General features: G+C 33.1%; 2 protein-coding genes across 2 annotated transcripts; both read left to right on the plus strand.

Annotated features, from left to right (window-relative positions):
• The first annotated feature begins 34,319 nt into the window (after positions 1-34,319).
• On the plus strand, positions 34,320-75,209 carry LOC123697926. Its single transcript, XM_045644499.1, has 36 exons — positions 34,320-34,331; positions 40,129-40,245; positions 41,698-41,828; positions 48,735-48,824; positions 49,230-49,394; positions 52,055-52,159; positions 54,022-54,087; positions 54,603-54,723; positions 55,146-55,323; positions 56,258-56,364; positions 56,440-56,579; positions 56,665-57,285; positions 57,358-57,552; positions 57,931-58,068; positions 58,261-58,428; positions 58,507-58,590; positions 58,721-58,871; positions 58,944-59,478; positions 59,560-59,867; positions 60,012-60,230; positions 60,311-60,401; positions 60,483-61,043; positions 61,155-61,281; positions 61,370-61,590; positions 62,045-62,253; positions 62,942-63,124; positions 63,533-63,656; positions 63,977-64,108; positions 64,485-64,631; positions 67,072-67,224; positions 67,767-67,843; positions 68,699-68,872; positions 69,505-69,690; positions 72,310-72,496; positions 73,860-73,995; positions 75,092-75,209. Exons 2-36 carry the CDS (start codon positions 40,231-40,233, stop codon positions 75,141-75,143), a joined length of 6,297 nt encoding a protein of 2,098 aa, XP_045500455.1. The 5' UTR covers positions 34,320-34,331; positions 40,129-40,230; the 3' UTR covers positions 75,144-75,209.
• A 3,452-nt stretch (positions 75,210-78,661) lies between these two features.
• Positions 78,662-102,007, plus strand: LOC123697966 (protein bowel). Its single transcript, XM_045644539.1, has 3 exons — positions 78,662-79,076; positions 84,184-85,086; positions 99,929-102,007. Exons 2-3 carry the CDS (start codon positions 84,200-84,202, stop codon positions 101,220-101,222), a joined length of 2,181 nt encoding a protein of 726 aa, XP_045500495.1. The 5' UTR covers positions 78,662-79,076; positions 84,184-84,199; the 3' UTR covers positions 101,223-102,007.
• The last annotated feature ends 42,172 nt before the right edge of the window (positions 102,008-144,179 follow it).

Here is a 144,179-nt window from a genome sequence, read left to right on the forward strand (position 1 = left end):
GAAATAAAATCTAGTTTTATATTGTACTGCTCGATTGTTATGTCTTATCTATTGTATCTGTCTATTATATCTCATAATTAAACCTGTTATAATATTTAACAATAAACTTAATGAAAAGCAAAATTCTGAAATTTAATAGTGAAAATAAAATAAAACAATTGTTGTCTGAATCATATAATTCACGTTTCGTTAAATTGATGCTTTAACTAAAGAGCCTGTACAGTAAAACGTTTTATAACTTTAGGAACAATTCTAATTACTCTTGCAAGTGTCTGTTAGGGAAATATTACCCTCTACTGAAACTTAAGTCTTTCTTTCATTATTCTATCGCTATATTATTTATCTAAATAATCCATACTAATATTATAAATGCGAAAGTAACTCTGTCTGTTACTCAATCACGCCTAAACTACTGAACCAATTTTCATGAAATTTGGTATGGAGATATTTTGATACCCGAGAAAGGACATAGGCTACTTTTTATCCCGGGAAAATGACGCAATCCCGGAAATCCCACGGGAACGGGAACTATGCGGGTTTTTCTTTGACTGCGCGGGCGAAGCCGCCGGCGGAAACCTAGTATATTATATACACTAGCTGTTCCCCGCGATTTCAGCCGCGTGGCTCAGCTCCTGTTGGTCTTAGCGTAATGACATATAGCCTATAATAGCCTTTTTCAACAAATAGGCTATCTAACACCGAAATAATTTTTCAAATCGCACCAGTAGCTACTGAGATTAGCGCGTTCAAACAAGCAAACAAACTCTTCAGCTTTATAATATTAGGTATAGATTCTGTTACTATATTATGTATTTACATATTATACCAGATACCTATTACATTTTAATCTAACGCCATTCAAATATAAATATGGATATTCTACTTATAATAGCAAATTTATATAAAAGTTTATCTGATTAAACATTGAGATTTCGCATCGTTATTACATTTAAGAAATTGCTGTTTCAAAATTGATATATTGGATAGATTCAACTTCACATAAGCCGTTAATATCATACAATATTGCAGCCATATGTTTGCAATATTTCGCCTTTATATACAATTTGTATCTAATAAGATTCGTAAAATGTTTTCTTTTCCCTCCAACTTATTATGCCCATAAAGTGGTACAGAACTAATAAAGAGAACCCTTCACGAATTTATTTTATGCTTTCTCGTAATGTTTAATGAAACAGACGTATAAACTGATTCTCTTTACGTTTTTACTTCACTTACTATTGTACAAAAGAAGCATGTCCTTAATTAGGAATGTGGTAATATAATCTAATGTGGTGTGTGAATGTGGTAAAAATCTATAATATTAATATAATGAATGGATATAAATTATAAAACACCTGCGCTCCGCGGTTTCACCCGCGTAGCTCCGCTTCTGTTGGTCTTAGCGTGATAATTATATATCATCGACCTCGATAAAATATAGTCTATCGATTATATATAGCATAGATAGACCAGGCTATAGCATATAGCCTTCCTCGATAAATGGGCTATCTAACACCGAAAGAATTTTTCAAATCGCACCAGTAGTTCCTGAGATCAGCGCTTTCAAACAAACAAACTCTTCAGCTTTATAATAGTATAGATTAGTTTCATCCCCAACTTCGTCTGCGTGATCAAAGGAAATTCCCATAATATAATGAATTAAAAGTACAAAGCAGTATATTATGACAACCCATTAACTGATTCCAGATAAAAAAAATCATAGTGTAAAATGGCTCTGTTGCGGTATGTAAAACAGGACAAACAAACTTTATTTATATTAGTAGGGTTTTATATGAAGAAAGAAAATCACGGATTCAAGTTTCTGTAAACTTTCGACAAATTGACCGAAATTTGTCCGAAATTTCATTTCCGACTTTACGAAGAGCCTAATATAGGTCCTTTGGGCGGTGGAATGACGGTACTCGGGTTTAGAAACTCATCAAAAAGGACAATGTGGAATAAATTTTAGACATGGATGAAATATAAACCGGGTAAGAACTAGTTTCCTTATAGTTGCAGTGTTGACATTTATGAGAATAAAATTACTGTTTTGTTAAAAATTACCCAGTAGAAGAGGAGAGCGAGTAATCATTGATTGAAGTGGTCATTTTAAACAACACAATAAATAGCAATACAATCATGTTTCTCAATTAAAACATATGAAATGAAATGCGTGATCGAATGCATGTCATTTATCTAAATAATATATTAAATGTTTGAAACAAAATATTGGTTGAATAATTAATTAACCGTTCTGCATCACTCGTTCTACGCAATGTTCAATTTATTTCAAACTTCCAATCGTGACGTCGAATATCCATTTAGGTTTTATTTTAATTGTTTAAATATAAATATGAAACCAGCGTGCAAATATATCTTTATTAATTTTTCTGTTCAATGCAAGCTTTCTTACTAGACTTCCGCACGCTGATTCGCCCGCGTTTTGAAAGGAAAACCCGCGTAGTTCCCGTTCCCGTGGGATTTCCTGGATAAAACCTATCCTCTGTGTTAATCCAAGTTACCCTCTATTATGTGTCCTATTTCATTGTAAGTGTGTGTCATAGTTATAATTTCATTGTAATCGGTTAGTAGTATTTGCGTGAAAGAGTAACAAACACTCACACATCCTAACAAACTTTCGCATTTATAATATTAGTAGGACAGGTATCTAAACAACTTCACGGATATAACGGATATAAAATATGTTATCTCAGAAAAAAGCAAAGATTACAAATGGTAGGTATGTCTATATCATTCTATTCTTTTTGATATACAGGGTTAGTTTTCAATGACGGGCCAAATTTTCAGAAATGGTTCAGAATCGATAACATTTTCGATCTAATGAAAAAAAAAAAAACGTTTTTAATTTTGTTTGTTAATTAGATTTCATTCCTGTCCGCCACTAAAAAGCGAACTTGTGGACATTACAAAAGCACAATTCAGTTCAACAACCTAGATAGGTAGAAGTTAGCACACACATAAATTTGGCGATGCGCGCACGCACACAAGTGCATTGATTATCGCGTGTTTACGATTTAGGAAATTTTTAAGACATTTTCAAATGAATGCTATTATTTTATTTTTTTTTATTCGACAATAATATTTCAAATGTACCTTTGGTTTAATATCTAGATCTTAATTTTAAATTTTGGCTCATCATTGAAAACTAACCCTGTAGATAATAATCAAATCTGTTATTGTAATAATAATTAATGAATAAATATTTATTTATTACACTTCATTATACAAACATGAATGAACAAAGCAGAAAAAAAAGAACAGTATCACAAGAAAGCATCATTTGTACAAAAGGCGGCCTTATTGCTGAACAGCAATCTCTACCAGGCAACTAGGAAAGGAATTAATGTATGAAGGTCGTGGGATAGCGTAAAATAAATGAAAATATTTACAATATCGAAAAGAAATAAACATGATTGGTTACACGTTAAAGCTGGACTTGAATTAAAATTGAACTTGTATTTCCAAAAGGAATACGCCAAAATGCGCACCAAAATCCGTAAAAGAAATAATAAATGTACGAAAACGTTCGATATGCAGTATCCTATAAATGGAAACCTAAATCCGTGACCAACGGGGCTTTCCTTTTGTCCTGGAGTTTTTGTACGCCGCAAAGCCGAAAACTCTTCGAAAACGCAGAACATGCATGATTTCCGTTCTTAAAATATTCATGTCGTTTAGTAGACGGCTTGAATAAAAATAACTACGTTAAAAAACCGACTTCAAAAACGATAAAGTAAAAAATACAAGGATTTGATATTATTAATTATACACTACATTATTATTTAGATGTGCTATTTATTAAATAGGTTTGATGTCGGTGCCAAGCCAATGTAGAACTTACCGGCTTACACGGGCTTAATACTAAGTGCTTAGTGTTTTATTAGCGGTAGATCTTCTATGCGGAGATTGGTATTGAAAATGGTGATTTTATCGTTTAATAGTTATCAACGAAAAACTAAAATCTTTTCGGCGAAGGAATGAACAATATGGGTCGTGCACATTTGGATTTCCAAACTTTCGTTTTGAGATCAGTATTCAGCTTTCTACCGTAATTTCAGCTTGATACCGTTTCTGAGACAAAAGGTCTTTTTAGACAGACAGACGGACAACAAAGTGATCCTATAAGGGAAACCCTTCACTTTGTTGTCCGTTTTTTTCCTTTTGAGGTTCGAAGACCGGGATAAGACTTCGGTTATAGTTGCTGGTTACATATTATTTTTTATTGTTGCCCCACCATGAGCCCATGGGTAGCAACGCCCATATAATATGTTATCCAGGCCGTATAACATGTTTCGTCTTTTATATCGATTATTTCCAGCACAAATTAATACGTAAATGTAAAATGCTTAGAAATCGGTACATTAGCGAAAGCACATCAGCCTGTATTGATTTATGGCAGCAATAAATGAGATTAGACGGTCCGCTAGCATTATCAAGTAAGGTCGTTTATCAATCAACGCTTTATTTGAGATCGTTCAATAAAAATTATGACAATATTAAGACCTAACATTTACAGTCTTTGACACTCGTTTCATTTTTGCTGGATTACTTTGAGGAAGAAACATGGCTTCGCCTGTTTTTTCCTTCTTAAAATTCCGCTGTGCTGTTAATCTGTGAATTAATAATGTATGTCGTCTGAAGATAATGTAATGAACGGTTAAATTAATAAATTAACCACGTTTAATAAATGAATCAAGGTGTTTAATTATAATTAATTAACGTTTACCTATAATACCTATGGGCTATGTAAATAAGATTTTTAATTCTCTGCAAAGTTTATTCTCTAGTGTATATTACATTATTCTCATGTCAGTCAATACGTTTGGAAATCTATAAAATTTCTTTATTTTACCATATTGTATAGTTTATTAAAAATACACTTTGAATACGGTCAATGTAATCCTATATTTGATTAAAACCTGATTTACATATTTACAAACCAGCATTTCATATTCCACACAAGCAATTATGCGCACAATTCGTAATAATAATAATGAAATTATTTCTAATATACTAATAACAATACGTTATTATTATTACTAATCATGTTTATAGTTTCTGTTATGGTTCAATATACTGTATTTTAAATTGACACACGGGAATACATTTTTTGTCAATATAAATTTTGAGCAACCCATATTACATTATTCAATAGACCATAGAATAATCGTTCTATTGATCTCGCTTCACGAATTGATTATTCAACAATAGGCTACGCTGTGAGCTCTAAACATCAAATGAGCTAACACCTACCATTTAACACGCATTGTTCAGGTTCTATTGGTCTTAGCATGATGGTATATTGCCTATAGCCTATAGATAAATGGGCTATCTAACACTGAAATATTTTTTCTAATCTTACCCGTAGTTCCTAAAATTAGCGCGTTCTAACAAACAAACTCTACAGCTCTATAATATAAGTAAATATTATAACTAGCTTACCGCCCGCGCCTTCACTCGCTTTCTCTAAAACGATTTGAGATTTAAACTATCCTATCTCTCAAGTTGGATTGAACTGCACATGGTGCGCGAATTTTATTATAATCGGTTAAGTGGTTTAGAAGCCCATTGAGGACAAACATTGTTTCACGAGATTTATATATATATTAAGAATATAATTTCTCCAATCTACACGAGACTAAGTGCTTTTTCCAATACGCTATTATATTAGATTAGGGTTAACTGTTATTTAGCCGGCCCTTCAGCTCAGTTTATCGCGTCGCTTAATAATAGTCAATCTAATTTTTTGAGATAAAGTACCTAGTAAATAATTGCTGCTATAATGTGTTAATAGGGACTTTTATACGCCTTTTTGGTTAAGTTTATAAATAATGTAATCTTGGTGTAAAGTAATTTATTAGGTGAGGTTTTGTAATACAATAATTTTAAAATGTGTGACTGGACAACCAATTAATAAAATATGTAATTTTGGTTTACCATGATTGAATACCACGCGTGTAATACGTCATTGAAAGCTAATTAATTATTTTCCCGCGCAATAAATACATAATACTATACTTATTATAATCAGACCTGGAACCTCATTGCTGGTTAAAAAAATATTTTTTTTAAGCAAACAAGCTTTTCAATAAACACAATGAATTTTTTAAGGAACTTTCACTTTATAATAATATGAGTAGGACTATATTAAAATAATGCTTTTACGTAGCTAGAGATATACATATTATGATAATTTGCACCAGAAAATAATGGAGTCTTAGATTAAACATACATTTTGTTCACGTATTTTTTTGATTGGGTCGGTTTCATTTTGTTTATGTGTTTAATACAGTCTACAGAGATATAAAAGTGTACGAGTTATGGAAATAAGAGGTATTGTGAGTTAATGTGGGGTAAAATAAAGGTTGCTTGTTTAATTTTGTTATTTTTTTTCTAATGTGCCAATTTTTGAGTTTCATTTTGAAATAGGTATATTATGTCTACCAATTCAATTAAATCTAATCTACCTAGAACAATGATTAAGAACAGTATGAAACTAGTTTGAATGAGTGTTTCAACTTACTTTGAAATAGACTATCCCCAATCAGCAACATTCATAATATATATCGTACTAGCTTTCCAGTTTACCCCGTCCAATCAAAGAAAAATCCGCATAGTTCCCGTTCCCGTGGGATTTCCGGGATAAAACCTATCCTATTTCCCGGGGTAAAAAGTAGCCTATGTCCTTTCTCGGGTATCAAAAGATCTCTATACCAAATTTCATGCAAATAGGTTCAGTAGATAAGGCGTGATTGAGTAACAGACAGACAGACAGAGTTACTCTCGCATGTATAATATTAAGTATGGATATATCGTCTTAGTTAATTCCTCTGACATATCTTACACCAGTATAATTAGAAGCTCAACTAGACGTAAAACGCAGGCTTGTAAGCATTTGCAAGATGGAACCGAAGCCCTTGGGTAGTTTGGCATTAGGCCAGAATTCCGTAGAGTGCATTGGAATACCACGCCGTTCGCGTTGTGCCATAAATTCTGCCTCGTGACGTCGTTTGTTGGTGACGTGGCTTATTGGTTGTAGATCTGATTAATACGTGTTTTGTTTAATATAAATTGTGTTCGTCATGTGCATTCTTGTTTGAAGCAGTTGTTTTGTAGACAAATAGCTTAACTGAATTCAGAGCTTCGTAGGTTCCTTTCTGAGAGTTCATTTTTGAGTACAGTATAGCATTACACGAAAATCCTTTAAATTTTCAGACTTTCATTAGTGGTTTACATTTGCTGTTTATTGTTCAATGTTATATATAACTTGGTTTTAAAATATGTATCTTTTTCAAGAAAAATTTAAGATATTTATTACTTTCATAGCATAGATTGTCAACAGCTCAAAGAGCGGTGATATAACTCCGTCTTCAGTATGTTACAGTCGTGAAGTGAGCCGCGACAAAATTATGCTGCGACACGTTCCCTAAAAACAGTGAATTTGTTCGCGAAACTTTGTCACTATATTAAATTTTAACTTGGATTAACAAATTAAGGAACATGAAAATTGACTTTTAAGCATTCTATTATCTGTTATAACTTACTTATTTTATAATATAGTCCTCTACGGCATCTGTCTGTTTCTCTCCAAAACTCAAAAACTAATGTAGCGATTTTGATTTACTAATGGATAGCGTTGATCTTAAACCAGGTTTTAGTATAATATTATAAGTCAAGTCAGACACAGTGCTAAATATATACTGTATAATATATAAAATAGTAGAGAAGAAAAATATTTATGAGGCTTAAGAGTTAATGTATTCATTTCTGTTTCAGGTACTTTCAGTCTAATTCAACAATGAAAAGGTCACATTTACATAATTTATTTATAAAAGGTTTAGTGTAAAAGCTTTTTTAGTTTTTTCTCGTTAATATTTAAAATGTGAACTCTCTTAAAATGGTGAATTTTTAAGTCACATAAATCATACATACTTTTGAATGTATTTGTTTGTATAACAATGAAATACTTTTTACATTTATTCATTTATTTCGTAATTTTTATAAGAATGTTACATTATTATAAATATTATAATATAAGTAATTTTTCCGTTGTTGTTATTATTGGCTTATTATACGACTCTACCCACACAATAAGAAACTAAATCGTGTATTTCACAAATGAGAAAGGATTCCTTTTGTGTAATAAATCAAGCTCTAGTGTGGAAGAAAAATTACTCCTTACGTCTCAGCTCTGGCTGTCGCGGCGCTTTTCTTACCGTGGATGCAATGAAATATACAGTTAGGAAAATAGAGAAAGTTTTTGTAATTTCAGTTGTTTTAGTTTTTAATACTTAGTTAGAAAATTTGTGAAACGCGTATAAAATTTATTATTATACATTAAATAAGTAATTAATGCCTAATTTAAATAAATAAATGTTGTTTTTGTTAATCTAATATATAAAAATCAATGCCACTTTTCGTTGTAATTCCATAACTCGAGAACGGCTGAACCGATTTCGATAATTCTTTTTTTATTATATTCCTTGAAGTACGAGGATGGTTCTTATGTAGAGAAAACGTTAATATGTACCACGGGCGAAGCCGGGGCGGACCGCTAGTAAAATATATTTTAAGAATAGAATAAGAATAAAATAAATTTTATTAGGCACACCAAATTACCACCACCAACACAAACAAAGAAACAAAAAACAATATCAAAATACACTCTTAAAATTAAACAAACATAAAAATTAAAACTAATATAATTTGTGTGGCGACTGGCGACCTAAAGGGTAAGGCCCATAGAAATCTAAATAACAAGGTAAGGCCGCTCATCATATGCAATGCCGATGTGGTCAGCATAGCGCTGGTTTTCAGGGCCCCACCAGACAACAAAACGCTTAAGTCTAAAGTGTCTCTCTCTGCTATCGGTTAATTAAACAATTAATTTAGAAAAAAATAATAATTATATGTTTGCATGTAAAGAATATAATATGATACTATATAATACTAATATTACCCATATTGTGAACTACATAATATACTTATAATACATTCAAAAATTCAACTAATACACTAATATACATATATATAAATAACCATAGTTTATAAATATAAGAAATTATAAGAATACAACTATATTGCATACTATATAATACGTGTATATACAATGTCTTTCGGCTTTGTTTGCGTTATATACAACGCAACTAAGGTTTTCCGACGAATTCGTTAATCAAATGTTTATGTTATGTTGTTATTTAAAATATTTTTGTACAAATAAATTCGTCGCTAGCACATTTGCCGCGTGTTAAATAAAAATAAAACACCTGAAATATTTTGGGCACTCGCGCGTCAAAGTTATGGATCAAATGCTTTCAGTGAAATAATTTTGCAAAATTTTGCGAAATTGCGAAGCTTATGCTGTCCGTCAATATGGAGTCAAACAGCGTGTTTCGTTTTAAATTCATTTTCATATTATTTCCGTCTGACCCTGGAATTCAAGAGGCATGCTTATGTCACTGAAAACGTTTCCGAGATGAATCTTTATGAAAATGAAACGAATGTTTTAAACGGTGACGGTGCAAGGTAAAATTAAACGTATTGACTATAAAATAGAATATTGTTTTGTGACATTTAATTATTTATTACGAATTTAATGCTTGTTTTATTTGATTCCTCGTGTGAAAAGTTGTGGATAGGTATATATTATATTATAATATGAATAAGATAAATCGGTAAAAAGGTAAATTAAAAAGGTAAACAATAATATTATGTTTCCTTCATTCAATATTTAAAAAGGATGATATTATTATTTTTATTATTCAATACAATAATTTACCGTTATTGAAACAACAACTTAATGTAGAGTTATCTAACTTTATCATTTTAAGCAAACGTTTATGAACTTTTATTTTTCATGTTACTATATTATAACAAATATACTGTTAAATAACTTCGTCACTTCTTAGTTCTTGAGATACATTTTTATGCACATTTACATTACACCCAGAATTAAACAAGATCGTACCACTTAAATAGCTCTTGCAAAGTTAGTCTCATCCGTGTCGCAGAAATGAAATAAAAATAAAACTTTCCTCTCCATAAAGTGGGAAATAAAGTGTTCAATTAAATGAAAATGTAACAGCTAGAAAGTGTAAATAAATACGTGCGATGAAATGAGCAAAGTGGCACAATTTTCGATATCGTTTCAATCGTCTTAGATGGACTTATGGGCACGTGTCTTTTGTTCAAGTTTCCAGCTTTTGTTATGAGAATTATTAACTTTATAGGCAAGATTATTGAGATGTTTTGTGAGCAAATTTGAATAGCTGAATTTTAGTAATTAAAAGCTTATTCGTATTTAACTTTAAACTATTTAGTTTTATTGAAGTTGAAAGTATTATAAATATTTTGACCCTAATCTAGGATTTATAGCAATACCTGAATTCCAAATATGTAATGCGTTCAAAACAAGGTAGTAAAAAACAATTGCAGCTTATTCTGAAAATTAAAAACTTCTGATGCTTTTCTATACACTAAAAGTTCCAATACAATTAATAGATATGGAGTATGGACTAACTTATTGCTTGCAACCATTATTTCTTTATTAATTTTAACACATTTAAATTTATACGAATTAAAAACATCAATTCAGTAAATAAGCATTTTTATTTAGCTAATGAATATATGAAAAATGTTTTCAATTTCAGCATTTTCTCTTGTAAATATACCTAGATATTAATTCAGATCCATTTCATTCCATAAACCACATTGCAAAGTAATATTAAAAGGCTCCATTTGAAAATGTATATGAGTATTTTTAATTAGAATATAAAAAATGGATTTCATAATATCTATAAATCTGCGTCATTTCATTGCAATAATTATGATATTATGTTATATTTTTTAATTAATTCGAGAAAATATGAAGTCATATTAGCAGGACCTGAAGAAAAGAAATATAACATTTTTACGACAGAAATTAAAGACTTTTTAACGGATTTTAAACGCGATTTATTCATTATATTATTTTCCCGACGTTTTTATTTTTACGACAAGAAACTTCAAGACTCTACTCAAGAATGATTTAGAGACTTCTGACACAGTAATTTTTTTTATTCTGTTTACTGTGCTTCTGTTTAGTTTCTGTCATATAATAAAATTGCATGCTTACGTACGTTTTCTAAATCGTACACCATTCCTTCAACACATGTTCACAAAACAATTCGACCGCTTGTTGTTTTGCAGTTGCTCTCTCGAACAATAGAACCGGACCTGACGATGAATGATAACACGTTAAATGGATCGTTGATGAATTGATACGCTCGAATGGTACGGAAAATTAAGAATTGGATAACAGTTCGCGCCAGCAAAAATCCGAAAGTGCGAGTCGGACTCGCGTACCGAGGGATCCGTAGAAACCTGTTTTTATACGTTGAAATTTTATAATATTATACTTTTCAGAAATTTTCCTTTATCTGTGCTACGTCTTTCCTTACGACGTTGCATCCAAATTTCAAGATTATGTGTTTACGGGAAGTACCATAAAGGTTTTGATTCTCTTGCATATGTCGAGAATTTGGTGTACCTTTTGATTGCATTGGCTCACAAATGATTTTTTGCAACTTCAACGCACGGTAGACCTGATTAATGAGTATTCAATACTAATTCCAGCTAGCTAGCTCCACGCATTCCTGTGAAAAAGGGCCTTGACAGATAGACTGATGGACAACGAAGTGATCCTATAAAGGTTCCGTTTTTTCCTTTTGTGGTTCGGTACCCTAAAATATGAAAGCCATGAATTGGGAAATGACAAGGATTTTCAAAGCATTAGAATACAACAGCGACGGAGCCGCGCGATTTGGATATGAATTTCGATCAAATATCCCTGAATAAATAAAAAATAGAATACATTTTATAGTATCGCCCTTGAAAGATATTTCAAGTTGATATGAATTATGGTATTTATCGTTATGTTTATTACAATCCCTACTAATATTATAAATGCGAAAGTAACTCTGTCCGTCTGTCTGTTACGCTTTCCCACTTAAACCTCTCAACCGATTTTGATGAAATTTGACACAGACAATCTTTAGACCCTGAGAAAGGACATAGGCTACCTTTTATTGCGAAATATGTACCACGTGCGAAGCCGGGGCGGACCGCTAGTTGTTAATAAATATTAAAAGCTTTTTGTTGTTATATTATACACCTGTAATACCTGTATCTAATACATAGGATTGTAAATATGACTCATCATTCATAATAATATCCAAAATATACATCAATAGCTAATGAATATCGATTGTTATATTGAAATTAACAATTTCACAGAGCTGTTTTTACCTAGAGGAACATTTGAAGCCATCTGAGGTGCTAAAAATATATAAAAATCGAGATGAATGCATAAAAATACGTTCCCCAAAAACTACTTAACTAGAAGCACTCATATTAAATACAAGTATTTTAATTAACGTAACGAGGGTCTCGGGAAATTGCTGGGAGTAAAAAATTGGCCTTAATTATAGCAGTGCTGACTTGCAGATTTACCCTTAGTCTCGATTATCGGTTCAGTATAATGGCTATGGGTATGTATCTGCTTTGAAAATGTATCTTCGCAAGTTTGGAAATATGTAATTATATAGTACACTAGCTGCTCCGCGTGGTTTCAGCCCCGTGACTCCACCCCTGTTGGACGTAGCGTGATGACACATAGCCTATAATAACCTTCCTCGAAAAATATATAACAGCGCAAGAATTTTTCAAATCGGACCAGTAGTTCCCGAGATTAGCGCGTTCAAACAAACAAACAAACAAACAAACATACAAACAAACAAACTCTTCAGCTTTATAATATTAGTATAAATTCCATCATTAACGGAATTAATATTTATTCCTTTGGTAGCTGTGTCCTTTGTAAACCTATGTGTGTAAACTTCACATATTTTAAAATAGTTGAATGCTATTTAACTCTGAAAATATTGAGGTTTAATGGAACTAGAAATATGAAATTTGCATATACTTACAGTGAATAATATATAATCTAGATATCAATATAATATTATACTATTTATTAGGCTTTGCTTTTAGTTGCCTCTTTTATCCTTGTAGTACTAGGTAATTATTTCAGTAATAATGTCGTTCATTTCAGTAATTTAGAACTTGCAGATGAAATTATGAAAAATATACCTTAGTACAACACTGTGTGAGTATATATTTGCACAATCAGATCCTAACCTTTCAGGAAATACAGCTGAATGTAAATCGTTAGTCGTCGGTTTAGTTGACAATGAATATACAATGAGCTTTCCATTTACTATTTTAATATGAAATGTGATTCATACTAGCTTTCATCTCATACTTCTGAGGAAAACTATAATATATAATATCACACTGAACTGTAGTCAAATATAATATACCTATGTGCTTAAAGATCCTACAAGTTACAAGCTAAACAAATAAAATAGTTAAAAGTTTGTATGTAAGTAAAACAATATATTCGTAGCTTAGTTTAGTAAATTCCTATTGATGACCCATTCACATAATAAAAAAATGTGTGCGTGTACTAGTGTACACACGTAAGAAGTGAAACTTCTTTATGACCTTATTTTTCAAAAAAAAATGTACTATATATGCAACTTTACAGAAATACGTCGAATCACGCGTGGTAAGAAAAAGATGGCGTGTAACGGAAAAATGTCACGCGTAACGAAAAAATGTTACACTAAATTTTTTCCAATCCCGATAAAGAAGTTTTACTTCAAAAACATACTGAATTGTGCTTTTGAATTTTACAATTACGTAGCTTACAGCCAATCGATTGCGATTCAAACGAAATGACATAAATACCTGTGACAAAATTACCAAGGCAGCTCAAAATTAGGCTTTGCTTTTAAGCTGGTTATTACAAAAGGGTTTCATTTCAAAATGAAACATAATTTTAGTAGATTCGTATTGTAACCAAGGAATTGTGGACAAAATTAATTATCATTTTGTCATTACCTACTACTTGTACATTGTTATCTGGTATTGACAGTGGGATAATTTAGTTACGTGTATTGACTTCAACGAATACTCGACGAATAGATTAAATACATATTTTATGCATAAAACATATCGTTATAAGTTTATTTACGACATTGCTCTCGTTATTAAATCGGAAATTCGCTGAAATACCTTGGGTTACTTTAGCTTGCAGTGAAAATATTTGTATTCGTGGTCGTAACTGCATCACCGGTATTCGCAAATAAACTTCGCTACGTTTTACCTTTCAAACATCTGTCTATTTTGGTCATATAATTAATTTATACTTCCCTTTGACTGCAGAGTCGGTGAGGAAATTCAGTTGTATACCAACTAATATAGATTGTACACTTATTTGTACAAGTTAGGTAATATTTTTTATTTTATTTATTTTCTCAGACTGATACTTAAAGAATATTATGAATAAAGTTATTACATATTTACATACATAAAGACAAACATGATATTGATATTAATAATAAATTCAATAACAAAGTTGCGTGTATCGAAATAAATGTGCTTCATAATGTTATATTACTTCCTTTGAAACTCCTAAGCTCTATCGCTACTGTACAGAACAGAAAAAACAGTAACTTTTCATTTTTCAAACTCGTTTGTAGTTCAAAGAGAATGGGTTAAAAATCTAAAACAATGTTTCAACCATTTAAAGCCCATCCGTTTGAATCACAAAGACTTCATTAATTCAACCTTTGATCAACGATAATAGTCGTGATATCAGATATGTGGGAAATAGAGTTTTCGGAGATTTTGGGAAACGAGAAATTTGAATGAAGTTTTCTGGTTGTCGGACGGTGTGTAGGTATAACAAATTGTTTGTGTAAGGCCGTCCCCATACAGTCGTAATGCCTGTTCAAATTCACATTATTTATTCATAATATGATTATGAATTAAGAATCTTAATTTTTTTTAAATAGGTGAACGAATTCGAAAAGTACCTTTGTTACTTAATTTATTTATTTAACCCTTTAATAGTTGTACAGTTGAGAAACCTTATAACTACTTACACATAGAACAGAGTACAACTATTTTGGCGGCCTTATCACTTAATAGTGATCTTTTCCAGGCAACCACGGTAAAAGCTAAACAAGCAACATAAATAATGTTCAAAAGATACCAGATTAAAAAAGAGAATATTCGATTAAGATTTATTGTTACAAACACAAATTATTTATTTCGTCGAAAATTATACGAGTACGTATCTATAAGCTTACCTAATAATAACCTATTTAACAAATTATTACGTTTACCATAATATTATGAGGGATATACATAGGATAAAAGTTTGCATGAAGGCTTCGCGTTATATCTACGTTATTCATACATTCTTCATTATAAGCTGGCGGAGTCTCAATAGGAAATGTCAGGAAATGTTGTGCTCGTGAAGACTTCACTTTGATATGTTTGCAATACAGCTTATTCCCTGTGGGAAAAATTATACTTTTATAAGTGGATAAGTAGAATATACGGCTCTTATTTTATTTATCAGTAGACTTTCATTACTTACGTATACAATTACGAAATACTTACCCATAGGTTATTACTACGTGAGAATTTGTTCTTAGTGTTTTTCTATTTTATTCAAAGTGTTCATACATTTTGTAAGACAACTCTTTTAAATCTATCTACTATATACGATAAATATAAACATTTAAATCATAAAAATATTTGTACTATAAGGTTATAATGATACTAGATTTCCGCCCGCGGCTTCGCCCGCGTTTGCAAAGGAAAACCCGCATAGTTCCCGTTCCCGTGGGATTTCCGGGATAAAAACTATCCTATGTGTTAATCCAAGTTACCCTCTTTATGTGTGCTAAATTTCATTGTAATCGGTTCAGTAGTTTTTACGTGAAAGAGTAACAAACATCCATATCCATATCTCAAAGCTCTCGTTAACAAACCTCTCCGCTATCCGACCAGCGAATTATATGCTCTTTGCCAAGTTCCCACCGTAAGACAATTGTTTATTCTCAAAGTTGTTCTGAGGAAGCACTCAGACACTGTGTATGACTTGGAATACTAGGCGCAGAAACGACAGAGTATGCGTTATTAAATATCGCAGAACAGCAATAGCTAGTCGCCACTATCTTTTCATAAGTTCGTTAATCTACAATAAAATTAATCAAGTCCTCAATATTTACCCACTCTGTCATTATAAGCTAAAAACCATACTCCTAAATTGGCTTCTATCCCTCTCGTATGATGAAACTGAACTAATTATTAAAACCACCATCTAAACTTCTACATTTCTCACTCAACCTCACAAACTCCCATAATCTCACTCTCGCATACTCACACACATAACATTCACACACTCTCTCACAAACACATACCTGCACATTTTTGTCTTTTGATTTTGTATAAGTAAATCGTCTTACTTACTTTTATCATTACTTTGTGTTTCTGTTTTGGAGATATGAATGTTAAAATTTGATTAGTGGAACTACTAATGTTTGGAGGCGGGCGTTGGCACCTGTGCCGCAGCTTATTTAAGCTTTTATGGGTGCCATCGTGCATAAAGTTTTTGTAATGTGTTGTTGTGTTCCAAATAAACAATTTTGATTTGATTTTTTGATTTTTTGATACATCCATACAAACTTTCGCATTTATAATATTAGTAGGATTTTGTTATCAATGTACATACTTAACCCTTATTCAAACGCGAGCCTGTGGAGGAGTTAACAAAAAAGTAAGATACGTTCCTGGGTAATTTTGGGTCGTAGATTTCAAAAATACATACAAAAGAGGGGTTAGTGGGGGGGAAGTAACCTTTTTTTGGTGGGATATATATATATCCCGTCATCTGTTCTCTCTTGTAAAAAGGTTGGAAAGGTGGGAACTATAGCTCCCAATGTCCAGTATGACACCAATATTTTCAAACACTAGCTAGTTGCCCTGACTCCACTTGTGAATTAAATTTTATCGTAAAAAATTATATAGATCATATTTTTTTGTTAAAGCAGGAGAAAGTACTCATCAATGCAAGTTTCTTTTACTAATGGAAGAATTCGAGAATTGAAAAATGAATGACTTCAACATAAACAAGGCATTTTTCTCAAACAAAATAAAAGCAATAGGTTAATACTAATGTATTGAGTTACTTACGATGTCTAATTATCTGATCAGGAAATAATGAATAACAATAAATAAGTTGCTTATACCAACTAAAAAAGATTTTTTAGACACACGGATTTTATATATAGAATTTCCGAATGTCGTGTGCAGTGAAGAACACTGGGATGATATCTTCCCACTTATAGACTTAATTTCAATCGACTCTACCAAGGTATAATCGAAAGATTCTTGGCATATTTTTACGTTTCACGCAACCGTAATATAGTCTAGTTTACATAGCTAAAACTCAAATCTACTTATCTAATTTTTTTTAGCACTATACAAAAAACAAAAAAATAACGGTCGTTTTCGGTGGCAAAATCACGTCATCTGACTTTGACGTGTGTTTACCATGACATGTAATAATTCTCTGAAAAGTTTTTCCATGAAAAAAAGTTCTCTGAAATGTTAAGATTGCGTAGATAAATATTACACTGCATTAGGTTTAAGCATATAAAAATAAAACACGATTTACTTCAATCTGAGACGTGGGAAGTATAGCTCCCAGCGTTTTATTTCAGGAAAATGAATTGCTACATTCGTCATTCTTTCAAGGATTTGATAAAACACCAATCTGAAACAAGTGATAATATAAATCTAAAACACATATAAATGTTCGCTAGCCGAAACTTTCAAGGTTTGCTATATATCACTCAAGTTTGGCCAAAATGATATCTGATGTTACCTCATTATTTCAACTTGCTTTCAAAACTTTGGCCATTTGTGACTTTATAATCTTTGTAGCAGCCATAAAATATGGAACTGGTGCATTTATTTGTCATTTGTAAAAATATTTTATTTCAACTTAGCAATTTTGGATCTAAAATAATTATAGAGAGAAAGAAATATAAAATAAAATATTTTTTTTTATAAATACCTACTAGCATTCCTCGCGTTATAAGTTGTTTAAAATTTGTCAGTATATGCATAGGTTTCTTTTCAGTATTAGAGCGCTTATGCTTATGCTTATGTTAGAGCGGTTAACGTGAGTATGGTTATATCAAACATGAATAAATATTAAAAATATATTTCAATAAAAAATAATGATTAGAATATAATTTTCATTATATTTCTTTGAAAATTAACTACAAACAAAAGTGGCGAGAATAATACGCTAAATCAATACAAACTTGCAGCGAAAAGTTGATATTCTAACGGATTGTTGACACAAAGAACCAAGATAGCCATTAAACTGATGGAATTTTTTTCTAGACCAATTTTATAAAGTATAGAAGAACGTTTTGTTTTTATTCTCTACAATAACACGTCTTATTATTTTTTTAAGACCGCTTTTTTGTAGTAAAGACAAGAGCATACTTTATCAAATTATTGTATAACCTAACAGCTAACGATCTAAGTAACTGTCCAACTTTAATATAAAATCGTTTTAAAATTATTTATTTTAATAAATATTTTGTTGCATGTAATTAGCATGCTGACACATTTACCATTTGCTTATCATTTTAATCCGAGCATATTATTTGAACGTAATATAATTATTATACAATTACACAATTTCAAAATAACTTGTCATCGTATTTAAATTAGCATGATTATAAACTATAATTCAAATTTCCATTAGAGCCATACACAAAATAAAAAACATTATCTACAGAACTAAATTCCTCCGTTTAATTAAATTTCAGTACTTCCCTTACATTATACCGCGAAGGGTGCGTCAATTGTGAAATGATCAATCCTTCAGAATTGTTCCCGTATCGATATAATCTCAGGCTGTTTCCCGAACAAATTATAGCGGTTGGAGGAAACAATTAAATTGCGGAGCGTGCTATTGGTAAGGAGAATGGAGCACTAATTGTTTTGACGAATAACGCTCTAATTAATTCAATTCTCTGATGGTTTTCGCGTTGCAATGTATTTTCCGGAGGTGTGTGCTAACCCGCTTTTGTTATCGCTTTGGAGTTGTTGTTAGATTTTAATTGGATGGTTGTTGTTTTTGTTACGGGTGACAGTTTGTTGTAAAAATTGCTACTTATTGCATAATTGCCTTTCTAATTGGTGTTCGTGTTTAGTGAGAATGCAAGAGTCATCAGCTCTTCATCTATTTTAGTTTGTGTCTTTTTGTTCATTACGTTAAAGTCATTATAATATTTAGTAATTCTTGTTGGCTTAAGTATAATTATTTATAATTACTCATTTCTAATACAGTATACTTAACGAAGAATAATTTCTGTATGTCAAGTGGTCAAAAAGACGATATGTGCTAAAAAGAATGAAAAAATTGCATCTATAAAAAAATCACAAAGCTCTCACATATCAAAGCTAAAAGTGTTTTCACACAAAACAATTTAACCTCGAAAATGGTGGCACGTCGACATAAAAATAGCAAACAACAGGCTTGATTTAGTTCGGTCAGATTTTGTGCAATTTGTCGATTCAAACTGGTCGGAAAGTTAATAAACGAGGTGCCAATAGGGTCATTTGAACAGCTAACAAGGAATGTTCACGTAGTTAGCAGTTATAACTACTATTAAAGAAGACGTGGTTAATCGATTTAGTATACTGCAGAACTTTATGTAATTATGACGCGATTTTACAATGATTTGCTATGCTTTATTTGGTAAACAAAAGTTATAAAACTTAAAATGCTTATATTTATTTTTAAAGTACCTATCCATATTTTATCGATATTGAGGGAAATATTCTCTCTCGACTCTACTTTTGTAAAATATGGATATTCTTATATTTATTAGTAAATTTCATCAGAAATTAACACACTTGCATGCTGTTATGTATATCTCGAGCTACTTTGTAACAACTCATTATTAATTGTTCTTGTTAAAACTTACAATGGAAGTTTGTATTAAAATTGCTTTATTACTCGATTTTCATAGAATTGAAATGTTATTTTAGTAAAGTTATTTAATTATTAACTTAACAAACTTGTAACTAATAGTTAATGGATGATTTAAAAAATTAAAGGCGATACAACTTTATACATAATTCTAATCCGAACCACTAATATGTGTGAAGTCACAACGCATAGGTACAAACAGAAACGACTATTGTTACATAAAAAATTGAAGGTACATTGTGTGAATACATAACGTGTATAATACACAACTAAATGGCTAATCTGTTAAGCGCTGACGTTCAATACAAAAGCCTTTGTACAGTATATTCGTTTACGCAACAAATATTTACCCGGACGATCCCTCAAAATGAATTGAATTGAGCCGCTTTTTGTCGGGTAAAAGATAGCATTCGTGCTATTGTTGTGATAAAACGTAATACAAATGGTTTGGAGATAATCTCAAACTATTTCCTTATACATATAATTACTACCTAATTAGTTATATTTCGAGATTATATACTTCAAAAGATATTCAAATGTTGTTTGGATTTTCTTCACAATATTTGATGAAAGAGATTTTTCATAGATATGAATTTTATAACTCATAATATTAGCAACCACCTTTTTAATTTCATATAACGGGTATACGAGAGCTCAGATTCAGGAATTTAATATTAACGTCGTTCTTCCAGTCTATTTATCGGTATCATGAGCAAGGGTGACCTAGTTATTATGAAATTTTAGCTCGCTTCGTATTTACATTAATTTTGATGGCATAATATTGTTTATGTTTGAGAAAAAAGGTTTTAAACTGTATTTTTGCTCTTAATGCCTATGGTTGATGTATTCAAAGTAATATTAAACGTTTTTAAATAATAATGTATTGAAACATACCTACCTACTACAAAAAGGGACTTCTTATCACTCACGTCAAAAGTAATATTACGTTATCTATACATATAATAAATCTGTAGAAGGGTCAATTCTGTACATTGAAAATATTGAAAAAATAAATAGCAGGGGGTGTTACTGGATCGATACCAAACCCAAATATGTGATTAAAAAATTTTTTGTCTGTCTGTCTGTCTGTCTGTCTGTCTGTATGTGAAGGCATCACGTGAAAACTAACGGTTCGATTTCGATGAAACTTGGTATAATTATACCTTATTATCCTGGGCATAAAATAGGATACTTTTTATCCCGGAAAAATACGTAGAAAAAAAATAAATCTTAATTTTTCTTAATTTTACCGCGCGGACGGAGTCGCGGGCGGAAGCTAGTGTTATAATATTACGATATAATCGAAAAAAAAAATTGTCTATTAGTGTGTTAAAACTGATCGAATGAGAAGAATTTTAAGACGACTGCTAACTAACAACATGGTTACTCAAGGGCGCAATAAAAAGTTGAAAACCAGGCATTTAACTATAAAAATGTATGTAGGTATTTATAAAATATCCAACTAAGCTCTTGCAACGAATACCTTCACTCACAGTTGCTTCCAACAGCTAGTGCATAAAAACTCGATACGAAGAAGCCAAAAGTTACATTCTCTCTGCAAGATTAAATCGCGAAGCCTTCACAGTCAACTTGTAATATCCGGGAAAACTCATTTCAACGATCGCTCTATGCAAATAGTTCCTGATTATTCCTGTCATATTGAGGATATCGAGTTGGCAATACTAGATATCAACGGTTTATAGTTTTTTTTTTTATAGGAATACTGTTAAATTCATCGCTACGTGCGGTTTATAACGTAGGATGGGTTTATAATATATATCATGAATTGTCTATAATGTGAGTCCTATTTCAGGGAAAATTGTTTTTTCCAAATCAGGGGATCGCTTTATTTTATGAATTGGTTACTTATACAATTAACACAATATAATTTAGAATTAGTACTAAACGTCTTAGATATACATAATAGATATATTATTATCTAGCACGTTTTGAATACGTTATATTAGGAAATGTTCTCAGAAATATACCTAAATATATTAATATATTAATATTTTTATGAACTAGCATACAAGAAATATAAAACATACTGGCGTTTTTCTATATAAAATCATACTATGTATAGTTAGATACTATAGATAGCCTCATCTCACTAAGCGAGGATATCTCGTGACTGTAATTTGTGTTACTAATGAGAGAATTACGCTAATGTCTAGAAGTTTCTGCTGTCCTTGCAAATTATTTCATCTGGTTCATATATTTTTTTTAATAATATGTACGAGTTTATGATTGTGTTAATTTGTGTCGTTGTTGTTACCAAATAGAATGTATTATGTTTAGATTTTTAGAAAAATGCAGAAACGATAATAAAAAATCATTAATATTATATTACTTGCTGTTCCCCGCGATTTCACCTGCGTTGCTCCGCTTTTGTTGGTTTTGGTGTGATGATATATTATAGTCTTATAGCCTTCCTCGATAAATGGGCTATCTAACACAGAAAAAATTTTTCAAATCAGACCAGTAGTTCCTGAGATTAGCGCGTTCAAACAAACAAACTCTTCAGCTTTATAATATTAAGTATAGATATTAAAATGCCGGGCATAAAAATGTTCTATCCTCACAAAAAATACAAAAACACGCTTATTAAAATAACTTTTCAAATACCATTATAATATTCCTTCCACAGCAATTTGCTATTCCAACTAGCTGCTTAAGTGTTTGTTATGAAGAGTAACTTATCCTATCCAAGAAGAAAAAACTTATATGTTAAGGTTAGTTTGCTCGTAGGTAACAATCTTTGGCAACTATCCAGTTGGCAAGTTATGCAATACCAGCTAAGACAGTTTGTGGAAAACGTGATTGGAGATACGGTTAGGGAATAATAGTTTTTGTAAAGGTTATGTAGATTAAATATAATGGAGTGGAAACGGCTAACAGTTATATTGAATGGTTATTTTTGACTCTGTTGTGTGTGCTATGACATGTGAAATGAAACCAACAGGTGTATAAAAAGGTGTAAGAAATTATTAGAAGAAGATCACAACACACAAAAGATAAAATGATTCAGCACCGTATTTTGAAAATAATTTTTCTTACTACCTACGTCATTAATTTAAAAAATGTTGTCATTAAAATTTTACAAAGTCACAGGTCGCTATATACTTTTTTTGAAAAACAAAGAAGACAATTTTTCCCCTAGATGTTAGTAGTTACAGTTAGTACAAAATATGTAGCGTTGTACCTTCCTCAAATAAAATTTAAAAAGTATTTGATCATTAGATACAAGAATTGCAAAATATAATAACATATCTCACAAATCAAATCGAACACCATAACTCCAACACATTAAAAACTAGATAGGGAGGCGAGGTAGCTAAATGGCGTAATTAAACGGCGCCGTCGAGACTTATCAAAATCGATAGATAAAATAATTTCGAAAAGAAAAGCTTCTATGGTAAAAACCATTTTAGCGGTGGGTTTGGCGTGTACGGATTTTCAAAAATGTAAAAAAAAATAGTTACTTGGGCATTCTCGAGCGCGTCAGATATTCATACTACGTATGCCCCAAGTGCCTCTGATAACAACGGTATACTAATCTGCCGGTTTGCGTGGTGGGGCTAGGCATATTAATTCGTCAAAAATGCACAAAAAAAAAATTTACTCGAGCGCGTCAGATTTTCGGAAGGGGTGTTAAGTAGGCCCCAAGGAAGCTCCCCTTAAAAAAACTGACGATTTCGGCGTGACGATAAGTTACGATGAATTTTTGAAAATGCAGAAAAAAAAAGACGCGCTCGAGTATTTCAGACTATCGATTTTTTTTTACTAATCTGATCGTCTATCCTGGGCGCGCGTCACTACATAAAGAGCTAAATAGTTAACAAGGTTGTTCTATTAGGTCTAAGGTATCTCTCATATCTTAAACTGCCACGCTCGAGTATTGCAGAAAATTCCCCTCTTCGCCTCCCTATCTATAAGTAAATAACAGCCACTTGAAAGTTTCCATTTCCTTAAAAGCCATCCAATTGACATTTGTAGAACACCTCATTTTATGTGTGACAACAGCCATGACCCCGACGTCTCGTTTTATTACATTTTTATTGTTCCCCCATAAAAAACTTTATTACTGTAAACGTCTTAGGCTGTTAAAATTTGTTATGATTAAACATTTTATAATGAACCAGGAAGAGTGCTCTTAATTAGATATATAGCCAAATTTTTATGTATTTTCCATTAGATTAATAATTTATATAGCTCTACCTCACTACCTACTTCGTTTTTTTTTAGATTTTTAGTTAATAATACTATTAAAAAAATTTGTTTATTTAAAAAAAAATCACATCATATGTATGTTACCTTATAAATCATCTTATCGATTTTTTATTTACTAGCTGTGGCCCGCGGTTTCCCCCGCGCTGCTCCGCTCCTGTTGGTCTTAGCGTGATGATATTATAGCCTGTAGACTATCTCCTCTCCTCCTCCTCCTCTCCTGTAGGCTATCTCACATTGAATTAATTTTTCATATCGGACCAGTAGAATTAGCACGTTCAAACAAACAAACAAATTCTTCAGCTTTATACCTAATTTTAGTATAGATATACTCCACTACCTTTATGCTAAAAGTGCTATCATAAATATCACTCAATGGTGATATCACAAAATCTATCACTTAGATGATGATTGGTTTTTAAATTACCTCCACGTTATAATCTATCCATTAAGCCATCAATCATCTATAGGTAGCGATAAAAGCTCTACAAATAGGGATAAAGCAACTAAGTATGAAAAATGTTTACTATGAAAAGCCATTACGTTAAATATGGTCTCCATTTTAGTAAATAACGATATATTATGAAGTACTAGCTGAGCCTCACGGTTTTACTGGCATTGCTCCGCTCATGTTGGTCTTAGTGTGATGATTTATAGCCTATAAGCCTTCCTCGATAAATGGGCTATCAACGCCGAAAGATTTTTTTCAAATCGGATCAGTGTTCCTGACGATTCTTCTATAAAACAAGACCATTAAATAAATACAACCACTTACCTAATAATATACGCGGCATTGATTTAATATAAAGAGATTAATTGTTAAAATATAGGAAAAAGATTTAAAACAAATTCCGTAGAAGTTTCAGAAGTAAAAGTTTTAAATTTCTGTTTGTACGGTTGTGAGTGGAGATGGAAGTACATCGTTTATTCTGTCGAGTTATAAAACGATTTAGAATTTCAATTTATTACAATACAATAGTAAACTTTATCGAAACAAATTGTTTTGTACCATTTGTAGGTTTACCCGTAGGTAGGTTTTGAGAAGATTATATATAGCGTGATATTGTAGCAGCAAGTAATAGAAAAATAAATCTTTGATTTAAATTTCAGAACAAGTGAAAATAACATAATATTATGATTCTATTTAAAAAATCACGTAACGAAAAAAATTTTTTGAAGTGAAAACTTCTTTAGCGGCGTTGGGTATAAAATCTTAAACTCGCGTCAGGACACGTGGCCTGATCGAAAAAGCGTAAGACGGACTTTTTATTTAGCCCTTATATTCCATGCGTAAGACGGATACCATTCCAAAATATCAAACATGCTGAACGTTAATAATGAAGTTTTCACTTCTGCCGGCACTCCCGGAGTGCAACCCGTCTTTTTTTCATTGAGCATTTTATCAACTAATTTTTTTATGGCACCATAAAATACATAATTACAGTACCTAATTTTTAATATTTGCTTCAGCGATTTCAATATATAAATCCAACTGAAATGATTCGAATGAAAGATTTCAACTTTAAAGTCAGTTCATAAAACACAAAGCAATTATTCTCTACCATCATACACGAAATGAATGTTTAGGATTTAATATTACTTTTTCACATGAATGTATCCCAATAAATCCAAAAGTGATTGGCAAAAAAATGTACAAGAAACGATATTTAGGGTTTACCACACCCCTACGGCATGACAGACATTGTCTAATAAGATGTCAGTCTGTCATGCCTGTCACAATTTGAACGTAGCACAATATAATACGTAAGTTTATCAGCTTTTCCCCGATATAAAGTTAACGGGTAAACTCGTAAATAGCTTAAACGGTATCATGCAAAATTTAACGTCTATGTGCCTCTCAAGTGTCAGGAAACAGAAAGACGTTGACTGAGAAGTTTACTGACGGCTTAATACAAAAATTGGTTTCCGCGAAGTTAATGATTTACGCAGTAGGTACGTTTTTGCAGTAAATTAATACACAATAACAAACTTTAAAAAAGGAAGAGGCCCGTTCAAATGATTTGATTTTAAAGATTATAATATAGCATCAAAGTCCTCGTAACTTGTTAAAAAAATTCATGATAAATTAATAAAAAAAATAGTAGAAGCGTTAACTAATATAGTTTTAATATCTAAATATAAACATAATAAAGGTCTAGCCGAAAACTAAAACGAAGGATTGAGTTTATTTCAGGCTATCACAAAATCACAAATATATTCGCTACCCACCCGAGTTTAAAGCCAACGTAATAAAAAAGCGATTTCTCGTGCAGCAGTAAAAGTTTGTGAGTATCCGGGAGAAAAATAAACTGTAAAAATACATTAATTATGCACTCAGCCAATTTAATGTATCTCTACTTATGTACTAGCTATCCTAGCAAACGTTGTTGTACCTTACTCTTCCTGGGGGTATGAAGAATAGAATATGTTGAGCGATTCTCAAATCTACCCATTAGGCACACAAAATTTCATGACAAGTAGACCAGCCCTTTCGGAAGAGTATGGTAACTAGCTATAAATAAGGAAAATAATTGAAATAGATTATTTAATCGAAAATGCCTTAGAAACAGTTTAATCCATTAGAGGTATCGAGTAATAGAGTCTGTTAATATCCTGAGCGAAGGCGGATCCTGATAATTTGCAGTTGCAATTCGCATCGGGAAGACATCTCGATGTAATAATATATCAAACTAAATTGATTCTCGATTAACGTTTACGTTCCTAGAGCTATTTCAGTCTCTAAGATAATCTGTTATTCCGCATACATTATTATGTATAACGATATATCTTATACGATGACATCATAATTATTATTGTGTAACGATAAAATAACAGATATTTTGTTATACTACATTTTTTTAACAATATCTATAATACGGTTGAAATCTATCTTATCTAATTATTACGCGACTTTTTTTAATTATAATAAAGTTGTATAAAACTAAAATGTTACACAAAATTTCACATACTTATTATATCTACTAAAAATAATTATAAAAAAGGATAACGACTCCATGTACTTCGTTATTTCGCAAATACATCGTAAATTTGGTTTACATATCATTAGAAACGTGGATGAATAGTGATACAAAAAAGTTGCCTTACTTCTTTCTCGACTTTCAAATAAAAACGTCCAAATGAGACAAGGGAAAAATGAAAATAATGTAAGAAAATGGAGCGCGCTAATGAAGCGTAGACCCTATAGAAGCGCTCCTCGTGTATTTTAAACACGTGCTTTAAAATGTGGGAAAATTGTAAGATTCTTCTAGATTTTTTAAAGTTTCTTAGAATGTATTGTTACGTGGAAATTCTTGTTTACATTTTTATAAGGACTTGTAAAATGTTGTATAAGAATGTTGTTGTGTATTTTATTTTTCTTATTTCAAAGTGCAATCGAAAACATAAGAAAAATCTAATGGAATATAGTTAGTAACTTTGTTACTATCGGTTTAATTATATTATGATAGTCATATCATGACAACATACATACATATACATACATGACATGATAGTGATATACACAAGAAATTTTATTTAATCCGCATAAATTAATTAATTAATTAGCCTAATCACATTACAAGGAAATTCATTGCCAATAGGAATACGAAGGAAAAGCTTGATATTATATACCATAATATACAGTGCAATGTTCTTAAACTATTTCAATCCAAACTAATAAGCTACGTACGGTAGTAGCAATGTCTTTAACAAGTTGCATTTCTAGGAAGACGTTATCGACGATACTAGAATGCTCTCAAATATGTCTTATATTAAATACTAAGATATTAACTCAAATATAATAGCGTACGTTAGCAAATTGCCTCTTGAAAAGCGTTCGTATGTGAGGATTTTCTTTATATATAATACTGTAAAATAACGACGGTATTACTGATACAGCTCAGTAAATCAATCAGATATAATTGACTCTTGAAACGATGTTGTACGAGCATGAATATTGCCATTTGAAAATAAGCATGTTGGTATTTTTATATGGACTTGTAAAATGTTGTGTAAGAATGTTGTTATGTATTATATTATTCTTTTATTTCAAAGAGTCATTGAAAATAGAGGTATAATGTTAGAATATAGGAAGTAGGTTTGTTATCATCGGTTTTATTATATTATGAATATCAAGGAATTTCGTTTAATCCGTATAAGTAAATAAATTAATTAGCCTTATCACATCAAGGGCGGATCCAGCTTTAGTGCCAGGGGTGGGTCACATAGTCGTGGTCAATTTACAAAAGCTATATTTTGATAATTTAATTGATACGTAGATTAAAAAAAACGGTCAAGTGCGAGTCGGATTCGCGAACCAAGAGTTCCGTACAAACATTTTTAATTTTATATTTATGCTTTTTGCAAATTTTCCTTTATCTGTGTTATAGGACGTAACTTTCTACAAAATATCAAGATTCTGTGTTCACGGAAAGTACCTACCCTGTAGGTTTTGATTCCTGGCGACACTTGAGAATGTTGATAAGCATGAAATGTATGTTTTAGCGATTTTTCATCCATCTATGCTGACATTGCTTTTAACCAAATTTCAAGACTCGTGTTCTCGGGAAGTAGTACAATATAGGTTTTGATTCCCTTGGCGATAATGTCGAAATTTGCGATAATTTTCAGCATAAACGGCTGCATCTTTTGATTGCGTTGGCTTATAAGTTTGATTTTTTCACAGCTTTAAGGAACCGTAGATTTGATTATTCGGTATAAATTTCAGATTGATACCTCCACGCGTTCCTGAGAAAAAGGGTCTTGACAGGCAGACAAACTTGAAAATTGTTCAAGATATATATTTAATTAAAAAAATATATATTTTTTTCAATTATTCCTGTATCTGTACTATAAGAGATTCTGAGTTTACGGAAAGTACCGTCCTGTAGGTTTTGAGTTTTGATACCCTTGCGAATGTCGAAATTTGCGAAATTTTTCGGCATTTACGGCTGTATCTTCTGATTCGTTGACATAGAAGTTTGATTTTATTATAGCTTAAGCCTTAAAGGTATGCACTTGAGTTTTTGGCATGAATATCAATTTAATACATGTAAGCGTTCATGAGTAACAGCGTTGTAAGTTTAATTTTTTTTTTATATTTTTTTTATAATAATCTAAGTAAAAATTCATGTTTTTCGCAATTAGTAAACAAAGTAGTTTTCTCTGTGCCTATGTCCCTTTGTATGATTAAATCTTTAAAACTACGCACGAATTTTTATGCGGTTTTTTTAAAGATAGAGTGATTCAAGAGGAATAGTATATAATTTAAAAGGTTTTAGACAAAGCGGGCGAAGCCGCGGGCTAGCTAGTTTGCGTTATAAGATGTTACATTGTACTACATTTCATGACTCTGTGTACTCGGGAACTACCCTGTAGGCTTTGATTTCCTAGGGAGTGTCGAATTTTGCGAAAAATTTCAGCATTTACAGCTGCATCTTTTGATTGCATTGGCTTATACGTTTGAATTTTTCACAGCATCAAGGGACCGTAGACCGTAGGATTTCGACATTAGCAAAGGAATCAATACCTGCAGGTAAACCCTGTCCCGTAAACACAAAGTCTTGAAATTGAGTTAAAAAGTATCGTCTTATAGCACAGATGTAGGAATAACTGCAAAAACCCTAATTATTTAATTAAATTAAATAAAAAATATATTTTTTTAAATAATTTTAAACTTACAATCCCTTTACTCATGAACGTCTACATGTATTAAATTGATATTCACATCAGAACTCAGGTCTATAATAACTTAAATCTGTTATTTAATTCAAATTCTATGTCAACGCAATCTGAAGAAAAAGCAAATAGAGCCTCATATTCTGTAACTCGCAAGTCGCAACTACTTGCAAGGGAATCAAAACCTACAAGGTACTTCCCGTGAACACAGTCTTGAAATTTGGATAAAAGCAACGACTTATAGCACAAGATAAAGAAAAAATTCCTTTAAATAAAATTGTAAGATACAACCTATTAAAAAAATAGGTTTGCTCGGAGCCCTCGGTGCGCGAGTCCGACTCACACTTGGCCGATTTTTTGTCGTAATTTTCTATTGTTTATCTATTAAAAAAAAATGCTATTTTATGTCTTATCCACGAAATGGGATATTTCGATATTTGAGGTTTTGTGTGGAAAGTGTGCAAAAGTTGTAGTAAAAAAATTAATAACCTAAGTAGGTACTATAACTTTATTCCGCAGTTATAGGTTTTTTCAAAAATCGATAAACCTGTTTTTTGCCCTTGAATCACGACCACAGGTCGACCCTAATTAACTTTTCCTTTAATTTTTGTTATATTCTCTTCCGTTTGTAATTGATTTACCTATTTGTTTTATATTACTTTTATGTCTCAAAAGTCAATAAAAACATCATGTTGAACAGTATTAAGTTGTAAATTTAAAAAAGATAATATTAAATCAGTGGTCCACTTAGGTCGTGGAACTAGCCCAGGGGGGGGTCATGACCCTATGACCCCCCCCCTGGATCCGCGCTTGTATCACATTGCAAGGAAATTCATATTGTATTGAACGTACAGATTTTAACTGACTTGATTTATATTTTGCAATATATTTTTGCATAGTTCAATCTATAAAATACAACTCTCATAAATATTAACGATATGGTAACGATACGATATTGGGGCTTACTAAATAGACTCCGGTCTCCGGCGTAGAAAGAATAGAAATCGTTATTTCGACTCGGAAATTGGATTGGGCGCGTGAAGAGCTAATATAAACGCAGGGAATTGTCGATTTAGCCCTATTTGTGACATTATTACAATGAACGAGGAAAATTTTGAAGCGTCAAATGTTTTGCTGAACATTGCGAATTTAATGACGGATAATCAAGATTACTGTACGCGTAAAATAAAAATAAAATCAATATTTCTATTTTATTGAAAGCTTTAACTTTTTATCTAACAGGAAATCTATACATACTAATATTATAAAGCTGAAGAGTTTGTTTGTTTGAACGCGCTAATCTCAGAAACTACTGGTTCGATTTGAAAAATTCTTTCGGTGTTAGATAGCCCATTCATCGAGGAAGGCTATATTATATCATTACGCTAAGACCAACAGGAGCGGAGAAATGCGGGGGAAACCGCGTGGCACAGCTAGTATTCTATAAAGCTTGAAGGAATTAAATTTCTTACGTTATTACATTTTATTATTACATCTAGGTAAAAATTCCTGTATAGAATATTGTAGTATGCTGACAAAGTTTATTATGGTATTTTTTAGAGCTAATATCTGCCTTTTAATGTGTGAAAAACGTGCATTATATTATAATTGCGCCATACAGACTTTGCACTATACACTTTTTGCGTTATTTCACGTATAAAATGACACACGGCTAATGTTTTCACATCACAGCTGAAAAAGTTATTGTCTTCATTTATTATTCAGATTCAGAATGCTACCTTTTCCGTACATTAGGCAAATTCGTAGCGTCAATTTATCTCATTTTCTTTGTTTTGTCGAAATGAGTGAAACGGTAAAAATAAGGAATATCGCTCACAGATTTAGAAATAAAAGATCACTCTTTAGTGATAAGGCCGCCCTCTGTGCTAGTTTAGCTATAAGTTTTAGTTTTATGTTATTTGTATAACTAGCATAGTAAAGTGTTATAAATAAATAAAAATAAAATAAAATAAAAGAGATTGTGACAAATGTGCAGGAAATGGCGGAGATTTTTCTTTGTGTGTTTCTTTTTAACTATTGTTTGATGTTTCATTACATTTTATTTAAAATTAGATATAATTATGACTAACGCTATATAAGCTTTCAAGATTAGGAAGATTATATTACCTATTGTTGCATTTATCGTGGATTTATTATATATTAGCGGTCCGCCCCGACTTCGCCCGTGGTACAAATTTCGCAATAAAAGGTAGCTTATGTTCTTTCTCAGGGTCTAAAGATTGTCTGTGAGAAATTTCATCAAAATCGGTTGAGAGATTTAAGCGGGAATGCGTAACAGACAGACAGACAGAGTTACTTTCGCATTTATAATTATTATAGTAGGGTTATGCAAAAAATATATGAACTTACTTATCACCTAAGTACCTACTGTAACGTAGAGCTTTGAATAAAACTTTGGTAGTAACTATTCAATAATATTATGTGGTAAAAGTGTAAGCACATATAATATTTAGTTCCATAACAAAATAGAGTACTTTATAGTAGTACTTCACGCTTTAACGCATGACGTTGTTTCTCCTTTCTACAAGCATATCTATTTGTTCAAACTAAAACAACTCAACCTCGTAAAATCCCGAATATCCTCTGTTCTAACTTTGAATAACACCATTTATAGTGTAGCGTTAGTTTCTAAAAGAATAAATAGGATAAGACCTAAACCAGAGTTTGCGTGGTAGGTATAAACGTTTACCACACGAAACCAATTATACAGTCGAGTGCAGCGTAATTGCACCGAAGTGCTGGGGAGATTTACTTAGCTGCAATTACTTAACTTTGACACAAAACATTAACCTTGGTTTAACTAAAACTACTGTTTAAACACAATTATTAGAGTGGAAGTTACAAATTTGCGACTGGAGAAACTGTTTGTTGTGTAGGGTCACTTATGTTCAAATTTTGTCGATCTGTATAAATTGTAAATTAAATGCGGTATTTAGCTTTGAAACGAAATGGCATAGAGATCATCGGCTCATACATAATTTGTTCTTGGAAAGGGTTGGCAATAAGAACCTCATTTAAATAAAACAGTAGGTCTCCCCGTGACCACGCTCGCTGTAAAATGTTCGAAACGTCGGGAAAATAATATTATAATGAATAAACCGTGATTAAAATCCGTTAAAAAGTCTTTAATTTATATAAGTAGTAAGTAGGTACATTTTCAATGAAATTGTGGAATTAAAAAAAAATACAAGGATTGTAGTTGTAATTTAATCAACTCGAATATCAATAACTATGAAATATAATATCATGCATATAAATTTTTATTTTTTACCGTCTAAATTATACTTAACTCATACTCCATTACCTACTCATAAAATATTTAAACTTATTTATAATTTTATTGTTCATACAAGATTTCTATAATTCTTAAACATTAAACTCAATACACATACACATTACACGTACTAAAAACTTCATACAGTAAGTACTTAATATATTAGTAATTATCTCCTACATGAATTTCTTCGCAATTTACATTGTTAACTTTTACTTACATTACATAAAGCCGAATTACACGAATCTTGAAGTTTTTCCAAGAGAATATGTTTTAACGAAAGCGCTTTCAGCTCTTAAAGTTTCCAATATTTTCTAAGAATATTATCGCCGTGGAAAGTTCTAGACCTGATCATTACCGAACAAAGACTCGAGAACACAATCGATGCACTAAACCGTAGAACGTGTTATGCAGGTTAGACACTTGACCAAATATTTTCTGTAAAGGTGGAAATTTAAAGCATATTTTTTTTTTTAGATTGAACGACAAACGCATTTTTTTATAAATTTGACGAAGGCGCATTTTTAAACAGCCAAGAAGTGAAATTGCGGTCTGATTCAGTACGAAAAAAAAACATGTAAATTTGAAAATGGAACGCGGCTGAAACACGGCTGAACGCTTGGATAAATTGCACAAATAAAAAAAATGTTAATCTTTATAATTTTATGTAACTATTTACGTTGTTTATTATTCCTTACAATTTTATAAAACTGATAAAAATATATAAACTATTTTTTAAATGCCAAATTCAAAAATTAATTTGATATTTTGTTCCTCGTGCGGTTCTAGCGCGCGAATGCTGGCTACGAATAAATAAAAAAAAATGTGGCGGGAAATTTTTAAATGTCAAATGGCATTGTGATCGATTTGTGCTCGATTAAAGAGTTGATTAATATAATAATTTAACTAGTTTAAAAAGTCTTTAATTTCTATAAGTATATAGCTACATTTTCAATGAAATTGTGGAATTAAAAAAAAATTCAAGGATTTTCAATTAAAATTTTATGATAATAAATTAACACAATTTAGGTTCAAAATTCAGTGATTAAAAATAAGTACTAGATTTTTTATAATTCAATGTTTTCAGTTTTAATGTTTTAGACATTAATATTACTTATAAGTAAAACTACAATTTTGTTTATTTTTGTTATAGGTGGAGTGGGTGGGCCGGGCGGGCCGGGAGTATCAGTTTCAACACAGGTAAGATTAATTAGTATCAATAATAATTTTGATTAAAAATAATTATATAAGAATGATGTACTTAATAAAATGACAAACATACTTATTCTTTGTAATTATTATTAATAATTTGCATGCTGTTTTTCAATAATGGTTAACATGCTGTAGGTACATAAACTATAAGTAAAACAAATGTAACATTTTTATACCATGTTTATCGTAAATAAAGAATTATGAATTACTTATTTTCTATAAAATATACATTATTTTAACGATGTGAGTACCTCAAATACAAATCTTGTAGTGCCTATACCTAAACAATAAGAAATGGATAATTTTTATGCTATTATTCATATTTTTATCGGTATATTTATACTAAAAATGAATATTTGTTAAATGTTATCTTTAAATACCTTAGGAATATTTAGATTTTATAATGCAATTAATATTAATGCATTTGTGAGTATATTTTAATATATTATTTAGTTTAAAAAATTATACATTCCCTTACGAAGTACATATTTTCAGTTTATTCTTTACTTTGCATAAATGAATTCCTTTTCTATTCAGAGCATATCTATAACTATCTATTGGAAATTCTTCGCTATTATTCAAATTCAACCAATGCCCGCTACTTTATGATTTATGGACGATTCGTATTTATGATTTATTTCTTGAGAAAATATAAAAGTACGCTGCATTTATATTTAAAATACATTTTATTTATTATTTTTATGTTTTCCAACTTTTTTAATTTATTAAAATTTAATATTAACATATTTATTGAAATTCATTTTGAATTAAACACTGAAAGAATATGAAACGACCAAGTACGAACTGATAACATTACGGCCAACACTAAGGCCAAACTATTTTGTAAAGGCATATTGTACAATAACATTGCAATAACTTGAATTTCAAACACAACTTACGTTTATATAATAACACAATTACATAAACTAGAGCAATTAGCAACAACACTGGGTATGATCATGTCCGCAGAAAAAGTTCCCAAGACAACTATGACGGCGAGTCTCCCTCTCAAATGACGAAAGTTTGAAACTTCAACTGCAATGTAAGATACTCCTGCCTGAGGGAGGAAATAAATTATCTGTTTATGCGCCATATTCGGTGTTAAAATGTTCATAATTTTTGTAAATTAAGTTGAATTTATAGTTTCTGTATTTCGACTCCAGAGGCTAATTAAATGGTACCAAATTATCATTAAGATTTTTTTTGGATACTTTTCAGTTTTTTTTTTAAAGTGAAACTAGGTACTTTACGGTCCTTTAGGTGTGGTAAGAATGAAATTTCAAGGTTACATCATGACAATACTATCACATCATGGAGCAATGCGACGATTTTTGTATCATTGAAACTTGCAAAAGAAGTTTAACTTCTGACACATGTGCTCGAAACATAGTACGCTCTTTTTTTAAATAAAGGATTAAAATTGTGTTTTCTTTTTCGAATCAGGATTGAACAAAGATATTGGTCATTTAAAGACAAGTTTAAATGACCAAAGATAACAATCAATAAAATTAACATATAATATACGGAAACCAACAACGTATGAAATGTGGCATCCTTTGTTGTCCAAACCTCAAGAGTGAAGCTTGGCTCATTATCGCCGACTTCATTCGGTTATCTCATTGAAGTGTTGATTAAGCTCCTGTAATAAGCACGTTACTTTTTGGCGAAAATATTTTATGAAAATCTAATGTTTTGAAGACGTACATAAAATATTGAAACTTTAAAAATTTTACTATTTATTTCGAATATTTATCTCAAAAAATTACTAGCTGCCTATGTAATAGAAAATATAATTAATGATTTTCAGAATCTCATTATTTGAATTAATCTTTAAAGGTAAGATATATTCAGGCTAATAATTAATGCACATTACAACCATGACATAAATTATTTACTATAGCTTATGCAAGCTATGTTCAACAATAGGCTAAAACAGAATTAATCTGAACGCCGCGCCGGTGACCTTACGCTCAATTACGAGACGTAGATGCAGACAACAAAGCTTTTAGCCCCTGAAAGTGCCAATAAAGCATAGACAGACCTTTCTATCTCTTTAATAAAATAATGAAATTTCTATTTCATTCTCACTTTAAACTCATAAAGTGTTATTTTAATTTGGCAGTCTAATTAGGTTTCGCCGGAATTGAATATAAATTTAGCAAAATATCTCGCTTCTTGAATCGTTGGCTTACTCGCTTTTAGATAATTGGAATAACCCACTGCTTTTGTGGAGAACTTATTATTGTGAATAGGATTATTTCTAAACAACTTTGAAAACATAACCGTATTTTAGAGAAATATTTAGATTATAAATTTTGAGGAAGAAAGAAAGGTTATTTTAAATTGTCTTCTTTTGAATTACGTTAAAAACTAAATAATTACAACAATTAAAAAAAAAGACGGGTTGCACTCCGGGAGTGCCGGCAGAAGTGAAAACTTGATTATTAACGTTGAGTTCTCTCCATCCGTCTTACGCTTTTTCGATCAGTACTTGTAGTCTCGACACATTAATCGACATCGATGTCGACCGAAATCGGTCGGTAACTAACGATTTTCAGTATCTATAGTATGGACCTAAAAAATTTAGTGTTGTTTTTCCAAGAAATTTACCTTGATATTATGGAATATATAGTAAATTAAAATTAGTTACATAAATTTTTCGCATTATTACAAATACAATTGCATATGAAAAAAGCACATGTTATGCACAAAAAACATGGCAGTTAATTTAATTTTAATCAAATTCGATATTTTTTTATATCAATCGTTTAATTAATGTTCTATTTATTACATATTCATGGAATCCAAAATTCCATCTATGGCAATCTCTATATTTACTTTTTTGACATTTGACATCAATCAATCAAAATAAATATAAATTTTGTATTTTCAAGAGGATTTAATTTTTAATTATATTCTTAAAAATCCTATAAATCTATTAGATAACAAATGTCCTAAGAAAATATCAATCTGCGTTATGTTTTTATATAGTTAAAGCTATTAGTTTTAGTTTAGTAATATTTCGTTATTTGTGAAGTGCAATAACATTCTAATCAAAAGACTCTAAAAGCTCTACAAGATAATTTTGCTCAATTCGAAGCCTTTCGAAAAATCTTTAAGACATCATATAAACGGACGGAACTAAAACTAAAGACGGAACGGATAATTTGTATCACTTGTATTTTTAGCTTGTCTTATTATACAATAATATTATTATGTGCATCATTGTAGGTATATTTTATTACAGTTAATAAGCAAAGGATGAATATACGCAATTGATTTACTTAAATATAAATATTAATTTTTATTAAACATAAATATTTATCTATAAATTTTATATTTTACAGATGTACAAGTTACTAGAATTATGTTGGTGAGAGATGATGGTTTTGAGCCAAATTTTCAACTACGCTATTATAAACTATTAAATTAAATTTTTCTAATAAAATTGGATCGTTTTTATTTTATTTGTATTCATCTGTATAATTTTATTATCTTAGAAGTTCAGAAAGAAATTTATCGAATATTTTGGCTGAATAAATGCAGATAGCAGTAAACTATTCTAATATTTATATAATATAAGTAATATAAGAGGCTTCTTAACATCTATAATATAAAAATGAATCCCAAAATGTGTTGGTAAGCGCATAACTTTAGAACAGCTGAACCTATTTCTTTAATTCTTTTTTTATTATATTCCTTGAAATACGAGGATGGTTCTTATGTAAAGAAAACGTGAATATGTACCACGGGCGAAGCCGGGGCGGACCGCTAGTTTTCAATAAAATTTTGAAACCATCTTAAAAATAAAACATTATTTGTGTATTTTATTTTAATTGCAATAACATTAAATAAGAGAAAAAATTATTGCGTTTAATCATATAGCATCGGAAGTGTGAAATATCTTTTTTATTATAAAACTAGCTTCCGCCCGCGATTCCGTCCGCGCGGAAAAATTAAGAAAAATTAAGATTTCTTTTTTCTACGTATTTTTCCGGGATAAAAAGTATCCTATTTTATGCCCAGGATAATAAGGTAGAATTATACCAAATTTCATCGAAATCGAACCGTTAGTTTTTATGTGATGCCTTCACATACAGACAGACAGACAGAAAGACAGACAAATATTTTTTTTAATCACATATTTGGGTTTGGTATCGATCCAGTAACACCCCCTGCTATTTATTTTTTCAATATTTGCAATGTACAGAATTGACCCTTCTACAGATTTATTATATGTATATAGATATATAGATTATAATAATCTATAATTTTTCCGATATTTTCAACCGTATCTACAAACCCACACAAACCGTAAGGCCCTTCTCCCATTACAATACGCACAGGCGATTCAAGTATCCTGCAAGTCTCGGAGACTAGTCGCCGCGGACTAACTCACATTATCACATACATTTGTATGTAGGCTCGCACACTACGCTATCGGTATCCTACACGTCCGCGACTAGCATCGCACGACTCACCGTGTTGGTCGCTTTTGCGTCACGTCTCCCGCGTATCTCTTCGGTAGAAAAATAAAAATTTCTAATCATCATGAGTTGTAGTTCTCGTGCGGCTACAAATCTCTACAATTTATTTTTATTTCAATATATGGATGAATCCAGTACTTCCTACTCTTATGTTGCCGTCTTCTATTTCTATAAAAAAGAAAAACTGCAAGAGCTTCTTCGTCACTGGAATCGCTGATTTCTCGACATAACGACCTAACTGTTGTTACAATAAATAAATGAATTATTATTATTATTATTATATAACGTCCGCCCATAAAAACGAGGCGCAATAACGATGTCATTTTTCAGTCGCATAATATGCGATCATCGGGTAGCGAGCAAATCTAGTATTCTACTCGAGTATCGTACCTATTCTAGAATTATCGTAATGGGAGAAGGGCTTTAGTTATCGAGATCTTGTCGAGATCAAAACGTCGGTATCATAACGATTGACAATGTCAAAGTATAATTTGTTTTGACAACATTCGAATGTGTTGCAAAGAAATGATTTTCCAAATCCATGAAATCTATATTTTATTTATTGTTCATATATCTACGGAATTGAAATAATGATGTTATTAATTTAGATAAAAATGCATTACTACACTGCTATTATTATATAAATATTTTGACGCATAACGGAAAGTTTTGTGAAGAATAAAAATTATAAACAAATATGTATCTATTGTATGCTTCCATCAAATTGGGGAGAGGTATTAAGCGACATCATTTTCATTGCTGAAGACGGGTCTATAAATTAGTTGTCGGTAATTACCGACTAATGTGTCGAGACTACAGGGGCTGGTCACGTGTCCTGACGCGAGTTTAAGATTTTATACCCATTACAGAAAAAGTGCTCAACGCCGCTAAAGAAGTTTTCACTTCAAAAAATATTCTCAGATATCGTGAATACTATCTCCGGTTTTCCAATGCGGTTGCTCAATGTGTGCTGAAATCGAAGGAGATTTTGAACGTGGGCAGTTATTTTTGAATGTTTGAATTCGGTTTTTTTTGTTTGTTTTTTATTTGTTATATTTGTTCAGATAACATAAGATAAAGCAACATTCAGTAACGTGGAATTTGTTCTAGTGCTATTTTTATTGTATTGAACGAAGTAGAAGAAATCAATTGATAAATTTTTATACAACCTACGTATATTTTACTTGGGATATTCGTAGGTCCTGGACAAAGGATAATAGCGTTATCTGTTAAGAATAATCCCTATTTGTACAACAAATGAAAATCAAATATTGACATAGGCATATATGTTTCTATAGGCAGACATAGCACACTCGGCGAAAGGCTACGAATCGGAGGATGAAAACTCGGGCAGAAAGCGGCAGAGGGTCAGCGACGACCGGCCAGCCAGTCGGACGACCATGTACTCTAAACAGGTACGTATATAGCATAGATAATATTATAATACCGGCATATAGTTAGGTTTTACGACGTTTAAACATTTGAAGTTATACAATTATTAAATTCCTTTAAAATGAAATCTTTTTGTCTAATTATTATTCGTCCCAATTTAATTAATAGGCTGAGTAAATATGTTTAAAAGCTATTTTATCTGTAAATGTTTAAACAATGCGGTACAGATTTCTCTAACTTCCGTTTCAAAATGTTTAACGTTTTGGTTTTTAAAAGCTCTACATAGAACAAACCGATGTAAAATTGTTTTATGTTTAAAGTTAAAATCTATTTATAGATTCGTGTTTTTAAACATTACACATGATATTATTACAATACATTTTTTTAAATAATAAACATAATAATTCGGGACAGGTTATTAAAATGATTTTCGTTAATAAATCATTTTAATAACCTGTCAAATAACTTTAAAATAGATGAAAATTTCACAACAGAATAGGGAAATTTGAAGGAAATACATTTCATTCCGTAGCCTGAAAAGAATACTATCTCGGCTGTCCAACACATCGTAAAAGTAGAAATAAATAGCGCTAGGTTCCGTCGCTGTCTTCAATCACTATTGTAGGAAAGCAATTTCTTGTGTGCGATATTATCTGTCTTGATCGATGTTACGATGTTTGATAAGGTTTTAGGTTAATTCTTTCAGCGCATTCACCTTGATTTTGTAGTGTGAACTTTCAATTATAGAAGGTATTCAATTTAAAAAAATAGTTGAGCTTAGTTCTTTGTCCTTAATTATACGACAATAAAAGTAAATTTAACATAGGTAGAATCATCTTAAGTATGTATTTTAATTAGGCCAATTTAGAAATACTGTAGTAAGTATATAATTAGTATACAATGTTGGAAGTATATTCTATTAGTTTGGTAGCTCGTGCAAGACTATGCAAATAGTATTAAAGCTTATTTCAGCATAGTATAATACATTTTAGTTATAATAAGTAGTGTAAACTGAATTGTGTGTGATAAGTGAAGTGTGTAGTGATATAATCGTGTAAATCGTAGTGCGTTCGCGTAATTGTGAAAATTGAATTGTGTGTACATTTAAATAATTAGACTAATTAACTTTCTTTTTTAATATTTGCACACCCAATCAATGGGTAGAATGTATTAGCCACATAACATTGTAATTAAAACATCTAGAATCTGTAACTACATTCTTGCAAATAAATATAATTTGAATTTGAATTTGAATTTGAATAATGCCGTCTTATTTCCTACGCTTATGCGTGATCAGTTTAATTTTAACAAACAGATTTGTTGAGAATTGCACTGTGTTTATTATTATAATTTTCTTAGTCTATTTTAGTAAAATTATACTCTTTACTCGTTACGAACTATGCAAATAATATTACAAGTAAATTTTCCTTGAATTCAAGTTTATCGCTTACGGGTAAATTTCCTTCGTATTCAAGGAGTTCCGGGAACAATACTGTATCAACAACAAACAACTGGATTTGCTGGAACTGGAGAAGTCCAAGAAGGATCGATTCCTCGGATGCCTGTCACAATACCACATCGAGAGCCCATGTTCCAGAACAAACAGGTATTAATATTTATAATTTAATTTTTGTTTTGTATTCTATTATAATTGTTAATATTTTGCTGTATATTTACAATATTCTTCGAGTTTATTCTACTCGTAAATAATTATAATTGTGAATATTTTGGTTTCGACACTAATTGAAAGTAGCCAAAACCTATTTAGCTTGAGCAAAAAACATACGAAAAGTATAACAAGTAGGTCAATTACATTGACAACTATCAAACAATACATCCTGATTAAGTTAATCTTCAAGTTGTAATTTGCGCTAACGACACGAACAACAGTATTAGTATATTTGGGATACAGAGATTAAGCTTACAAGCGAGACAGTTGTACTAAATTGAGCACATTAATTTGTGTTCCAAAACTGCGTAGAATTATGTACGTCGTAAATTGTTTAATCTGGGAGATCAAGATTAATTTGTTAAACAAATAATAAATGTTCCACCATTAGCTACACTGTCTAAAATGTTTGCCCCATTAAACGTTTTACAGCCTAGAAATTGAGCAAGGGTAACAATTATTGCAACTCTTGTAAAGTTTAGGGTTAATTTTTTCAATGTCTTGGATACTTAAAGCATCATCTAATTTTAATGGAACTTTAAAAAATAGTTCCCTTTTTTTAAATAATGTTATTATAAGTTTAAAATTACTTGTAACATGTTACCAAAATATTAAAGTTTGATACATTAGGAAGAGGCTTATTGTTATTAAAACATAGTGAAGATAACTTCATAAATTAACTTTTCTTCAATTATTTACAAGAATTTATTGTCACTTCGTAATACAATCTATACGACGAGAATGTCATCAAATAAATAATAAAAACCGTCGTAAATCTTGATTGTGATAAAACCCTATGCAGAAGAACGTGCCTGGACCTCTAATTCACTCGAGTACCCTCGGTCACTCCCTAGTGCCATATCAAAGCTCCATCCATGCATAACATAATATGAGCTTACTTATTCAAGCCTTGGTTTTCGGGAAGTTAAAAGTTATTACTCTCGTGTCAACAACAAATCTCGGGCACGCAAACAGTATTTTACCTGTCAGCGTGGATATATAATTCAATAATAATTCAATAATTTTATTATCCAAAATAATATGATACATACAATATAAGAACCCTTGTTCCCACACTAGGATTCCCTGTGTCGTGGGAACAAGTTTCTTCCATTTGCATAAAATTTTTACAAAAAAACAAATTTTTTAATAATTATACAATACAAATTATATAAATCACTGTTAAACATGCGTGTGTATGTGTGTTTGTGTGTGTGGGTGTGCGCGTGTGTGTATGTGTGTGTGTGTGTGTTTTTTTTTTTTTTTTTTTTTTTTTTTTTTTTTTTTTTTTTTTTTTTTTTTTATTATAGAGGGAAAAAATACTGTTAAGTATCTCAGGTCAAGATCTGCGACCTGGTATGTCGGACTCGATCATGGTCTCTTGGTCCATACCGACTAAAACAACCCTCTTTCTCCCATCCATATCCCCGCGGGATGGCCGTTAGGCTTTACTTCGCGGGGGGACGTATAGCATTGCTGCTTTTCTCACTTATGTTCTATGCCGTCAAACTTTTCGCATCCGTTCTTTCTTTCGTAAGTCTTTCAGAACCTCCGTTGCATAAGCGCTCGTTGCTTCCCATGATTCTTTATTTGACAACATCACTCCGATCATGTTCTCAGGACATACTTTTGTTCCCATTGTTGTTTCCCAGGTGTCCCGGGCTTCTTTGTATACTGGACATATAAAGAAAACATGTTCTGCATTTTCGTCTTGTCCGCAGGTGGGGCACTCTGGAGAATCTTCATGCTTAAACCGATGTAGGTATTCTCGGTAGCAACCGTGACCAGAAAGCATTTGGGTCAGATAGTAGTTAACCTCTCCGTGCTTACGATTGACCCATGGTTCAATCCGTGGAATGAGGCGATGAGTCCATCTTCCCTTGGTAGAGGTGTCCCATATCCGTTGCCACTTTTCTATACTCTTCCGTCTTTCTTCCGTTTTCAGCTCGGTTTTTGTGAGAGCGGTGCCGCTTTTCTGACGATGGTAAAGGTTTTTTCGTTCTTCTGTCAAGACTTCGATTGGCAGCATTCCAGAGATGACACATGATGCCTCTACAGAAACAGTGCGGAATGCGCTGGCAATGCGTAGTGCGCTAACTCTGTACGTCGATACAACTTGACGCTTGGGCTGTTGCAGCTGCAGCGCATTTGACCAAAGTGGGGCGCCATACAGGAGCACCGACGTCGTCACCGATGTTAGGAGCCTTCTCCTTTGTTGTTTAGGGCCTCCAATATTCGGCATTAGTCGGGATAGTGTTGTTGCAACTACTGCTGCTTTAGTAGCGACATGTTCTGCATGCTTATTGAAGCTCAGGCGTGTGTCCAGCATTACTCCCAGGTAGCGAACGTATGGTTGCGTTACGATCTCGTAATTACCGACTCTGAGTGAGGTTGTTTCTATCCGTTTCCTGCTAGTAATAAGTACGGCCTCGGTTTTGTGTTCAGCTAACTGCAGTCCGGCCGATTTCATCCACTGACTAATTACTTGGAAGGTCCTATCGAAAGCCCAATTCAGTTCTTCCAAGTATTTGGCTACTACAACTACTGCTAGGTCATCAGCAAATGCCACCAGTTGTGTTTCACTTGGTATCTCCGATTTGAGCAGTCCGTCATACATAACATTCCATAGAAGTGGACCCAATACTGAACCTTGTGGGACTCCTCCGGTGACGTTGTATTCTTTAGGTCCACTTTCAGTGTCATATATGAGGACCCTGTTTTTAAAATAGCTAGCTACTATGTCCCTAAGGTAATCTGGCACTTTCAAGTTTGAAAGAGCGGACATTATCACATCCCATCTTGCGGAATTGAAGGCATTTTTAATATCGAGTGTTACAACGAGACAATAGTTCTTAGAGCCTCCTCTCCATCTCGTCCCTGAAATCGCTTGTCTTGCGGTGTCGATAACTAGTCCGATAGCATCTAAGGTTGATTTGCCTTTTCGGAATCCGTATTGGGAGTTGGACAAGAGGGGTTCGACTGCTTCTTCAATTCGATTGTGAATTATCCTCTCCAGCATTTTTCCAACTGTATCCAACATACAGAGAGGGCGGTAGGATGACGCCTCAGTGGAAGGTTTATTACCTTTCGGGAGTAATACTAATTTTTGCCTCTTCCAGACTGTGGGGAAAAGGCCTTCCTTGAGACAAGCGTTGAAGGCGTCTATAAAGATTCCTGGTACAGATTTTATCGCTTGTTTTAGAGCAACGTTGGGTATGCCATCTAATCCAGGGGCTTTAGTATTTCCTATTCTGCCACAGGCGTCTGATAATTCCTTCTCTGTAACAGGCGGTATAACTTCCTTCTTATTGTGTGCCATCTTATATTTAAGTTTAGTTTGCTGCGGGAATAGCACAGTCACAATTTTCTCCAGCAGGTTTGGGTCAGTAGGTGGTGTAAGTCGATTATATTTAAGATTTTTCATGACAACTTTATAAGGTCTACCCCAAGGATCACTTTCCACTTCCTCAAGCATTTTTGTCCAGCAGTTCCTTTTGCTTTCCTTGATAGCTTTGTTTAAGATTAAACGAGCTTCCTTATATTTTTTGTAAATTTGCTCGAAGTGGGGGGTCTTTCTGCATCTTTGGGAAAGTCTTCTGGCACGGATACACTTCTGCCTTAGTTGCGCAATGTTATCATTCCACCAGTAAACCGGTGGCAAATGGTTCCTGCTTCGTTTACGGGGCATGGTTGCATCACATGCAGATGTTACCCTCTTGACAACTTCCCGTGCCTTCTCTGAGGCATGCCCTGGTTGTAAAGGTCGATCTTCAAGGGTTATGTGGAAGATTTCGGGGTCGAATGAACTGACTTTCCAACCAACTTCATTGGATTTCTTCCTCAGCGGATTGGGTTTTTTGTGCCTGCTCGATACCTCCCAGTACAGTGCCCGATGATCGCTGCCGGTGTAGGCCTCAGTTACCTTCCATGAGGTATTTTCCTTCGCCAGAACGCTGCTAACAAAGGTAAGGTCGACTATTGAACTTGCTTCCCCTCTGCTGAATGTAGGTTCATTCCCCTTGTTCAAAAGGACCACATCTATTGCGGACATTGCTTCTATCAGTGCCCTTCCCCTAGCATTTGTGGTTTTGCTGCCCCAGTCAATTGCCCAGGCATTAAAATCTCCCGCTATTGCCACTGGGGAGTTGCTTTGCACATCATCTATAATAGTATCTAGGAAGTCGTTAAATTCCTGTATTGTACGGCTAGGAGCGGCGTAACAACTGTAGAAATGTATTCCACCGATCTTCGCTTTCACACAGCCTTTGGTGATAAGATCAACACTTTCCAGAGGGCTCCTACCGCAGGCCCATAGGGCGGCGTGTCCATCTTGGTCAGACAGCCAGGACCCACTGCTAAGCTGTTTATAAGGCTCTGATATTATTACCGCATCTAAATTTAGCTCCCGTACCATCTGCATCAGTAGATCATGTGCGGCCTCGCAGTGGTTAAGATTTATTTGCATTACCTTAAGCATGGCTCCACTTTTCTAACCGCCAGGAGTGCTCTTTTCAGTACAGGACATTTGCTTGAACCTGCAATATGTGCAACGCTCTCTGTTGACCCGTGCTCTAGGCACAGTGCACATTTGGCTTCCCTGGTGCACTCGGCAATTTTGTGGCCAATCTCACCACATTTTATGCAGCACTTTGACTTGTCCTCCTTGCTGCTGCAACCGTGTGCGAGGTGTCCATAATTCCAGCACCGGTAGCACTTAATAGGCTTTTGTGTGCTTCTTATGCGACAGTTGACCCATCCTATTTTTATTTTGCCTTTTTCTACGATCTGTTTGGCCACCTTCGAATGTAGTCTTACCGATGCCGTAATAGTGCCGCCATAGGCTTTGCGCATGTTTTTAATGCTGTCGAGTGTGATATTATCGACATCGGCTTGACTTACTACTTTTTGGAGTGCTTCCAGGATCTCCTGTTTCGTTGTTGACTCCTCCAGATCTTTGATTTCCACGTCTTCTTCCGGGACTTTACTTACTACTGTTGCATCTTGGCCGAGTAGCTCGGATATGGCCTTTTTTAGTTGAGGGGCTTGATCTGTGTCCTTTCTACTCAAGATAAGGAGCACATCCCCGGATGCGGTCCTGCGGATCTTATCGATGCACTCGCTCATGTGTGTGTGTGTGTGTGTATGTGTGTATGTTTGGGTGTGTGTGAGTAATTTAGATAGGTCTCTATACTTCCAACTTCAAAATCTCTTCCGTCTGAATATAATCAAGGCCTTGCATCCATACTTTTAGTGACTTTTTTAGTTTACATCTAGTCATTTTAAAAATATTTAATGTATTGTTAATTTTAGTATATAAGTAAGGACCTAAGAAAGAGAAAGATTTCTGAGCAAAAGAGGTATGAGTGGCTGGAGTTTGCCATATAAGACGTCTACTTTCTGGATTTGTTAAAGTTCTATTAGCTGACTTATGAAATTTTAAAATGAGTGCCATTAAAAATAACTTCCGTACACTAAGAAAGCCGGTTTCTAGATACAGTTGCGTTGTTGAGAATCGTAAGTGTTTTTTATACGCCACTTTTATTACTGCCCTTTGTGCCCTTTCCACCCTCAGTAGTGTGCTTTTACAAGCTGCACCCCATGCACATATTCCGTAACACAGAAGCGACTGACACAGCGCTGTGTATATAATACGCATCGTTTCTGTATTAGCCACATTTCTTAATAGTCTGAATATGTACATGAGTTTACGAACTCTGGAGCTTAGAGCACGTGCTTGGGTCTCCCATGTTAGTTTCTTGTCAATTATGACACCAAGATATTTAGTTTCATCTACTATTTGGAGGTTAGGGCACGAGCATAGTGGTGTACCATCTTTGCAGTGATGGATGGTAAACCTCATATCTACCCCAGGTAATATATTCCTATTGGGTCCTTCAAGAACACAGGGTGTGAGTGAAAAATTGTTTTATGGTATGGTATCACGTCATAATGGTTAGTTGTGTCTTGTGTGAAACATCTAAGGAAGTGGCGCCTCGATTTGGACGATGTCAAAATTAATATTATGCATAATATGTGTTCTTAAAATAGTAAATGTATAATCTTATGCCGTGAAGTATTTGCGAATATAATAAAGTTGAAATTACATACACAGATTTAGATAATACAATATAACACAGCGTTTTTAAATAATACAATATAATCTTCTAATATATAAAATTCCCCTGTCACAATGTTAGTTACCATACTCCTCCAAATCAGCTGGACCGATTCTCATGAAATTTTTTGTGCATATCGGGTAGGTCTGAGAATCGGCTAACATCTATTTTTCATACCCTTAAGTGATGAAGAGTAAGGTAGAAGAACGTTTGCAGGGACAGCTAGTTTTACTATATCTTAGCCACGAAAGAAATCCTAAACATAATTATATTTTTAGATCCAATAATTATTGAATACCAGATAGCTTCCTTATTATGAAAGTGATGTTTAACCTATAAATACTTGGATCATAAAATGTTTTTCCTCGTAGCGGGCCTCTAAACAGATTAGCTAAATAAATGATCCTCTCACGGGAAGCGTTAAGGTAACGAATCGAGCGTTTTATTATGGTTGCACCCTCCTAATAGTATTAGTAATACCGGACGAAAGGTTAGTCCATTTATCCCGTGTTTTTATTGCTAAAACAAGTTTCGATATATTTCATGGATCCGGGACTATGTTAGTTTAACAGTTAAAGTAATGGGCGTAGTAAATACTGTTTTGTATTTTTTATTTAATAGTTAAGCGAATAGTATTTATAATCGCCAAACAGTTTTAGAAATATGTTGCCTACAATATCTACCTATATATAATGCAAAGAAACATAAAAGCCTTATTATATTCCAGAGCGTCATTTCTATCCGTTTGTGTCCGTCGTCGAGTGCCCTCAGATGAGAATCTCAACACCGATTATGCACCCATACAACGCTATCCCAGGTATTACAATTTCCCTATATATAAATGGAATATAATGTTCTAAATAGAATACATGAAATAGTAAATTTTATATAAATTTTTGTGTAGCAGAATGATATAATAATTGTTATGTGGTATTTGTCGTTGCACCGTAGCTAAGCCTACGGATATTAACGTTTGCAAGATTGTTTGCAAGTTTTGTTAAAACCGTATTTGACTTGTAATAATATATTTTAAACTATAAATTAGACGATAAAATATTCAATTTAAATTCAAATAAAACTAAAACTCATATTTTGTTATACATATGATCAATGAGCATACAGAAAATAAATGTAAATAATAATATTTTGTACACAACTTGGATGTCCAATACCTGGATATCCAAAAGCACATAATATCGGGCATTCGACCCGCTGACCGCAGGTTCGGGCAGCCATCGCCCGCGCCGGCCGAGCTGCGCGCACACGACGCAGAGCTGGAGTGCTCGTACTTCAGGCGTCGGCCGCGCTCCGTGTGCAGCCAGCCTGACCCCAAGCGGTACACGTGGATGCCAGAGGATGAGGACTTCACGCGCATGGAGTGGCCACAGTTAGTTTTATTACTTACTTTTTACAGTTAGTTATTCGACTACTTATCGCTACTTTGTTAGCTCTGCGACCCAAACAGTTTTTACCTTACAGCATCCTTCGTTTGCGCGCAATTTCTTGCTAATTGACTTTCCAGGAACGCCTGAGAAACGGCCGATAAACGTCGACCAGTTGAAATACGCAGATAAAAATTTTCCACATTCTGATCATAAATTTTTTGAAACGCGAAAAAAATAAGTTATTCTATCAAGTATAGAGCATTTTTTCTCGAATTTAACTTAAACAATTGTTCTGTCATATAAACATAAGAAAATCGTGATAGATTTTGACAAATAAGTTATATCTGCTACTTCTATCATATATGCCAAAAATTGTAACTGGCTTGGAAGTTTCTTTAAGTTTTCGCAGCATATAATAGGCACAGTTGGTCTAGAATTTTATCCCAACGTACTATATATCAGACAAAGCCAGCAAATTGATAAACACAAACCTAACTTTATCCCAAGAATTAAGTATAGCCCAGTAAATTCGAAGCGGATCTTCCGCATGGGTCTCCATCCAGGATTACGTTGCTAGAGTTAGGCTTAGAGTTGCTTGGCCTAAACAATTGTGCGTTCATTATTGTTAACTCTTTGGACTACTACAGATTATGAAGGACATCTACTTAAATTAACTTTATTAACAGTTGAATAATATAAAGTGAAAAAACTAAAACCCAACTACGACAATAACCGGCGCTGAAAAAGTATAAAACAAGATTTCAGAATACTGAACTGAACAAAGTTGCTAATGTAGTTGCAAGTAAATGGACATAGTAGACTCTACCAAGATGCCTTCGTTGTAAATTGACAATAATGTCATACAATACTATTCTGAAGTATGCAATATTCCACTATGTAAAGATAAATTTTCATGTTTGGAAAGGCGTAGTCACACGTTGTTGAAGTGCTACGGTAGATAGGTATATTATGTAACGTGTGACTACGCCTTTCCAAACATGAAAATTTATCTTTACATAGTGGAATATTGCATACTTCAGAATAGTATTGTATGACATTATTGTCAATTTACAACGAAGGCATCTTGGTAGAGTCTACTGTGTCCATTTACTTGCAACTACATTAGCAACTTTGTTCAGTTCAGTATTCTGAAATCTTGTTTTATACTTTTTCAGCGCCGGTTATTGTCGTAGTTGGGTTTTAGTTTTTTCACTTTATATTATTTGTACTATTTTGGTGTTAAAGTGTATTTGGGGGCATAATATTAACAAAAGTTAAACTGATGAACTAATAAAGAAGCTATGGACGAAAAGATGTGAATTATATGCAATCAGCCCATGAATACAGGTAAAGTCACGAGCAAATGCTAGTAATATATATATATATTAAAAATGTACAAGGAAAGCGCTTTCAAATGATACCAAACACGGGATATTTATCTTAACTTTATTTTTTTACTCTGTATGTTTTGTCCGATAGAGGACGCCACATTAGATTTTGTGAAACCCCATATAGCCTATAACCAGCGGACAATTAAGACGCTTCTAATGATATGTCATTTGTCAAATTCTGATAAGTAGTTTAGACGTTACGAGGGAACAGATGAACATACATACATACATACATACATACATACATACATACATACATACATACATACATAGCCTGTCAAAATCATAACCCTCCTTTTGCTTTGCCGTAGTCGGGTAAAAAACATTACAATTATTTAGATTTAGTTAAGGACTATTTTGTTTTTACGCAACCTTTAAATAAATGTAAAGGTAATATAATTAATAGCAAGCATAATATAACATTGTACATTGTTGTCACAATATGTATAATATGAAAAGACAGGCGAAATCTTCAAAGGCACATAACATAATTAAGTGGCTTCGAAATTTTCAAATTTAACACTTTTATTTTAATTAAGAGCGACGCAAATTGCGTGGTAAATGAATTGATTTAAATGTAATTCTATTAACGAAAGGATCTTAAGTGGCAATTACCGGAGGCCAATATCGAAAAGATCTTCGTTAAATCCCTTATAAAATGTAGACCTTTTTAGATGCCACAAATTATTCGTAATGCCAAAATTTACATTAGCCCCAGATCGATAATTGATTCTGCCAAGGATCGAGCTCAAAGTTTTCTTGTTTGAGAACCATCTTGTTTGCTGAAACTTTATGATACTTGTATTGATACTACAAATAATAAGTTGTTGAATCATTAAAGCTTGTTATTAATTTATATGGAAGGCAAAATATATGCAATAAATAATGGTAATATTTCTTATAAAATATTTGTATAGCAATGAGTAAAACTTTATTAAGCTCACTGTTTATACTGTGATAACAGAGACAAATACGCTTGTTGTCGATGTACTTTTAAGTAGTACTAAAACTTTAAGTTTACTGACAGAAAAACTCATGTGAAATCGTCGTAAGTTAAAATTTTAATATTGTGTCTCTGTACTACGATCTATAAAACACCAAACTTAAATCTTAATATAGGTAATAGATAATTGATTTGCATTTGTCACAAACAGCAAGAGAATCCGTTACAAAACTTACAATAAACTTATATCAAAACAATATTATTTGAACGTCGCATTTCGGATAGTTGGAATCGAGCAAACCGAAGTATAAATTGGATTGGCTTTCAGATCGGTAATAGAAGATAACGCGGGGTGGCCGCAAAATTACAGTGTCGACCAAATCGCGTCTGTCAGCCGCGGCGGCTCGCTTCCGAGACCGCCTTCTATAATACCGTAAGTATTTTTTAATAATTTTTACTGTTGTATTATTTGTGATGATTGTGTTTTTTGAAGTGTAGTTTTTTACTGTGTAAACGTGTTACATTTTTTAAGAATAACTTGTAGATCGGATGGATGGATCATTTCTGACTTTGTCCCAGTCGATGTTACTTCATTATAAAGTGAAAAGAAAACAAATGTTTCTTTAGACAGACAAATGTACAATCGATCTAATCGCTCAATTACTGAACAAATAGTTTACTTTTTATTTATACAGCTCGATTTATAAAGGATAATTAATAATTATATTAATTTGTAATGGAAATTTGTAAATATAAATTCAGACAAGAGCAAATATTATTAAAATATTCATAGCTTTGAACCCACTTGTAATTTATACCATAACGAAAGCTAGCTAATAAGCGATATTTATCTTAATTTGAATACAAATTTGTTTTCTCATAAACTAAATAAACATTGAAGAAAATACCAACATAGAATCCTACATAGTGAATACAATTTCAAGAAATAATTTATTTTTATTTGCGAAATTCACGTTCATATTTGTATACGTACAATCGAATAGATCGCGAGTTTTATGAATCCCGTACAAAATCTTATTAGCCACGTCTGGTGGATCAAGAAGGTTTTTTCCTATTTATTTTTATTCTCAGCTCCAAAACAAGCTTACGTTGAGATAAAAAAATAAATTGTTTTATTCATCTATTCCAACATTTTGCGTAATATCCAGTCTCCCGCAAGCCCTACTGTATTAGAGATACTCATCACGCTCTGAGGCCTAAAGCACTTCATTTATCCATTTCATCCTCTTTTATTCCAACGATAGAACAAAGGCCAAAGAAAGGTCGAATGGGAACGCTTTAACAATTATTAGCGGTTAGATGATTGGTTACGTGCGTTCACGACATATTTTTCTGCATGTTAGATTTTGCAATTATCATAAAAGTACGCTCGTTTACTGCCACACAATATTGTTAAGCTTAACAGATAGAATACAAGAAAAAAAAAAGTTTTTTAATTAGTTTTTGTTTTGCATCATATTTTCATAGTTATGACCGCAATGTCAATATGACAAGCAAACAACACAATTGAAACTGGGCAGGGGTTTCCTTCTAGCAGTATTATTTCCACTGTGATAAAGTGTATAAGGGCTGATCCTTAAAATTAAATAAAAAAAATCATTCAGTTGTAGATAATTAATACAGTCTGCGTTAACTGTGTAATAGTTTTGTTCCCTTAATGTACAAAGCTTCTGGTAAAGCACATTGAAGCATGACACAATAGACTGCGTAGTTAGTACCTGCGTACTTCAGTCCTCAGTATTATATGGTGATAATCTCTTATTGAGTTAACGAACCGACCGCAGTCAATTATGTGGCACCACAGGTATTGTATTGTAATTACGGGGTACTACATACAATGGCAATATTATAGTCCTAGTCTGATAGAAATAGTATAGTTTCACTGTTCATTACATTAACTTAACGAATTTAAACTTTATAATTATAAAGTTTTAAAAACAGATTTTTTATAATATTATTTCAGCTCAATTCTTTATAAGATAGTAACTAATGTAGCGTTATTTCGATTTTGTTTCTACAAATAAACGAAACAAACGTAAAATTTATAAACTTCTATAAAATTTTGCTCTATTTTCTTGTTGTTGTTAATTATGCTTAAGTATCATTTTAATTAGGAAGACTTATGTATTCTTAACAACCTTGAACAAAAAAATAAGAATAAAATAAAAATAGAAATGGTAAAATTTCATATTAAGCTTTGAGAGAGAGCATTATATTATGTCAATGTGACTAACACCCCGTATACGAAATAAGTACATATCTGCAATGTTACAGTTGCCCCGCCCACACTCCAATACCACCGCCACCTCCGCCACCACCACTCACCATACCACCTCACAGGTAACGTATACCCAGCACTGTCATAACAATCATACAATAAGGTTGCTAAAAATAATAAGGCTGCTTTAAACTATTCCTTACTAATTACATTCCTTAATCTATCGAACATTGTAAAATGGCAGACATTGATGAAAAATTAGAATTAATTGGGTTCCAAAAACATGTATTAAAATATTTCATGAAAATCGAACATTGTAGCACAAAAAATGCTGATGCAACAGATAATGTTAATTAACTTTATGCTTTCGTGAATTTTACTTGTAATTTCGGAAATTGTACATTGATTTGTTATATAAGATAATATCTATTAATCTTGTTCAATACAAAAACGTGTTTGTAGTATATTAACTCCCAACGCAACTTTCGTAATTGTCTCCCTTCACCAAACTGTGTAGGTATGGTGGTATTGTGTATTTTTATGTCAGGAATAAAATTATATACATACTCACTAAATCTTTATAGGTCCGTTAATATTTACACAATTGGTTTAATATTAATGTTTATCAATATTTCAGAACAAAACACGTATCATTCGCTCGTTCGCACACCCTCACTACGTTCGACGACTCCGTGATGCCCGCAGCAGTTGGCGGGACTCGCTTCAGGCGGGACTGCGAACGACTGATTGACGGACGGGTGGGTTTTTTCTTTCAAGTTCATTTAAGCTTCTACTTGGATAACGTTTGATGTTGTAAGATGGTTACTGGAAATGAGGTTGAATTTAATTTTCGCACGATTTTGTTTATTAAAATATTTTTTCTTTTTATTTTAATTTTCGCTCTATTTTTATTAATTAACATATTTTAAACATTAATTATACTTACTTACATTGGATACTTACGTAATTTAATAATTTTTAAGCTTGAAATTTTCGCTACTTATCAATTTTGTCAGAATGAATTTTATTTTTTTTTGCTCCGTCTTCAGTCACTTATAAACACTGTATTAATTAGTTTCATAGTTCTCCATCAAATAATATAATTTATATTTACTTAAAATATTTCTTAATATTCTTCCTGTATTCCAATTTCCAACTCAATAATGAAATTGTATTACAGCCAGAAAACAAACCGTACGCGACACTGCCAGTGATGTTCCAGCCGTTCGCGCCATACCCGCCCTACGTAGCGCCCGCGCCAGTACACTACCCGCCAGCAACGCTCGCCCCACACGCGCCACACGCCATGCAGCACACGCCAGTGCGACCGCACGAACCGGCGAAGGTCGTCGTACTGGGTGAGACGTTCTACAATGTTCTATAACATTTGTTAGTACGGTGAGATATTCGAGAACATTCGCACGCGCCACATGCGGCAATGCAGCACGCGCCGGTGCGACCACGAACATCAAACACGAACACGAACATCACACACGAACACGAACATCAAACACGAACACGAACATTAAAAACGAACACGAACATCAAACACGAACACGAACATCAAACACGAACATCAAACACGAACATCAACATCAAACACAAATATGAACATCGAACACGAACACGAACATCGAACACGAACACGAACATCGAACATCGAACACGAACATCCAACACGAACACGAACATCGAACACGAACATCAAACACGAACATCAAACACGAACATCAAACACGAACATCAAACACGAACATCAAACACGAACATCAAACACGAACATCAAACACGAACACGAACATCAAACACGAACACGAACATCAAACACGTTTGATTAATGCATAATATTATGTCCAATATGAACGAGAATAAAATGATAAGTGTGTATTAGTAAATTTACATGTCATTCAAATGCTACTAACTTTTTAAAATTTCATTATCTTCAGTTCTCTTAAAGTTATTTAATATATTTTGATACAAAATAAAAGGTTAAAAAATTAGCTACCACTGAGCCTTTTTTTTATCTCTCTACGTCTATAGCTTGGCAAGTTATATTCAATTATTGGTTTTTTATTTCTCCTGAACAGTTGTGTTTTTGCAGTTATCATTTTATTCTCCGGGGACGGCGATATAATGTTTTAGAACATTAATTGATAGTATTATCAGGGTCATTGCGCTTGATGAGATGTAAAAGCTCGGCGGGTAGCTTATCTGAAATAAGTAAAAGGTTTATGATAATTATCAAATTATTCTTGTTAGCATTTTGTTAATAATATTTCTATTTTATTTCAGACACTCTTAAGAAAGGGGCTATGAGGACTCAAGCTACACAAACAGAAGCAAGTTTAGGAAAGAAAGCTACAAATTACTTATCGCTTAGCCCACGGACAATCAAAAGGGTATGAATCTAACAAATAAACCTTTACATTTTTAATTGTCCAATGAAATAATTTTATATCTTCTTTCTAAATTAGGTAAAAATGGTGGCAGCTGGTGTTCAAACAAATGGCATTACTGTTGGTGTCAGAAGGTTAACAAAGTCATTCTCGGAGGTAGGCGGTGATCGCTTAGCAGGAATAGATTCAAATGGAGATGTTACTGCAGCTATTGAAAGGTTCGTATTATATGAATCAAAATCAGTATAACACTTACTTTATGTAGATAAAGGATTATTTGATACTCATTATTGATTATTTCAGTATAATTGCGGGTGAACATGAAAAATTACACAGAACGCAATCAGAAGAACCTCCACGGTCTCCCCGATCGCCCATCAAACCGCCATTGTCACCCTTGCAAAGAGGAGATTCTGATGACGTCACATCCTGTTCCATAAAATCAATAGCTTCATCCCAAGTTGACAAATCATCTGAACTTAGTGCTCTGCAAAAACAAACTCAAGAATACTTCCAACAAAACTTCCAATTTATTCACGAAAGCGATAGAGACGACACTATTGACGACGACATCGAAAATATAGAAAAAAGTATGGCATTAAACAGAAGAAATTTAGAATACTTACAACAAGAAATCGCTAAGCAAGCCCAAATTGATAGATCGTTGAGATCGATTCTTTCTAAAAGTACGAGTGATGCATCGCAAAAGACAGTGAATTTATCAAAAACATCTACATTTCAATCTGAACCATCTACTGAAACATCAGCGACAACAACAGATGATAGTGAAAAAAATGAAAAAGAAATTATTATCGATTTTGAACCTAGACCAGACGATGAAGCTATACCATTTACAACATTACGAAGAAAAAATAAAAGAGTACTGCAAAAAACGTTATCTGAAGGCGAAATATTGCTCGACGCGTAAGTTCTAAGTTCTAATTGTATTAATAACTAATTTGATGATAATATTCTAATGTTAATGATTTTTTACAGTCGCAAAACAGAAATTGGCACAGGAAGTGAAGGAGTTAAAGATGCACCAATTATAATGTCAACTAGTCAAGAAAATATGACCAGAGAAGACAGAGAACGCGAAGCAATGTTTAAACAGTATATTGCTCAGAATTACAGCGAAACACCTATTAAAGATGAAGGCATTTTCCCATTTGAACCAGATGGATCTTTTAGGTAATAATTTAGTAATTATATGACATGAATGCTTTTAAACACTTATCAAATGCATTTTGCACGTACACTTTGTTTGAAACTGATTTTTTAAAAAGAAATCGGTACAACGCAATCAATACTATGTTATGTATGTTATGACTTATAACAATTGTGTAAAAAATAGCATGGAATGAATTACATTTAATGCAGTACAATTAACCTTAATTAAAAAAAACAATGTAAAATACCCATTAAAGTAAGCCATAACATTACATACATATCATAATAAAATAAGTTAGCTTACTTGACTAAGTAAAATAGAATCATCTTTTTCATGCTCTATAATGTACAATATAATGCTTGCTTAATGCATTTTCGTTCATGTAATCCTCTTCTTAGTTCTTCAGAAAGCAATGCACCGTATGAAGACTTTCATGAAAAATATATTAGTTACAAGCATGAATCATTTAGAATTCGAAGCGTTAGCTTTGAAGATAAAACAGAAACTCTTGATAAGGAAGAAATTCCAGTGGACAGGTTGGTATTGGTTGATAGCTACATATTATCATAATATTTTATAGGAAAATATTGAAAGCAACAGCTTGCTTAAAGCTTTTTGCAACAATGTAAATAATAACTTCATTCAAAATGCTTACTAATTTTAAACCTTTTTTTTAAGTACTTACGTGATAAGAAATTTTTATATAATTTAAAATTTAACATTTTCAGTACTGCAAAATCAAGTCCAGCGTCACCAGAAATAACGAATCATGAGCTCGAAGAGGAACAAAAAGCGAAACGCACTGTTATTTCCAATAATGTAACAACTATTCTTGCACCTTTAGAAAAAAATTCTCCATCTGCATCTAATGAATCACTTACTGTAGATCAAAGCAGGTAAAAACATAAGCGAATCTATCATACTATTATTTACCTTAATAAAAATATCAGTAAATTAAATATGACTTTTTTCAGGGACCATTCTGATGGAATGTGGAATGAATCGCAAGCGACTGTATTACAATTAGATTCTGGCACTGATAATGGCACAGTTGTGAGGTCTGTATATTATTATTTATGTTGAGTAGAGATATTATGATAAATGTTATAATTAATAGCTCTTATTACAATTTAACTAATGCATGTAAAATTAAATTTTTTTAGTTTTAAATAAAATTTATATTTTCAGCTCTTCGGACCTTAGTTCCTTAGCTGCATCACCTGGAGCATTGGCTTTATTGACTCCAACATCACGAAGGAAACAACTATTATTATTACAACATCAACAGAGATCCTCCTTGGATACAGATGCTTTAGATGAAGAATTTGATGCATCTCAAGTATGTGTTTTTAAACACATCATATTCATAAACTACGCTGTTTTGTTAATAATATGAAATATTTTCTTTCAGAGTCAATCACCAACATCGCCACGGAATAAACTAGACACATCGAGTTCAAGTTCAATTCATCAAATGCGGCCCTCACTTTCACCTCCAGCTGTTGTACCAAATATTCCATTGCCAATGTTAGCAATAACAAAACAACCGACTATTTCTAAAACATCGCCTTCTCATCCGAAAATAAACCACACACCACAAATTGCAATAACACATCCCAGCTTAGACTTGAGTGACGTTCCGTTTAAACGGACTCCCAGTTTCATAAATAAAAAGCGGGAAAGGGCACTAAGTCCATCGAGAAGACAAGAATTAACGCAGAAAAAACCTCAACAAAAAGAACCAAATGGCACAATACCTAACCAGATGGTACAATCACCGTCAGAACCAACATTGGCTAAAGCAGGAAGCAGTGAGACTAGCTTAGCAAGGACAGATTCAGGTAAATTAAATACAGATGTATCAGAGAGTACCACTACAACAGAAGATTATGTAACAGCTAATTCAGATAGTTCTAAGAAGAGTAATAGTAAAAACCAAAATCATAGTAAGTAATAAAAAATATTTTTAACTATATAGGAAAATTGCCTTGTATTCAAATGTGATAATGTAACAAAATTATTTTTAGGTTCAGAAAATAACAACAAAGCTCAAGATGGGTCGTCATTTGAAAGTGCATCAAGTTTGTATTCGTCAACTAAAACGGATAATATAGCGGAAGATTTAATCGTGCCAAGTTTTTCACCGCCTTTAGAAATTAATGATGATTTCATTGTACCAAATCTATCATCGCCACCATTACCAATACCTGATAGAAAAATAAAGCCTTCCGTAGAAAGATTTGAAGTTAAAGCGGAAATCAATCCATCGGTAGAATATATAAGAAAACATAAGACTGAAATTTGTAAATCCAAAGATGATGTTCCTCCTAGAACAGTAAGTACTTCCATTAATACTTTAAAGCTAAGCTCTTAAACTGTTCTCGATGTATATTGTATATGTTTTAGAAAATTCCAATGACGCAATAAATAACTATTAAAAACTACTTTTTCCATTTGATAATAAATAATTATTTTTAAGATTATTCCAACACGAGAAACAACAAGCCTTAAAAGCAGTTCTAGCGGCAGTTATAGTATAGGTGGGTCCAACCCTAATATAATTGAAAGTGTTATTGATAAGACTCCAACAGAAAAAATGAAAGATTTGCCTGAAAAGCCGGAACCACAAGAAATCAAATCCAAACCAGAAAAACCTCCGAAGCAAGAACAAAAAGATCAATTAATACCGAAAAATATGGTAAATAAAGTAATTTTTATTAAATAAATTTTAATAAATAATACACAAATACTAACAGTCGATTGGTGTGTTTCCTATAGGGTTCGCTGTCCGATGATGAAAGAAGTGTTCATTACTCGTCATCAGGCTATTACGAAAGTCCAATAGACGATGACGATGATGGAGGTTTGAGTAAGACATTAATTAGTAGTTATGTCAATATAAGTTATACTGATTGAATTTATCATTCATTAAAATTAGATTCAATTTCAGCCTACAAACATTCGCAAAAATATAGATCTACAAGTCGTCCTAAACTTTGGTTGTCAGAAGAGAAGCGACGAAAAAAGAAAGCTTTTACATTAGAATTTTCAAAATCATATGATGACTCAATATCCACATCTCAAGATGATTGGGGTAAAAAAGACAAGGAATTAAACAATCAAGGCCATAGATTGGAAAGAAGTTCTTTGAAATCGACTCTATCGAAATCTCCATTAGAAGAAAAAAATCCAGAAGCAAGAAAAAAGAAGACACATTTTATGGATAAGACGAAAAGTTTACAATCTTCACCCAGAGAATCGGTTGATATTGAAAAGTCATTACGAGATAAAATTATCAAAGAGAAAGAATCTGACAATAAACGGCCACTTGAAAGGGAAAGATACGTAAAAAGAACCAAACTTAAAGCAAAAAGTCCCACTCAAAGTAAAACGGTAGATATCATCCACCGAGGATCGCATTATGAAAGAAGAGAAGCATTAGGTTCCAATATGAAATTACATCTTAACATACCTACATCAGATGATTCAAGTGAACAATATAAGAAAAACGGTAAAAATGATTTTGATTGTTTATGGAATATGCCTATCATATTTAAACACCAGAATTTAAACATTTATTTAAATATCTATAACAATAATAAAATGTCTTTGTTATTTTTAGGTACGAGTAATGGAAATGTATCTCCCAGAAAACATAGACGATTGCGCGACAGTCCAAGAAGGAAAGGAACTAATTCCTCAACAGCCAAGTCTCCAACATCAAATAATAACCACTCTGGCTCATACTCGTTAGTTATTTTCTTGTAAAATAATTGAAAATGCCTGAATTATTATTAAGTGCATATTACTAAAATAGCCAACATTTATTTACTTCAGCTCAAGACCAAGGAGAAAAAGCGGTTCAAATGAAAGCATATCATTACCAGGAAGTTTGCCTCGAAGGAAGCAATCTATACCAACGTTGCCTTGTATGAGCTCGTTAGAAGCTGAAGACATCGAAACCGCTCGAACACTAACAAGCGCTGGTTCAAGATTAACTCCTTTACGCTATGTGAAAAGTCCAACATCGTCACCGAGGCACCGTAAACCAGATAAAGGTTGGAAACAAAAATTACACATTTGCGAAATTTATACATTTTTAACATCATAAGCAACCAATAACAATTTCAATAAGAATAACAAATACAATTTTCTTAAGTTAAATAAGATTGTATCTTTACAATACCAAATGTCCCTTAGCTTTTTGCTAAATCGTTTGTTGTAAAACTGGTCAGACAGCATATTCTATTTATCAATTCACAATTTTTCAGCCACACAGCGAAGTCTCCAAATAAAATTTAACATTTATTTACTCAAATCTTTGAAAGCATTCTGAACGATCACAGCCACCATCATAATAATGATAATTATAATTATTGAAATTTCCATACGCCCACATTAATCTTTCCTTATTTTTTATGCCTTATATGCTACATATCTACCCCATTAAGCTTAAGCGAATTGTTAATTATACCAAAAACCCTTTAACAGTAATGGAAGTTTCGTTAACAGACGGAAAGTTTGCAAAGGCGGCCTCAGCAGAATCCCTCCGTTCCGTTTCACCAGGCTCGGACTCTGTGTTCTATTCGGAGCAAACCGAGCACAGCGCTGGCGCCGAGTGCGAGGCGCGTGCACACTGTCTGCACTGCGGCAAGGAGGTGCACATCGTCACCGCGCCGCACGACCACGACAGCCGCGCGTCTAAGACCTCGCACACTGATGTAAGTGCTAATGTAATGTTTATAACTTTGCCATTTTAATGAAATGATATGAAATGAAATACGTTTTCATATGTCCATAATAAACGTAGCGTCCTCTCCCGCCAGGTTGCCTGGTAGAGATTGCTGTTTAGCAATAAGGCCGCCTTTTGGGCAATTTATGATTTTGTATTAATACTTCCTTTTGTATACTATTGTTTGATCATATTATTTTGCACAATAAAGAATTATAAATAAATAAATAAACTTACATATTTCATTTTATGCCCGTCATTCATTAGCGCGATGCGAACCGACTCAACCGAGCCCCGAGCTGTACCCAGCCGTTGACAAATCCACCATCGTTCAAATACTAGCCGCAAGCCACAGTGTCGCATCAAGGACCAACATATTCTCACACAGCGGACTTGTTACCTTTAATAGATCCGTTATTTCTCACTAGAAGTCATTAATTTAATAAAGAGTAGAAATAAGTAAACTTAGGGTACCATTTTTTTCCAATTTACAAATCCCATAGTTCATCACAAGCTAATTAACATTTTTATCTCACAAAATAAATTGCGTTTCTAAAGTATTCAATAATTCACACTTATTTCACACCAAAGGATACGAAAACATATTTGCATCAACTTATCCAAGAATCTGAAAATATTTAATTCTATCAGATAAACACATAAAAATAATTCTACAGGAATCCTACGCGGATGCAACACCAGACATAGTCCCAGCACCAGCTGGTTTCGCAGACTCGCCATCTTGTATGACAGCAAAGAAGCCCGCAACTGGAGCTCGTCTATACAAGAAGCTAGATAAGCGATACCGCTCTGAAGATAAATCTAGGCACTATCGACATAGACAAGATGTTCGGGCTAAGGTACTTATATGATAGATACTGCCGTAATTATTCTCTTCTCTAACCCCATATATTTAAGAAAAATGTTTCCAGAATACTAGAAAAGTGAAATGTTACAGAATAGAAATTGTTAGGTATTGAAAATAATGTGAACCCTACTATTAATATAAATGCGAAAGTAACCCTGTTTGATGTTAATTTGGAATAAGAATACCTTAGGAAACGAAACTTATGGGCAATAAATGGGGCACGGAAAATTTACAGCTTTTACGCGATGAAGTTAAATGTACACGAGGGAAACTATTGCAATGCTTCGCTTGCGTACATAATATAATTATACTTCGTCGCGTAAATATTGTAAAATTAAATTTGATGTATTAACAACACATTCATAAACATAATCAATTTATTTTGTGTTGTTATGTATAGTCGGAAGAAAGGGGTAAAGAAGAATACGCATCAAGCGAGAAGCCCCAAGATGCGCGTATCGCTCGCTCCGCTGGGAACAGTCTCGACAAACTCGGCGGGTCCAATGCTAGCGTCGATCCTGATGGTAAATTATTATTCAAAATAATATCTTAATACAATCATATTGTGACTATTAAATTATTTAAATATCTATGTCTTTAAAATAATCGTATTCTAGTGTTTGTAACCAATTTTGAAATAACTTGACTGCTTTTTAGTATTATTTTTTTTGTTTCGTATACTTCGTACTGATGTGCTTTTATAGTTCAGCGTGTTCAAGGGGATAATATTATGACACCTTACATGGCCGTTCAATATACACTTGACTTCTTTTCAGTTATTATTTAGGAATTTATTTTTTATAATACTGTCTGTGTTCTACAACTAATAAAAATCTTAATCCAGAACACGAGGAATGTTCTGGAAGCTCAGAAGGCGCAGAGGGTCGGGAGCGCGGCGTGTACGCGACGCCGTGGTGGTGCGGGAACTGGATACTGCTCTCTGAGACTGACGACCATTGGACTAGGATTCCACCTGGTAAGTGTGATTGAATAATAAAATTATTTTATTTAAAATGAAAATTTTGACTCTCGAAAATTAACCCAGCCTTCGTGTTGATAAGCATCGTTACGTTAATTTTAAAATTAAGTAATTAATCAATCACATTGTTGACGAAATCTTTTGATTAAATTTCTCATACTTTTTGGACTAAATGTAACATATATGTGTTTTTTGCTAAAATAAATAAATTTTCATTTTCAAATATGTAAATTAATGTTTGTCCTTTTGCTGTTTACGGAAATAGTTCCCCCAAAATTATTTTTTAGCTAAAACACCAAAACCACAATGATTTTCATTTCTATCGTCAAATTACATAAAGATACATTTTTCATTTATGATTTTTTTCTTTTAGATTCATTAGCATCACCAGAACCAAACCAAGAAGATCCAACAGAATCTGAAACCGAGTTCAACAAGCGCTACGTGGCGCTCACACACCGCCTCGTGCACCGACGCGCTTGTATAGAGCTCAATAAACGACAGACTAATAATACTTTTGGTAAGTAAATGTATATAAGTAGGCTGTAGGTGTTATGTATTTGATTCTCTGTCAGAAATACCGTCTTATGTATAGACCTCAACGACAAAACCAATTTTTGTTCATACCGTAAAGTTATTCTCTCTCGGAAGTGTCTCGCAACTTGTAATTCGAGTGCAATTTGATAATTTGAGATCTTTCAAATTCATAAGTATTCAACATCAATGGAGAAACTAACAAAACTTATGTAAGCATTATTTGCTGTAATTATACTTATGAATGAAAATAAAGTCGTAATTTACATACATTTTACCAAAGTACCTAACAAGCAATCGTATATACAAAAAAGGAGCGCGTGTCCCGAGCACACGTGTCAGAAGTGAAACATCTTTGATAGATACCAAAATTGTCGCCTTAATTTATTCACACGATACGCATGTAGAAAGGCACGAAATACGTCAGTACGAGCTACTATAATAACAATTAAACGCATTACGTCACGACTAATGTAAAATTAACGCGTCTCTCCTAACCCGTGACGCGAGGGCTATTTCCGTCACCTCTCTTTATTTCAATTCTTACACCTGATATTTTAAGAACGACCTCAAACATTTTTTAGCGTCGCTCATTATTGGCGAATATGACATAATGGTCTATTGTTAAAGTCGGATCATACGTAACTTTGAACTGTTATTTCAGTTAAAACTATACAAAGCTTTCGTATTTTCTAAAAAATAATGTTAAAATTTTTTTTCATTTTTTTTTATTATAAAGCATCCGCCAGGTATTCCTTCATATAAAAATAATTCGATAGAGATATAAGTTTGTGAATCATCAGCGTTTAGTGGTTTAAATAGAAACGTAGAGTCGATAAAAAGTCGCTACTGTTACTGACCGAACGAATGCGCACTAAATTTAATTTCACATGGCCAGCATAACGTCAATTCTCAGTTGTTGAAGTCGCGCGACTGAAGCGAGACGGTGTTGTCTCACGTTCGTCGTCTGAAGTGCTTATTTTCTATCGATTTGACATTTGCGGGTTAATGACGTCATTTCGTTACAGCATACGTACCGATAACTTTGTAATATTTTGATTCGTTCAAGTGCGTTTACATTACAATGCATGATTTGTGTAGCAAAACAATGGGCCATGCTCGTAAGTCATATTTCAGTTACCTGTGATTGTGATTTACATACGTTTCACGATACTCATTGCGATCTTTGTCCCGTTTTAGTTAGAGGAGTTTTATCTAAGCCACATGGCAGTTTAAGACAAAAATTGGAGGAGATTTTCAAATTGATGCTGGTCCTATGGTGCCGACAAAGTGAAATAAACAGGCTTGTTGCTTCAGAACCGAGTGGTAACATATTTATTATCAAATAAAAAAGAGATTAATAATTTTCAACAATCATTTCATAATTAACTTTTGATCATAATAATATTTACATAATTCTTCATCGATCTGCAGCTATTTTAATAACCGGTTTTATCATAAATACTTCTCGTATAAAAAGTTGTTAAATCTCGATCCTTGTTCTCACGCGTGTTATCACAAATTACGCGAATATGAATTAAAATTTACAGCTCGTTTTTGAACAATTAACGCGAATGTTATAAACCTGGCGCTTGCATGAATGGAGCTATGAGGTCATTGGCTCCACGCCAAGTATCTAATCATATAATTTGCATTTTTTCCGATATTAGGTCGAGATTTAAAACTATGTATGTCATGGCCATGCTCTCTATTGACGTGGGCTCTGCCATGAGTGTTTTACAGATAACCTACATACCTATTTTGTTTACGACTTTTCAGGTATTTTTGCATTGAATTTATTTACGATCCACTTGTTTGACCTAATACGATATAGTTTTTAATAGCATTATCAATGCATTGTATTACATATGTTCCGCAGTGAAGGGTTAATCTCTGCTTTCAAGATTGTTTCACGTGTTTTTAAGTATGCATTGACTATAGTTTATTTTACTTAAATTCGAATAAATATTATAAATTTAATAATATATTTTTACTTTTATTAAGACGATTTAGTAATAATAGATGTAACTCCGATTTTATTCGACATTGTTTTTCATTTCAAAATTACATCAAAAATTCCACGACAGTATTAATTCCAGTCGGAAAGTGAGCTAGACGGAGTTTATAGATCTGTAATTTTACACTGGAAATAAAACGACTTTCATAACCCGCCGATCCCGCTATATATAAATCAATATTGCATTTAACAGGTACTCCACGAAATGCTATGTATTAACTATTAAAATTTTACTCCACCATTATGGTGTGGTTGCGCGCTAAACAATAAAGTCATGTATTTATGTTATTTATGAGTTTACTACAATTTTATTACAACTTCATACGATGATATTATCTACATGAATTATTAACTTTTTCCACAATACATGTAGAAAAAAAAATATTAAAAATTTCCATAACAATTCCAGAAAGCGACAAAACGGTGGTAGTACGTCGTGGTAACGAAGAGTTTGGGTTCCGAATCCACGGCAGCAAGCCGGTGGTCGTGTCCGCGATAGAACCAGACACGCCAGCGGAGACCTCTGGGCTTGAAGTTGGGGATATTATTATATCGGTTAATGGTAAGTGTTTTGTCTGGTAGCTGATCTGAATACGTTTATTTGTTTGTTCAATGTTTATTTAAAGGTATGTTGAATCGAAGAAATAATTATTGTCTTTTAACACCAAACAAGGCACACCAGGTTAAGGCTGAAAGATTCGACTTTAAAGTGTATTCAATTGTTATTAATTAATAATTGTAATGTAAATTGTTGTTTTTTTATTGGCTTTTAATTTATAGGTACCGGAAAATTCGGTTTTGCTAGTAGTTAGTATACCTACCTGAATGGATTTTTTTGTAACTTGATTATTCTGAAACTATAGAAGATGAAAAAAAGTTATCTGAATAATATTTTTCAAAAATATTTAATTCATTTTTTAAGGTTAAGAAAAAAAAGCATTTTCCATACGCATTAAGTAAATATTCTATTATCAGAAGCAGCAATATCATAATTTTAGTTTTTTAAATTCTACTCAAAGAAACTGTTACTACTACAGAAAACAAAAATTTAATTCTATTAAACCAGATTGCACTTAAATAACATAATATGTAAATCTGTTTCAGGAATCAACGTGTTAGACAAAACACACTCGGAAGTTGTGAAAATAGCTCATTCTGGCTCGGAAATTCTTGAATTAGATGTGAGTAATTTGCACTTAAATATACTAGTCTTGTTAACAATATTATGCAAACAAGAGGAATGGTTACGTATTCGCTAAGATATAATATTTAAGTCGTCATAATTCATAATTAATAAGAATCATTGCTATGTACTTGAAAGGTTTCGATGAAACCCTGTAAATCAAAATAAAACAAACGTAATATTATAAGGAAATGAGTTATTATGGATATTAAGTTTAGCAACATGTTGTACAAATATTTTGTTTTCTGCATTTTCAAAACAAACCCTGACAGAAAATTTAATGGAAAATTTTGGTTATTTGCGGCTACGCCCGCGTAGTCAAGGAAAAACCCGCATAGTTCCCGTTTCCGTGAGATTTCCGGGATAAAACCTATCGTATGTCCTTCTTCAGATCTCAAGCTATTTTTGTACCAAATTAGAAATAAATCCATGCAGTATTTTTTGAGATTAGCCTGGACATACATACAAAAAGACACAAATTCTGAAAACTATATTTTTGGCTTCGGTATCTATTGCAGATCCCAAGTATTCTTTTAAAAAAATATTCAAACTACAGTTTTGACTTTCCTACGATTTTATTATATTTATTTATTACTAGGATTCCGCCCGCGGCTTCGCCCGCGCAATCAAAGAAAAACCCGCATAGTTCCCGTTCCCGTGGGATTTCGGGGATTGCGTCATTTTCCCGGGATAAAAAGTAGCCTATGTCCTTTCTCGGGTATCAAAATATCTCCATACCAAATTTCATGAAAATTGGTTCAGTAGTTTAGGCGTGATTGAGTAACAGACAGACAGACAGACAGAGTTACTTTCGCATTTATAATATTAAGTATGGATAACAATCATGTACCAGGTGGCCAGAACATGCGAGGCGGTGGCCACACTGGCGCACGAGGGCGGGCCGGCGGCGCTGTACTCGGGCTACCTGTGGCGCGCCGCCGCCCGCCCGCACGCGCCGCTGCGCTGGACGCGCCGCTGGTTCGTGCTCAAGCGGGACAACTGCTTGTACTACTACAAGACCGACTCGGTGAGTGGCACACACACACACACATACACACACACACACACATACACACATATACATAGCATATAGACACACAAAATATGAACAACAACTTTTAGGATATGCATTAACTATATTTATTGCCAGTTTTTATAACATTATTTGCCACCTAAAGCTCAATTTAAAATTAAATAACAAGTGATAACTGTTTTAAAAACAACAGACTTCAAACTTGCACTTGCAACATTTACAAATACAGACAAAAATGCTCATAAAATAAAAACTACTGGGCCTATCTGAATAAAATTTTTATGGGACCAATTCGACACTATCCCACATCGAACAAAAAAAGAATCACGTAAATCGGTTCAGAAACCTCGGAGTAATCGGTGTACATACATAAAAAAAACATACCACCCGAATTGATAACCTCCTCCTTTTTTTTGTAGTCGGTTAAAAAAAACTTAAAAAAATAAATATGAACACTGCAGATACACAATCAAATACGCGTTTACGATTACAATTATTAATATTATTTGACGCGTGTAACAAAAAATCTATGGATCAATAATTTTCTCCCATCACTTCCAGCCTAAATTCATACCTATTTATACAAAACCACAAAATCATATAGACTCAATAACACGTATTTACAGAGCATCCACCCCGTGGGCGCTCTCATGCTGGTGAACTACCAGCTCAGCGAGGAGGACGCGGGCCGGCCGCACGGGTTCCGTCTGCAGCGCGGCGGCGGCGCGCGTCTCCGCCTCGCCGCGGACTCGCCCGAGGCCTCCGCCAGGTGGCGCGCTGTACTCGCACACGCTATTGACGCGACCAATCAGGTGAGACCACACACACACACACACACACACACACACACACATACACGTTGCATGCAGTGGACACGTACGCGGTACCGCGTGGAGACGCACACACACACACACACACACACACACACACACACACATACGTGACATGCAGAGGACACGTACGTATACTATGTGGGAGATACACACATAAATACACTTCCTTGCGGAGACATAATACAGACGCACAACCTAAAGTAAAGCCACACACGCACGCACATGTCATGCAGAGGTCGCGTACGCTGTACCGCGCAGAGACATACACACACACACACATTTGACACGCAGAAGACACGTACCTTGTGGAAACATACACATTACACACATATACACAGTCATGATATGCAGAGATCGCTATACGCTGATATATCGAGATACGCTGTACCACGTCGATATGCACACACACAAATACATACATTACACGCAGAGGAAACGTACGCGGGGTGCGTGGAAACGCAGTGTGCATTCGCAGAGGTCAGGTACGTTGTACTGCGTATATACATACACAGACGTAAACATACTCGAAAATATTAAAAAAGACAAAAGAATTCCCTGAGACTTTAGTGCAGACACATAATAATTCGCGTGCTCTTTCAGACAGACACAAATTCACAAAAACAAACCCAGATTATATTTTTTTAGCTAATTGTTAAAACACCAAAATAGTAGAAGACAATAATATAGAGACACGTTTACGCTGCATACATGTGACGCACCGATGATGAGATAAAACAAAGACAGAACAAAGGGTTGACCCACGCAATTACCTTAAACTATCAGATTCATGGTCATATTATGATGTTGCGTTGTAAACTGAAACAATATGAAATAATGGCCTTGGAAAATATCACAAGATTTTACAATAAAAACGCATTTGAAATGATGAAGAAACACGAACTTTATAAAACCTTTCAGAGTATTTTCTTACCAAAAATATTTATTACTAGCTGTGATTCGCGGTTTCATCTGCGTGGCTCCGCTCCTGTTGATAAATGGGCCTAGCAGCTAGCTAACACCGAAATCGAAAGATTTTTTCAATTCGGACCAGTTTAATTATTATCCAATGAAAAACATGCATTACAATAGCTAATAGCTATTATTATTCGAATATTTCTGCAATAGAACAATATTCACGGTTTCTACTTTGAGGCAAAGCTCTAGATACTCTACATTAAGAAACTTAAGTTTGCGACATCGATCACGAGATGTCACTTTATAAAAAATCGTGGTAGAGTCTGTACTATTAACTATTCTGTGGTAGAGTTTAGAAAAATTAGAATCATTTTTTTATTTCAATGACACTATCAATTTGGTAAGAATCACCTAAATAGAACAAACAAACAGATCATAATTGTTGTGTTACCATGGACGAATATAATCTAGATATTTATTGGGTCCATGGTGCTATATAATTTTTGTATTAGCAACTGCAGACAAAGCTTCGCAACTCGATACACAACTAGCGCCATCTAGCTCTGACAATTATGGCGGAAGTTTATCATTTCAAAGCACGTTCACCTGTTATACTTTTTTTTGTTTTATTTCTAAAAGTGTTTTGATCTTAAAGGTATATTGTTGTGTATAATATTTTAATTATCAATATGCTTACCCAATAATGTCTATTATGATCAGAATGAGGTGTATTTCTGTAATCATATTGTCTATTATGATCAGAATGAGGTGTATTTCTGTAATCATATTTTTATGTTTCACAAACATCATGACTAAAAAAAACGACGTGTGGCACTCGGGGGACTGCCGCGGTAAAGCTATTGCATGCTATGCCTTTAAGCCACACCTCCGCCCGTCGAAGTGGGGAGCGTGAGGTTTTTTCGTTACGGAATTTCTCGATTCGGTCCCCGCGCTCAAGGCCCGCGGTAGAAGCTATGCAAAAAAAGCTTTAAAAAATTCTAAAGTGAAAATTATCAAAATGGAACGAAGCGTTAACGAAGACGAATTCACGGGCGAAAGCTAGTGCTATCATGGACGAATATAATCTTATTGGGTCCATGGTGTTACTATAAATATTAAAATTATGTCAAAAGTATCTACAAGATGGCGTTACTCAGTTTTGTCTTTGTCTCGTTCACACATGGAAACCTAAGCATTTGTGATCATTTTTGGTTTTGTATTAGTTCTAAGACTGAAACATAGGTGTCACTTTTACAGTTTGTTATTTTACATAATACATATTTCATTACATTGTATTATAAACATAATATTATAACAACAATAAGATATTGATGTTATTACAAACAAGAGCTGTATGTAAAGGAATTAGGTTGTAATGGTTTATTATTATAGATAAGTTCAGTGTAGCATTCGAAAGTCGTTCAATTTTGGAGGTCGCGTATTTTTGATACCGGCCTGCATTTAATTTCTGAGAGGAGAGTTTAAAAGAGGAGATAGAGCTACAATATTTCAGTTTTTTTTTAGAATTTAAGAAACTAATTTTTTTTAAATCTGCAAAAAAATCTAGTAAATTATCATTTATTTTTTTTAAACTTTAGAGCTTTTTCAAAGTTTGATAAGAATATAACTTTAACTTATCTAATACTTTTCAATATCAATATAATTCAAATTAATTTCAAACAGCGAGACGGCTGGCTCGAAGTGACAATACGGAACATGAAGCTGCCCCCTTCATCCATCCCGCGACCGGATTGCTTCGGCTACCTTATGAAGCTTGGCTCCAAGTGGAAGTCGTGGGCCAAGCGATACTGCGTGCTGAAAGACGCATGCCTTTATTTCTATAGCGATGGAAACAGCAAGAGCGCCTTTGGTAAGTATAAAAAGGGTCCTAAGCCTATAAGGATAAGTGTCAATATAGAATTTGGAATACAAAATACGGCTCCAAGTGGAAGTCGTGGGCCAAGCGATACTGCGTGCTGAAGGACGCGTGTCTATACTACTTATATAGCGATGGGAACAGCAAGAGTGCGTTTGGTAAGTATTGCTGTGGGAAAATGGTGCTTATGGCTATGGGGATAAGTGTCAAATAAATAAATAAATAAATAAATATTATAGGACATTATTACACAAATCGACCTAGTCCCACAGTAAGCTCAATTAAGGCTTGTGTTGTGGGTACTAGGCGACGATAAATATAATATTTAATAAATACATATATAGATAATAACACCCAGACCCAAGAACAAATAATTGAGTTCATCACACAAATATTTGCCCTGACCGGGGATCGAACCCGGGACCGTCGGCTCAGTAGGCAGTTACTTTACCACTGCGCCAACCGCGTCGTCAAATGTATTTAATTTTTTGATATGAAATTCGGCTCTAAGTGGAAGTCTTGGGCTAAGCGCTACTGCATGCTGAAGGACGCGTGTAGCTGTATTTCTATAGCGATGAGAACAGCAAGAGTGCCTTTGGTAAGTATTGTAGTGGGAAAATAGTTTTTATGGCTATAGGGATAGGTGACAGTATTGAATAAGCTTGGTTCCAAGTGGAAATCGTGGGCCAAAAGCTACTGCGTGCTGAAGAACGCGTGTCTCTACTTCTATAGCGACGGGAATAGCAAGAGTGCATTTGGTAAGTATTGCTGTGGGAAAATGGATAAGTGACAATATGGAACATGAAGTTCTTCCTTGTCGATTCTGGTCTACTTCGACTATAAATTCCAGCACGGAACTTGGCCAGAGTTTTTTCGTGCACAAGCAGTTTTTCACGCATTTTTCTCTTGTTTTTTAACATTAATTCAAATAGATGTATGATAAATAATGGAGTCAAACATTTAATAATAACAAGCTATTTAAAAGCCATGACTATTATTTCCACTTAGTATAATATGATGTGCTTGCATTTTACTTATACTTCGCCAAAACCTTGCTTGCTTGCTTGAAAATGTATCACTACATAGTATAAAACAAAGTCGCTTTCTCTGTCCCTATTTCCCTATATCCCTTTGTATGCTTAAAAAATCCGACAGATTCAAGAGGACTGAGGAAGGTTTTAGTATATAATTTATTTGGTTTTAGACAAAGAGGGCGAAGCCGCGGGCGGTAAGCTAGTATAAAATAAAATAAAAAAAGTAATCATCCACTAAACTGCACTTACTGTATAGGATACGTACTGTATAGGGTGTCACAAACCCAGTGTCCCAGTACTTGTAACAATATGTACACGTGTAGGCATGGCGTGCCTGCACGGGTACCGCGTGGCGGGGTGCGCGGCGGGCGGCAAGAAGTTCGCGTTCGAGGCCGCGCCCAGCGAGCCCAACCAGAGGCACTTCTACTTCCACACGGAGTCCGAGATGGACAGGAAGCGGTGAGGCTTTTGTGTACTGATAGATTGTATGATGTTGGGGTGGGTTTTTGTTTGGTTTTTAGTTTTATGACATTCAAATGGCTATAAATAAAAAAAAAGCTATTGCATGCTATGCCTTCAAGCCATACCTCCGCCCGTCGGAGTGGAGAGCGTGAGGTTTTTTCGTTACGGAATTTCTCGATTCGGTCCCCACGCTCAAGGACCGCGATAGAAGCTATGCAATAGCTTAAAATTCATGGTTTTTATTATGAAATTAAGCCCAAGGTGGGATAAGAGATTTGTGAAGTCCGAGGTGACGAGAGGAGGCTTTGAGTGTAGATATAGTGTGATGTTATGGGGTGGATGTTTGCTTAGTTTTTAGATTGATCATCATCATCGTCATCATCAGGCCTTATACGTTCCCACTATTGGGACATGTCACATGGGCCTCTATTAGAGTTGGTTTTATACCAGGCAAATACATACTATAATATTATAAATGCGAAAGTAACGCTGTCTGTCTGTCTGTTACTCAATCACGCCTAAACTACTGAACCAATTTGCATGAAATTTGGTATGGAGATATTTTGATACCCGAGAAAGGACATAGGCTACCTTTTATTGCGAAATATGTACCACGGGCGAAGCCGGGGCGGACCACTAGTACTTTATGAAGAAGGATTTTTATGATTTCAATATATTCGATCACGACGCGAAATTCAAAGGCTTCGTGAAATAATAATGTTGACGTGTAATGAAGTTTCATAATCTCAATCATAATCAAATTTTTAAAGAAACTTTCCATAAAGTAATCAGATCTATAACGTACCTATAAGTACGACTGTTTTACTTATCTTGTTTACTTTTTAAGGGCCGATTTTTCAATCCTTAGTTAAAACTTATTCATCGAATATCGTATTAAACAACCATTTTAAAAATGTGTTACTTGCCCACTTTTTGACAGTTTTTAGGTGACACCTGTATAATATTATTGTGTAATACTTTATTGGACGGATAAGATTTAACCAAGGATTGAAAAACCAGCCCTTAGTCCAGCAAAACACTTCCTTCTCAAAAATACAATAATAATTATTAATTATTAACCTATATTTTACAGATGGATGGCAGCCCTAGAGTACTCAATAGACAGATGGATGAAGGCCGGTTGACGAACATAATTCATGTCGGATTCTTTCGAATTTGTATGAACGTCGCAAATATAATTTTATTTTATGTTTTTGTTTTTTATTTACTTTTATTATTTTAATATGTCGTTATTATACGTTATTTTAGTCGAGAATTGCTATTGACTCATCACATCTACGAGTAAAAATTTTATCAAGTATGATAAATTTTGATAATCTACATAATATTATTATTATGTGTTTGGTTCGTATCGGTTCTTTATTAAATAATTTAGTATAATATGATATTTGTATTGATAACACCCGTCCTAAAGTTTTACCTGCTAAACCGTATGGGGACAAAACACATTATTAAAAGCTTATATATTTACGTTTTTAAATATTATAAACAGAGAATTAGTAATCGTTAAGAAATTTTAGAATTTATTTATTAAGAATTATTATATATAAATATTATATTCAATTCAATATTTTGGAAATGATTCACTTTAAAAAAACAGCAACGACGCATCGAATCTATCTAAACATAGCGTAGCCTTAATAATATCGTATTGAAGAATAAAATAAAATATTTAAAAATTAGATATTATATTTATTGAAACAATGAAATATAAAAATATCAAAACATGAATTATAAAATGATTTGTAAAATTACTTTGATGTAATAAAGATAAATTGATTATTATCAATAATTCCGATGCAATCATTCTACTTTTACTGTGCCCATAAATGAGCGAAAGCCGTCTAAAGATTCTAAGAGAGGTTGGATAGAGGTAATCTAACCAATATAGAGACGAACAGAAAGATTTTATTTATTTATATTTAGAAATGTACTTATCGAATTTCTAAAAAAAACTAAAACCTTTCTCTATTTTATCAATTATTTATCACTATACATAGAAAAATGACAAAACCATTGATTAGATTACGCTATATAAAGTGTATAATAGTTATAAATAAGGAATTTCTATAATTTTTAGACCTGAAAAACACTCGATACTCATTATAGAAAAGTGGCAGAAAAAAGGATCGTCTGAATCCTTTTGATTAAAATTCGTTAAGTTCTCATAATATGTATTTTGTAATAATTTATCTCCTATTATTTTTATAAAAGCTTTTACTTAATGTACTAGCAAAAAAAAAACACTTCATTTTTTTAACCTTACAATACGAATAAAATATCTATGCCAACGTGAAAACTCTACTCTTAAAAATTCCAAAAGATTATTCTAATACAATGATTGCTGGGATGGCCTTTGAAAGAACTGAAAATAACATTTACCAAAAAAAATGTCACGCTTTAACAACTTATTGCTACAAGTTAAAAAAGTTTCTTGGTAACCCTTTATTGCCAAATATATGAACAATACTAAAAACTCTATCCAGGAATTTTAAACAAATATGCATGCCCCAGTAAATCGAAAAAATCTTAAATATTTAGCTTAGTCTTTTGTTTCCTGTAATTATTTTCATAAATAAGAGGAAAAACTTCAAAGGATACACATTTCTTGACAATGAATAATGATCATTGAGGTAAAATAAATAACAATTCTCTCTCCAACATTATTCACTAAAAAAGGTAAGGCAAATAAGATTTTTCGATTTGTAGAGGTGAAATATCAAAATGGACTCTACTACTACTATTATAGGCTTGTGGAGAAGGAACAAACCTTCTTTCGAGTTTAGTAGGTTTTGGACTTATCGAGATTCGATGTAAAGCGGTTCTATTACTTTTGCACACTGCGTTTTCATCTCACTAATTCTATTTAAAAACAATAGGATGAAACAGAAAATTAAAATAATATTATACTATACAAATTTTCATATAAAAGAGAGTGAGATCATATTAATACAATATTCACTATATTATACTCATGTTATGTATTTTTGCAGTTTAATTATATCTGCATAAAAATTATCAGATATATATACCTAATTAAAGTTTATAATTGACGGTCTTTAAATTTTGATTTATCATTGAATTTTATTGAATTATATTCATAGCATAATAAATAATTCATTAAGAAATAGTTTTTGTACTGTTGGAACAATCTCGGCCATGACTTTAAAATAAAGATGGTTTACAACAGATCTTCGAATAAACTATACGTGAAGACTTATAAACTATATACTACGAATATTTACCAAAACTAAAACTTATCAGTAGTTGTTATAATGGAGGAATAAGTGGATCATTGATATTTGTAGAAAATATATTATAATTTAGATATAGATATTGTGTGCAAATGTGCCATCAAAAATGTATAATTTAGACGCCAAATGTAGAGTCAGATTTATAAGCTTTTACAAATAAGTTGTTAATTGTATTGATGTGCCAATATAGGAAATAAAGAATATGTATTACACATTATTCATGTTAAGTTGTTCTTTTTTGAAGATTTAAATTTTATGTGTACTTAGTGTTAACGATTTCGATTTCATTACGGTATATGTGATACCTGTGTACATATTAATAAAAAAACGTTTTTCATGTATTGTAAAATGATTTTAAATGTATTAAACGATGCATTGAGTATTCGATATTATTGTTAAATACCCTTAGATTGTGGTCCATATTAGGTGACTATTAAATAGTGCATTAAAATTGATAAATAATAGGAAAGAATAATCGAAGTGAAATTGTATATAGTTAATGTTTAAAGCTCAAATATATATATAAATAATAAATAAAAAAGACTTGTTAACAGACTTCGTAAATGCTTTCTAGAGTAGCCTTTTACAATAGTGAGTGTTTTAAAATTATTGAGCGTGAGTCGTAAGGTACGAATTCGAAGAGATATTTAGATTATAAAGAATATAAATGCACGTTAACATAAAATATTAATTATATAATGATTTTATTCATATTTAATAGATTTATCGATATTTAAAATACAAGATGTAATATGTGTTCATAAGAGAATATTTAAATGAATGGAAATTTCAATGTCGTTACTTAAGTTATTTAATATTGTCTTTTTAAATTACAGTTTTGCATAATTTTACGATACGACTATAATATCAAGTTTATTTACATCACCGCTTTAATAACTTATATCTAGGTTTTCTATGTGTTGTAAGCCATTTTGTAACAGAAATAAAAATAAAATGGAAACGGTTACACGTGGTGTTGGAAAATTATTGAATGTTACGTTAATGTGGACAATTTTTGAAATTTATGTGATTGTAAAAATAGATTTCGTTGTAATAAATTATGAAAAATACACAATTCGTTTTATTTGAATCCCTCATTCATGTTTGGAATTTATCGGAACCTAGACTCTTGATAATTTAAAAGGTAAAGAATAATTTTTTCAATTATTAGCGAGTGGGAACAAAATCCACGTGGAACCAAACATTCGAGGGTGGCGTTAATTTACACGACTTATACGCTACTAACACGTAAAATAAACAAAACAACGATATCCTTCCCTTTTTATTGCCTTCGAAGTAAAAAGTAAGGCTGCGTCGGGCGGGCGCGGGGCGCGGCGGGCGGGGCGGCTACGGGAGCGCTACTGCCTCCGACGACGTGGGCACAGTAGTACGCGCACTCTACGCCTCACCGCCGCGCGCCTGCGCACACGCATTCGCTTCGCCTGACTCTACAACCACAAAATGAGTGCAACACACATAACTATATGAGCGGATTACAGTGCAAAAACTCGAACAGTGATGTGATGATAGTGTATCGATGATTAAAACATCTCGTGTCGGTAATAACTCTTCGCCAGTGTCTATTAACTGTTTTATGGCCTGTACAGTGCGTCTATTGTTGTGTGCACATCCACTAATCTCCTATTCACCTGTTGGAGTCACTGTGGTTAGACTGTGTAATGTGACAAAAAATTGCAATGAACCTTTGTTCCACGCGGACCCTCGGTTTGTAAACTTTGTGGACGACTACCTGACTTCTGAGGGTAGAAGTGTCTAGTGATCGATCGGACGACCCGTCGACTTGTGAGTCCTTTTTTTATATAATACGTAATTTAATACAACGGATGTGGAATAAATTGGGTAGGCAGGGTGCGCTTTACGTCGCTACCTGTTTTATTTTCATAGTCATATGTTCACATCCTACTAGTTCGTGACTGCGCCATGCATGTTTATTATTTTATTATAAAAATACCACCCAAGAAAACGATACCTTTTATAACGGTCTGCGGTTTAATGCTATTGTTCTTTTTGTTATGCCTCGTGCCACTGTGTTACAGTAATTACAATTATCAGTAGCCTCATTGTCTTGTGGAAAATTATGAGGTGCTAATCTCTATTATTTAAGAGCTTAACAGATTAACATTTAAAACAGTTTCTGAAATGCTAAAACTATTTACAGTTAAGTTTATATTATTGTTTTTAGATATAAAATAGATAGATTCGTTGAATATGAAAAAAATTGTAGAGCGCGCATGCGCTTATGTCTACATGCATGTTAAATGCCTTATTAAATATGTATTCACTTGGTATCATCGTTTTATAAAAGCTATTCAAAGAGCCAATGTTTTATGTAAGTTTATTTTTGTATGCGAAGGCTTGCACGCGGTATAAAGGAAGGCTTCTCGTTAACGTGTAATGGACACCGGCAAGTTTCGAGTTTGCGGTTATCGACCGCGCCTGTGTTTTGTACAACTACCGTCATTGACAAGGTGTCCAAGGAGACATTGTGTCATTTGTATATGTAACTACAGCTTGTAAATATGTTCACGTTAACGAATTACAGTAATGTTAGTAAAAACTCTAATGTAGAGCCGATAGAGTTGATTCATTCGTTTTTAAATGTACTTCCTCAGTAATGTATTTCATTCAATTGTGGAGTTGTAAAAGCTCATTTAAGTTTGCTCCTTACTCTACACTTTTACTTATAAGGAAGATAAAAGTATATATAATTCTATATGTAGCTTGATAGGATAGAATGCCGCATAGCTCTACATCAGGATAATATAAATCGACCCATCTCATTTATTAATTATAAATATTCGCAATAAAACTATAAATGCCAGATGTTAATAATAATAACTTGTATCATAGCTGTCATTCGATACGATTAAACAATTTAATGGTCAACCGCTTACGCAGCTGACTTTTATGCTCCAATAAAATATGCAGGTGATTTTACTATGCAATGCTATCAATGCCTTAACACCGATTGACTATAGCACATCTGCCCTTTAAGCCCAGTAGCAAGCTTTTTGTAACGAATAGTTTTTTTGAAATTAGAAAGCTGTACGTTTATCAGCTCTACAAATCAATACATGGTTGTGGAGTTTGGTTCAGCTTTTAACGTCGTTTTTACTGTGTTATTGCTTCACATAATACGTAACTAATTACCTCAAATCTATCCGTATTTGATTAAGATTATTTCACACATTGCTGTAAATGCATTGGAAAAAACCTTCATATCCTCAACTTTTGAAGTGCACAAAAGAAAGTAAATAAACCTTGTCCCATGTTTGAATAGGATTGTTTGCCTCTACATAGAGGTGTCTGCTCATACAACACAGTAGAAACGTGCTCAGTACCAGCAAATGGTAGTTAATCTGTACATTAACTGATAATGTAATCTAATCTGACATATGCTTCGTTATTGCTTATCATTACAACAGCAACCTTGCGGCACCAAAAAAGAATTCCACGTAAAATACCATTAAACCTAATTGTATCCCATATACCAATTCGGTATTTGTACATCAAGATTGTTTGATTTTGATAAGTGATAATCAAATATCAAGATAACAAATTAATAATCAGGCCAGTTATTAATAAAAGAGGAAAGGGACTTCCTAAATTCTCTTTCATCAATGCCGCCACTTTAATAGGCTAATTGCACTATGAATGATAATGTTAGATATCACAAGTAGCGAAATGCAATTCCACTATAGTTGCAGTAGTATCCTGTCAAGTAAGACACTTGTTATTTTGATTATATTTCTTATAAAGTGAACGTCTTAAGACTTTCTTAAATAAACAATATTGATTTTACCACAAAACAATTTAAACACAGTCTAACTTTAAACCAGAGATCTGTCACTTTAATTGTTGTCTATGTGAAATACGAGAAAACCATATTAATGAGAACCCGCGCTTAAAGTTAAACCCTGTCTTAAGTTTTTTGTGGTAAGACAGTATCAGTTCTACTACGCTATACTGTAGGTTCAGTGTGCTGCTACATGAAATACAAGATTTAGTCAACGCATGGAGGATGGATTTATACATTATGTGAGTTTTGCTGCACGTAGTTTATAAGGAACATTAAAACGCACGTCATTGCCATAAAAATGTTCTTAAAAACAGTTAATAATTTACACCCTTATATATTATGTATATTTTGTCACGAGAAGAAACTAAAATATTAAATTCCCCAAATGTCGTCATTTATATTATGTTTTAATTAAGAAAACGAATACAATTAAAAAGTAAAATCAAAACGATGTTGCTGGTGAGTTATCTTATTTATTACAAGTGCAGAAATATTTAAAATCACAAGTCAACAACCCCAAGTTACCCATTAAAAACAAATTAACGAACTGGAGCGGGGACGGGTTCCGAAAACCGTTGATTTAAAGCTTGTACAGAATTGAGGAACCCAGATAATCTGATTCTGCTTATATACCTACCACCTGACTCTGTAATATTTATTATCCTTACCATACAACTTTAAAGATTTTTATGCGTAAACAAATCAAGATTAGTAATATGTTTATGATTCTCACGGTTACATAATGCATGATACCTTTAATATGTTAATAATAGTCAACCTGCATAAAATCCAGATTGAAATGAAATATTCAGTGTGAATTCGCAGATAGACTACAAGTGTGTACAGGCAGATCTCGATCCATAAATTTTCATACGATTTAATAGTACAATTTCAATTTATAATTAGCTCTATCGTGTGCACTATATCTTTGCTCATTAAAAATACAACTTGTATGTCAATAAAGATTAGAGGTAGAATAACGTAGATGACGTCGTTGTACTAATATTGTAAAACTTTTTAATGATCATTGTCACATTTTAGCTACTTTTGTAACAAATCCAGGTACGTACGTACCGTTTAGTATTATATGATTTTTTTTTGACGAAGAATTTTTTGATTTCCCGGAATCAACCTAGAAACGTTTTCTAATATTGCTTCTCTATCGATGTCGTCAATTTTAAACATGTATAATAACATATCCAATTTTATGTCTCTAAAAATGTTTACGTCTATCATTACATTTAAAAAACTATTACTCACTACAGCTCTTGCATACATTTTCATATCTTAAGATCCCCGGACCAAAAGAGAGATAAAAGTAGTTTTACAGCTTTAGAGCAAGTAAGATGGTAGAAACTCGATCAGCCGTTGCCTAAGTGTGAATGAGAGGCAGATATCAATGCTATGGGAGTGAGGGAGACGGTGAATCAGAAGGCTTTTACGGTAGAACGGACAACATGCAGTGAAATGTAGCCCCGGTACGCTCGCCTTTTCCATCTCGCTTGAATAAATTGATTCTAAGATTAATCTTTATTTACTTGCTGTAACTTATCTTTGGGCTTGTTTTATTTTTTAACGCATACCGTACCCTGAGTGTCTGCCGTGCGATGTTTACTGACCTTAAATGATATTAAGTGATCATTCGCATTTGGCTTCAAGGGGTATTAATAAATAATTCGCTGTTTTTAATTAACTTTTAAAATAACAGCACATTAATTTTATAAGGCTATCTTTAGAATAATATGCATAGAAGAAATGTACACCGGAAAGCTAAAGACAACATCGTTTATTAAGCGCAAGGCAGTAAATACGGTGACGATGTTTTATTGTCACGAGCCATGATGTTCCTTTCAGTTGGGAACAGTCGGACAAATCGTAAATCTCAGAATAGCAATCTTTTCAGTGGTTATTACTCTTGAACAAACAAAACGGTCTAACACTTGTCCCAGCTTCTTAAATTACCTAATATAAAGCCATAATTTCCAAATATAAAAAATCAAGAATTTTCATGCAAATCACCCAATCCATTTAAATTATATATTAAAAATTTATAGAATAAGCAATTAATAAACGACAGGCAATATTTTATGTGCGTTATTTATTATCGAAAAAGGTTTAAGAAATATCTCGTATAAGCTATCGATAGCGACGTATCAAATATGGACGTATATATGTCTTTCGGAGCCGAAATCCGGTCGTCATTAACATTTCCCGATATCACCAGAAGCTAAGAAACGATACTATTCTGTATAAACTGTTGAATGATTCATGAGATACAGAATCCATTAACATAATTATAAAGTTTGTAAATAAAGCAAAACAATGAAATACGTTTGTGGATTTATTAGAAGACGGTAATGCAAAAATAAAAATGTAAAGCGGAAACATTAATGTTCTTTTCGTAGATAGTTTTGTTATGTACAAGTACCTACATTCAATGTTACAAAAGCTTAAATTTTTTGTAAGAATACTTCACAAAATCTCCAAATATCTAACAGTTATATTTGTGCCTCCTTAATTGGAAAATCTTTCATTAACTAGAAAGGTAGAAGAGTCAATAAAACTTTCGAAACAAACACTAAACACTATTTGACAATAGAAATTGCTATCCATCCGCGAAAAGTGAAGCCCAGTTGTGAAAAAGCGTAGGTGGATCGCGTGAGAAATGATACGGTTCCATGGTAATAGCCTTGACAATAAGCTACTTAATTAAACATGTGTCTCGATCCATAAATCTAAATGTTCAGCACCTGCAAGTGTCGAGTTAGCGAGCTAAACTCATATCGCTAGCCGAGGAGCGAGTGAGAGCCGTAAAGATAAGAATCAAGTGTAGCTGTGAGTTGTCGCGACCAGTCGGCTAAATAACCACGGTTTTATAGACAATCTTATTATTCATGACTTAACATCGACATCTAAATTTTGGGAGTATTATGAATGTTTAGTATAAACAAAACTTTACTACCCTTGCATGCTATTAAGATTGAAATTTAAATACGATTTACATATCTAAATGCAATGTACATTTGTAGTGTTATAACATAACGTCATTCGTCAACATCTTAAATTAAACTGAACTTATTTTTATTTCAGATGACTTGAAGACGTTATGTCGGATAACAGTGGAAACGCAACTGTAGTAACAAGGGCGTCAACACCTCGCCCAGTACCCGATAGTCCTGTAAATGCTCCATTGCGCTCCAGACATGATCAGTTCCTCGCGAGCTCAGCTGAAAGGGCGGCGCAGAGACCATCGTCAAATGGCAGAAACCCTGCAAATTTTGACTCACCACCACTTCCATACCATAGACAGATGACCACGGGTGCTCTCCTAACATCTACGCATAGAGAATCATCTGCTTTTGTTCCTGTTGTACCAACCAGAGCAATGCATCCCGTTATTTACCCTAATGAAATGCATCCAGCATTAATCCCTTCAGAAATTATCGAACGGGAACGAATGCTGGATCGCGAAAGACCTGAACCTGCTAAAGGATCACCGGATAGAGCTTCTGGAACATTTAATAAGAGAAATTCATTTGACTTGATGGCTATGATGGTTGAAAAGAGAAAAGAAGTGGCTCTTAGGGAGGCAGCGGCTGCGATGCTCTTACCTCACCACAGGACATCATCAATTGAGGGAATGATTTCTGATGGATCATCGCAGCCTCCTATTTATGGCCCTCCAGGAGCTTTTCTTGGTGCTCCTGGGCCGTCACCTACAGCAGCGAATAGTTTCAATTTTCCTGGGGCAGGATTATTTCCACCGGGAGCTGGGCCTCATCAAATGCACCCACACCTCGATAGACGATTATTGCGAGCTCCTGGCAGAGCATCTAGGCCGAAGAAGCAGTTTATATGTAAATTCTGTAATCGACAATTTACAAAGTCGTACAATTTACTGATCCACGAGAGGACGCACACAGATGAGAGACCTTACTCCTGTGATATTTGTGGAAAAGCTTTCAGACGACAAGATCACCTACGGGACCACAGGTTAGTGTTAAAAATTTGTTTTATTAAACTGAGTCGACACTACATTAATTCAACAATACTTGTACATATGCATTACTACAAATACATACTCAATAATAAAAGCTATTCCTGTTCCAATCGTAGCTTCTTCCGTCTTTAATATTCTGCTACTGCTTCTGCAATTTATTTTATAAAAGTTAATTATAAGGCTGGTATCTATTAGTACACATATTAATTTTCTACAACACTGATCCTAGTAAGTAAACAACCAATTTATATGCACGCAACAGGCAGCCGGTGTAACTCAAGTTGCAGATGTTAACCCGAGTGTGGCCGCATCCGCCGCGATACTAGGAAATTGTACATTTATAAAACTTTTAAATCGTAGTATGCTTCTAGGAATCTTATCTTGATAGAATATTTTAAGCTACACGGTGTTAGTGCTATACTTTCATGGTTCATGTTATGGTTGAAAAATCAAATTTGACTAGAGTTATAAGCAAGATTTTTTTCTTGTTACGTAGCTTTTTGTGCCATACACTTTGTTATTCTCGTGTATTATGTTAATAACTTATTAAAATGTACAATTATACGCAGATAAATACATACCTTAACATAATAATTAGAGATATCTATACTTTTAATAAGAAATGAAACTCATTTATTTAGTATAACAGAAGATCTCCTTAAAAAATTTAATTAATCAATTTAAAAAAGTTCCCACAACGTAAATCGAGCCGTCAATAAAATATAGATTTATTGTTTCTATAAAAAGCCAGGCGGTTCTTTCGTATTTAAAATAATAATTAATAGCATGTTTTATTACTTGTTTACGTCAAATATATTGTATAGTTACATAATATAGCTATGTATTAAAATCTTATTTTCGTATAACTCTAATCCTTTGATATATTTAAATAAAAAAGGCTTGTGTTTTTAATGTCTCAATAAAATATGCCTTTTTACGTAGATAATAAAGTTGAATGTTACGAAGTTGTTGATGTTAAAATCTGTTTATTCTTTGCATAGGCATTAAAGTCAGTTATTACAAAAATTTTATTTCGAGCGTTTTACATTTTATTCTTTCAAGTATTTCTCTACCTCTTTTGCTCTTTCGTTCAAAATTTAACACTTAATTATTTGAAATCCAAGTGCAAACGTTCCAATAAATATAATCAATAGAGCTTAAAATTGATTTAACAAAAAATAAATTAAGTAGGTACGCATTGCATTTGCCATCACATACAAAGATCTACAGAACGCTAGATTAGTTTTCATGCTCACAAAACGCTAACACAAAAAATAACTAATCCAAGCAACCGTTTTAGTTGTCAAGGTAATCCGAGATTAAAATTAAATTGCCATTCAATAAACCATTTCTGGTTTCCAATCAAAATATAAAAACGAAATCAAGCGTAGAGGAATCACGGACTTAGTGATTTTTGATGAATCTTAATACCCATTCGAGGCTTCGTCTCGCATTAGGTTACGCGTTTTTTACTCCGTCGTAATTAGTTTAAAAATGATGATTCATCCGTTTCTATTGGAGTCTGAGACGGTAATGGAAGTTGGTACGGTCAGAAAAAAAAAGATTATTTCCTCAATTTATACTCTAAAGTATGTCTTCAACGATCATTATGCTTACAATTTGAAAGAATAATAAGTAGATTGTTCAAAGCCTTTTTCGATTATGTATAATTATTTACAAAATAGTTGTGTCGTCTATAGAATTTTACTAATAAGAAAAAGAGCTTTATTATTTCAAAAATTGTTCAATTATATACTAATTGTAAAGGAAATTAAAATTTTATTATAATAACAAATGTTCCAGCCGCGCCTGTTTTGCTAACGCTACTTTATTCGATTGTGTTATTACTGAACTATTTCGTTTTTTTATACTGCTAGAGCTCTTTTGTTGCAGTTCAATAGACCATTAACTATTTGACTTTTTATAAATTTGGAACATAACTTCGTAACTGCAAATTGTATTAAATCTCAACATAGATTCTGCAAATGTATTTTATTATAATTTTGTTCACATCTAATTTAAAATTGACCTGTGTTTTTATGTTCTTAATGATTTGAAATTTTAATGTATGACACCACGTCACCCAAATATGATTGTGCATTGTTTTTATCGTATAAGACATTATGGTCCGATTGCCTTTATAATCAAGATGCCTGGAGTATAATACCAGGTATTACTCTCGGCTCGTAATTAATAACTCGGAGAAAAACTACGTGATGACGTCTTGACCTTTCAAGGACATGCAATTCGCGCCAATTTTGCGATTCTCAGAATAATCTTTATGTTCATGACTCGTAGCTATAGTTTCATTGAAATAAATCGTTCACTTCGTATAAGTTGTTCTCTTTATTTGTAGCACTTACTTTCTAAAAGGTAGAGACAAAATTATTCAAATTGTTTATAAGATTTGTCCTATAACACTTTCCCAGTTAATTTTGTCAACGTTATCTTTACAACGTTTACACTTTTCTAAATTAAGATAACATTACGTTTGATAAAACGAACACCTTTGAATACTCATCAAAATCTAACAAATTCCATCGTTAATACGACGAAGGAGTTCCCACCATTACTTTTACGTTTGTATATTTTTAATATATCAAATTGTACTTACTAGGGCCAAGAGAAAACAGTAAGCTTCACGTGAGATACATAATATATTTAACATTTACATTACGTAATGCATTTACTGATCGAATTGCTGATTTTGAAACGAAATCAGCACAAAATTGTTAAGCAATTTGCTGTTTAACGAATAAATTTTTCGCAAAAATTACAAGATGCTATCGCCGATGTGTAAATAGAGCTTATAATCGCATCGTATATATTATCGTGGTCTCATATGCAATTATGATTCGTCTGAGAGCACGTATAATGGGGACTGGTCGTACCTTCTCGTTCCGATCGCTTAAGGGGCTGGAGCAAAAAGGGATATCAAATTAATACTGAATCCATAATAAATCAAAGCAGGCAGGTGGACTCGGTCGCGAGAACAACAGTTTCGCCTACGGATATCTTTAGAAATTATCATCTCGGTCCCATTCCAATAATAACTCGCCTTATTTCCTTGCTGATACCTGAATCGATTGCAAGAATTTCTGATATTCAAAACAGTCAAAACGATTTCAGAAATGTTACCCGCGGGCGAAAGGGAGTGTCACGCGATCGGTGAAAATGTTTTGATATTATTCTCGAAAATTCGCGTCTGCCGAATGTGTTTTGTTCAAAATTAATGCAAGCGTTGATTAGAAAATTTCTCATACACGTATCTCGTGTTGAGATGAGCCTGCATTTGAAATAATCGTGACCGAAGCTGAGGAATAATTAACAAGAAACGCCGCACGAGCGTTCGTTGATTTCACAGTATCTATAGCTTTTGAAAGTTCTTTCGGACCGTGTACTGGCTTGCGCAACTGAGGTATACCTATCTATAAGCCTTTTTTATTCAATAACCACACCTGCGGCTTCGAATAAAAATCGCTACATATTAAGAAATATATAATAAGTCAATAAATCGCCTTTGGCTTTCCGATATCGCGGAGAAAGATCTTCAGTGGTCGAATTTGTTTTCGCGACGTATGTTATAGCTTCATAATTGTTTAAGTTCGGCACTTAAAACTTGAGCGAGACCTGTGATTTTATATGTATCAATAAGGTTGAAGAGATACATTATTTAAATATAAGTGAGACGATTGCGTGTGCTTGCAAATCAATTTTTTGTTAGAATCTGAAGCAGTCAAATTATGTTCTCGCGTGATATTGATTCGGATATATCTTAAATTTATTCAGATACGTTAATCTGTCTGCTAATCATTTTTGTAGTAAAAAATTCCATTTCAAACGTTCGAATCATTTAAACAAGAATAAAAAGAGCATTTCTGTTTTTAATAATATCTATCTAGCTTCTAGATATGACGAGTTAATACGCGTCATTACTGATGCAAATATTCATACATTAAAGTGCAATGAAATAATAATAAAGTTTAATATATAAAATAAACTTTCAATTAACATTCCCTAGATAACATCGGGCCCATTAATCAAAGTGCACTCGTTAAAACGGAAGGTGTTCGCGGTGGTGTATTTTATACTTATTTTATATAAGGCTTTGTACAATCAAGTTACTTTAATATATTATAATCAATTTAAACTTTCAAAGGTTATTGATCATTTACCGCTAATACTGTACATTTCCTTTTAATTACAAAGTATTTTAAGCGCTACATACCTACACGTACAAAAAACATACAATTGTGTATTAAACGATTGAAAGTAGGTACCTGAGATCGTAACTCTTAAAATCATACTTTATCTCATGAAGAATAAGGTTTAATATGCAAAATGTTACATAAGCCTGCGTGGGTTGACAAGACGTATGCTTATCTCCGATTTAGCATTTCTCTGCTACTTAATCCAGTTTTTAAAAGCCATTAGGCTTGTAGTAGCGATATGTTGCTGGCACGACCGTGGTTTGTGGTCAAAAGTTTGTCTTGAGCAATATTGCCTTACTCGGTTCTAGAATTACACCTCTGATAAAGTACATTTAGAGTTAAATGCTCCATAATAATGAATAACGTTCGCGTAGCTACGTTATTATAGCCAGTGATTTAATAAAAACCTTTATGCAAGCAGCTGTATGATTATTTCCACACCAAGTTTTAAACGTTAACCGATTGACCACCGTGCGGCCCAATGAGACCACGACAAAATAGATTTTCTATTGTGTCTGTGATTCCGGGGGCTCAGGCATTAATTTCGAATGGTTTTTTAACTAATGACATGCTATTTTGCGTAATAGGAAACGTCAGAATTAAATCTATCCACATACAAAAACCCACTTACAAAGATAAACTACCAAGCTATTCTAATAATTTGAGTACAGACGTACAAGTCGCTTGTGTACTCGGGTTGAAGATTTTCGTTTAAATAATTTCTGAGTAGTGTCAAGCAGGCTCACAGTAAACAGCGACCGGTCGGTTGAGCAAACAAAACGATGGATGCTGGACCACTCCGGCCTCAAAAAGCCCACACCGCTCGCCAACATATTTGTATTGACATAACATCTCACGGTATTTGTATATGAATATTGTAATTATTGGACCTCGTCTACGGTTTTATATTAGATTCATATCTATAGAACAACTTGGGTTTTGCAATATGTATTTTATGGTAAGAAGAGATATGAAGGAGATAAATTTTCTTCTAATCGTATGTCATTCAGTTATGCTAGTTGCTCTACGACCTGCTAGCTAGTGATTATTTGTCAACTTCCAAACAATTCCTTGACGTAACCCCAAAAACAAGTTTGAAAGTATTCCAACGCTATGCCATTGTTATTTATGAACGTAGAAGAAAGGTATCCCAAGCCACGTCTGTCCATTTATCATAAATGTCGTCTTATGTTTCACGGACACTCACACTATTGAATATATCATACAGCTCACAAACACACACACAGGTAAAATTCTTAAATCGTATTTACATTCTGTGGTATAACTGCTTTTTCCTAATGCGGATTAACATGACTAATTTTTAATAGAAAACCAATTAGCATTAAATTTGTTTGGGATTTATGAAATAGTGTTTTGTTAGAGCTACAGTTAGAATTGAAAAGCCTCTACGAAGTACTTTTTTTCTTGACTGCTTTTTGTAAAAGCAATTTTCTTAATTGCATATCAGTATAAGTGATATTTTAAATATTTTAAATTTTATCAGATCGCTACGTTATTTAGTTAGATGGAGATAATTCGAAGATTGTAGGGAATTGTGGATGCGAGGGAATGCGGTAAAATTTAACATGAGAGTCGATTTTATCTCCCGTACTGATGGCGTTCATGGTTTATACCATAGTATAAAGAGTTTAAACGCCATACGCCTTTAACCGGTTGTCCTTGATAGCTTGCTCCTTTTACAGATACTTGTAAGTTTTTTCTCACTATATTGTGAGTAATGAAGACATGAAATATGCATTTATATTTAGTACATATCAAATTTACTATATTTTTAAAATAACCTATCATTTAACATAATAAGTACTTTGGTTTATAATAACTATAAACATAATTTAAAATACACATTTATGTACTTTAATAAGGGACCATCATTACAGCTTAACATATTGAAAAACTTTAAACGGTATCCATATTCTTAAGACTTAATTCCCATAGTTCGGTTGAAATCTCACAAAAAACATCATCTCAGTTAGACCAAAGCGAGTTTTGAAAAGAAATAATCGCGTTATTTATTACCGCTGCCAGAGAAGAACCTTTAATCTGTTCTAAGCACGTACAAGCCGATATTATGGGAGATTGGAACTTTGATAGAATAGATATAAAACTTTACAAATAGCATTTTTGAGCTTTGGGACCAGATCACGTTAATTATTCATTTTACTGCGCCATACTAATATTATACTCATATTTTAGCTTCAAACTGCCGCGATAAGCTGGGCTTGGTTTTTTTATTTAAATTATAATGTTTTTAAGCGGAATTCTGAGAATAATGTTTTAATGTAATTTTTGGTTACTTGTTTTTCTAGTTTTTTGTTGCCATAAACCATAATATATTAAAGGAATATATACCTCTACTCTCGCATCTTGCGATATGGATTTGTATTTCTTTATGTGTACATAAAAATTACTATGTAATTTAATTTCAATGCTAGGAATACCATACTCATAAAACATAAAAACTAATTTATCACTAAACAGGTAGGAGATAGAAAACCGCACCGTATATTTGAAATACGTAATAAATAATAAACGATCCGATAGAATGATTACATCCAATCACATGGCTGGCTCTAAAACTGGATTTATTATAAAACCGAAATTAACACTCCTACATATACCCCGTTGGCCTAATTGCAGCCGGGCAATAAATCATAAGACGCCCGATCGAGGCATAAAATTGGACGAAGGATTCCAAGTCTAATTGGTTCCATACATACTTGAACCTATCAATACAACTTGATTAATGGTATCAAGTGACTTCAATATAATTGCCAGCGGACACCGTCATGAATCAACCGACACACTAGTACATCTGATAAGAACTAGTTTTACCTAACGAATTCAAAGGCTACTTTAGCTAACAACTCATTTCGTTGTCTTTTTAAGTCACGTACGCTGCGGTGTTTTTGGTATAAAACGAGGCGTGTTCGTACGTTTCGGCCGTTTTATCTTATCGCGTGTAATGAGTTTATGGAAGGAGACAATAAATTTATTTACGGTCAACGTGGGAATAGATCTAGACTCGAAAATATTCTAGAGCAAAACTCCTAAGCCGTTTTGAAAGTTAGAACAAGGTCTCGCCGGGGGAGTCGAGCGTATCACAAAATTAAAATCTTAGAGCTGTTTGTATGGTTAAAAGAAACAAAATGTTATTATAGCTAGCTTAAGCGTTGCGCTATCGAATTTCACAAAAGCGAGCAGATTGAAAAAAATTAGATTGTGTTTCGGAATCGGTGGAGCGCGATCGAATCGAGTATCAACTATCGACTTTTTGTTAGATCGAGAGGCGCCACTGTTTTTTACAACAGTTTTTACAATCACACATATGCGGAAAGAATTAAATTCGAATGCGAGAGACGCGGCGAATGGACGTTAAAATATATAAATGAGATTTCGGTTTCATGAAGTAACGCACCTGATGGCAGTGTGAGTCAAGTAAGTACAATGAATGTTTGCGTCAGTCAGAGGTGAAATTGAGTGTGAAGCGGCAGCGGCGAGCCGTCGCTCCCATTAAGTCACTTGGACGCCGACCGCCGCAGAACCGGCTTTCGCGCCACAGTATGTAGAGCTTTACCAACGTGCCACGACTATTTGCCGCATCATCGTTTTGTTACACTTAAAGGAATTGAGACCTTAGCTTTTGGGAGTAGAGTGGATTTCTAATTGGCTAAGATTGTGAATGTTTCAACTGAAAATACTGGACGGTTACATTCAGTCTTAATAGGTAGAGTCAGTGATGCATTTGTAAACTTTTGGAAATAAATTTCACGAAAGCTTTCAAATTCTTATTGGCCTCTTCATTGACTATTCTTACTTGATAACTAATAGTCTTAGTAAAAAAGTATTTATTAATTAAAACATATTGGAAGGGTGCTAAATAACGTAATTCCCAAGTAAAGGCGCGACAATCTCTAGCCAGCTACATACCTCCACGCTCGCACGGCCTCTGACGCGCTCCATTAGTATATTCCATTTATTTTTTGTCCACGTACCTGTCCGACTTTGGGGATTCGACTTTTTATAAGCCGCGCGACGAATACTAAATTTCTTTAGTATAACAACAGAAAATAAATGATGCACCGTGGAACTATGCGACTTTGGGACTTTATCATTTTTCGATTAAGGTTTTTTGACGAACTCAAAATGGAGAGTAATGACGACGCTCTTTCGAGATTTATGCTCTATTACGTTATACTTAACGGACAATACAACCTTAATCTTTTACTATTTAATAAACCATGTTTTAATGTGATGTTCTTGGAAATTCTTTAGTTATATAGTCTTTTATAACATACATAAAAGTCTCAACGTACAAGCTTGTTGTTGCCATGGCCGAGCCGCTTCGTATAAATTAATATTTCTATTACGTTTTCGCCGTATCAAATTACCATCTACAAAATTATAACTCGCACTAAAAGCTGTTAAGCATCTCGCATATAAAATATTATAAAACATCGCGCATTTGTAGACGGAACGATCGTAAAGCGCAAAACGTTATTCCACGAGCGAGCGGGTTAAGTATATAAACTAAAAACGAGTGCTATTACCATTACAAAAAAGACCGCTTTTTGACATCTCATTCCGCTGAAAGTGCAAAAAATAGCGCTATAAGCGCACTAATACAGTGTTGCGAAAAATATTCATGCGAACACTGGCTCATTTGCATATGTCATATACTTGTAAATGGTTGGCTACTGCCTCGGCATATATAGACATTACAAAGTTAAGAGGCGACGCGGGTTGCATTTAAACAGTATTATTTATTGCACCCGATAGAGTAGGAACATAAATTTTTCAAATATTATATCTTTCGAGTCGATTTCAATGCTAATTAAATTAGCAATAAATAACCGGATAGATAAAGCCCGTAAAGGATTACTAGAAAGAATACTTTAAAGACTTTAAACTATGCCTGTAGAGATAAGATAGGAAAATTCGTTAATAAGAGAGTAAGTCTCGTAGATTTATTAACAAACAGTTTTATAATCATTTAGCACATGTTCAAAATAGTATTAGGAAATTTTACATTAATTATAGAATTATCACAATCCTCATACAACTAACAAACACATACATAAAAAGGAAAAAATAAGCTACATTTACATGCAATACTTTTCTATTTTTCCCACTCAAAGGTCGACAAAATCTTCCATTGACGAGCCGTCATTCTAATGTTAATTAGCTGAAAGTCGAACGAGCTTTGGTAGCAGCGACAAATCGGCCAGTACATGTAGAGATAAAATGGCGTGGGTAGAAACAACCAACTATTGGTTAAGAGCCTTTATGTACGCTAATACATCCGTCTGTGACATTGGATATTTACATATTCAGCTTCTAAACTGTAGATTTAAAGGTTTTAGAAGTGCATTTGGCTGGAGATTTTTATGCCTAGCAAAATTGTAACAATACCAACGAAATTATAGATTAGTAATTAATGTAATTCAAACTAATAGGAATACAAATTATTCAGATTTAACTGGTTCTAATTCTAGACAAAACATTGTTTTAATACTGAAAACAATGGTAAGAAAGATGTTTAAAGGTTTTTTTCCTTTTCTGGTACACGTGTTCAGAAGCTTTATTTCGATTGCGATAAAAAACGTATATGCATACTTATCTAACGTTTAATTCTAGTGTTATTATGGACAGAGTACAGACAGAAATATTTAAAGTAAAACACAAAAAATCAAGTAAAAAATCTCGAAGCACTTGAGAATAAAATAATAATTAAACAGCATTTAGTGTAATTTATGCACAAGAATTTTAGTGGTACTTGATTATTGCATCATTTTCTAAAATTCGGATGATTTTGAACAACAGATTCAGTCACTTCATTATACAAATCGCCGGATTATGTTAATTCAGAGTCACTTTAATCTCTTTTGATTTACCTACGAAACCACTTGTAAGCGTTTCTTATAAATTTATGTATGACTTGTCGCTACTGTTTTGTATTAGCGTGTTTTCAAATACGGGTATCTAATTAAGTTTACGATTTGCATAATTAAGGTGACTTTTTGTCTTCAACTCGATTTTATATTATATTATCTATTTAATGGACGTCGTTGCGTTATCGCAAGCCACATCGAGTCATATTATGTATTTGGGTTAACACCAAACATTGATTCCGACAAAGGAATTCGATTTCCATTTTTAATATATTTTTGACATCGTTCGAGAATTAAACTAATTGAAGTGTTCGAATTTGAATATATAATTTATTATTTACAACTTTTGATTAAGGAATTGCGAATGGTTGGAAATATAAATAACTAATTACTTTAATATGGAAGTCGATAAGCAGAGCTTTAGCAGCATCAATCTATGAGATAGGAGGCTTAGATGTTGAGATGAGTGCGGGGAGGGATCGGACAGTGACCCCACGGCATTCCGCTGCGCGTCGGACCTGCTCTCTTTACTTTTAATGTAAAATACATGAAACAACTGCTTCATAGAGCTTCTTTCAGATGTACTGTAATCAATTATTACATACGTTATTTCACATGATAATTTTAATAATTTTACCTACTATGGCTTATGAACATTAAATCGACAGTTTATTATAAATTCGAGGAGATTATTTTCATTAAATACCTATTAGTTTATTGACTTGATAAAGACTAAATGCAAATTTAGAAATGAACAGATAGAACATTTAGTACTGAGAATTAGTGCGTAATATTTTGAAGAATCCATTAATGAATATCGTCATCAAACCAAATAAATACGGGTACGTGACTTTCGTACAGAAATATCCAAATATTTATATATGCGTTGAATCTCATCGAAGGTTTTAAAAGCCATTCTACAAATCTTGAAACACACTCAGTCAGGAAAATAAATATTGCTTATCTAGGGTAATCTTTCCGTTGTTTAATTAATTGAAAATTTATTGTGTACTCATATTTATTGTGAAAATAAGCCCATTTTAGAACATAATAAAATGCGTTTTATTCCAGATAAATAAATGCTATATTCATACTAATTCTTCTGTGATGTAGTGGTTGACAAGTCTAATATTAATTCATGGTTCTATAGCAATCAGACATCGATAGGCAATCACAGCCTCACGATTGAATGTAGAAAAAACTGACCCGGATCGTGCAAGCAATAAGAATGGTGTGATAAAAAATCTTTTTTACATCGAGCCTGAGTAAAATTTGTTAAAACGCTTCAAAAATAATATAGTTGAAAGTTTTTACCGCACTCTACAAGTTTAATGAATTAGATAAGTACTAAACGTAGTAATGGAACCAGATGGAACAACTAAATTGACAAAAAGTTTTTAGCTTTCTGTTTTCCGGATATATTATACGAAATTTGGTGCAAATTTCATCTAAATCGGTTCCGTGGTTGAAGCGTGAAGTAGATAGACAGAGTTACTTTCGCATTTAGTTAAGATTGCTATTTTATGCAATGTTTTAATACTGTTTAGTATTTGCCGTTTCTTAAGTTTGTAAAATTTGTAACCCGAAACGGGGACGGTCAGAACCTGTTTTCGCGAGTAAACGCCACGTTTCTCAATGAGTTTGTACTTGAACATTTTTTAGATCAGTTGACTGACCTAAACCTTTATCCATATATGGAACAGCTGAATTTTATCTGTACGATGTCCGTTCAACAGTAAGTTCAGTCATTACCCTTTTATTTTGATCATTAATAATTAGTTATATTAAAATGTTTATTAATACTGATTATGATTCTTCTAACACGTCACAATCTAAGCTAAATTAGTCATCTATTCACTGATAGATATTGCACTACCTACTTTTCACAAATGTATGCGTACCATTTCCTTCTATGAACTTTAAAAACAGTAGTAAATATAAAGAGAAATCCATTATTTCCACCGCAAGAACATTAACCAAGCGGTAATGGAAAATATTTTTAATGTAAGCCATTAGCGCGAGGTCCGAGTCGTCTGTAATTTCAACTTTTTTTAATCCCCGCGCCGTGCCTTGATGGGATTCTGAACGACTGTCCATTGCGATCCTTATCACGGAGTATAATATTAAGAGACAGACGTTACTTATATTTTATAACGTCAAAATTGATCGAACTGGCGCGATAAGTCGGACGCAGAGATTTGTTTATACATTAATTATGTGCATTATTTATATTCCGTCCGCTAATGTAATATACGCATATGTTAATTATTATTTCTGGTTTGTTTGATATTGCGACGGGATGTTATGTTTGCGTTGTGAGAATTATTGTCTAGTTTTCAAAGTAACCCGGTAATTGCCTTGTTAATATAAAGCTAGCGGTCGCTTTGAAGTTGTAAAGTTGTTTGACCAGTAGTATCCGTCATCCCACGTAGTCGCTTAGACTTCTCAATTCATTTCGGAATTAAGATATCGCGTTCATTAGATATTTCTAATTTATTGGAAGTTGTTTCGACTCTGTGTCGGGTTTTTATTTAATTGGATCGTTTCGTCTAACTTCGATTAATAAGTAATTGGAAACTGGATTTTATGTCTACAGATGTTCTGGCGGGGCAAGAGAAATTGTCTGTATTGTGTTTCTACATACTGCTGTACCTATAGATCTTTATCACATGCTGTACTTCTACAATGTATAGTTTTAAAGTGTTCCTTTGAAATACAGAGCTTACAATTATTTTAATCTCAAAAAGCAAATCTACAACAAAGCTGTAAACAAAATAGAATCTAAATACAAAAAGTTCGACTCTCCAACTGTATATTTTTAATTCTCTGTAACACGAAATTAAATGTTATTACGAGAAAGATTCCCAAGGCTTTATCTGAAGTTATTACGTGTTGGGAACAGCAATACTAAATTTTAACGTTAATCTCCATATTAATATCCTCGACCGTGAGACTTAACCGTTGAGATCGGAACCTCCGGTTTCTAGGTACAAACCGGTCGATATGAACATTCATATTTGCGTGATTCTTGCGATCGGTGTATATTGCTTTTTAATTCCATTACTTTGTTCAATTAGACAAATTGGGAAGAGCGAAATTTTAATACGTTTTCGTAATGGTTCAATTTTAAATTTGTCTGACTATGAATTTGATAAGTTATGGTTGGGAACTGTCATTTTTATAGATCATAGAAATATCAGTATATTATAAAATACATGTATAATAAAAGAAAAATTAAAACAAGGTTAAAAAATAAACCTTATTCAAAATATTAAAACTGTCCAAACACATGATAAATTAAAATAACTAACATATCTTTCAAGGAATTAGATATACGAGTTTCCCACCGCCATCAAAATGACAAGGCATCAAAAACGAAATCTTGATGCAGCACAAACCAGTAACTTGAGATGTACGAGATCATTATGCCCTTTTTATTTATCTTCCATAGTAATGATATATTATTTACACGGTGCATTCCTCGACGACCAAGAATGCTAAGACTCATTACCATTAAAACCCGGGCTCTTATATTTATTTTATTACATTCTCGAAATTTTCAAATATAATTTTGATAATTAAGGTCGCATTAACACAATAAAGAGTGTGATGTCGCCAAGGACATAAAACTAAATGGTTCCGATATTGCAGCCTTCGCTAAGTAACAAAACTTGTATTTTTTACATTTTATTTGCGACATTTTAGATTCCGAGATCTGTAAAGGATTTTTATTTTTGTATCGTGGTTATGTTTAACTGGTAAACGTTATATTTTTAATGTTGCTAATGTGCATCATTGCTACCATGAGATTAAGCAAATTAATGAAAAATAAATCACTTCAATTACACAGACATATCATAATAAAAAAGTCATACTAATTCCTTTTAAATAGTAGGAGGTACCTACGGACAGCACATTCCATTTCCATTCCAAAAATCTTCTTCAACTTCAACAATGTAAATAAATCGCGAGTAAAAAATCAATTATAATATTAATCGAAAGGCTATCGTTTATATTCTGCGAGAACATGAAATTTATTTTAATCAGCTAGCCGATACACCGGTGCTTTTATATTAATCGAACCGATTGGCCACAAAATGCTTTTAACGTAATTCGATTCGGCCGAACTGGCACTTGGAAACGCGACCAATTAAAAATGGCCTCTCGTGCAACGTCTTCCAAGAGTTAATTAAAAGCAGAGATAGCTTTAGAAGGGTCTAAGAATAGTGGTTCATCGAACGTTGGCAATACATCGTCTGAGTCGCCTTGAGTCTCAAATTACTCGGATCACGTTCAAGGTGCGCTTGCGCAGAATAGTGGTCACTGAAGTTAATACATAATGGTTCCTAGAACATTGGCATATCTATTTCGTGTTCCCGTCTTGGATATCTTTAGTAAATCCGTGCGAATTAAAATTTTGAACTTAAACTTTTATCACTGTTTGCTAATTGCATTATTCTTTATTTCAATACAAGTAAATATACTTTATTATAGTATTTAAGCAAATTATCGTTGCTAAAAATACTAAACTTTATTATTATTCGCCATTAAAAAGATATATCGAGCTCGACTTATGCTCCGCCCATCACCAGCCTTTTAATTAACTCGTGAAGTTTTATTGCTTCAATTATTAAAACCGCGATAAACACTAGTTATGATAATATGACTATTGCAATAATAACATTCATTAAATAGTGTTTTCGTTTTTGTTGCAGATACATACATTCGAAGGAGAAACCGTTTAAATGTACGGAATGTGGAAAAGGCTTCTGCCAGTCGAGGACACTCGCCGTGCACAAAATCCTGCATATGGAAGAATCACCTCACAAATGCCCAGTTTGCAGCCGTAGCTTCAATCAACGATCAAACCTTAAAACACATCTTCTCACACATACTGATCATAAGCCTTACGAATGCAACTCGTGTGGCAAAGTGTTTAGAAGAAATTGTGATTTACGGCGTCATGCTTTAACACATGCAGTGGGTGATGTTCCTCCTGGAGATGTTCTTGATGTTGGAGAAGAGGATATTGGCAGACCCGGTTCCCCTATAGAACCAGGGTATGATGATGAAGATCCAGAACTATCGTCCCCAGAACACTCCCCGGTTAGACGAGCGCGTTCATCTTCCGTTGAAAGTATTGGAAGAGAACAAAGTGAAGAGCGACCTAGGCGAGCTTCGCCGCCTCCGCACAGCGTTGAAAGAACTCACTGTCACCATAATGAACCGAGAGACCGAGCCAGCCCGTACACTATGAGACCACAGCATCCAGATAAACATCGCATGCCGTCAGCAGAAATGTATGAAAAGCGCAGATATACATCAGAAGAAATAATGGAAAAGGAAATGCGATACAGTGAGATACCGGAGCCACAAGTAAGGCACCCGCAATTACAGATTCGACGAGATTTACATCAAATACAGCCTCCTGATCCTTCGAAAATCAACCAACTAACCAGCCCGCCTATAGATCCTGGGCCTTCAGGGATGTTCCTTAGTTCATTTAGAAAGAGAAGTCATCCGCCAGACATAGGAGAAAACATGAGAACTTGTGCTCCTGTTTATCGTAGTAGATCTCCAGAGCCAACTAATTTATCGATGCCACGCCCACCGATGGGCAGTAATGATGTTACAGTAAGCATTCCGCCACCTATGTTAAGTATACCGGCGTACCATAAATTCGGGCTACCTTTGCCCCCGCCACACCCTCAAGTGGCTTACGGTCCTATACCACACCCTGTTTTAGGACCTCAACAGACATGTGCTCAAGATCTTATAGTCAAACAAACAGCACCAAAAGACACTGCACCGAGTACTTCGACGAGCGTATCAAGTTGCAAAGATGGTTCGCAAAATGCTAAAGGAAACGACGATATTAATTCAAGCTCGATTGTTAGTGGGATTAAAAATATAGTTGGGATTCAACCGCCGGCTAATTCAAAGTCTGGGACTAGCCAGTCGAGTGGACCCAAAAAAGGTTTCAGCATAGAGGACATCATGAGACGTTGATGATGCGTTTAGGTATTTTTAGTAGTAGGTTAATATTTTGCAATATATGCTTAATGATAATGGGAAGTATTATTAGTTCAGGTTACTTTGTAAAATTATAAGCAGTACCTACATGTTGTATGTATTTGAAATGTGGATTGGGTTTTCGTAAAGATCTCATATGGTTTGTTTGTGCAGTGTTTTGTTTACGTCCAAATTTTATTAGTTAGAGAGAAGTTTAGGCCATATTGTACTATTTAACGATATTTTAATGTTTGAGTTCCGAAGTATCAATGTTATATCTTGTATGTATGTTTAGATTACACTAAAATAAAGTTGCGACTGGTAAATTGATGATTGTGTTATTTATTATTTAGTTTTTAAGTATTGATAAGATGGCAATGTTAGTGTATGTAGTTTTAATTTTGTGATGATTTTATTATACGTAATGTTATAAATGTGAAGATTGTATAAGTATTACAATTTATTGAGAACTTTGATTAGAGAAAATAAGGTTAAACTGTATAAAGTTTTGGAATTTTGTCATTTGTTAAGTTAATAACGGAATTTGTTACATTAGGTACATATTAGGTATTCGTTAAGATAAAGGCTATCTTCATGTCGTTATTATGGGTAGAGCGAGCATTAATAATTTACGATAGCCTGGTTTACATGGATAGTAATTAAGTACTGAATTTATCTCTAATCAAAGATTAAAATTTAATGATTGTTTATGTTTAACCACACCGTCTTTATTGCATTTAAAAGAAGTTTACTTACTAAGCTCGTTTTGCTCATTTTAATGTTCTTACTATAATTAAAATAATGTTACGTACATATACTTTTCTATTTTATTTAATAAATTGTAATTAAAATATGTTAATTGTTTTATTTATGAGTCAAATGAAGCTCTCGGCCTTTACCGTCCCTACCTTTAGTAGCATAATTTGTGTGTAGCATCAGAGTGCAATAACTTATTTAAAGAGTTAGTGCTGATTTACACAGGGTCAGTAACTGACTACAAATTCGAGGCTAATCAGTGCTGACCCGAAAAAAAACCCTGTGTAAACAGATTTGAAGTCAGTACACAGGCTTGAAATCAATGTAAACAGTTAAAGTCAGTCGCGGCGCCGAAGTTCGGCGCCGCGACTGACTCGTCTACTAACCCTGTGTAAATCAGCACTTACATTAGATATTTAAATATTTTGCTATATGATACCAAGTTAACAGTTAAGTTTTCATCACTCTAATGTTGTACTTAAACAGAGAAAGCAGTTGTAAATTATGACAAGTTTATTCAAAAAATAATAGAAACTAAAAACTACGTTTCTGTACAAAGTTCAAACATTCATATCAAAAGTAGTTTTACGAGAGTTTTTACAAAGAATCTCAGACACGTACCTTCAGCTACTTAAAAACTTATGTGTGTGAAACAAGCTGCGAAGTAATATTGTCTGCTATAAAACATTAACGACTTTCCGTCCAGTTGGGATCAGTCAAAATGGCTGGTAGCTACATGACTAATAGGAACTATTTCATAAACTAAAATAACATGAGACTTTTTCTGTATAGGGCCAAAGTTTTAAGTATTATTGACAAGGTATGGACCCGGTGAAATGAAAAATATTGCAATTATAAACAACTACTAACCGATAGAGCTGCATTAAGTATGGAAAATAATGTAGCCTGTTTTTACTTAATAAGTTTTCTTCAGAATGTAAACGTATATAAACAAGTTTTCAGAATTGATGTATTACAATTTTATAGATCTGCTAATATTTTTACCTAATTTCATTCGAAATCCGGTATTTAGCGTAGATAGAGACAGGGCGTGAACGTATTGAAACATTTTAGTGCAGAGTGAAAAATAAGTATGAGTGATTGATTTGTGTGTTTATGTAGTAATTTCAAAATTCTTTAATGAATTACGACCATAAGATACAATTAAGTAAGTAAGTGACGTCCCATGTCCCCTAGTGGGGTAAGGGGCAGATGCATTATACATCTGTTTCACTGATCGATTTTCTTTAGGGACAAGTAGGTGATCAGCCTTCTCTGTCCTGCCAGACCGAGACATTTTTTTCTTCGTCTCCACCGGGAATCGAACCCAGGCCCCTCGGTGTTACGCGCACGCTTCAACCACTGTACCAAGGAGGCGGTTCAATTGGTACCTATTTATTTAAACTTATTTCTTTCGTAGGTTCAAATTTTTTATCGATGATGTAATTGTATTGTTTCACTAATTTCTATTGAATTTTGTCATCAGAACCCGGATTCGTTGTTTCGGAATAATCGTAAATCTATACGTGCTGTGAATTCGAAGCATAATGAGTTGTTTTACATAAACTACGTGTGGTGGGAAATCCGAACCACTGAATCGTACGTGATGAGAAATTTGTCATGTAGTCGGTGAAACATACAGCAATAGCGGTATGGAGACGTTTTTATGATATAGGAAAATGGGAAGTGGGAATCGCGAATTCTGATGTGTATGATTTAGGTTAGTTTCAAATGTGACACGTACCTCCTAATTTGTGGGGTGCGTGATAGTGGATGTTAATTACTGAAGGTACAGTACCTTTTGGTGATGCACAAATAACCACACACTCACAGTTTTGACTTTTATTACTTACTCCACATAGAAGGAGAGAGACAATTATCAGATACAAGCAACACTTTGGACATGAAAATACAAGAACAAAAAAGACACTGACTAGACCTCCGCCCACCCTAATAAAGGCGCTTTTCAGTTTATGTTTTGTTGTGCCTGAAAATGTGTGAATCCAAATTTGTTATGTGTATTTGTTGTGCTTCTGTGTTGATGTGTTATATCTTCGTTCATGTATGTACGCAACAAACATATGAACAAACGCAAAAACTCAACTCTGTGTTGCAAATTATGTAACACTTTACAAAACGTACAAATTACACAAACTCAGTTTTGTGAATAATGAGCAATAAGTAACGAGAAATTGAGATAGTGTTTTGATGTCTTATTCTTTAGAATCTAGATAATATTTACTTACAAAGAAACATTAATCGCAAACATATTTACTATGAGTATTAGAAACTCATCTGAAAAAAGCTTTAGGTTCTTAGGAGAGCTCATGATAGAATCGGAATTATAACAAATCTTTATACAAAGTCGCCTGCACCAGTTATTCGTGAGTAATGGCACCTATAAACCTCTTTTTTGACGTGACAACGTCTTATAATTCGATAGAGCCGGCTGCACGCCCGAAAAAACATGACTCATGCGGCGTTACCTCGCTCTGAGGCGTTCCAGTGCAAGCGAGAGCGCGGAATGAGCGACAAAGAAGGACAATCGTTGTCACGTTCAACTATCGTCAGTAAACCGACTTTACAGACAACCAATTTTTTTTTGCTCCATATCCATGTCTGTCAAAGAGCGCCTGATCTATGACGTTCGATTCACCTTCTAAACTACTTCCGAGTACAAAGCCAGTCAGACGTTCAATGGTCCTGTGATTAACAGTTTATTTGAACTAGTGTATCGGAACACTTAGCGAATTTCTATTAAAACTCGTTTGGTATCGAACGATCTCCTAAACTGGTCACATTGTACACGGCTTGCAACTGGGCTATACTGTGAATACTAAAACTTTGAATGTGAGTACAATTTATTTTTAGTCAACTGCATAATAAATATAAGTGCCAGTTTATTTGATTGTATGTATAAATAAGGACGCCAAACTAAAAATACAGAAATAAAAGATAATATAAATTCCTAAAACACTATGCAATTGATGTCTAGAGATTACATCGCCTTGTATTGTTCTTGAATCATGAATGTTGTAAAATAAAAGCAAGTTCGTCGTAAAAAGTAATTGAAGGTGATTAATTAAATCATAACACAAAGCATTCTATCTTATGTAACTACACAAGACATACAATTATTATACAATTACTTAACTGTAATACTTATATGTAAAGACGTAAAGAAGGGATTAAAAAGGTACTTTGTTACAACTAATCATCGAACTACGGTGTAGACCTGCACTATACTTTGTACTATTTCTTCTCCAGAGACAAATATGTCTCTGGAGAATCTCTGATAATAATCAGGTTCCTAAATCTCAATTGAATACATCTCTAGCGAATTAAACATGAGTCTTCATAAAAATTACTTTAAAGAATTCTAATATATACTTTCTGTACTGGCAAAGATTTATCATAAAAATTCGATTCGGGTGGTACATTCTTTCATGATATAAGTCAAAATTCAACCATGTGTAAGGCTTCATTATGTGAACCAGACGAAAATAAATAAATCAAAGCATTAGTGGTCGATATTAGTGTAGGTACGCATTATCAGACCGGGCTGGCCAGTGGATCGTAAGAGGTTCCTTGTATACTGTAGGGTTTGCGAGCAATCGAGCGGAAAGGAATTTTTGCTTAAATTAAAGTCAAGTTATGGAAGTACAATATAGGCTTGAGGTGATGCTGATAGCGAAGACAATTACATTATAGGGTAGCTCAGTAATGGTCAAGATAAATGTTAGTTTGTGATGTGAAAATACAAGCATGATTTTAACTAGGATGGCAAGATTTTTGGGTATTTATCATTAAAGACAAGGTTATTGTAGATGATTTTATCATGAGTTCAAAGAAATTGCTGATTATTATATAGATAGGTTACCTCCGACATACTTCATTGACGATCTGTGATTTAAAAATAAAATCGAATGTATTATGCTTTCAGGAGATTTAAAGTGAGTATTAGGTCCTAAAATTGGCTTTGTTAAACTTCCTGCATTTCTACAAGTAAAAATTACATTCTCAGTAAAATAATCAAGTGGCAACCCTATCAGAACACCAAGCAGCCGATACATTGAACTGCCTAATTAAAACGGTGCAGGACCCAGACCCTTTATCGGTCCCGAAGATAGCGTTACTGCAAAATGACACGCGAGCGTTCGGCAACGTTCGACAAACTTCGGCGAAATCTGTAGATAATTCGAACGTAATTTATGAGGAATGCGGTCTATAATAGCACTTTCAGGTTCTATTAATAAATCTTTTGGTACCAACCCTGTTTTGTGTTATGTATTTCAGTGTTACGAATTATTATTGGTAGGTATTTGATTGTGATAACAATTAATTTCTATTCTAGAGTTTTAATGACAAAGAGTCTGTGAAACTATGAATTATTAATATCATGTATGAATTATTTCATGCAATAAACAAATAATTCAGTATACTCATTTAAATAATCAAAAAAAAATCAAGTATTTAATTTCACACAATGTTTTATCTATCATATTAAGTGTTAAGACATCGTAACATCGAGGTTAAGTAACCCAATACTTATATAAAACTTCACAAGACGTCAAACTTAAGTTGTATGTACTTGAAAATGTACTTACACTTCAATACTTTTAATACAAAACACATTTCAACATTAACACCGTTTATCTAAGTGCTCATTACTCGACTCATTAAGAGTAAAGTAAAATTATGTATAATAATATACTATGTATCTACTTTGTTATATGCTGTATTTAATCCATAGGTACTATAGGGATATTATAGTGATCACTTCAAACAGATTATGAAAGATTTTTCTATCCCTAAATAATATTCGCGACAATTTCAAAAATTGCTAAAGGCAATTCAGTGTTCATTAGCGGATAAAATGATCAATGAGGTAAGATAAAATTTGAGAGATATTATTACTAATGAGTAGAGTGAATTTGTCGTCATATTTTTAAAAAGAGTTGTGAGGAAAGCTCATGAAAAAATTCAAGACATTTTCTTCTTCGTTATTTGTATGATAAAAAGCTTGTAAGCACTATCTTTATAGTTTTAGCAGCGTTTCTAGCTGACTCTATGTTATATTTTCCTGTGCCCTGTAAAAAGAAGTTTGTAATATATTATCTATGCAAATAAGTATGCGTACATTAATATCCAGAACTGCAATGACATCAGACGTTTTTCTTAAAAGGTTGAACAGTTTCGATTCAGGTTTATTTGACATAGTTTTACCATCGTTTTTTCGAATTTTGTAATGTCCTCGTTGATTTCACCTTTCTATAATCATATTATTATATCTCTTTTTTTTTATTAAAAATACTTGTTTATTATAAAAAAGCTGATAGTACTTAAGTAGTAGTTTTATAAATATTACATAAATTAAGATTTGTAATTGAATACATCCCTTATACTCCCTACGGGTTTATAGGACTTTAACATTAACTTTATAAAACGGTAATGGTCAAATTAACGAACATGGTTTAATTGAAAAGAACTTTCAAATATGAATAGTTTTATGATATTTCTTGAGAGCGTTTGGATAAAATCTGTATAGTGAGTCGAGCTAGAAGTGGCGCGTATGAAATAATAAATGCTCTATGTTGTATATTTTATTATTTTGTAATGTTGGTAATTGTTTGAACTTTGTATTTAAATACGTTATGTATTCTTTTGTAAGATAATAATAAACAAATAATAATTAATTAAGTCTTGCGGCTCATAAAGTATCAGCTATTCATGAAATATTTCATGCAATCAAAAATTACACAAGACAAAATCGACTAGGCCCTAAACCTATATCAAAAATATCATTATTTCATCATGATGAGTACAATATTATATCGTCGTCGTCCGTTTTCTGCTATGGGTACCTATATAAACCTCAAGCTTACACAATTGTAAATAACATAGAACACCGTTGTGAAAAATAACGAAGCTCTGGCTTTTATTCATACTACGCAATATCTATAAATTTAAAAATAACATTAGCCCAAAAAAATCAGCTCTAATCCCTAAAAAATTAACAATGTCCAATCTCTTATACCCCTAGTATATTGCACTTGGGTATTAACTCGGCAACCCGGAGAACCAGTTCTGCCTATACCGCGGACCGCCTGCGCTGCAGCTGCATAGAAACACCATAATATTGAATAGTATGGGTTTTTTTTTAATATATGATGTATGATACGTGGTGTATTTTAATTTGGCAGGGTTATGGGGGCAGTTGATAACTTTGTTTAAATTTGGCTATTGGCTGTGATGGCATTGATGATGATGATGTATGAACAAGTACAAGAACATTTTATTTTCAAAACATTTCTTCGACTCAGTTGGTTTTATGTTCCATTCAAAACATTTTCTCATTTTATGCTATATGGATTTTCTATATGACATGGTAAGTTCAGGTAAATGAAGTATGTTTTATTCGAAATATATTCTGTTATAGGTATTCTATTAGGTAATATTTTATATTTCAATCATTTTGTATGCTAAGAAAAGTCTTCAAATTTTTCAGGGAATTTACAAAAGGGCTTGGAAGCAGTAGTTATTTGTAATGTATTTAAGACACAACAGGCATGGGGAATGTGAAAGTAAACAAAAATATATTTTTTTTTATATCGTTATTTCAAAATGATGGTATCCCTACACAACTTTATACACGTACGGATTAGTATTACGAATCGAGACTGGCTATTTTCTCGGGCTAGCCTTAATAGAGTATTGCATTTAATTATAAGCGTAATGAAATGAGATTATTTTGTACTTTGTTTCTTTGTGTTTCGTTTCAGGATTGTGGAGAAACTTTTTATATAGATTGAAAGGTATCGATAGCAATATTTTTTTATTGAATTTTACTGATTTGATCGAGTTTAGGATATGGAAAGTTGAGAAAGAAAGAGATTACAAGCAGTTTTGAACATTTAATAGAATTTTAGGCATTAAGTACTTTGTTGTTTTAATAATATTATTTGCAGTCTCTAAAAATATACCTAACACCGTCCTAGTATACAGCAATATGTTATTTTGCGTAGAAATTATAAAATTAAGATGCCATGTCGAACTGGTAGAGAGGGTCTCAAATAATTTGGATTATTTCTATAATATGTCAGCTTTGTTTAATATATATATTGCAATATGGTTATTGGTATGGTAAGTTATAATATATATTTCTTTAAATTGTAAGTGATGAGCCAGATCAATAGGTTAGCATTCGCATAAAAATTATATTATTTTTTTTATATAATTAATAATAGGTGATAGAGCCTTATCAAATTGCTCATAAAAATGCAGACTTTATTATAATAAGAGAAATGGAAAAGTTACACAATAAAAACATTCGTCTTCCTAAAAAATGTTTAATTTTTTTAAAACAAGATTAATGTTTAATCTAGTAAATAATTGCTGTCCGCCTTCATATAAACGTCAGTTAAAAAGGGAAGGGTCAGTTAGTTTTTACGTCAATAGTGATAGAATCTTGTGATAGCGTTTATTTTTTATGATAGACGAGGAAAGCGAATAGGCGTCTCATATGTCAGGGTTGCCAACTCGAAAATAATCAACTATAATTGTTAAGAGTCAAAATAATCATTTTGGATTTGTCTGGATACAGCTGTTGTTTATAAAATATTATGTAATATCATTTAGATTTACTACTTTTATATGAAATATGAAAGTGTGTTTATTTTTATGTTTCATGATACCTTCGGTTTTTTTGATGCTAAATTCTGATGATATTAAATTTTAACCACAGATAGTATATGTACGTCATGTAATGAATTAATACATACTAAAAAACAGAATTTGTCATTTTCTCTGTTTACTGGCGTCCCTAGCATATCCCGGGATTAGCGACTAGTTCCTAATTTACTAAACTAACAACAAAAACTTGTTGTCAACCCTACGTGATGTTATATGATAGCATCCATAGAGTTGTCTAGTATGTATTATGCTTTATTTCTCTACTATGTAATATTTTATACACTTTATTAGCTTGTCTAACAAAAAAATATTTATAACTAGTATTTACCTTGGCTTTACTTGCATATTTAATTGTTATAATGTGAGGTTCTTTAAATTAGGTACGTTCTAGATTATGCTTGCTTACAAATTACTTTCCAAGCTATCAACTGTCCTTTTAATAAACAAAAATATGTACTATTCGCAATCTTTATGTTCACTAAGTTAGTTACGTTTGATGATTTTTATTTCGGAATAGCCATTCCTTTAGTGACAACATTAGTACAGTGAATCGAGTCTCTACTCTATGTTGAAATATTACAAATAAGTACGTTTATTATGTTTATAATTTAAAATTAGCTGTCTGATTAGAGAATCGATGTTTTTCCATAAATTCCCTAAGCTTTGACCATACCTTACTAGCTCAGTTATTCCTAAATAACAATTAATTAGTAAGAAAAGATATCAATCTGACGTATAAAATTCAATAAACTGTGAGATGAAAAATTGACCCAAAGTAAATTTTTGTTAAAAATCTTATATATAGCTTTCTGCTTTTTACCCGACTGCCAAAGAAGGAGGGTAATGTTTTTCGAGTGTATGTAAGTATGTATGTATGTCTTTTCCTTTGTGACCACCTGTAGCCTAAACGGCTTGATGGATTTTGATGTATGAGGTATCGTTAGATTTGTCTTGATTACGGGAGTGTCATAGGATACATTTTATCCTAAAAGTCCCACGGGATAAAGACATAATAATATTTTTTCTAAATTTCCCTTTAAAAAAATATGTATGCGGTATCATTAGATTCATTTCAATCACGGGAGTAATTAATATAGGATACGTTTTTTCTCAAAATTCCCACGGGAACATGTTAATTCTGCGTCAACGCAAAGCAACTCATGCGTTAGCAAGCAAAAAGATATGGGAGTGGCCTGGCATGCGGCGCGCGGCGCGGTGCGGTTATGTTGCGGAGTAACATCACTCGTAATCTAAAGCCAAATGTCGTCGAAATAATTTAAAATGGTACTTACATATACATAGTCTTCTACATCTACAACATTTTCGTTAAATAAAAACAGCTAAAAAGTTATAAATAAAAAAATTATTATTAAAAAAACAAAATACCCGACTGCACACTAAAAAAAGAGTAAAACAAGCCCCACAATAATATTGATCAATCAAATGCTAAAAACTAATTATGTAATACCGTTTAAACAATACCTATATTAAAATACACTACAATATGTGTTCGTAATCGATAGTTAAATAAACAGAAACTTATTTTGAATACAAATTTACTGAATATAATTTATAAATGTTGATGGAAAGCATCGCAGGCGGGGACCACCTTGACCGCCACCAACGAAAATTCTGCTAAATGGTGCACAACCGAAATGACTATAAATAAGCCTCTGTTGGTCCCCGCCTGCGATGCTTTCCATCAACATTTATAAATTATATTCAGTAAATTTGTATTCAAAATAAGTTTCTGTTTATTTAACTATCGATTACGAACACATATTGTAGTGTATTTTAATATAGGTATTGTTTAAACGGTATTACATAATTAGTTTTTAGCATTTGATTGATCAATATTATTGTGGGGCTTGTTTTACTCTTTTTTTAGTGTGCAGTCTGGTATTTTGTTTTTTTAATAATAATTTTTTTATTACTGATAAGAAATCAGTATATCCGTCCTTGTCAGTAAACAATGGGGTATCGTCTACCACAAAAAGAATACGACAGTGGCCCTTTAGTGACGTGAGACGTATCGATAATTATTTACGATACTTTACAAACTTTGATACCTATATTCTTGAAAGAAATGTTGAGTATCTATGAAAATATATTTCTTCTCTTCTCTAATGGTCCGCTAGTAAAATTCAATTGAATGACTTCGCCACTTTAAAGTATCTACATTATATACTGATGATTCGAATGATGATTATTTTTAAGTTAATTTATACCTACCATGATAGGTAAACTTATAGCTAATTTACTTTATAAACGTAAGAGCTACGTTTATATAGGTACCTACATTTTTTATAACTTCGCAACTTTAATAACGTCGCACAAAGAATTAAGTTTATTATAATTTTCAAACTTATAATAAACGTTTTCTAGCTACGTTAGCTACTTACTAAGTATAACAAAATACTTATAATAAATGCAACATAAAATAAATTGACTACAATATTTTAAAACATTCTGACCATGTCATGTGACAATATTCAATATTAGTATTAGTATCACAGTATAATTAAAATTATTGTAAAAACATCACCAAATCCTTGCAATGTCTCAAATTCAGTCAAAACTATCGACTATCGACAAAATCTATCGATATCTGTCCATGCCTAGCGCTACTGCCACAAAAAATATTTTATCGAGCACGGGACAGAGTAAAAAAACAAATGGCCGGTAAGTCACTCGAGTCGCGTGACGGGCGGGGAGAGGCGAGTTATTATTTTTTTGTCACAAGCGTCGGGTTGGACTCGCTCGCTCATTGTAACTTGTGGTTCTCAAACTTATAAGTTTTTGAAGGGAAACTTCCTTAGGCGCATTGAGAGTAAAATTTCAAAGTCGCGTCATGGCAATGCCTTCAAGTCACGGAGTAAGGCGACGATTTTGTTATCTTTGAATCTTGCCAAAGAAGTTTCACATCTGACACGTGTGCTGGGCACACATGCCTTTTAATATTATGTAGAATTAGGTACATAATGATGAAATACAAATGTTGTATTACTTTCGTATGGAGATAATGTAGGTATGCGTTTTAGTAATCAAAATGGATTAATATACTAATACAACTAAGGACACTGGACAACAAATTTTAATATAATAATATATTAAATACATTTAAAAAAGGCTTTCTGAAAGAGGAAATCCTCCTCTACTATATTCTATTTCTGAGGTATTCTTTTTAGTTTTTACTATAACTTTTGTGTTATAATTTAATGGCATTATTCATTCCTTATTGAAATTATTTTTTTTTCATCTCTTGAAGAATTACTATTTCTTAAAAAAAATACTTTAATATTATTTTTGGAATTCAAATTACATTAACTATTTATAACTAGGTATATTAACTACCTATATTACTAAATTATACGATAAGTTTTAGAACCTTAGGCATTTTAGTAAAGGAACTCTCTTCAAATACTTGCTCTAACAAAATTATATTCAACTTTTTAAGTAAAAGTATTAGGAAAGTTACTATTAAAATTTTAATTTTAATAGAACTTTCTTCCGTGTTACATACCTATTTTATTTATCCTTATGCAGGTAATTAAAACAATTTATTGAAACACTAATTTTAATTTGAATAAGTAGAAGGCAATAATGTTTTTGATCAAAATAATAGTCTTATCATAATAGATTTTTTTTATTAAATAGAGGTATAGAGTACATAAATAATATTATTTTTTTGTAATATTTATTTGTTCTGAATCCGAGTATTGAAGTTTGTTCATTTGGTAATACCCAATATTTTATAATCATAAATTGTAATATAATAGCTCTACCAAGTATAATCATCATCATCATCATCCCTTGCCTTATCCCATTTATTTGGGGTCGGCACAACCAACACTCTTTCTCCACATTGTTCTGTCCTTTGCAGCTTCAGGCGTCAGGCTCTTCGTCATTAGGTCTTTTTTGATGGTCTAAGTCCAGTTAGTCGGTGGATGGCCTCTTCTTATTTTTTGTTGGTTTACCGTGGTCATAAACATTACTTAGCTCTACCAAGTATAATAAAATTAAATAATAATAATTGTATAAAATTGTTGATGATTTCATTTGTTTCTTTTTCCGTTCTAAGTTATTCATTAGTTATCTCCCACAATCTCCCATAAAAATATGACACGATACGACAAATCGCTAATAATTATGACACGACTAATCGCTTGCAAATCGCACACTAATTATAATTCTGAACTCCACTGGAAGCATTGCGCTATACAATGCTATGAGCAGCACACCGAGCTAAAAATATCTGCCATCTTGATATATTATTTTGATCAAAGAGCATGCGCGCCACGCCCCCCATGGCGACCACGCCTGGTAAGGGTGACTGGGGTGAAATAATAAGGGAGGATACAGATTGTAGATAAGGGTAATACGAATATGATGATACTTTTATGTCTTGTAAAAATGTAGAGTGTTCGCTACGCTTATAGTAGTTCATTGTCTCTATGATCTGCATAGAGCAGATGCGATTAATACTTGATTCAGTAATTGATTTAGGTCTTAGATGCTGAATCAATTTTTTTCGGGTTTTGCAGTTATCTCTATTATGTTTTTAGAAGATGATCTTATCATGGTTGTGATGACATGTTGTGATGATCGAGAAAAGCTATGAAAGCTTTTGCACTTATGACGATTTGACGTCGAAGCAAATTAAACAGTAAACACAAGAATTAGCAGTAATTTCTCATAAAATAACGCGAGATCAGTAAAAGCGTGATCTTCCCATCTACTGAAAGTAGCAAAAGGATGTCCATTACTATGAAGCATATTTATTAATTACTTCTAATCTTTATACCTAGACAGCTTTCTTTCTTATTCTTGTTTACATAGATACCCACGGCGCCCGGGGAAGGAGCAGTCGTTTTGTTAAATTCCTACTGAATAAAACTTTAATCCATATACTAATATTATAAATGCGAAAGTAACTCTGTCTGTCTGTCTGTTACTCAATCACGCCTAAACTACTGAACCAATTTGCAAGAAATTTTGTATGGAGATATTTTGATACCCGAGAAAGGACATAGGCTACCTTTTATTGCGAAATATGTACCACGGGCGAAGCCGGGGCGGACCTCTAGTATTTCATAAATCTTTAAAAATAACGTAAAGTACATAAGTCAAGTCACAAACTCAACCATCTCACATGACAAACGTACTTAACAGTTATCAAATCATCTCAACCAGTTAATGACGGAATTATCTTTACAATAAGCAGATTAACTGCGTCATAGCAATATATCCGATAAACGTATCACGGATAGCGTTTATCACGACTATTTGCCATCACATTTGTAGGGCGATGCTTCTTAATCAGATTCATTACGGGCCCAATCAACAAACATTGGTCGGTGTTTGTATTGCGCGTTATTGCGTTGGGAATCAATTGGTTTCGGTAACTTGCTTGGTTGATTAATGTTTATACTGATTTTGTTAATTATGTCAAGCGTTAGTTTGATTACAGAATCGTTGTCTAATTAGAAAAAGCTGTCTTATTGTCTGATTTAAACTCACACTCATAGGATAGGTACCATCTCGAGTAAATCAATATAAATTAGTCTCAGATTTAGGTAGGTAGATCTTATTAAGCATAATATAATAATTATTTTGTAGTTGTGAAAAAAGGAGGTGAAGTTCAAGCTCCAGAAACGTACACACAAATGTCAAAAATGAACTCTTCACTGTCTAATGTATCCCATAGGCCATAGCACATAGGGCATAGACTTACATATTATAGAATATCTGGATCAAATGACGCTTAGTAGTAATTAGTACCCACCATATAAAGATTATGACTTCACCTAAGAAAACAGACTAAATCAAAACAATGAACAAATTACCAAGCTAGAAAACAACGCGCTAATCCCAAAAGAAGCAGCTCAAAATTATTTATCACCCTACCAAGCACTTGTTATTACACTGTCCTTCAACAATTTAACGGCCAAGCGACAGTATGGCAGTGGATCTGCGGGATTTACGACTTTTCTCCGTTTAATGAAACTCGGTCGCCGCGACGCAAACACATAAAGAAACGACAAATTAGAGCGTAATGTTTACGGGGGTTGTTACTCGTGGCTGAACATTTAGGATACGGGCATTGAGGATACGGGGCTATTTCTGGAGATACCTAACTAATTTTGTTTTACAAATATATTTTTTTTTGTCTTTAATTAACTTCGTGTATTTAAAGGTATTGATTATATTGGTAGGTAGGTAATTTGACTCCTCAAGAAATAGGTATATACCATTCAAATGGTAGGTAATAACTTATAAAATAACCCTTATTAAAACGCTGGGAGCTATACTTCCCACGTCTCAGATTGAAGTAAATCGTGTTTTATTTTTATATGCTTAAACCTAATGCAGTGTAATATTTATCTACGCAATCTTAACATTTCAGAGAACTTTTTTTCATGGAAACTCCTTTCAGAGAATTATTACATGTCATCAACATATTGTCATGGTAAACACACGTCAAAGTCAGGTGACGTGATTTTGCCACCGAAAACGACCGTTATTTTTTAGTTTTTTGTGTAGTGCTGAAAAAAAATTAGATAAGTAGATTTGAGTTTTAGCTATGTAAACTAGACTATAATATTACGGTTGCGTGAAACGTAAAATATGCCCAGAATCTTTCGTTTATACCTTGGTAGAGTCGATTGAAATTAAGTCTATATGTGGGAAGATATTATCATCCCAGTGTTCTTCACTGCACACGACATTCGGAAATTCTATGTATAAAAAAATGTACCACCAAGGTGGCAGGTTAAAATTTTATTTCATTCATTTTAACTTTTATAGCCATGTGAGTACTGATTTGTATTACGACTTTTATGGCAATAAATGGTTCTTTAATCAAAAATTGATCGTTCCAAATGCTTAAAATTGAATTTTGGTATATTTCGTAATTTTTCGATTTTCATATGTTAATGCACATGATATTGTTTTTGAAGATGTTACAATCGAAGGACAACTATGATTTTTTGTCTAAAGAATAACCTTATGTTAAGGAAGTTTTTAGCAGTACCAGCAAAACCTTGGTGGTACATTTTTTTTTCACAGGATTTTTTCGAAAAATCGACATTTTGCCGAGAAATTAAAAAAACTACAGAAAAAGTTAAAATAAAAAAATGCAGTGTAATTATTTACACAAGATGAGCCTATAGCGCGATAGGTAGGTTATTGCGCTATACCTATACCAAATTTCATTCAATTCGGTCCAGTAGTTTTCATAACAGAGTAGTTTTGTGTCAAAAACATTGAAATTCCGGATTATTTAAAAAAAAATTCATAATTTCTAAACCATAAGTTTTCGCTTAACTAAAGTTTGTTTTAAATGATTACTCATGATGCTCTCAAGCTGAAAAAAATTTTTGGACCACTGTAAATGGGCCACCCTGTATAAAATCCGTGTGTCTAAATAATCTTTTTTAGTTGGTAAAAGCAACTTATTTATTATTATTCATTATTTCCTGATCAGATACTTAGACATCTTAACTCAATACATTAGTATTTACCTATTGCTTTTATTTTGTTTTAGAAAAATGCCTTGTTTATGTTGAAGTCATTCATTTTTCAATTCCCGAATTCTTCCCTTAGTAAAAGAAACTTGCATTGATGAGTTTTTTCAACTGCTTTATTAAAAAATATGATCTATATAATTTTTTACGATAATATTTAATTCACAATTGGAGTCAGGGCAACTAGCTAGTGTTTGAAAATATTGGTGTCATACTAGGACACTGGGAGCTATAGTTCCCACCTTTCCAACCTTTTTACAAGAGAGAACAGATGATATAAACTTCCCACCAAAAAAAAGGTTACTTCCCCCCCCACTAACCCCTCTTTTGTGTGCATTTTTGAAATCTACGACCCAAAATTACCCAGGAACGTATCTTACTTTTTTGTTAACTCCTCCACAGGCTCGCGTTTGAATAAGGGATAATATTTAGTTATGAGTAACTATTTCCATTAGAGTTAATTAGGTATTTACAGTTTATACTATTGGAAGAAAATGGTTTAAGGAACAGTAAGAACGAATCTTGAAACATGGATGTAATTTTTTGTTCAGATAAATGGTTATTATTCTAATACATAAAGAAGCAATAATTGTAGACAAAAATATAATAAGAAATACAAATCTGAAAAAAGCGACATCTATACTTCAAACTTAAAATAATTGTGATGAACATAATATCTTTTGGTACGAAATTCATCAATAAAAGTTAACAAAATAATATATAGATGGCGCTTATTCACATTATACTTCCACGCCATCTATCGACATTACAGAAATACTAGACCGACGCAATCAATACTTGTATATCCTCGTTCACCACTCGTAGTATAGATGGCAGTGTAATCGATTATTAGCTTTAAGTATAAATTTATATATTTTTTCTATTTTTTTTATCTTATAATATAGTCCAATCTAATATAATATAAAAAAAATATCTCTATTTTAATTTTAGAATCAAAATATATTTGGTGCAACTAAATAGTAAGTAAAGTTGTGAGTTTAAGCGCCATGTAGAATAAATTGAAAGTGTCTAGTACCAGTGCAAACTTAGCACCCCATCTATGGAATTTTGGGTCGAAAATGACCTTGATCGTTAGGTCCCCGTTAGGTCCTTTAAGGTCCCACAATTTTTTCGTTAGGTCCCCTTTAGTTTTTTTTTAATAATTTTTTAAATTTTAGGTATAAAAAAATGCAACTTTAGCACCCCATCCATAGAATTTTGGGTCAAAAATGACCTTAATCGATAGGTCTCCGTTAGGTCCTATAAGGTCCCACAATTTTTTCGTTAGGTCCCCTTTAGTTTTTTTTTAATATTTTTTTTTTTAATTTTAGGTATAAAAAAGTTACACTTTAGCACCCCATCCATAGCAAAATTGGCAAATTTTATCAAAATCGTATTCTTTACCGTTAGGTCCGTATAGGCTCATCATTGAAATTGTTGAATTATTTATTTTATTAAAATTATAAAATAATAAAAACCTGCGCATGCGCCTTAGAGCATTAAGGCATGCGCACATCATACATAAACAATGCGAAATTTAAATTGGTATCGTTTCATTTATTAAATTTAAATCAATAAATAAATCTATACTAGTCACGTCCGAAAGATGAAACTGGCTTTTTATTTCGAAAATTTATTTGGCAACACTTGACAGTTAACCCGTGTGGTGCCGGCCTAGAATAGCACTACCCCATCTCTACCCGTGGGTGTCGTAAAAGGCGACTAAGGGTTAACTACATGCAAACGGGCAGCAGCGTTATGCATGATCTCCCCCACCATCAACTGCGCTCGCCAACCCGCCTGCCAAGCGTGGCGAGTATTGGCATTCTTTCCCCCCAAAAAGATACACATAAAAACACATGAATAGTGCAACAACAACCAGGCCCCTAGTACCCGGCAGCTCCGCTATTCCTGGCTACGGTAGCGGCCATGGTAACGGCGGGGCAAGGGGTGCTAAGAATCACCGGAAGCGATCCGGCTACCACTCCCGACGACCCCTGGCCCTGGTAACATACAACGCACGCACGTTGAGGACGGACGAAAAGATTGTTGAGCTGGAAGAAGAATTGAGTAAGTTACGCTGGGATGTCATAGGGTTATCAGAAGTCCGAAGACAGGGGGAGGACACGATAACGTTGACATCCGGTAATTTATTCTTCTACCGGGAGGGCGACCAACAGTCCCAAGGTGGAATAGGGTTTATCGTTCGCAGACCCCTCATTAACAACATCATATCCATCGAAAGTGTGTCGAGCAGGGTAGCGTACCTGATCCTCAAAATATCTGATAGATATTCTTTAAAGGTGATTCAGGTCTACGCTCCGACCTCGGCACACTCAGATGAAGATGTGGAGGTAATGTATGAGGACATCAGTAAAGCCATACACACCTCGAAAACACATTTCAATGTTGTGATGGGGGATTTCAACGCGAAACTGGGCAAAAGAGGCGATGATGAGTTGAGAGTGGGGCAATTTGGATTTGGGCAGCGCAACCCGAGGGGCCAGAGGCTCGCTGAGTTTCTGGAGAAAGAAGGACTCTTCATGATGAATTCCTTTTTCCAGAAATCTCCGCATAGGAAGTGGACCTGGATAAGCCCCGACGGTAAAACGAGGAATGAGATTGACTTTATCATGACTACAAAGAGACATATATTCAATGATGTTTCTGTGATCAACAGGGTCAAAACCGGCAGCGATCACCGTATGGTAAGAGGCACATTGAATATAGATGTGAAACTCGAAAGGTCTCGCTTGATTAAGTCAACTCTTCGACCGTTCCGCACCCTAATTCAGAACCCCGAAGGCTTTCAACTCGAGCTCCAAAATCGCTTCGCTTGCCTAGGCGATGACGTATCTGTGGACGATATGAACAACAGGCTTATCGAAACGATTCGTACGGTAGGGTTGCATCACTGCAAGATTCCCCGTAAGAATCGAACACAAAAACTTTCCGACCATACCCTCAAGCTCCTGGCAGAGCGACGCTCTTTGCTACTGAATACTTCCGATGAAGCGAAGTCATATAGGCAGCTCAATAGACGAATTACAAAGTCCTTGCGACACGATATCCGCTCCTTCAATACAAAAAACATTGAAGAAGCGATACAGCGAAATAAAGGCTCAAAAGTGTTCGCAAGAGATGGATCTATTGGGCAAAGCCGGTTGACTAAGCTGAAGACGGATAGTGGCAAAATTGTGTCGTCTCAACCGGAGCTACTAGGCGAGGTCGAGAAGTTTTATGGACGCCTTTACACCTCCATTGCTAAGCCTGTTGCGAGTCCGGCGAAAGATCCTAGAGCCCGACTAACCCGACATTACACCGAAGATATCCCGGACATCAGCCTGTACGAGATTAGAATGGCTCTCAAACAGCTTAAGAACAACAAGGCGCCGGGTGAGGATGGAATCACATCTGAGCTTCTGAGAGCGGGTGGCACACCAATCCTCAGAGTGCTACAGAGGTTATTCACTTCCACCTTACTCGAGGGCACTGCGCCAAAAGCATGGAGCAGCAGTATGGTTGTCCTCTTCTTCAAAAAGGGAGACAAAACCCTGTTGAAGAACTACAGGCCAATATCACTGCTGAGCCATGTTTATAAGCTGTTTTCGAGAGTCATTACGAATCGTCTCGAACGCAGGCTTGATGACTTCCAGCCTCCCGAACAAGCCAGTTTCCGAAGAGGCTTTAGCACCATGGACCACATACATACGCTGCGGCAGATTATACAGAAGACGGAGGAGTATAATCTGCCATTATGCTTGGCGTTTGTGGACTATGAAAAAGCCTTTGATTCGATCGAGACTTGGGCCGTATTGAGGTCTCTTCAGCGTTGCCGCATTGACTATCGGTATATCGAAGTGTTGAGAAGTTTGTATGAAAACGCCACTATGTCAGTCCGGGTTCAGGAGCATTGCACAAAGGCAATTCCTCTGCAGCGCGGGGTCCGACAAGGAGATGTTATTTCTCCGAAACTGTTTACCGCTGCTTTGGAAGATGTCTTCAAGCTCCTGGACTGGCAAGAACTTGGCATTAATGTTAATGGCGAGTACATCTCTCACCTTCGATTTGCCGACGATATCGTAGTCATGGCAGAATCCCTGGAAGACCTCAATACAATGCTCGGTGGCCTCTACAGAGTTTCACAACAAGTGGGCCTTAGCATGAACATGGATAAGACGAAAATCATGTCAAATGTCCATGTTGTGCCCACTCCGGTATCAGTTGGAAACTCTATTCTCGAAGTTGTTGACGAATACGTTTACCTGGGACAAAGCGTCCAATTAGGTAAGTCCAATTTCGGGAAAGAGGTCAATCGTCGAATCCGACTCGGCTGGGCAGCGTTCGGGAAACTACGCAACATCTTTTCGTCCAAAATCCCTCAGTGCCTGAAGACGAAAGTCTTCGAGCAGTGTGTGTTACCGGTGTTGACTTATGGATCTGAGACGTGGTCGCTAACCGCGGGCATGGTGCACAAGCTTCGCGTTGCTCAACGAGCTATGGAACGGGCTATGCTCGGGGTTTCTTTGCGTGATCGAATCAGAAATGAGGAGATCCGCAAAAGAACTAAAGTCACCGACATAGCCCACCGTATTAGTAAGTTGAAGTGGCGCTGGGCTGGGCATATAGCTCGCAGAACCGATGGCCGCTGGGGCAAAAAGGTTCTAGAGTGGCGACCACGTACAGGACGTCGCAGTGTGGGACGGCCTTCAACGAGGTGGACAGACGACCTGATCAAAGTGGCGGGGAGCCGCTGGATTCAGGCCGCTGGTGATCGGTCGTTTTGGAAATCTTTGGGGGAGGCCTATGTCCTGCAGTGGACGTCTTGAAAGGCTGGAATGATGATGAATGATGATGACAGTTAACTGTCATTAAAACCTGAGTTGTTGATGTGTCAAAGCTTGTCAAAGTGATTTTTTTTTCTGCGATTTTAGCTTAGGATTTTAGTGATTTCTAAAAAAAAAATATTTTTGAAAACTGAGTTGAAAACATGACGAAAACTTTAAACTATGATTAATAAATTTAAAATGAAACAATTTGAAAGAGATGTAGTTTTCAAGGAAAAACAAGAGTGTTTACGAGAAATATCTCAATGCATTGTTAAGTGTGACTTGATATTTTGATGCTTTTCATCTTGATTGCATTGCACATTATTATAAGTAGGTTTGATTTGTTTAATATTATTATTTTGCATGGATGATACCAGTAATCAAGTTAAAAACTATTCAAGCAACAATATAAAATTTAACGATCTGGTCCGTTCAAAATGTTTAAAGACACAAAATCAGTATCTCGACGAGATTTATTCTTTGACCGAACCATGTTATTCATGTTGAAGAGCAGTACAAAAAAAAAACAAGATGGAATAACTGCAGACATGGAAGAGTTAATGATGTCAGAGATAATGATAGTGATTCTTATATACTTTTTGTATCGTTGTATACTTTTTGTATCCGTCATTCCTATCTGCCTGCAGACATGATGGAGAGCGTCGTCGTTCCAGTAGTTAAAAACAAATCGGGTGATATCGGAGATAAAGGTAATTACCGACCAATCTCACTAGCCGCGATTCTTGGCAAAGTTTTTGACTGCTTGCTCGATCGACGCCTCCAAAAATGTGTAAACTTTAACGATGCGCAGTTTGGGTTTAGGCACGGCCTTTCCACAGAGCATGCTATATTAACATTAAAACAGACTGTGAGATATTACACAGACAGGAAGACACCTGTTTACGCAGCTTTTCTTGATCTGTCTAAGGCTTACGATCGTGTTTCTTACGAAAAGCTATGGGAAAAACTAAGATACCTTGAAGTTCCTTTTGAGATTGTTAGAGTGTTGCAATATTGGTATAACAACCAGTTTAACTCAGTCAGATGGGCGGGGGAGTATTCTGATAGATATGTGTTAGAGTGCGGCCTTAGACAGGGCGGCCTGACGTCTACGACACTTTTTAACATATATGTGAACCAGCTGATTGATGAACTCAGCAAGACTGGTATCGGGTGTTCTATCGATGGACTAACTATAAATAATCTTAGTTACGCGGATGATATGGTCTTGCTGAGTCCATCAATTGGTGCTCTCAGGCAGCTCATTAAAATTTGTGAGTCATATGCAGCTTCGCACGGTCTAGAATATAATGTAAAAAAATGCGAACTTCTTGTGTTTAAAAGTAAGGGAGTCCCTGTACATGACATACCACCTGTGTATATTAATGGCAGTCCTCTTAAACAAGTAGGAGAGTTTAAATATCTAGGGCATATTGTGACAGAAGATATGAATGATATACAAGATATTGAGAGGGAGCGTAGGGCATTGGCAGTCCGCTGCAATATGCTCGCACGAAAATTTGCTCGTTGCTCGCCACAGGCTAAAATAACTTTATTTAAGGCGTACTGCCAAACATTTTATACTTGCAGCCTGTGGCTATCTTTTACGCGGCGGGCTTACAATGTCCTACGTGTACAATATAACAATGGCTTCAGAGTACTGTTGGGGCTTCCACGCTTCTGTAGCGCGTCACAGATGTTTGCCAATTGCCAGACCGACGATTTTTTCGCGATAATGAGGAAAAGGGCAGCATCTATGATGAGGAGAATGCGTGAGAGTTCCAATGGTATTCTGAAGACATTAATTGAGAAAGTAGACGGACCATTCCTTAAGCGGTGGGCAAATTTACATTGTATGCAATAAGTATAATTGGATAATGGATAATTTGAATAATATTTAATGGTTTTAATCTGTGTTTGAATTTAATTTGTATGGAATTTAATTTTATAATCGTATTACTAACATAGTTTCTAAGATTAATGTATACTAACACAAATATGGATGAAATATCTGGAATTAAAATATTATTTATTATTTATTATTATTATTCTTTATTCGCGGCTGAACGCGGCTTTTAGATTTAATATGATTATATTGATTAAACAAAATTTAATTGTATTTTATTATGTTTTTTCTTACTTTCACTAGCTGTTCTTTTTTTTTATCTGTATCAGATAACTGTACCAGATTACATATATATTAATATTATATAGATGAAGAGGTTGTTAATCTCTCAAAAAAACAAAGCTCGTAATAATAAATTAAAGTATCAAAACTTTATTTCCAACTATAACCTAAGTTACCTACCATAATTATGATGATTGACCCTACGCAGAAACGCCGCGATGACATTCCAGATAGTGTGGCCCTGTGGCCGCTACAAAAAATATATATACACCATAGATTGACACTAATACACTAATAGTTATTTTAAGTCTAGGTTGAAAAGTAGGTTTTTAATAAATAAGCACTCTCAGAACAATAGATTTATTTAATAAATGAAACGATACGATTTTAAATTTCGCGCTGTTTATGTATGATGTGCGCATGCCTTAATGCTCTAAGGCGCATGCGCAGGTTTTTATTATTTTATAATTTTAATAAAATAAATAATTCAACAATTTCAATGATGAGCCTATACGGACCTAACGGTAAAGAATACGATTTTGATAAAATTTGCCAATTTTGCTATGGATGGGGTGCTAAAGTGTAACTTTTTTATACCTAAAATTAAAAAAAAATTATTAAAAAAAAACTAAAGGGGACCTAACGAAAAAATTGTGGGACCTTATAGGACCTAACGGAGACCTATCGATTAAGGTCATTTTTGACCCAAAATTCTATGGATGGGGTGCTAAAGTTGCATTTTTTTATACCTAAAATTTAAAAAATTATTTAAAAAAAAACTAAAGGGGACCTAACGAAAAAATTGTGGGACCTTAAAGGACCTAACGGGGACCTAACGATCAAGGTCATTTTCGACCCAAAATTCCATAGATGGGGTGCTAAGTTTGCACTGGTGTGTCTAGTGATTTGAATCATTCTATTGATTTGTGACATGTTTAACACTATTTTGTATAGATGGCGTTGTAATAGAATAGTAATGCATAAATTAAAAAATGAATATCATTATTCAATATAATTATAATATTATTTAAATCTATACTAATATTATAAAGCTGAAGAGTTTGTTTGTTTGTTTGTTTGTTTGAACGCGCTAATCTCGGGAACTACTGGTCCGATTTGAAAAATTCTTTCGGTGTTAGATAGCCCATTTATCGAGGAAGGCTAGTCTATATAATATCATCACGCTCAGACCAACAGGACCGGAGCAATGCGGGTGAAACCGCGGGGAACAGCTAGTCAATTATATATACTGTATACAGAAGCAACAGAAATACGATTTAGTATTTAATTTATATACAAATAAGCATTAATTAATAATACCCCGGTATTCATAATTCATTAATAATCATTCATGACAACAAAACTAAACGCCCCAGAAATAAATATTCAAAACTATTTTAACAAAATCAGTATGTACCTATCCATACTATAATAAATATATATGCGAAAGTAACTCTGTCTGTCTGTCTGTTACTCAATCACGCCTAAACTACTGAACCAATTTTCATGAAACCTTATGAAACCGTATGGAGATATTTTTATACCCGAGAAAGGACATAGGCTACTTTTTATCCCGGGAATATGACGCAATCCCGGAAATCCCACGGGAACGGGAACTATGCGGGTTTTTCTTTGACTGCGCGGGCGAAGCCGCGGGCGGAAACCTAGTTGCCTATATTATAAACAAGTAATATTTGTTTCTCCGTACAACAATATTACAAATGCATAAAAGACTATCCAATATAAGCGACGTCCCTGAATAAATTGAAAATCTCTTCCAACCCGCCACCCTAAAAATTTGCATGCAGAAGCGCCACTTCAAAGGTAACTGTTGATAACTACCTTCTGCAGAGTTTATACTTCATTTCCATTGGAATACCACCCATATGTCATGGAAATACAGTCAAAATTCCTTTGCACAGTTCCATTGAATTTCAGGCATCAATTTTGAACTGGGAAATTGTTCTTGTCACTGCAAACGCAACCTTAGCACTGAAACATAAGGTTTAAATTTAAATGCATATGCCATTCTTGTATGTTCTTTTGGATCTGTGTATATGTAGATAAGTTCATCTGAAAGCAGAGTTGATGAAGGGTGGTATAACGCAATTTCGTACTGTTGAATGAGTTTTGGTAGCCGCCAGCCATTTTCCATTCTGTATGGAATATTTACTTGGAAACTTGGTATATTCACTGATTTAACGGTTAAATTATAAAGAGCTTTCTTTATGAGATTCCTGTCTTTGATTTATTTGTTTCTTTCGGGCTTTTTAACTTTATTAATTACACAGTCTGATGTTTTTTTAATCTCTTTGTATTTATTTTCTAATCATGTTAAAATATGAAACCAAGAAAACTGAAATTTTTCAGATAGGTATTTAGTATTTACTATTTACCGAGATTAACATCAATTGTAAATGTACCTACCTTACGAATAACTAAAGAGATAAGGATATTCGTAAAGTTGTTATTAGCTAGATCAAAATTAATAATTATAATAATTTCTCACATACTGATAAAATCCGTAACTGAAATATGGCGGGCGTGACGTCATCGCGACGGGTGTCAATATTGCTCTTATCTATGTTGCATCTGTTTGATCTGCCCTATTTATTAAACGCTATAGAATAGTGTGAAAGATATTTATCAAAAACTCAATATTTTAATACAATAAAAACAATTTAAATCTAAAATTGTTCATGCAATACTTGATTGAGCATGCTGCATGCTTGTAGCTTAGAAGGAATTGTCTCGAACTCGATCTCCATTATTAGACATAAATATTGTTTGGTATATTTACGTACTTAAAACAAATTTGAATAGGTACCTATACGTTTTACATTATCGAACTTCACAACTAGTGGTCTTGCATCCAGAACTAAAGCTTATTTCTTGGTTTGGGAAAGATGAAGGTGAAAATAAAACCTTTAATGTCCGACATTGATGAGCTTTTCTCTAACAGACATTATATTTTTATAACAGTCAGTCTTAATGCACTTACAGTCTACAGAATTCTAGTTAGTGTGGAAATAGTAACTTTTAACTCTAAAATAATGAAGATATCTCATCTTCAGTCCACAGCAATCTCTATAATATCTGTAGACGACACCTTACATATCCGGAACTAGATCAACGGCTATCTAAGATAAATGATGAAACGAGCACCTTACTCTATTGACCCAAGTAGGTATCGATCTTGGTATCGATATTCGATAAGCATTTCACCGTTCAAGTAGTCGCTGTCAAAATTGTCAAATGTGGTAAATATTTACTTTCTTGATACTTTCCCACGATGAAACTGTCTTCGATTAAGTAAAGAGTGATAGAATTGGTACAGACTAGATGTTTTTGGAGAAATGTAGCTGGATTTGAACAAGTTCAAGAAGTTTAGCTTCTTTGAAATATTTTTTTTTAATAATAATTACGCATAATATTTCTCATATTACCTACACATTAACAATTTAACATGAAAATACCTATGTTAAAGACATTTTTATGCGTAGGCCACAGAATATTATATTGTAATGAAAAGGAGAATAGAATGCCTTGTCGATATATTGTAATGAATAGGTTGGTGTGAATTATTGTTATTATTTAGAATGTTGGTATGATTATTTCAATATCATTGAACTGGACTGGAAATTGCCTATCACTAAATAGAAGAAAAAATGTTTACCGCTCAGGCGCCAAAAAAAGTTCGCACGCTTATAATCTTATCATTTCTAACTAAACATGTAAATACATTTAAATACCATCTGAATTTTTACTTGAATACTTGATATATCAATATACCAAATGGCTGTTTTCATGGCATGGCTTTCAGATCTGGGATAATTCTTTTCGTTCTGTCGATTTACCATTTTGAAAGTTCACAATATATTCAGGAGTTCAGTAATGTTGATCAAGCCAGAAAAATATTTCATGACCTTCGGGCTTATAATAACGTGTACAATGGTTAAGTACAACTTTGTATGTATATTTATATACTTATTGCTATACCAGCATAACTTCTGACCGTTGATACCTACTACAAACTAAATATGCTGATGGAAACAAATAAACCGATATATATGTATATTGCTATTTTTTAAGGCTAAAGTTAAAATATATTTAAACTAGCGGTCCGCCCCGGCTTCACCCGTGGTACATATTTCGCAATAAAAGGTAGCCTATGTTCTTTCTCAGGGTCTAAAGATTGTCTGTGCCAAATTTCATCAAAATCGGTTGAGAGGTTTAAGCGGGAAAGCGTAAGACACAGACAGACAGACAGAGTTACTTTCGCATTTATAATATTAGTAGGGATAATAGGGATTGATAACTTCAATCAGTTCTGGGATTATCGATATTGCACGAGACTGTTTGTATTTAGTTGAATATTGTGTTTATTCATAGAAGGAAAAAATTGCCAGCGATAAATGATGAAATCTAAAGATAAAAACAAGAGTTACTGATTAGCTTCTGAATATTATTAGTAATAACGGAAAATAATATGATTAATGGCATCCAGTTTTGTTTTTTCTTCGAAAATTCGGTTGTAGTGGCTTATCTCAGAGGATAAGAAGATAAATTAATATTATATTGCTCAGTGTACACAAAAATACTATATATCATTTTGGCTAGAACATAACATATATATAGTCAATAAAACATTATAATTTGACTAGAATTAGCAATTATATTTTATCCTTAAATATAAATGCTTCAGTAATTCTGTCTTTCCTTAGAATTGCAGATTTTGTAATCCAAGGAAAAATTGATTTTAGTATGATTAAGCAGTAAGTATTTAGTAAGTTATTTTTGTTTGATTTTGTTTTGTATTGTGTGTGCAATAAAGTGTTTTTTATTTATTTATTATTTTTATTAAGTAGTTCCAGTAGTATAGTTATCGATATGAATTATTAATGTGCTTATGTCACACATGACCAATCTACTAGGTACTACTAAATTCGGTAGTCACACTTTTCAAAGAAGCTATGACAAATTTATTACAAAATATTCATACGACATTATCTATGATTGAACATTTCTCTTGAATATTTAAATTATTACCTATATTTATCTATGTAAATTTCTACCAAACATTTATGCTTAGAAATTTAGATACATTTTGATTATTTTACAAACTTTGTAACTTCCTACATCAAATTCAATGTATGATAAGCTAATTTATTCTCAGTATAATAATTTAGTCTCTAAATAAATAAATAAATATGTTAATAAATTACCTTCATCGCTACCTAGCTACGAGAAGACCGTTGAAGAAGTTGTTGGTAGGTACATGTTCTTTTTCTTATTTTATGTTCTTTCTGTATTTATATTTCTTCCGTGTGTATAATAAAGTATTAAATACAGTTGTAGACCAAACCAAAACTTTAATTCAAGAACTACTCATATTCATAATATCTTAGATCTTAGGACTAAAGGTCTTTTCGCCGCTCTTAGGTCAAAACACTTGACCGATAGTAATCCGTTCCCATGCTTTTAATAATAGTCAGTAGCGAGTTATCAAACTGATATCGGAAGTTATGCCAATATTATTCAAATCCTATGTCAGCTTGTTCTTAGAAGTTAAAAAAGGTAAATACATGTCCTTTTTTATAGCGTTGATTTTTTATATTTTCCTGTAACTTATCTTATCTAAATGCAAACCATATTTATTGAGATTGAAATTATTAAGAAAAGCGACCAAACGAAGAAATGTATTTTCCAAAAAATTGTAGTAGGTTTTCTTATATCGATTAAGAAATTTGAAGAAATTCTAAAAAGTAGCCTGTAATAAATTTTTAGAGCAAGTCTAGTGATAGTACATTAATTCGCTATCGTTTATTTGACATGTAAATACACCATTCTGCGTGGGAATTAGGATTCATAAATTATTTTATGTGACTTAATTAAGTTTACATTTAATTGAATATTTTATGGATGAGCATAATCGGAGAAGTATAGCGATAGGTGGTAACTCAGAAGTTATTGTTTTTGCATATTTTTTTTTATAGCCTTATGAAAAAACATTAGCAGAAGTCATAGCAATATTTAATTTAGTGCGTACTAAAACTATCGGAGTTACATTCAAAGTGACTTTTTTGACCGGTTTTTGTTTGAAACAAAAATGTTAATTGTACAATTTTTTCGTTAGTCGCGTTCCGTCCACGCGCCGCTGTTGTAAAACAATTTAAGAACAATGCCATCATATTTAACAAAATATGAGAATTCCTTACGGATAATAACTATTGGACAATATTTTCAGAAGGTTGAAAAAGTGTAATGGCCAACTTCTTACTAAATGACTGATATTTTATGGTACAATTTAAATATAACCTGTAAGTAGATTGTAGAATCTTCACGTTGTTTGAATTTTTGTGAACAATAATTATAGACACACATTGTTACAATATAGAATTTATATTTCGATACATATATCTAATAAGTACCTATAGGTATAGAAATAGTTTCACCTTGTGTACCTACCTATAGGCTTAGAAGATGAAAAAGCTTTATAGATATTTTGCATGAATACAATGGAATATATCAAATACAAGTTTGGGATGAAATATTTTTTCAATGTAGTTCAGTTCAGAAGCTTTCTAACATGTCCTTCATGAAGTTCAAAGTAATCTATTAATCCTGGTCATCCCAGTTTAGACGAAACTACAGATTAAATTTATTTATACTTATCGAAGGTTTCTCTAAATAAAAGATTAGCTTAGTATCGACTGGTTTCAAAACTGTTAAAATCAAAATGTTACATAGATTTTTGAAAACAGCGGTACCTCATTGTTACACAGCCAAACTCATCAAAAGAGTCGTAACAAATAACTGTGAGTTTTGAGTTTGAGTTTAACCGTATCTTCACGCGTATCAAACTAATTATTAGCTTCGTCTACAACAGCAGGGCGTAGACAAAAACACAATGGTATAAACATGGAAATACGCGTTAAATGTACTATTTGTATGGACGGTCATTATCGTTGATATTTGACACAAAATGTCAATACAAGATACACAATGGGATGCTCATGCGACGCTTTGTTTACAGGAAAACCATTAAACGTTATTGGCCGAAACATTTTTTGATGTTACTCGGAATTTTGATTTTGTAATTGCTAATGGGCATTATTTTTTTGTGATTGCTGTTTTATAACTGTATAATTTCGATAAAGTAGATGCTACAATGTGAATCATGAATTAAGGTAGCAAATATATATTTATTACTATACCAACAATTTTTATTTATTTTTAGATAGGTATATTTTCAATCTAGGATCAGTTTCCAATCTTCTGAATCTGAATAAATATTATTAAAAATATACATTAGATACGCAGTCACTCTTATTTTAGGAATATTTATTATTCACCACTGAAATAGTAGTACTAGACGTACTACTACTACCTGTACTACTACAAGACTTGCCTACTGTATCTATTAGTTACCTACTATTATTTTATTTTATTTTTATGTTATTGTGATGCTTAAATAGTAAGATCAAAACACAGATGCAGTTTTACTATACCCTATGCCTTTTATTTTACAGTAAAAACGTAATAAATTTCAATATAATTTATGTCCCGAAAATGTGACCTACTGTTTTTATTACCCACCACCCCTTCACTGTTTATCGGTAATTTAATCGATTCGAACCAACTTTAAAGTTTACAGCCAAACACGACGAACAATTAGTTTTTAATTTTTTTACTCCATCCAAAAAGTTTATAGTTAAATTCCTTGTAGACTTACGAAGTTAAAATGCACCTTAATCATTTGTAATAGAGCGTTTCTAAATTTATAGATAATGTAGTAATTCAATGTTTTACGATAGCTCTAAAAATAAAATTTATTAGTATGACAATTCGCTGAACGTCCGTTTTTGCTGCAAACCCTTTATCGTTTTATAGCCCTGTGACATCGATTTAAGAATAGCCAAAAGGTGTGCAGCATCAACATTACAAAGCAAGGAATAAGGAAACCAACTTTGTGAGGTAAAAAAGAAGTATTCCTTGCTAAGATATTTTATATGATAACAATCCAAGAATCAATCTAGTCTAATACCTACTGCTGAGTAGTAAACAGAGTATTTAATAATTTAGTAGCTAAACACCGAAAAAAGAGACGATCACAAAATTATTTTAGTCAACAATTTAATGAGTACAGATTAAAAATAAACTAACACATTTAAAACACAAAAAAAGACATTGCCTCGCTCGTTTCAAGTAGCCCAACATTATAATCATGGTAATACTTGACATTCCTTAAAACGCGAAACACATGTCCTCATGTTTGCCATAACGTTATCTCACAACTCATTTACAAGTTTAGATAGCTGCACACTTACGCATTAGCTGCGAAGAGGGACCCTGTATACGTAAGCGCTGTAGCGCTTTATTCAGTTGCTCTACATTGGAATTCAAAGCTGTAAAAGCTCTAAAGGCACAAACAGCGCTGCAGAGTTTAAAGTATTATTGTTTTGTAATATATTATTCATATTGCGAATGTTCTTCGTAAATGATGCATTAAAAAGAATCTCAAAAATGTTTCAGAAAAAATTATTTATTAACTTTGACATTAAATACGTTACGAAAAACTTAGTATATTGCAGCGTATGCACAACATATCTTTAAAAATTTTCATTATTGTATTAATTGTAATATGCATACTAAAATGACAAAATAAATATCATACAGCGCTTCTTTCGCTTGATTGTATGTCTATACCACTTCAGTTTTCATCTTTTTAAGCTGTACTGATAAGCGAGTGAAAATGTTCACAGAAAAGGTGTTCGGTTTTAAGTGACGATGACTATTTTTGACACGTACAAGTTAAGGGAAGCTAAAAAATGTTTACGACATATTGCCGCGATAAGTAGGCGCAAAAATGAGTGGATATCGTGAATATCACTTTAGTTGGGACTAGTTTTAATTTTATTGTTATTTTGCTACAAGTAAAAATACAACATCTTCTATAGCTAGCCCAACAGATGATGATATTACCAACAAATATTATATTATTGTTTAACACCATTAATTAAACTGGGACTCTACATAATATTACAAGGATTGCTTTGTAACTTCCAGTGCCTAAGAAAATGTATATTAATTACTATAATATAATAAATTTCTTATTTGAATCAATAATCAATATTTTATATAAAAATATATATTACAATTTAATTTCATAAATAATAGTGACAAAAATAAGTTGGATCTGTTTATTGTCGGAGTTATTCCTGCAAACCATACTTAAGAGTCGATTTTTCAATCCTTGGTTAAAATTTATCCGTCCAATAAAGTATTACACGAACATTTTAAAATGTCACCTGTAAACTGTCATATACGGACAATTAGAATACATTTTTGAAATGGTATCTAGTTTAATATTCGATTCGATGTATAAGTCATGTCATACATACCTACTCTCTATCAAAACTATTGCCTATTTAATTCTCCAGTTACGTCAATCAAAGTTTCCCATAGTATCATACTGATCATAACGAAGCCGTGGGGTGGCCGATAAGGGAGCCAGATGCACCATCCGCCCACCGATTATGTTACATTGCGATTATATCATAGATACTTTAGTTTATTTTATTGCGATGAAAAGGATTCAGAAAATGGTGTGACTCTAAATAGTTTGTTGCAACATCATTACATAGTATAAAAAAGTCGCTTACTCTGTCAAAACTATGAAACTGATTTTGATGTTGTTTTTAATTAGATATAGTGATTCAAGGGGAAGATTTTAGTATATTATAATTTATAGGTTTCAGACGAAGCGGGCGAAGCCGCGGGCGGAAAGCTAGTGACTAAATATAATGAGTGAAATACAGACAATATCACGCTCAGAATAACCCAGAGCTGGTTTTAATACAGTTAATACGAGTATTATTCTTATACCTATTCGATTTTTTGCATTTGTAGTTTCCTGGCATTTTTAATATTTAAACACGATCTATCAAAATATTTCTTAAAATAGAAGTTCGTTTAAAAAATAACGAATTTACGTCTAACAAAAATTGTAACTAAGAAATACAATATTAATCTACAAGAGAACTCTATGAAAAATCGACCCAATTTTAATCCTTATCCAAAAATTTCTGCAAGTTCCGCAGACCGTTTCGGTCAATTTCACGTTTCATTTAAATCTGCGAAGATATGTCGACATTTCTCCGAATTTAAGCGTAAATACAGAAGCCACTTTGAAATAATATAAACATGTGGTGACATTTTTTATAGTCAGCATTTGATCTATAACCAAAGATGAGATTAAAGACTATAAGTTTGAGGTTTGAATTAACTGTGCAAGTAGATTAGATAGAGAGATGTTATTCAAGGTTTTAAGGTTTCTTCAATTTATTTTTCATCGATTTTAAAGAAAGAACAAAACTAAAGAATGATAAAGAATTTTAAAATAGTTACCTTCGTTCGTTAACTCTACACAAAATAATGCTACGCTATTTTGTTGTAGGTAGGTATATCCTAAAAACCTTAAAAGAGCATCAAAAAAGTGAAACGTCGACAAGTAATTTCATTTTCAAAGGACGTATTGTCATTACCATAGTCAATAATGCGTTCAAATCAGAACTGTACAAATGCACGCGCATTATCCCCATATACATTGTGAGGCGATGCCCCGCTAGGCTACAGTTAGAACAACTATTCCTCTTATAATTACCTTGGTGACGATTCTTTTCTTATTGCTTATTGAATTGGTCAAAATACGAAGGCACGCTTACACCCCACGCCCATTGTCCGACGATCAACACACCGCATTTAGTCAAAATTTCGGTTTACATTTCTGGGAAGCAATGCCATTCTCAACATTTGTAACTTGTCAAACTCAAGGCCCGTTATGGCTCGCAAGCGACAGTTACTCATGTTTTTTGCTCCTCTAAATTTATGAGAACCAATAAATATTCAAAATTAGGTTATTTTATTAGAGCAGACTTCCATAGTAGTCATACAGTTCTTACTTTCAATGTTTTGTTAATGGTCGATGTAAAACGGCTTTGTTTATTGTTTTGTGATCCAATAAAAAGTTTCGCTTTTAAAGGTCACTTTTTGGCGTATGACTAATATTTCTTTAGAACACTTTCGTTTTTTAAAACATTTGCTATTAGTACAGAATTGTATCTTTGGACATTTTTTTAATTATTTTGAGAATGAGGCACGAGCTTATGCCAATTGTAATTATAAATATTTACAAGTCACAAGGAAGAGTACTGAGTAAAAAATCATCATGGAAAGTCATCATTGGCACAAACTAAATGACTAAAATATAATCTAAATAAATATTAAAATATTATACGAATGTTAATGCAATAATAATTCTCATTCTCCTTCTGAACCACTTACAAAAATTATAACATACCTTCTACTTACACAGGTAAGCAATACATAATATTTTAATGAATTATGTCTATATATTTCAATTCTTTCCGGCTTTTTATAAAATGCATGACACTTTCATTACTTGAAATCATAGGTTTAACCTTGCAAGTTCTAACATCATTTTACTTTAGACAGCAGATAGTAATATTATGTTGCAGAAAATACTCTATGAGCTGCATTTTAGATAAAGTTCAGTAAGATAATGAAATACATAATATGAAGATAATCTTTTAGCCTCTAACACACCACTCCCCTGTGTTCCAATGTGTGTGTGTATTCTGTAAACATATTATTTAGGAGTTTCATTCTCAATATTAGTCATCAACTCAACAGTTACAATTTTATTACTGAATTTCCATTAGTTCCGCTAGATAAATGATACATTCTACAGAAAATAGTCCAGTGAAAGTATATTATAAATAACCTCTTTCTTCCTAATAAGCGTTGCGAATGCTTCACAAACAGAATTTCACTTTTACATCCTAATTACCCTTTCTTCAACTACCCTTTTAGGATTTATGGTCACACCATTTCGCGCAAACGATACAATGTTTGTCGCAGGGCTTTGTTCATTGTTTCCTCGTTCCAAATAAATGCAACTCTTTCTCCTTTGATTCGTCTAGCGGTGCTTTTCAACTATTGCCGTTGTTTGAACCGTAAACAAAACGGTCCTTGTTACGGTAAGTAAAAGGGTAAATAAAATTAGTTTTCGGAACTTTCCTGGACCGAGACGTTGCTGAATAATGGCCTTTACTACCCTTGCTTTCCTTAGTTTATATGGCTGTTAATTCCTTGCACATCTTCTAGCGACCTTGTACGTTGAATTATTTATTGTATTTCACAATATTACAAGCACAGTTATGCGATTTGTTGCGATTTTTATTGCATGGTTTATGTTCGCGAAGTGCCTAACGAACCCTTTGCAATTATGTTTTGTTAAACCCGTTAGTTTTTATGTTTTTGCGTTGTTTTATTGAGGTTTGCAGTAAAGGATTGCAAAAAGGGTTGTTAGTTTTTTAGAATCGCTAAATGTTTATTATACGTCGCCATTTTTAGCAAAATACCGTGTAACAATGTCTAATGTGTTTTTACAGGCAGATATTTATTGTATTCCGTTATTGGCATTTGGCATAGTTAAAACATTAAAACCTATGTATTTACCATCCGTTACTTCTCTTAAATACTTAAGAGAGATGAGAGTTCTTGGAATATTTTATGTCAATGTAGACAATTTGTATGACTAGTTGTGTTGCTTTATGATCGATAAATCGAAGATTAATTATTTCATATGTGTTAATTTAAATGAGGTAGGTACTTGTTTTTAGCTATAGAAGTTATTAGAGCGACCGAAGCGTAACGAAAATTACCCATCGGTATGTAGTTTTCTGTCTCAGAAGCAGTTTCAGGTTTATGCTTTGATATAGTATGTGACATCTAATATATAAAAATCAATGCCACTTTTCGTTGTAATTCCATAACTCGAGAACGGCTGAACCGATTTCGATAATTCTTTTTTTATTATATTCCTTGAAGTACGAGGATGGTTCTTATGTAGAGAAAACGTTAATATGTACCACGGGCGAAGCCGGGGCGGACCGCTAGTATTATTTAATTTATGTGTAGACATTGTAACTTGTGAGTAGTTATGAATCTTAAAAATATTACGTTATAAAACTTGAATAAAAGAAATACATACATCATTTAAAGAAAAAGCTTGCCGAGCTTTTCTAAAGCGCCGCCTTTGTAGATAATAAACTAAGTCGATATTAAAGTAGGTAATACATAGATAAAAAAAAAATAATAATCATAAAGTTAGAAAGCTTTCACATATCAACACAACAGTATGCAATGCAATGCTATTTTTCCTTATAAGTTATAGTTCAGGATACATCGCCCATTTTTGCAAGTGACTATTATCAAGCTAATTTTCCGTTTGTAGCTTTATTTTGATGAGACGCCCAATAATTTCGTGTACGAAAGTCTCGATTGTGGTAGCTAACAGAGATAACAAGGATAAAAATTTTTGATTTGATGGTTCTCAAATATTTGTTACTAACTGAATTTTTTTTTTGTTCAATCTCAAGATAATTACCTAAATTATTCGAAAAAATATTTGTCCTACAAAATCTATGGTTTGTTCAAAGAGTCCCCCTTTCCAAAGTGTATCGATAACGAGGTCATCATAAATGATTACTAACAAGCTGATTTTTTTGTTTTCACTTAGTTAATGTTTATATAATTCAACAGACATATTGTCCTACAAATTGCGTAATAAATATTAGAGAAACATCAAATCCAAAAATTTTATCCTTGTTATCTCTGTTAGCTACCACAATCGAGAGTTTCGTACACGAAATTATTCGGTGTCTCATCAAAATAAAGCTACAAACGGAAAATCAGCTTGATAGTAGTCACTTGCAAAAATGGGCGATGTATTCTGAACTATTATCTTTCCTAACGATATAATTGAGTTATCGCTAATGATATCGTCGCTAAATGGCAATAAATCCACACTAACCATTAAAACAAATCCCGTACATAAAGCCAAAATCACGATGCATTTTATGTCAATTTGTCCTAACTCCCTCTGCGGCTGACAATTGCTTGCAGTACGTGTCAAATAACACTTTTTGTAACGGAATATTATGTCATTCCAATTTGATATCTATGCAGAAGAGATTAAGGTATATAATGGTATGTCTGGATAGTAGTGTTAATGTGATGTTTGTGTGTAGGAACCCCTGTTTGAACAACAAATTAGTTCCATTATACGCTTGTAAAGGGAGGATGTAACGCCTATAGGATTAAATGTTGTTCAATATATTTCATAATTGAAAGTATACATTTTATTAATATCGTTCTGATCTCAAAGTTCCTTTGAGGGTAACTTAATTGTACGATTTAAGGATTCATTATTAGCTAATACGTTTGTAGATAAGGATATGGAAGATAGATTAAATAACAAAATGTAACTAGGATACATTGATAAAAAAGGTACTTAATTTAAAATGTGACGTAAATCATTTTTATCGGGTATGAATTATAAGGGTATGAATACATAATTTCCGTACCATCTCTAAAACATATATTTATCGGGTTTCACGTTCATAAAAAATACCTATATTATGTAGGAGCTAAGTGTAGAAGAGTTAATAGTTTTGCATTTTTTGAAAAAGTAGGGTCAACTCATCTAATTCTGTGACAAAACAGAATATGAAAAAAAAAACAGGTTAAACTTTATAAATTTTATTTTTATTTTTAATAGGATCATTAATCAGTCTTCTATTTATCATATGAGCAAGTGTAATCTTAACATATATGAATTAACTCAGCGTAAAATGAGCTTAATCAAACCGCGATGACTTGTCTAATTCTGTGACAATCACTTTAATTCGGTGATAGTACTTCTCTAATTCTGTTATAACCGAATTAAGTGAGTATTTATTATTTTTTAACACAAAAGTAACAAAAATTAATAAAAAATAAAATTAATAAAAAATATAATATATTGAAACTAATAATTATGTATTTATTAATCAACGAGAAACTATCAAAAGAGGGGAACAATAAAAAACAATATTGGACTTTATAAATTGTTTGTGTGTAGTGTGTACGGACTCATTTTTGACTGCAGAATACTTTGAATTGCGGATGTCAGGGTTGTGTCATTATATTTTCTATTTTTATTTTTGTCTTCCTCCATGCTGTCTAAAATAAAAAAAAATAACTCACTTAATTATGTGATAAAAACTCGATAAAAAAATAACGGACTCTTTTAAAATGCTTGAAAGCGATCCTACTTTTTTACCTGAGTAAAAATAAATATTTTCTGACTTAAACTACTAACGTATACGTACTGAAGACAATTATTAATACACGAATTGAAAATAATAAAAGTTTGCTTGGTTAATTCGGTGACACTGTTTTGAGTTGCAATCTTGAGAATCGTTAACTTTTTGAACCCAGGAAATAAGATATTGTGTAAAAACAAATGAAAAATTACTAAAACCTTTGTCGGTATCAACAAATATATGTTTTTAACAATTAATTGTCAAAGTATCATGAACTTTAACTCACCTTTTCTATTTAAAATTAATTAAATAATGACAGCATAGTCGCACGCTACCGGTGAAACGTCAAACATGGCGGGCGCAATGACAAATCCCGTGATTGTTACTATTTCACTCGCACGATCTTAACAAAAATTTGTACACGAAAAGAAGCTTTATTACCCTACCATAGGGTTAATTTTAATGTATTGGATTTTACTCCTATAACGCTGTGTAAGAGTCCAAACGTTGTATCTCCGAATTAAGTGAGTCACACAATTAGGTGAGTTTACCCTAGGTAGGTGCTTATAATTACAGTGAGTTAGCTAGCATGTATATCAACTTAAATCTAAGCTGAAAATAAAATCCAACGAATCAATTACATCAATTAAAAATTGGCATTTTTGTAAAATTCTTATAGTTTCTCTTCCTCTATCTTTTGTAATACAATATTATATAACTAGTTTAATGCAAAATTATTGCATATTTGTTAGGTAATCAATTTATAACGTGGACCTTAATATTTTTCAGTTCTTTTACAAGTTTCGTTAAGGTGCTCATATTACATTTTTGTCAATTTTTTTATATAGGATTTATTCATAAGTTAGTTTAGGTGCGACTTTAAATATAATTGATAGCTAATTTATCATTTATTAGGGTAACTTATTACCGCACCCCCGAATCGTACACAACATTACTATTACTACGTAGCAAGCTTTAAGCTCAGTCACCATACATGATCTAACAAAAAGGTCCAAAAATATATCCAAATCACATTCGAAGGGCAATTTTATTATGACTAGTTTTTATTTAAAATGTACTTTAATTGTAAATGTCTCAGCCATATACATTTTTTGTGTTCGACGTGCTCCAAAATCGTGCACCCGGCTACATTCGAAATCGGTGCCTTTACAACAATCTATGTTTTGTGTATTTCAAATAGAAACAATGGTGCGTCATAAACGTCTATTTTTCCCTACAATAAACTAATTCGTTCCTACTGTTCTATAGCATTGTAAACTTCCGAATTGTAAAGCAGTATTGCTTAACAACATTAGCGGCAGTCTTTGAAACCGTCCGTCAGTTTCAGAACGTTCTTAATGTTTTTGCAAAGTTGAAAATTGCGTAAAATATAAGTATGTAAAAATATTTTATTGCTCTAACTATGAAAGTTCGCTGGAGAAATGTTTATTGCGCAAAAGGCATTAGAAGAGAAATTGCGATAAAAAAGTGCCGTTAAAAGTTTCTTTTGCAGGCTGTTTTTTGTTATGCAATATGCAAATGTTTAAAAATTTTACCTGACTTGTGATAAAGTTTATTTAACTTTGACTTAAAACATTTAGTGGTACTAGAGTGAAGTGATAGAGCGTAATTTGCTCTATATTGTTAAAATGTAGATCCAATAAAGAACATTTAGAAAAAATACTTACGAATTTTTTAGGAATTATACACAAAATTAAAAACCATTTAATTTGGAATCGGGTACGTTAAAGGTACATTATACATATGGAAATAATACAAATCAATTACAACAAATATCGCTTACGTTTTCATGACGGTAGGTATAATATTCCAGAGAGTTATAAAACAACGCACCCATATTTGCAAATGTAAAGTTTGTTGAAAATTGAAATATTATATTGATCCTGTTGTATCCTCTACAAAAATCATATCTTTAATCCAATTTAGTAGCATAATAATAACGTTTTATTATATAAAGAGACCTAGAAGGCACCTTTAGTTCCCGAATCCCGCTACAATGTTTATTTTTAAATATACTAATAATAATTAAAAAAATGCTTTCACGTGCTCCGGTTGCCCCAGTACAGTTAGGAAACGGTGCAATAGGGCAATATTCAGTAAGTTTATGGTGCAACCGTTCAATAGTTTTATAACCGGCTACTTTCTTTCCGTTACTCCAGTTATATTATTTTAAAAGTACCGACAAAGGTACCGTTCTTACTGTATCCTTTGTATGGAGAAAGCTGAATGCCGATAGACGTAATTTGTTTTTAAATGCGTCCATTTTGGTGCTTCGCGAAATTTTATTGGAATGTACAGTTGGAGCAATAAAAGGAAATTTTGGTAAAGTATGAATTAGTAGACGATGGGAACAAGATTGAAAAACGTTCGATGAATTTATATGCAAAAAAATTTGCGATATGATATTTAATATTTATTATCTTTTATGAGACGACTAAAACGACCTCGACATCGCATTAAGACAAACGACACACGATTCCTATGTTCTAGCCAAAAATATTATTAATATGTTGTCTTATACAGGTAGGTATTTACGGAGTCATAGCGATTAGCGACCAAAGATTAGGTAGAGAAAATAATATTATGACTCTACTTTTTCATTGCGCTAGCTCGGAGGTAGTAGGTATTACTATACTGAAGGGCTTATAGCTGTTGTAGTGCTATATATTTATTTTGTTATCCTGTGATACCGATCTCTAATCTGTAACAGTAGGTACCGAAAATATACTGTGTGTACTTACACGACTCACCACACATGACACCAATGCGTCACCTCAAACCCGGAATTTCAATCGAAGAATAAACCGAAACGAATCTATAGAAGAAATCAATCTCAAATGTACTGAAGCACACTTTTAAATTAAGGCAAGGTGTGTGGGCTAAAGTGCGTATGAGAGTAGCATTGGTAAAATCAAAATGCATGAAATTGCGTCACTTTAAATCGATATAATGCGGTATTTGAAGTGACGATAGCTTTCAAGTACGGTGACAATATGCAGAGGTTTAGTTTAATCGATTGTGACGGTATTGTTGTACTGAACACCTATGTTCGATATTGGATGCGTATTTCATGCCATAAGCTGTGATTGTATAGGCGATTGTATAGCTATAGGGCAGGCTCGGCTTTTTAATAAGTACCTACTATTTGTTTGGAATTTATTTGATATTATAGTAACTGCATGATGTGAAATATTACGTAAGCTTCATTTCATGTAATATTGATTGATTGATTTTTAGGGGATCTATCTATGTTCTAAATAGATAAATGGTACCTAGATCATCATATTTTTAAAAGTTGTTATAATTCATTGTAATTTATAGGTACCTACACGTTATACCACAGATAAAACTACATATAGATAAATAAAATTCATTTATTTTTATTTATCTGCTTTAAATATCAATATATGTAATTTGGACATTTTAACGATTCATCAAACTAATCATAAATAAGTTAAAAAATACTACCTACTTCACCAATCAAACCAAACCCAAAGCACATAAAAATTAAAGTTTGTTAAAACAAGGGATTCCATCAACAACATGCCATGTCTAAAATATTTTGCGGTTTGGAAATTTCATTCATAAAATGAGTCAAATGTAAATATTTGGTCAAGATGTGCACAACTATTGAGATGAATCGAACAACTATAGGCTTTATGACTCTAAACTTAAAGTTGATATTTCCAAAGGTAATTATGGCAAGGGTTTTATTTGGTCTAAGATTTTTACATGTATTGACGCCACTTAAGACCACCCAAGGCGGAGGATTTCGCACCAACACTTCAATCATAGTTTGTTTTAGATGTATTCATGACGACTTAACTCGGCTTATAGTTAAGCCTTCTTTTATCTTAATGACAATATGTTTACTATTCAATATTTACATAATACTGTAAGGTATCGTCCTAAGTTAATTAAATCTTCTTTATTTCAAATCTGCTTATTTTTTTCGTTTTGGGAATCTAATTAACATGTATCAAGGAAAGGATTTCCTTTACATTTATGTAAATAAGCTTGTAAATTTTTACAAATTCATGAAACACGCAACCGATACAATGGCTTTTTATATAAAACAAGGAGAATAAATAAGCACAATGGTTTTTCTTTTACCGAGAGCCTTTAGTTTAGCGACTAGCATAGTATCCAACTAAAAGTAATCTAATAATATTATAATTTTATTAGCCAACCACGTTTCTATTACTTTAAAAGAACCTATACATACATATAACAGAATGAATCCATACCAACTAATACAAACAAAACAAAAGTCAAAAGCCAACTAAAGGTATTTCAACTCTACTCTCTACAGTTCTACACGAAGCAAATAGGTCATCAACTCTACATGCTTAAGGGCTGATTTTTCAATCGTTGGTTAAAACTTATTCGTTGAACAACGTATTAAACTACCATTTCAAAAATATATTCTAATTACCTGTATTTGACAGTGTATCTACTGGTGACATTTTAATATTATCGTGTAATACTTTATCGGACGGATAAGTTTTAACCAAAGAATGAAAAATCGGCCCTAAATAGACGAAAGAGGTATTTAAACTCTACACTCTACATAAAACGAAAGAGGTATTTCAGCTCTAGGTGTAGAAACACCGTGAAATAGAGGCTCTTTCTTCAGTTCTTTCTGTGTCATAAAACGTAAACTGTCATATAAATGTAGCTATCATATCTAGGCTTACAGTAACAAGGTCGATAGCAAATGAAGCACTTCTGGTTAAACGATGATTATACGGATCCATTACGTTACAACACCGACACATTAGCCATTTGATTTGTTTACGGCACAAGTCATGGGCGAAGGCGATTTTATT

The sequence above is a fragment of the Colias croceus genome, chromosome 15 (genome assembly GCF_905220415.1).
Source record: "Colias croceus chromosome 15, ilColCroc2.1".
Classification (NCBI taxonomy): domain Eukaryota; kingdom Metazoa; phylum Arthropoda; class Insecta; order Lepidoptera; family Pieridae; genus Colias; species Colias croceus.

Coding starts and splice junctions, on each gene's coding strand:
- LOC123697926 (XM_045644499.1), top strand. Junction 56,580..56,664: donor GTTACTGCAGCTATTGAAAG/GTTCGTATTATA, acceptor TGATTATTTCAG/TATAATTGCGGGTGAACATG. Junction 64,109..64,484: donor TTGGACTAGGATTCCACCTG/GTAAGTGTGATT, acceptor TTTTTCTTTTAG/ATTCATTAGCATCACCAGAA.
- LOC123697966 (XM_045644539.1), top strand. CDS start 84,200: ATGTCGGATAACAGTGGAAACGCAACTGTAGTAACAAGGGCGTCAACA. Junction 85,087..99,928: donor GATCACCTACGGGACCACAG/GTTAGTGTTAAA, acceptor TTTTTGTTGCAG/ATACATACATTCGAAGGAGA.